The 144,179-nt window shown below is 40.0% G+C and overlaps 1 protein-coding gene and 1 pseudogene across 2 annotated transcripts; one reads left to right on the top strand and one right to left on the bottom strand.

The window, feature by feature from the left end:
* The first annotated feature begins 2,431 nt into the window (after positions 1 to 2,431).
* LOC133099421 (calcitonin gene-related peptide 1-like) lies at positions 2,432 to 5,584 on the top strand. 2 transcript variants are annotated; one of them, XM_061203073.1, is made up of 4 exons: positions 2,432 to 2,517; positions 3,280 to 3,412; positions 4,695 to 4,710; positions 5,424 to 5,584. In XM_061203073.1, exons 1-4 carry the CDS (start codon positions 2,432 to 2,434, stop codon positions 5,582 to 5,584), a joined length of 396 nt encoding a protein of 131 aa, XP_061059056.1. The 2 variants fall into 2 exon arrangements, with proteins under 2 accessions (XP_061059056.1, XP_061059057.1); XM_061203074.1 differs by lacking the exon at positions 4,695 to 4,710 and having other exon boundaries at positions 3,280 to 3,417; positions 5,425 to 5,584.
* A 43,582-nt stretch (positions 5,585 to 49,166) lies between these two features.
* Positions 49,167 to 135,515, bottom strand: LOC133099894 (calcitonin receptor-stimulating peptide 1-like; annotated as a pseudogene).
* Positions 135,516 to 144,179: the final 8,664 nt, after the last annotated feature.

Below are 144,179 nucleotides of genomic sequence, written 5' to 3'. Positions count from 1 at the left end.
AATGTGAGAAATAAACTTCTGTTGATTATTAGCTAACCAGTCTGTGGTATTTTGTTACAGAAGCCCAAATGGACTAAGACACTGTCCATACTGGTATCCTTCTGAGAGTGAAAGGGGGTGGTATTAATAGCTCCACTGGGACACTAAGCATGAGCCAAGGTCACCCAACTGGTTTTGCTCTTATCTTCTAGTAGTTCTATGATGCTGTAAACTGAATGCTTGTGTTCCCCCAACATTCATATGTTGAAACCCATTCCCCAGTGTGTTAGTATTTGGAGGTAGAGCCTTTGGAAGGTGATTAGCTCGTGAGGGTGGAGCTCTCATGAATGGGATTAGTGCCCTTATAAAAGAGACCTTAGAGAGCTCTTTTGCCCCTCTGCCATGCGAGAAGACAGACATCTATGTATGAACCAGCAAGTGGGCTCTCACCAGACACCAAATCTGCCAGTACCTTGATCTTGGATTTCCCAGCCTCCAAAATGGTAAGAAATAAATTTTTGTTGTTTAAAAGCCACCCAGTCCATGGTAGTCTGTTACAGCAGCCTGAACAGACAAAGACATAAGTGTATCTTTGTCTTTAATTTTTTTACCACTAGATGTCAACTTTTCCTGGAATTCTAGACCACGGTTTCAATAAGATTCAGACATCCTCAGCAACACATTCCTACACATATAGCCAGATTTGTGAACATTCATCATGCTCATTGAGCTCATATTATTTATGCTCATTGATTAACATAATCCATGTTTTACAATTGTTTTGGCAAGAATTACAAAGGTTATATATCAAAGGTCTATATAATAGTCCCAAATAAGGATTTCTTCACTGCCCCTCAAGCTGCCTGACGTTCCAAGATAAGGCCTTTGGTCAGGATGTTGTCAAAATGACAAGTAACAGCCTAGGGTCAGGCCATTAGAAAGTTCCTATGAGAACACCATTCAGATTGGACCTTACGTGAAGAAGGAGGCAGCAGAAGGAGGGAGAAGATCCAAAAAGGATGATCCTGAGGTCATCCTTGCCTGAAATCCACATCAGTAAACTCTAATCTAACCATAATATCGATCAGGAGAGGATCCTTGGTCAGATCATTTTTTTAATTTCAAAAAAGATTGATTTCCATTCTGTAAATACCTCCAGTTCACTTAAATTAAGGAGCATTCCTTCTTTGGCATTCTTCCCCTGGCTACATTAGCAAAGGGGAACTTGATCCATGACTCAAGCAGTCTAACAGCACTGATGAGATGCCTCCTCCCCCATCCTCACCTCCCCTTGGGGGACAGTAAGGAGGTGGTCTCAAGAATCACTAAAAGTCTCTCAGAACATAAAGCTTTCCTTGTAATCATTTATTATGTTCTCTCAGTGCTCAGAAAAGAGAAACAGCTCCCTACATTTGCTTTTAGAGTGATAGAAAACAATCGATAATGTTTGTCTATGGATTTGATCACAACGAGGATGTTCTGTGAAAGATGAAGTGAAAGATTTCACTGTTTCATGGCAAGGATCCCATCTTCAGTATGCAGGGTGGAATGGGTGTCTGGAGGAATGTGAATACATGGTCTCATTCCGGGGACTCTCTGCTCCACTCTCCCCGCGCTGGGGCGGGCTCCAGTCTCGCTGTCTCCTGCGGCACACTTGCTTAGGTCAATTTCGGGATGCTGGAGCTCCCCAGGCACCACCCACAGAGCAGGACGCAGGAATGGCTTTGTGCGGACAGTGCGCTCACGGATCACATCCCTCACCTAATGGTCCGTGGGAAATGGGTTCGGAACCTGGGCCAGCGCAAGCGGATGGCAAATAGGTGCAGTGACTGAGGGGCAGGTAACCGTTAAACGCAAGCCCCAGTGGCAGGTTCCGGGAGCTTTTTTCCCCCATTTAAGTCCTGGGTTCCAAATTAAGACTCTGCCAGCTTTCTTCTCACAGGGTACTCTTTGCCAAAGTGTGAAGCAGCTGAGCAGTAGAATTTGGTTCTTCAGTTTCTCAGGGATTCCAACCGCAGAGATATGTCCTCCCTACCCACCTCCTCCAACCAGGTATGAGCAAAAGCCCCACACCAGGAGGACAGCTCTGGGTTGCACAATGGGAAACGCTGTGGTGACAGGTACTCGGAGTCTGTCCTCCAGGAGTCCTGGCCAACAGGTTGTATGTGAGAACGTGTGGAGTGACGGGGAGGGGGCTACAGACTGAGACCTCCTCACCCAGTTGTCCCACTAGGTTTCTTTGCTAAGCCAAGCATGCTACAGGCTTACTGGATCTTCCAGCAGTCCACTTTGGTGAGAAGGAAACGATGGTGAAGCGGAGTGACATGTCCAGCCTGAAGTCAGGACGCCAGGGAGTTAGAGTCAGAGACAGGAGCAGAGCCTGGGTCTGTGGGCTCACAGAACTTGAACTGCTGCAGGTGGTGATGTCATTTTTCCCTTGCAGAGAGGTGCCATGGGCTTCTGGAAGTTCCCCCCGTTGCTGGTCCTCAGCATTCCGGTCCTGAACCAGGCAGGCATGCTCCAGGCAGCGCCATTCAGGTGAGACAGCCCTGCCAGGAGCACTCTCACCTCCCATGGCCCCTGGAATCATACAGTTCTGTGTTCTCAGTTGTGCTTGTGCTGAATCTTTAGCAACTGGCTCCTGGTGGGTGGAGGTGGGGGGATGGGTGGTGGTAATGTACAAATGTACACTTATATATAAGTTTATCATAAAAAGATGTGTAGCACACAGTTTACAAATAGACATAAGATATACAGTACTAGTTATTATAAATTTCATATAACTCATTGAACCTCACAACATACTTTTGTTGCTTTTTATCAAACACTTTTATCTTTAGCAAAGCTATTATACTAACTTAACCATAATTTGAGAAATGGATTTCATCCTAGTCTGCTAACTACTTGGCCAGTAAATTTGTTATTAAATCTGATATGTGATCTATTCATCTAATTTCTTATCCTCATTCAAATTATATTTATTAAACTGAAACCATTTTCAGATTCAAATTATCATTATCATTTAATTTTTAATAATGGCTGCATTTAACACTAAGCTCAAAAAATTCTGAAAATCTAACCATCAGTTGCCAGCAAACCATTTCTTTGAGGTCACACCAGAGCCTAACTCCAGGTGAAGCAGCATTTTTGGATAGACAATGGCCTCATTTCTTCTGTTGGCAGTTGGGGCAGCCACATCTTCAGGGGAAGATGCAGAAACCAGGAAACCTGGCTGCTTATCCTGGGGGTGGGGGTAGGCAGGGACTCAGAGCCAGGATTGGGTTTGCTTCCCTTCCCTAGGTGGGCCTTGGAGAATGGCTTTGATCCTGCTACACTCACCAGTAAGGAAATGCGCCTCCTACTGGCTGCAATGATGAACGATTATGTGCAGATGAAGGCCCGTGAGCTGAAGCAAGAGATAGGAGGGCTTCAGGTAAGGCTCTGCCCTCTGCTCAGCACTTACCCTCTCCCCTGGCTCACCAGGAAGATGTATCCTGACAGGTAGGAGAGAACATAGCTGGACAGGCAGCCAGCAAGCAGTCACTGTTCACCTTGGCCTGGGGCCCAGCTCTTCTACAGGCTCCACTGAAGACAGAGGTCATGTGAAGGAACTATGGTTGCACCACATGTACAAAGATCCCTTTCTAAAAGCAGTGGGGGAAGCTATGGACTCCCTCATTCCGGAAATTGTCTGGCAGTACTGAGGATACCTCCCAGCACTGGAGGAGTTTAGCCTCGTAAAGTAAAGCCAGGAAATGAATCCCATGTATCTCAGGGGATTTTAGAAATCTAGCCCCTCCTTGTTAACCTGCACATGATATTCTTTCACACCTGCAAGGCATCTTCATTGCACATTTGCAAGGTGAAGCCAGAGCCCTTACAAAGGATGTTGTCAGGTAGCACAGTGTCTGAGGTAGGTCCAGGGCCTTTAGATGTGTAGAATCTGTGGAGATGTGCATGTTCTCACTGGACCAGACACCCTTCCCCAGCCCCACCCCGCTGTGCACCCTGAGCTTGGAGCTCACACCAGCTCCTGACCTGGCCGTACCTGTTCAGAGGCATGTACTGCACCTGTATCTGCCCTAAGAACCTCTCTGCAGAGCAAGAAGGACTGAGCAGCATGTGGAATGCCAGAAAAGGTCACCCCTTCCCCCTGCAGCCCTTCCCCACACTGCCCTGGCTCAGTGAACCTCTGTGTTCTCCTAATGGAGGATGCGTGAGCCGCCCCCATTCCTGCCCCTCTGCTTTTGCTCCAGGTGCCCTCTCCCTATTCTAACCTTCTGCATGACTGCCTGCAGGGGCAGCCCTGGTGCATGGTATTGTCTAGCCTGACTTTTCCCTGTAGCCTGGACAGCTCCAGAATTAAGCAGTGCAATAATCTGAGTACCTGTGTCCTGGGCACATACACATAGGACCTCAACAAGTTCTACACATTCCCCTTAACTAAAACTGGGGTCAGAATGCCTGGCAAGAAATGGGTCATGGCCAGAGTATTGGAGAAAGACCATGACTCCTCATGTTGGCATGCCTCAAGGTGCCTACTCAACCCCTTCCTCTCCTTTCTAATTCCTTTGTTCCTATAACTTGATGCACGTGGTCTTCTCTGGTTGCTCTTTGGGCTAGTATCAGTGGCATTCTTTGTGGTAGTGGATGTCTGGAACATCAGATGGGAGGAGGGAGAGCAGGCCAGAGAGAATCATTCAGGAAGAGATCAGGAGAGAGAGGGCAGCCCTGTGAGTACCTGTGGATTTCATAGCAGAGCTTCTCCGTCCTGCTTCTGAACATGCCTTTCATTGGGGGAATAATAGTATATTTCTAAAAACACCTGAGCTGTGGTGGTTATTGCTCTGGCCACATCCCACACTTCATGGATGCAGTGACCTGTCTGGCAAGTAGCTTTAGCCCCAGGTAGCTGGAGTCAGGGCATAGTGGGTGGTTCCTGTGAACAACCTCAAGTAGCAAAAACAGGAGCACTAAGCACCTCTGAGACTTGATGCTGCAAACTCGCTTCCTCTTCCAGGAGGACAGGGGAATTTTCCTTTTCCTAAGGAGTACTCAGTACCTTGTGAATGGGATGCATCTTCTAGACAATCTTTAAGAATGAGGTTGGGTGTGGCACCATAATCTCTCTAGTCACCTAAGCCATGGTTAAGCTTTCGTTTGCTTGTACAGAAAAGATTGGCTGCTATAGTTCTGTGTTCCATGGCTTGTTGCCCAGAGCACGTTTGGGTTTTCTGACACCCTTGGAAACATCTATGGGGAGTGACTGTGGCATTTTCCCTAATGCCCTATGATTGTCTGTGGTGATTTTGTGTTTAGGAATAATATTTAAAGTTCATTGGTGCCTCTCAGAGCAGTAATTTTACCATGTTGGTCCCATGGGGTAGCACCTGCCCTCAGCCTCTCACTGACAGGCCTTTTCTTTTTCTCTATCCTGCAAATCAGCATCACTGCCCAGAAGAGATCCTGTAACACTGCCACCTGTGTGACCCATAAGATGGCAGGCTGGCTGAGCAGGTCTGAGAGTGTGGTTAAGAACAACTTCATGCCCACCAACGTGGGCTCCAAAGCCTTTGGCCGGCGCCGCAGCGACCTTCAGGCCTGAGCAGTGAAATGACTCCAGGAAGAAGATAACCGCCCTAGTACCTCAGACGGCAGGGCAGATGGCTGGGTATTGCAGGAGTGCAGGCCACAGTCTGACCCTCCCTAGTCCAGTATTGTAAAAAAAATCCACAGTGAAGGTGCCAACCACAGTGTCTGGAGGAAGAACAGAGTCCCAGTAGCTAGAACACCTAGAATTTGGGTTCATTTCTGTTTTTTTTCAGTGTCTCCAAGTGACTCTGAGATCATCTGCCAGGAAATACAGATCCTATTCATTTAAAACACTGTTCCCTACAGTTATAATTGTGATTATTCTAGTTTTTTAGTTTGAAAGGCAAAGACCCTACCCTTTGGGAGTATTCTCTACAATATCATGTACATCTGGATTCAGAGCATAGACTTGGGTTCAAATACTGTGTTTGTCCTCTACTAACTATGTGACCATGGACCAGACCCTCTCTGAGCCTGTTTCCCCATATAACTTGAAAGCAACAATAAGTACCTACCTGTATCATTAATATAAAAAGTAATTGAGATAATACATGACAAGAGTCTCACTGTTAATAAGTAATAATATTCTAGTTCTTACTTTTATTTTTCTCCTAGGTCACCAAGGAGCTGAACTCCATTTCTTTTAATTTGCAATGAAAGCAACTTATTGAAAAGAAATAGCATGGAAGACACACATATATGCCTGCCTCTTAATATTGAAAACACTCCTTTCTGCTTGAAATAAACTAAAGATAAATGCAGAATAAAATCATTGTAATTACCCAATGTGCATCTTTTTTATAGTTGATTCTGTATTCTATAAATATGACGCGTGTCTCACTGGCTTATCTGGTAGCAAATCTGGGCCCTGTTGGCTGCTCTGCTAAACCTCAGGGGCACATGAAATTGCTGCCTTGTGGGTGCCCGGGGATGCCTAGTAATGCTGAGCCTCAATGGAACTCTCTCTTTAAAGAAATGTTCTCATTTGTGCACTTCGTCAAGATAAAAAATATATTTTCGATACAGTTAAAAGGAGTCCCTGCTGCTATTTATGCTGTTTTTCCCATGAGAACCTCAGGGACCTGTGACATTTTGTTGACCAGGCTGGCTCAAATGAGGCAATGATACCATGTTTGGGGTGGGTCCTCAGTATCCTGTATCCTCAGTGTCTAGTGAAACACCTTTACTGGAATTAGAACCCTGTGCATCTCAAAGAGACATTCACATTTATTTTCAGAGAGTGCCCTGGTCCCCAGCCCCAGAAGTTATCTGTTCTCTTCTCCTTGACTCAGGTTTGCCCTTACCCATCCCTGCCTTTCCTCCCAACACACCCCTTCATACACCCTATAGCCTGCAAAGCCCTTTAGAACAACGGCTCACAGTTTGAAAGGGGATCACACACTGGCAGACCTAGAAAGATCATCAGATGCCATCTAATCCAACCTTTTACTCTCTGATGTGCAGAGAAGAAAAGTGCGTTGCTCAGGTCCTGCAATAAGTTTAACAGAGACATTCCTATATTTAACAAATAATCATTGAGTGTCTGCTATATGCTTGACCCCATTTGAGCTCCAGGACCAGAGCAATGAACAGAACAGACAAAACCCCCTGCATTCATGGAGCTTATATTCTAACTGGGGGAGACTGAGGTGATACATGCTGTAGAATCGGAGATGTTCGGTATTGAAAGGAATCTGGGATGTCATATGGTCTAAAGGCTTATTAAATATAGAAATTTCCCAGCATCAACATCCCTGGCATTTGCTGGAAATGCCGGTGACAAACTGCTGACTGTAACTTCCAAGGTGACTCGGCAGCAAGTTTCACTGGTGGGCAGTCAGTTAAGAGGGGTTTTTTAATTAGAAAAGTCATCTCCTACTACCTACTGATTCTAGTTATTTCCTCAGAAACACATAGAATTATGACCCTTGCTCCCATTCATTCTTTACTCATCACAGTAGTACATAAAGCAGATCAGACCATGTCTCCCTTAAGTACAGAATACTCCATTGAGTCCCCATCTCACAGAGTAATCACTTGGGGCATTGCAGTGGCTTCTTAATAAACTCCACTTGGTCAGAGGATATGTATTAAAATTTATTTCCAAATTCAATTTGCTTGTGATTTATTTAGGATTTTGTACTACCTTTGTTAAGTCTAGAATTGGGGCTATGCCAATGGTATCAAATGAGTTGGCAAACTTGAAATTTTTCTGTTTTAAATCAGTGCAAATAGCGTGAAAACTGTCTCTGCCTTAAGCTGGATGTAATTCACCTGTAAAAGTTTCTCACAGAGTTCTTTTTATAACATAGTTCCTTGCAAGGTTTTCAATTTTTTCAAGATTATTCAACTCTACTATTTTATTTTATTCTGTATATTCTTGATTTATATATATTTCTGTGAAATTTTAATTTTAAAATTTTTACATGCATTAGCAAATCGTACTTTTTCATTATAATTTAAAATTTTCATATTTGAGGTTATATCTTCTTTTTCATTCTGGATGTAGTGTACCTGTATTTTCCTTATGGTAGTCTAACAGGTACCACATGACCTGACCCTATATATTTCTCAGATCTCCTGCCAACTGACCCACTGCTTGCTCCACTCCCATCTTCCTCTGGGTCTTTGCAGTTACTATTTTCTCTGCCTAGCATGCTATTCCCTCAATGTTTGCGTGACTGACTCGCTCCCTTTCTTTCAGAACTCTGCTGAAGCATCACCTTCTCAGAAAAGGCTTTCCTGTATGCTTATATATGAAATGGCTCTGATCACTGTCTACCCACCTTATTCAGCTTTATTTTATCCATATAGAACTTACCATTATTTTATCCACATAGAACCTATCACCATCTAAAATGTTACATATTTAGTGGGTTTTTTTGGTCTATGTACTTCCACTAGCATGTAACTCTATGAAGGAAGTTATATGGATATTTACCTATATCCCTGGAGCACAGAAAAATTTCTAGAACATGGTAGCCCTTCAATAAATATCTGTTGAGTTAATAAATAAATTATAAAACTATGAACTTCTGACTTATTTTCCTCTGAGTTCATCTTTAAGATGAACTCAGAGGAAAATAAGCATCATGTTTTGAGAAGTAAAGTTGTCATTTTTAACGTCATCTTTAATTTTTCTTTTGCTATCTACTCTTAACTCAAAAGTTCTTTAGTAGAGAAATTTCAAATTTAAAATAGCTTTTAAAATTACATTTCAGTTATTTAGTTCCAGGTTTTTTGCATTGAGGTTTGATAAAGTGATCTCTATAATTTTTCGCTTGGGAAATTTAGTTAAATTTTCTTTGAGGCATATTATATGGTCCTTTCTCACAAATGTTATAAAAATAACAGAAAATAAAGTACTTTCCCTGAGCTAAAAACTTTTATATCAGTGTCTATCTATGTATATATCTATGCATATATAATTAAAAGATTACATTATTCTTATATATTATTTTTGCCTGGGTAGTTGATCTTGCAAAGACTAGGAGAGGGCAGTAAAGTTTCCAAGTGTTATTTTTGTCTCTGTGAATTAGCACCTTGTATTTCTAAAAACATTTAATTTTACATATTATAAAGGGTTTTTTTTACTTTTAAAATCTACTTTCATAAGGTATAAATTATATAATATAAAATTATATAGATGAATTATATTTCCATGAGTTTTACCAAAAGTATACCATAAAATCTATGTAACCATCACCACAATAGAAGGTATGGAATATTTCCATCATCTCAGAAGGTTCCTCATGCCACTTTGAAGTCAATATCCTCCAAACCCCTGCCTCTCATAATCACTGATGTAATTTCTATCACTGTGAATTCATTTTTCGATAGATATATGCTATGTACTCTTTTTTACCTAGCTCCTTTCACTCAGCATCTTGTTTGGGAGATTTATTTATATTGTTGCATATATCATTATATAGTTATTTGGGAAACTAATTGGATATTAATTGAGTATTAATTCTCAAGGATTGTAGAGGAGGGGTTAAGTAGCATTCCATTGCATACTAAAATCTGTTGGACAGACAGATGCATTACTTTCAGTTTTGGTTATTATGCATGACACTCTTATGAACATTCATGTATAAATATTTCTGGGAACAGTTGAAGCCATTTCTCTTGGATAAATAGCTAAAAGTTGTATGGTAAACGTCTGTTATGACTAAACTGACTCTGCCAGTTTACAAATGGCTCTGCCATTTTACACTCCCAGCATAAATGTCAGATCATTTAACTTGCTGCACACAACCTTGACAATGATGGGTATTTTCAGCCTTTATAATTTTGGCCATTCTTATGATACTGTAGCAGATTCTAATAGTGAGTTTTAATTTTTATCCCCCTAATAACTACTGATAATTGAATATCCTCTCATATGCTTATTGGCCATTTGTTTATATTCTTTCATGAAGTTCCTATTCCACTATTTTTCCCATTTTTAATTGGACACCTTATCTTCTTACTATGTAGTTGTAAAAGATCTTAATATATTCTAGATACAAGTCCTGCTTCCTTTGGGGGCACTATTTCACTTACCTGCTCACGTTTCTCTCCCTCCTGAATCACTTCTTCTGTGGGAAACCAGATGCCATGAAATGAGGCTGTTCAAGCAGGCTGTGGAGGAGTCTGTGTGTCAAGGAATGCAGGTCTCTGACCAATAGCCAGTGAAGAATGGAGGCCTGTCAACAACCAAATGAGTAAGTTTAGAAGTGGATTCTCCAGCTCCCTTTGAGCCTGGATATGACTGTAGGCATAGCTGAGAGCTGGACAGCAACCTCAAGAGAGACCCCGAGCCAGAACCACCCAGCTGAGCATCTCCCAGAGAGCCTACTCTCAGAAACTGTATGCGATATTAAGTTTTTGTTCTTCAGAGCTGCTAAGTTTTGAGATAATTTGCTACACAGCAATAGATAACTAATATCCATCCAAACCATGATAACTTTAGTGCTTTCCCTGGAAAACACATTCAAGGGAAGCTGGCTAGATGAGCAGACCTGAGTTCAAGTTGGAAGTCACAGTTCCCAGAAAGGATGCATTGTCAGATTTCTTTCCCCTGGTTCCCAAGCCCAGATCATATTAGGTGCAATGGCATAAGTGGCTTCCACTCCAAACAAAATTAAGCCCTGTTCCTCCTCATTTTTGAGTGCTTTTTACCAGAGCCTCTTTCTCTCTCTCAGTTCTCAATGCTCTCCATCCTGTAGCTACTCTTTCACATCATCCTTTCTGCCTCTAAGATTCTCATGGTGGGAAGAAACCATTAAGATCGTGTAGCACAACCCTCATGCTTGAATTACTCTATAACACCCCGAAGTGGTCTACTAGCTTACTTTTGAAATTTTGATGTCACCATCTCCTGATATAGCTCATTCTATCTTTGGATCATTCTGACTCTTAGAAAATTCCTCCAATAGTGAGCAGAATTCACTTTCTTTCCTCTCCTGCTTCACTGGGTTCTCAACAAATTCATTCTTGGGCAAAATATCCAGGGAGAATTAGCTAAGAGTGAGACCACACTTCTGAAGGTATTAATCATTGGGGATTTAAAGTAAATCATATTTTCTTTACTATGAAGTCCCTAGTTGGATTTAGCCATCTCATTAGCTAGATTCATTCTAGACAATTACCTATTCATTCTCAAGAATGTATCTGGGGTAGGGGAGAAGGCTCTGCAATTATTTGGGTCCTCAGATGTTTCTACTCTTGGTGAAACTTTTCTGGATATTCCTGTAGCAGCTGCTGCACATAAATGATTGGTAGAGCTAACAAACATCTTGCCCTTGTCTCTTGTAGGGCCCCGACCCAAGAACTATAAATCTGGGCCTCGTCTCTCCTACTCAGGCTTGCCGGGACCATGATGAGATTAATTGTTTCCATAAAGAGGGGTACTCTAGAGGCTTCCTGGAGAGCTTGGCTAAATTGTGGATCTAGGAAGGTTGTAGGAGTGGTTTCTTGCCTTTGTAAAGAGAGTCAACAATCTGCCAGGTCCTGTATAAAACCCTTAAGATAGTCCACAAAGCTACAGATGATGTGAAACCTGACTATTGTTCCAGCCTCATTTCTTACCATGCTCTCCCTCCCACTCTGAGTTCCAATTACACTGGTATTCTTTCAATTTGTCAGAACCTGCATGTTCTTCCTACACGGGGCCTTTCCACATTCTGTTTCTTTGTTCTAGAGTCCTTATATCTTCTCTATTCCCAGGTAACTATCTTTCAGATTTCAGGTAAGCATTGCTTCCTCATGGAAGCCTTCCCAGATGACCACTCCCAGAGTCTAGGTTACATTCCTTTCTTATCTGATTTCAAAGATTGGATATACCTTTCTTTCAGCTCACTATTTCAGGTTTAGTTTATACATTCAGATTTATTATTTTATTAATATCTATTTCCTCTTAGACTGAGAGTCCCATTCACACAGGAACCACATCCGTTTTGCTCTTTGTTGTAGCACTTAACGTGGTGTCAGTTATAGTAAGTCTTTGCAGCATTTAGGAAAGAAGCAATTAGAACCCATTGTGTTAAATGCTATCTTTGGAGTAGGCACAGGGGGACTATAGTCTAACCTGATCTAGATTTTTAAAAACTTCCCTGGGGATGTGATATCATATCACATCTCTAAAAATGAACAGGATTCTGTCAAGTGAACAAAGCAACTAGAGAAGTAAGAGGTAAGAAGAGCCTGAATAAGTTGGTCAATCATTGGATCCAAGTCAAGTCAATTATTTCCCCTCTGCCAATAAGAACTATCAGTCTTCTATCCAGGTACAGAAAGTTATTGAAAGTCTCATGAAGGATGGCAGATTTAAAACTGGAAGAAAAATGAGCTTGTAAGGTGGCAGTTGTATGGCACATACCATCACAGAGCCTCACCAAGGAAGACCAGCTTTGCTAGAGAGCTGTACCCTTGATCACTGATGACTGGGTTTCTGGAGATGGCAGAACATCCAGGAGCCACAGCTGAGGATTCCAGAGCTGAGAATAGGTGATGCCAGATCAGGCAGGATCACTAAGGCTATTCTTCCTTTAGTCTTGTGAAGATTGGGCCTAGGGCATGACCTGGGAAAGCAAAGGCAATTCCACAAAACCCTAGCAAAACCAGAAAGCAGTATCACATACACCTGACTTGGGAAGCTCCCAAGGAATGCTGGGCCTGTCTATAGGTCATGTGGAATCAACTGAAGTGGTTGCATTTCTATACACTAACAGCAAACTTCTCTATCCACTTCTCTATCCTTGGCTCCTGCCAAAATAGCTGAGGGACAATGCTCTTAAGTCTCCTAGAGGCTTTCTGACTTGATTGTGTCAACTGAAAAAAAAAAGCACAACCTAAAAGTTGAGAATTAAGTTTTATTTGGCAGACTTGCTAAGGACTTACATCTAGAAGGCAGCCTTTCAGATAACTCTGAGGGACTGCTCCAAAGAGGTAAGGGAGGAGCTGACATATAATAGTTTTTTCTTAGCAGAACACCCTCTGATATATATCGCAGCAAGATCTTTTTGGATGCACCTCCTAGAATAATGAAAATTAAAAAAAATAAATAAACAAATGGGACCTAATTAAACTTAAAAACTTCTGCACAGCAAAGGAAACCATAAACAAAACGAAAAGACAACCCACAGAAAGGGAAAAAATATTTGCAAACAAAGCGACCGACAAAGGATTAATCTCCAAAATAAACAAACAGCTCATGCAGCTCAATATCAAAAAAACAAACAACCTAATCCAAAAATGGGCAGAAGACCTAAATAGACATTTCTCCAAAGAAGACATACAGATGGCCAAGAAGCACATGGAAAGATGCTCAACATCACTAATTATTAGAGAAATGCAAATCAAAACTACAATGAGGTATCACCTCACACCAGTCAGAATGGCCATCATCAAAAAATCTACAAACAATAAATGCTGGAGAGGGTGTGGAGAAAAGGGAGCCCTCCTACACTGTTGGTGGGAATGTAAATTGGTACAGCCACTATGGAGAACAGTATGGAGGTTCCTTAAAAAACTAAAAATAGAGCTACCATATAACCCAGCAATCCCACTCCTGGGCATATATCTAGAGAAAACCATAATTCAAAAAGATACATGTACCCCAGTGTTCACTGCAGCACTATTTACAATAGCCAGGAGATGGAAGCAACCTAAGTGTTCATCGATGGAGGAATGGATAAAGAAAATGTAGTACATATATACAGTGGAATATTAGTCAGCCATTAAAAAGAACAAAATAATGCCATTTGCAGCAACATGCATGGACCTAGAGATTGCATACTGAGTGAAGTAAGCCAGACAGAGAAAGACAATATCATACAATAGCACTTATATGTGGAATCTAAAAAATGGTACAAATGAACCTATTTGCAAAACAGAAATAGAGTCACAGATGTAGAAAACAAACTTATGGTTACCAAAGGGGAAAGGGGGGAAGGGATAAATTGGGAGATTGGGGTTGACATATACACACTACTATATATAAAATATATAACTAATAAGAACCTACTGTATAGCACAGGGAAATCTACTCAATACTCTGTAATGACCTATACGGAAACAGAATCGAAAAAAGAGTGGGTATATGTATTATGTATAACTGATTCACTTTGCCGTACAGCAGAAACTAACACAACATTGTAAATCAACTATACTCCAATAAAAATTAATTTAAAAAAATAGGAGTTTGGGGGGCTTCCCTGGTGGCGCAGTGGTTAAGAATCCGCCTGCCAATGCAGGGGACGGGGGTTCGAGCCCTGGTCCGGGAAGATCCCACATGCCATGGAGCAACTAAGCCCGCGTGCCACAACTACTGAAGCCCGCACGCCTAGAGCCGGTGCTCCGCAACAAGAGAAGCCACCGCAATGAGAAGCCCGCTCACCACAACAAAGAGTAGCCCCTGCTCGCCACAACTAGAGAAAGCCCATGAGCAGCAATGAAGACCCAACACAGCTAAAAATAAAATAAATAAAATAAATAAACTTTTTTAAAATTAGGAGTTTTTGCAACAAAACCAGGTAGTCAGAACATCAAAAGATTACTGTTAATTAAAGACAAACAGTCATCTCAAGTTAATGAATTTAGCTCTTTTCTATGTATGGGAAGATGCAAGAGTCCGGGCTCATTGAAATCATTCATTTGATATGCCTTAGTTACCTATGCCTAGGTAACCTTAGTTACCTAGGGCCAGCATCCTGCTTTTCTTCATCCTGAGTCTCCTCAGGGTGCACAGGGGCAACTGCAGTGGCTGATGGCTTGTTGGCCCCAACATCCTTTGCTTACTGATATGATGGGTGACATTCTTCATCCACAATTGAAAAGATCTGTGAGGTGCACTCTGAATCTCTTGAAAGAATCCTGAGTGTGGCTGAATACTCTGACTTTTGATCTTTATGACATTTTAGCAAAAGGTATAGTAATAGCTTCAGCCTTTTCTCCAGAGCATGATTTCCCAACAGTGAATCCCTTAACATCTTCTGCCACCTGGAGAGGCTGATTTTTCAAAATCATTAGGTCCTGTTTTGTTCTTCCCTCAAGTTATCGCTCTCCTCTCCCATGTTTTATAAATGACAGGAAGAAGTCAGGTGGCACCTTCTACACTTTCCCTGGAAATCTCCTTAGCTGTAAAATCTAAAGTTCATCACTTACAATTTCTTCTTTGCACATAACTGCTGGAGATAATTTTGCTAAGTTTCTGTCATTATGTAACAAGGATTTTCCTTCCCCAGGTTCCAATAACATGTTCCTCACTTCCTTTTGAATCCCCACCATCAGCATCCTGAAAGTCCAGATTTCTACTAAAGTCTGTTCAAGGAAATTTGCACTTTCTCATACATGCTTTTCAAAACTCTTCCAGCTACTGCCTATTCTCTGATTTCATTACTGCTCTCACATTCTTATATATTTCTGGATCCCAGTTCCAGGTAGTAAAATGTGAGCTAGTTATCTATTGCTGCATAACAAATTAATACAAACTTATTAGTTCAAAGTATCTGCAATTCCCACAACCATTGTCTTAGTTCCAGCTCTTATTTATTTAATGCCTGAATTATTGCAGTAACCTCCTCCTGGCTTCTTGCTGTGGTCTGGCTTTCTCCCATTCAACCTACCCTTTTCACTTCAATGAGACAGATATGATCTTGTTGCTCCTCCACTCAAAGAACTTCTGGAATCCCTGTTTTCTACTGTCTTTTTCATACCATAAAAGATTTCTCAAAATATGGTCCCAGCCTATATTTTCAACTTCGTCTTCATCCATTTTTCCAATACAATTACTACTTACCATTCTCCAAATATACTCTTCATGTCCCTATGTCTTTTTTTTTTTTTTAGATAGTAGTCATCTTTTTTCTTTTTTTTAAATTTATTTATTTATTTATTTATTTATTTATTTATTTATGGCTGTGTTGGGTCTTCGTTTCTATGCAAGGGCTTCCTCCAGCTGTGGCAAGCGGGGGCCACTCTTCATCGCGGTGCGCGGGCCTCTCACCATCGCGGCCTCTCTTGTTGCGGAGCACAGGCTCCAGACGCACAGGCTCAGTAGTTGTGGCTCACGGGCCCAGCCACTCCGCGGCATGTGGGATCCTCCCAGACCAGGGCTCGAACCCGTGTCCCCTGCATTGGCAGGCGGATTCTCAACCACTGCGCCACCAGGGAAGCCCCCCTATGTCTTTATTTGTATTATCTCCTCTGCCTGACTGCCCATCCACCTGTCCTCTCTCCCAATCTGCTAAGTAAAGTTTTCTCTGTCCTTCCTTGCCCAATGCATATGATACCCCTTCTGTGATGCTTTCAGTGACACCATTATCCCTTCACTCAGCTAGGCAGAATTATCCTTTTCTTTGTACTCTACAACCTCACACCTCAAAGCGTGATCCATGCACCAGCAGCACTGGCATCTCCAGGTGACTCATGTGCACATTATATTAAAATACAGATTCTAATCCAGTAGGTCTGGGCTGGGGCAAGAGATTCTGTAATTCTTACAAACTCCCCAGTGACGCTAATGCTGTTCAACTGAAGGCCACACTTCAAACAGCAAGGTTTACAACACTTTGATTATAGCTCTGAATACATGATAGTATAGTTGGTTAACATCTCTGTCTCCTCTCTTAAACTCTAAGTATCTTAAAAGCAGGGACTATTAATCTATTTTTCCTTTGCAGTCTCCAGAGTGCCTCATATAGCACTCAGTACTTGGAGGATGCTAATAACTTAATACCTGTGTTTTACATAAAAGAATGATGAACAAATCCCTTATACAAGCTGTTATAGTTAAGTGTACCTGTTTGAGACTGCATAGTGAGGAGAACTTAAGGAATTGTGCACTGAACTTGGAAGAAGAGGAGGTCAGAGATTGAAAAGGGTCAGGGACAGGAAAAGGGGTCTAAGTCCAACACCTACATTAAGTGTCAGTTAAGAGCCAAGATCAAGAAGCATTTTAGAGGGTGAAACCAGGAGGCAGGTATGTCTCTAGAGAGGGAACAAGAGATTCCATAATCCCCAAAGTCACCTTTGGAGCCAGAATGAGAAGCTTCTTTTGGGAGAGATGCTGCATGCTTGCCAGAGCAAATTCCTGAGGATCACTTTAGTTGGGATCTGGGCATCACATTCCCCACCCCCCAACCCGAGTCAGCTGGCACTTTGATCTTGAACTTCCCAGCAACTAGAACTGTGAGAAAATAAATTCCTGTCCTTTAAGCCACCCAGCATGTGGTATCCCAAGCTAATAAAAATTTTAACATCATTTTTTAATTTATTTAACAATATTGGACAAATTTGTTTTGAAACCAAAAATTCCTGTATCTGCATTATTTGTAGGTCTGATTTTTCAGTTTCTTATTTCTGATGACTCTTATTTATGATGACTTCTTCCATGGGTATTTTTGTGATTTTTCAATTTTTAGTTTGTGTTCATTGGCACTTAATCAATGGAAATTTTTATTGGTCTGGGTATAGATCTCCAAGAGATAATTAACATTTGTTTCTATTTGCTGTCTGGGACTGCGACCAGTTCATGATAAGTTTAAACTGAGTGTCCTATTTCATTAAGGAAAATTTTCTCTGTTTATTCAGCTTGGCCACTCTTTTTGAATTTGCTGAGGTCCCTCATATATTGGATGGGTTTTTTTGTTGTTGATATATATACATGAAATGACTAACATTAATCAGTGTTAGAAACTAATGTGTCATCCCCCAGTAAGTATGTAGATGATTATTTGATTTACCTGGAGGGGGAAGGCATCTCTGAGTACAAAGGTAACTGTATACTATCGAGTGTGAAGAGTGGGCAGGAATGGACCCACAAGTAGATTTTCCAACAAGGTGCTCCAATATCCCTCGTAACATTAAAATTGAAGGAAAATATTGTCCTTGAAATTTTGAAAGTTTGAAGTTTCAGATCATTTATCTTTCACCTTTTTCTTGGAGCCACAGAAATCTTCCTAATCTAGGTCCTTTAGGGGAATAGCTTGTCAAGTGTATCCTCTGCGTGTGATTTATAAAACATGATATACATCCAAATTCTCTCTACATTAAAGTTACTCAATTTACTCTAATGGCCCTTATATTAAAGTTACATCTATTCACAGCAGACAACACCTGTAAGTTTAGCTTGTAAGTCATTAGCTTGATGTACAGTGCTTGTTAATTTTCATCACTAAAGACTTGGACTTGGGGAGGAAGCCCTCTGAATTTTGCAACTCTATCCTAAAATGACTGTTCCTCATATTAGAAAATTATAAGGATACATAAAATATTTCTGTTATAATAAAAATTGCAAAGGAGTGAGCTGATCATGAGTGATGATCCAAAATGGCTCCATACTGGTCAGCCTCCACCCTGTGATCTCTTTTCCCTATTTCTATCACTATTTATTGTGTCAAGGATACCTGCATGAAAAACAAAATTTCTGCTTTAAACTCACTCATAAGTAATATGATACTCAGGGCTACCAAGCTATAGCCACTTTAGAACACCAGATTAGAAGAAGGTGGGTTTGGCTAAAACATGGTCTCCAGTTTCTTCCCAAAGGCACTCCCTTTCCCTAAACTGAAGAATAAACTAGCAGGTATCCTACAGTGTTGGCTTATGACCCACTTCTGGCACTATGTTGACTCATGGCAGCTTGTGTTCTAGCTTCACTGAGCACCCCTAGTTGCAAGAGCACCCTACCAGAGTGCAGGTCCTTCTGTACCCTGTTTCCTGCCTCTGTCTCCACTCCCCTTGAACTCTCTTTGCAGCATGGTCATGGTACCCTGGTACTGGAATGGAATATCAAACTGTGTATCTTTATAAAGATGTTACGTCTCTTTGAGACAACTTACCAACACAATGCAACTTCAATGGGTTTTTTTTTTATTATAGTAAACAGAAGGGTTCTAAGATTCACTTTGAAAATAAGTGGTCAAGAGATTTGAAAAGAACTCTGTGGTATAGATCACCTCTAACAATATTAGAATGTTATTTCATATTTTAAAAAATGACAAATGATCTACTGTATAGCACAGGGAACTACATTCAATATCCTGTGATAAATCATAATGGAAAAGAAATATGAAAAAGAATGTGTATACATATATATATATATATATATATATATATATATATATATATATAACTGAATCACTTTGCTGTACAGTAGACATTAACACAACATTGTAAATCAACTATACCTCAATAAAATAAATTTTTAAAAATAAAAAAACAATTATTGTTGAAATACTGTGATTCTGATATAGATAGAAATGTGTATCTGAGAAACTGAATGAAAAGGCAAGAAGTAGACCCAATTATTTAGACAGATGGGTAGAGAGATAGATAGATAGATGATAGATCTAGATAGATGATAGATGGATGGATAGATAGGTAGATAGACAGATGGATAGATAGATATGATAGATGATAGATCTAGATAGATGATGGATAGATAGATAGATAGGTTAGATAGCTAGATATGATAGATAGATAGATGATTGATAGAGTTAATCAGTGCTAAGGGGTGGCTTTGGGACAGGGTTGACTCATTTATTAGATACAATAGGCACAGTTTAGGGGCCCACAAAAATGTTTTAATTTTAACATTTAAAATAAGAAAAAAGGAAAATTAATAATAATAATCGTATCTATTATTGAATCCAGCCTGTTATATTCATCTTTACAACAAAACAGTTATAAAATATGGTTTTTAATATTTTTCCTATGGAGCCTATGAAGGCAAAAATGCCTAGATCCCACCAAAATCAAAAAGCAGTCCTGACCTGGAGAGCTTTAGCCTTTCTCGTCCATAATCGCCATCATGGTCACCACCATCATAAAGCTACCTCACAACATGCAGCAACAGTGAAAACAATGTGCTTGTTGTACAAATGCAGCTTCAAGACAAGGAACCCACCCTCCCTTTTAACAAGATTGCTCCCTATTGCTCTCTCTTATAGACTCCAAGCTGCCACTGGATTACCAGTTTGGGGAAACATCAAGTTATATCCAAATCTTATATTTAAATATTACAAATTTATTAAATATCTTAATTTTCATAAATTGCACAAAACAGAATTGAGAGTTTTTATGTGTTCATTTAGATGATACCAACTGATCTTTGAAAGAATTCATAAAGGAAAAGATCAATATATAACTTCAGTATAAGAACCAACAAATCACAGTGAAAATGAAAACAGCAGGAAAAGTATTTGTCTCAAATGTTAGAGCAATGGATTATTATGTATAATATATAAAAAGTTTACCCTAATATATAAAAATATTATAAATGCCCCCTTTATGGCAAATGAAATAAACAACAAAATGTAGATAGTAAGCATACAGGGGAAAATGTTCAGGCTACAGCAAACTTCAAATTGAACAACAAAGTATGTTTTTATATCAATTAACTTGGCAAAGAAAATGTAATAATATTAGTACCATTGCTTACAGTGAAATTGATGAATACCTTTGACAGTGGATACAAAGCAGGAACATGGCAGTATGTATTGAGAATCATTAAAGTGTTCATACTCTTTGACCCAGTAATTTGATTCACTGTAATTTAAACTGAGGAGATAATTCAAAAGGAGGGCAAATCCCTATGTATGAGGCTCTTCATCGTAGCCTTCTCCAAAATAGCAGAAGATGAAAACACCTAAATGTCCAACAATAGGAACACTGAAAACAGTGAAGTAAATTTCAGTACATTAACTAGATGGAATATTCTGCAGCTCTCATAATAATTATGGAGAATATGAGATATGGCAAGGAGTTGTTCCAAACACTGTTTCATAAAACAAAATATCCAATTACGTAGATGTTTTGATTATAGCTTTGTAAAATGTACCAGAATGTAGACCACAACCATAAGGGAGGACAGAAAAATAGATTGTGTTTGCTCCTGCTCCTTCTCTTCAAAACATAAAGTTGGTAAAGTTTCTTTTTAAAAAAGAACTTTACCAACTGTATGTCAAGGTCATCAACACACCCCTTTACCTGCACAGCCCCCTCTCTTTTTAATAGCTCCTTCTTACTCATTTATTGAGTGGATTCATGCTGCTTCAGGGTACACATGTCATTTAGAAAGAAAGGCAACAGGTAAATTTATTCATTAATTATAGAGCCTTTATTTTGTGTTCAGCACTGGGATACAACTGTGATTAAGACCTCTCCCCTCTGTTCACTGAACTCACAGTTTACATATAGATGGATAAGGAGATAATTGTAATATAGTAGAGAAGTTCACAAAGTGATAGGGAAAAAAGGAAGCAAGGCGGGAACCAGAATCCTTAGGAGTCACATATCTTATCTCTTTAAAGGGATTTTATCTTTAAAAGGGGCTCAGGGAATTTGCTTCTTTTGTTATTCCACTTCCTTCCATGTCATGTATTTCTCTCTTTCTGGCTCCTCCCTCAGAGACATAAAAATGCTCAAGTCTCTCTTCCATGGCAAAAATTAAGTTTTGACTCCACACTCCCCTCTTATCATCTGTTCTATAACTCTCCTTCCTTTTTACTCATAATTCCATAATTCTTGTTTCTAATTCCATTCCAGTCACTGCTTAGCCCACTATTCAAGTTGGTTGTGACAATTAAAACCACAAGAAAAGAAAGATTACACAGGAAGATGTAGGGCTTGTTCAAGCCAGAGAGCAAGCAGTGTGTCTAGAGCATGGTGAACAACAGTGGGGAATGGCAGGAGTTGAACTTGGAAACATAGGTAGGGGCCCCACCATGTGGGGTCTGTAGATCTCAGTAGAGTTTACAGTTTATCTATGTGCAATGGAAAGCCATGGGGTGTGGGCCAGGGGAGTGGGGCTTCAGCAAGAAAGGAACATAATGTAATTGATGTTTTTAAAAGATCACTCCGGTTGCAGTGTGGAGAATGGGTTGATGGGTCCAAGAATGGAAGCAGGCTATTGCTATAAACCATATGAGAGATGTTGATTGTTTGATTTAAGGTAATAGTAGAGATGGCAAGAAATAAATGGATATGGGATATATTTTAGAAGTAGAGCTAGCAATTTGCTGATGACTTGCAAAGCTTGGGACTAAGAAAATAATAAAAAAAAGATGGAATCAGACTCCTAGATGTTTGGCTTGAGCATCTGAATGAATGCTTGTGCCATTTACTGAAATGTGCAATACTGGGTTAGAAATAGGTATGATATGAGGTCTTCTTAGACTCTCCTAAAAATTGAAACTCACAGGACTACCATCAGTCACACTTGCCACAGGTCTTCTTAGAAGGATACAGGAGAGAAATCCCAGTTGTTCAGCAGGGCACATCACAACGTTCCTCTTTTGTTAGGTTCCTTAAAGCAGTCCAACAGCAGCCCATTCAATTGTCCAGAAACTGCCTTCTTGCCAGGTGACAGCCCAGATGCAAGGATTCCAGATCTGTATCAGTCAGGTGCCGGGGCTTACTTAGCTTAATAGCTTCTTTGCCTAAAGGAGCTAGTATCTATGTAATTACTCTAAGGACATAGCTTCCAGTTTCCCAGGAAGGCTCATGGCAATTACAAGAATCACCACATGTGGGGGAAGCCCTAGAGCATGCTTTCCCACCAGGTATTTACAGTTCATTTATGCTTCCTCCCACTCCATGTTTAGATTATCAAACAGGGGTCATTTTTACTATAAGAGATGTTGCTTAGTAACATAGTTGACATTCTTACCCTCTTCAGGTCATTAGGAGAACAGAGCTACACTTTGAAGGTCAGGTTCTTATGCAGAATGGAAAAGAGTTATGCTATTTACCCACAGAACTAGAAATCAAAATTTCTGTTTTTGTCATGTGAAGTATTAAGTGGAGGTGTGAAATGAGCAATTTAATATATGTCTGGAGCTCAACTGGGTAACTACATTTACGAATAATCAGCATATTTAAAGCCCTGACAGCAGAGAGGCTCACCTAGAGAAACAGGGCAGCAAGGAACAGGCGGGGCCTGGGGTAGAGCCCTGGGACTCTTTACAGTTTAGAGGTCTAGAAAAGAAAGAGGAGCCAGGAGAGGAAATTAAGAAAAAGTGGCCAGTGAGATGGGAGGAAAATGCGATGAAAATGGAGTCATTAAAAGACAAGATAAGAAGTTCAAATAAAAGGAGAATGGTCAGCTAGGTCAGAAAAAAAATGCTGGAGATACCAAGTAAGAAGAGACCAGAAATGTAACCTCCAGATTTGGCAACAAGGAGACCATTAGTGACATTTTCAGGGGTTCTTTGCCTGACCTGATTGGCGTGGATTGAGAATGGAAAGAGAGGAAGTGGAAAAAGTGACTGTGGACAAGTTTTCTATGAAGCAGCAGAAGTAAGTGAGACGTCAAGGAGGGCTTACAAATGGTGGGTACCAGACATGTCTGTGTGCTGACTGGAATGATCCCATGTAATGGGGAAAATAATGCAAGAATGAAAAACGAGAGGGTGAGAGAGGATGGACCCAGAGCCTCGAGCAGTTGGCTTTGGAAAGAAGTTGGAGCACATCCTTGTAACAAATGTGAAAGCAGCTAGTGTATTTCAGAGCACCCACCCAGTTCCTGAGTCAGGATCCTGGTGACATTTATACATTTTAATTATTTAACCCCACAGCCAATCAGTCCTATGGAATTCTAAAACAAGCCAGAAGTTCCATGAGGTTAGGAGCTATGTTTTATTTCACTTTGTACTTTCAGCACTAGGATAGCGCCTGGCATAGATGAGATCTCTAACCAGAAATGCAAAGGAACAAGGCTCTAATAGTAGGTAGCATCAGGGCAAGATGAGAGATACTGGGGAACAGTTCACCATGCTTTCCCTCGGTGACCTGAGGAAAACATGTCCTCAGGTTACTCCTGCTCCCAGGAGAATTCCACCCCACCCCACCCCTTTTTCCTTATTGAGATCATGTTCAGGGCCTTGCCTCAAAGCCAACTGCTCCTCTCCAACTCCAAAGAGCAGTGCCTTGGACCAGCTGCCGACCCTCTAGGGACTTTTCCCCAATAGGCCTTCTCCATCCTTGATTAATAAATCGTAGGAACTTTGTTCCTCATTCACTCTGGTCTCCCTGAAAGCTCTTGGCTATAGAGATGGACTGTGGCCAGTAACCCCTTCAGCGACTTCTAGAAAAGAATGATTCAAGGCATCACAGGCCTCGAGCTGGGTCAGTCTGGACATTTCCCCTGTGAGTGACTGAGGGAGGGTCACATCAATGCAGTCTCATTTCTGTGTTGGTACAGCCCCCAAGCCAGCAAGACATAAATTGGTTTATAGCTTTAATATTGAAGGAATAGATTTAATAAATTCCCATGGAGGGAAAAAGGGTTGTAATTTCTAAATATCTCTATGGAAGCAAGTTTTTATTTGAAACTAGTTCAGCTCAAATAAACGTCAGGATAAGAAGGAGGAAGACTTGCTCTAGAAAAGATAGCCCAAAGTTCAGTGACCCAAGGGACTGAAGCTCTTTGGGGTTCCTGCAGGCCAAGTTTTTTTGTGAGGATTAATGAGAGAAGCTCTGTGAAGGGGGTCTACAAATTATAAAGAGCTGCACAAATCAAAATGAACACTTTGGCTAATAACTAAGTACAGATAGTTAATGGACAGAGAGAGGGCAAGAGACTGAGATCCAGGAAAGATGAGCTATGTTTGTGTGGCAGTAAGAAAAGAAACAAAGGGAAGCCAGGCTCAAGAACGTGAAGTATACATTTTAATTATAAAAGGAAGGAACAGGAATACCTGGGGACACAGGGGGGCCAGAAGCAGGGCACAGACTGGGCAGGGAGCAGAGAGAGGTGCTCTCAGAGTATTAGGGCCACAAGAACTCTTGAGCTGGTCTACTTCCAATGTCCCCTTTAATAGGTGAGAAGACAGAGGTCCAGAGAGCAAGAGTGACCTGCACGGGGTCACATAGTCTATTAGTGGCAAAAAACAAGCCACAGAAGGACATTTTCCTGAGATCAGCCTGTACTTGGGTAGGTGGATAGACACCCAAAGCTTGTCTCGGCTGTATTCAGCTGTATTCTTCTGCTGGGACAAGTGCTGCCCTGCAGGGTGGAACAGAATCTGTAGCCTGGGCTGGTGTGCAAGGGATGTACCATCAGCCTCCATGAGATGTGACTTCTGACCTTCATAGCTGGGGCCACTGGGTTCCTGTGCAAGCATAACCTCATGGCTGCCTTGGGAACCAGTCCTGGCCTAATTGCTAGTCTTGGCCTACAAGCAGCTTGCTTTTGCAATGTCTTTTTTCCTTCTCTTATTTTCCCTTCCATTTCTCATTAGTCCTATCTGGCCTGAGGAGTCCATGCCCATGATTGCTCCTGAACCTGTCTGCTGCCAACTGTATATTGACCAGGTCTCTGTGGCTGTTGACTGGATATTCTCCAGTGGGCTGCCTGGCTCCTACCTCTAACAATCTCCAGCTTGCTTTTTCTCCTCACGTCTGAGTCTCCTCCTCACAGGGACAAAGAGATCAGAAGACGCAGTTGGGCTCAAGGCAACACCACATGTTCCTGTCCTGGTAAGTGAGCTCACACATGGACCCATTAGTATCTTCTCTGAGACTGTCTTCAAGGTGCTCTGGGCATGGAAGCTAAGGAGGCAAAGCAACGTAGGACTTCACAGAGTGACTTCCAAGTGATGTTGCAAAGATTCCTGTCTTTTAATTCATCACAGAGCATATCATTTACAGATAAGCCCTTCTCAGGGCAGGGCTCCAGACTGTAACAAACTCATTTCTAAAGTCTGTTCCAATATAGATGGAAGGAAGGAAGGAAGGAAGAGAGGGAGAGAGGGAGGGAGGGAGGGGGAAGGAAGAAACTAATACAGGTTCTACAAGGGAATGCCTTAGTCACTTGGGTTGAGTTGGATTTCCCTTTGGAATTATTAAGGCTGAAAGTGTGACAGTGGAACATGTTTGTACAAGAGTGCCTGATGGTTGGCATTGTAGCTTTTCAGGGGTCTGGTCATTATTTTAGGAGTTTGAGGAAGGTTCTTTCTGGAAAAGAGAACAAGAGAGCTGGGAAGTTCTGTCTAATATGACTAAGGCTATAAGAAGCCAAGACTCCATGCACTCATTCATCCAACAACATTACTGACAATGAAATAGAGATGTACCAGCTCTGGTCTTGGTGGCCACTACGGACAGAGGCAAGAGTAGCAGAAGATTCATTGGTCATTAACTCCCTAGAGGAAAATGAGACTAGATTTAACCCCATCTAGGGAGAGATGGAGCCTGACCAGGGATCTCACAACATTCTGACCAGATTTTATTATAGCCTCTTGGAGAGAAGGGTAGAGTGTAGAAGGCATTGAAAATCTATTTTTCATGTAATTCTATCCCACCACCATCATTTAGACAATATCCTCTAAAGTCCCACACCTAAAGACATATCTCTGCTGTTTCTTCTCTCCCCCCTACATGGTTTGCCCAGCATCTTCATGAACTCCAGCCCTCATGGCAATAATAGGAAAAAAGTAGATTAGGTGATGATATCTATTTTACAGGTGAGGAAACTGAGACTTGACCAAGACCACGTGACTAGTAAATGAAAGAAGAGTAGTAAATGGGAGATTAATTGGCCTGGGAACTCAAGAGATCAAAGTTATGCCCCTCTATTTGTCACTAAATCAGATAGGCGACCTTTCCTTCTTTACCTGTTGCTTCACCTGACAAGTTCTGCTCTGTAGGGATCCTTCTAGTTCCCCACTATGAAATGATAAAACCATTACCTCCAGTGTAAGGGAGAACCTGAGATCAAGATGCCTGATACCACCTGGCACTAGTGCCTGACTGGGAAGCAGGACTCTGAGAATACAAGAAAAGTCATCCACCAGGGGACATTTTCCTTGTCCCTAACTTTTCCATCAAGAGGGATGCTACACAGGGTTATCTTGTTTATTTATACATTATTAATTCCCTCATTCAAAAAGTATTTATTTTCAACACAAACAATTTGAATCCCATGTTTCTTCTACAAGTTGTGTACAGCCCAGCAGCAGAGATAAATATGTGCACATGGCAGGACACTCACTGGAGCTGCAGCTCATATGCCACAGGGATGGCAGTGACAAGATCCCCTTGTCAATATGCTCACGTTCATGTTCATTTGGCCATTGGAGACCAAATCAGTTGCAAGAAGGCAATTTCTGGGAGGGAAGAGAATTGGGCAGTAGCCATTTCCCTGACTGATGTCCAAACACATTGGATGGACTAGGGCTGTCCTGGTTGAGGCCAGAAAGCAGAAAAAAAAAGTTATGGCAATGAGAAAGGTGTGTGAGCACCCAGGAGTAGACTGGGCCCTAAGCACTTGACCAGCAGGAAGAAAAGGTTGCTTCTGGGAATCATGCGCTGCTGGAAAGAGGAAAATCCCAAACTAGCAGCATATGTGCACACTGTGGGAAATGAAGAAAGGTGTGTGAGTATAACTCAGAGCTGTTACAGGAGCAGCTTAAGACTGAGTCTCAGAGCAGAAATCTCCCTTGCACTTAGGAACAAGACATCAGTGGCTCCCCAGTGCCTGGAACAGTGAGTTACAACCAAGGCAGCCCCACTCCCCAAGAGGAAGGAGCATGCAGCCCCCCTAAAAAAACATTATTCATGCCCAATCTTCAGGTTGAGAAAAACAGCCATGGTGACTCACTTTTAAATCATGTTTCCTAATGAAAATGCATCAGAATCGTTATGTTGTCACAGAAACAGGGTGAGAACCATAAGCCTAGAAGATAAATTCCACTTAGCAAGGCATACAGAACCCCTCACAATTGATTTCAATCTACCTTTTAGCCTCTTCTCCAGCCTCTGGCCAGTTTTCCCCCTAATGTCCATTCTGTTCAGGAGCTCTGTGGTTTGGTGAAATTGGTTCCCCCTCCCCCAGCTCTAAGGGTGGGTGTGATGTTTTTAAACCATCACAAATTCTTACAGATCTTCCCACCAAGAGGTGGGGACTTGCTTTGACCAATATAATGTGACAGAAATTATGTCGCACAGGTCTCAAGTTTGGATGTCAAGGGTCCTTGAGCCTCTGTTCTCACCCTCATGAGGTGCTATGTGCATGAGAACATGCCCCAGCTGGCTGGGTGGAGAGGACACACAGAAGAGAACCAAGGCAGCCCGGACAATCAGCAGACATAGAACCAACACCATCCAGGACCAGCTGGCCCCAAGCTGACTTGCCAAGTGACATTAAATGCATGAGTGAGCCCAGCCAACACGACATGGAAGAGAATGAGCCATCCCAGCTGAGCCCTGCCCAAATTCCTGACCCACAGACTCATGAACTAATAAATTGTTGTGGTTTTGAGACACTAAATTTTGGAGTATTTTTTTATGTAGCAAAGGCTAATAGAAACAGTGAGCTGAGCCAATTAGAGTGAATCCTTCCCTCCTGTCACAGTTGATCCAGAATATAGGCCAAGTGATCAGTGCAGGCTCAGGGGTGGTTCAATCAGTGAGAACCTCAAGGCCTTGGCTGGGGATAGCTGGTCAACGTTGTTCCTCCCTACTCTGCGTAGTGTGCTGTCAGGTGAAGCTGGAACTATGCAGCCATTTTGCCACCATTACAGGAGCAGCCCGAGGATGAAACCCTTACATGACAACTCTCCAGAAAACTGCAGAGAAATGGAGTCAGAGCCTTGGTCAATGTCTCTGTCAAACTGCACTGGAACCTCACATCTTCTCTAGGCTTTTATAATTATAGGAGCCATAAATCCCTTGGTTAATTAAGACATTTGACCTCTGCTTTGGTTATTTGCAACTGAAAGTGTCCAACTGATATACTCTCAAAGCTCTGTACCTGTGGTTTTCAAGTTCATTTCATCAATGAAACCCTGCTTTTCAAACAAAACCTTAAGGAGAAGCATAAAACAAAAGAGAATGTGTTTAAAGTAGGAATGGGCAGCCCAGAATCCTGAGATCAACTTCTTTGCTCCTATATTTGATCCCTAGGTCTGCCGTATGCAAGTACCACCAACTGGGTGACTTACAACAACAGAAATTTATTATCTCCCAGTTCTGGAGGCTCGAACTCAGACATCAATGTGTCAACAGCACCCTGCTCCCTCTGAAACCTGTACGGGAATCCTTCCTTGCCTCTTTCCAGCTTCTGCTGGTTTGCTGGCATCTTTGGTGTTCCTTGGCTTATAGATGCATCACTCCAGTCCTCCATTTCACATGGCTTTACAGTTCTCTCTGTGTCTCTTTCCACTGTGTGCCCTCTGTGCCTCTCTGTGTCCAAATTTCTGCTTTTTATAAGGACACCAGTCATATTGGACTAGTGTCCACCCTAATGACCTCAGCATAGTAAAGACCCTATTTCCAAAAATGTCACATTCTGATATAGTGGAGGTTAAGACTCCAATATTTTTTTTTGGAGTGACACAATTCAACCTATAACTCTCCATCCCACAATAGTACCTGAGACAACCTTGCAGGCATTAGAGCTCTGAGGGAGATGGAAAGTGTTTTATTTCTTTGTCCTGTTTCATATTCTGAAATTCTTCCCCAAAGGTCCTTCTTCCTCCTCTCAGATTTTAAGACTCAGATTGGATGGGACCTACTCTTTCTGCTCCTCCCTCCAAAAGAAACAATTCCTCTCTCTTCTGTGTCTCAGACTCGTTGATATGTCAAATAAAGCATGGGCATCACCTCATTATGGTTAAATCTATATATACTTGCTATTTTCACACTGGATTATGTGTGACCTTGATGGCAAGATTGTCACTTGCACCTGGCTTAGTGGCTAGCAAATAGAAGATATTCAGTAAGTTCTGGATGAAATAAAAGGATGTGGCCTGATATTTTTTATTAATTGTTAGAGGGTGTTATTTATTAAATAATATAAATTTAAAGGATAATGACTTGCCAAAGACTCAAGATTTGACTCCAGACTATGACATCAAAATGGTCTTGGGAATGAGTGGGAGGAGAAGCAATTTGAACATTGACTGGACATCATCCTTGGCCCAGGTTTTCTCCCCACTCAACTTTTCCTTGATGCTACGAATCCCATCATAAGAATGCCTAGACATCAAGTGTATCACCTAATGACTTTTGTTTATTAGTCTTTTGTAGTTTTGTAATTTTTATTCATTGATGCTTCTCAAATATCCATGTAAAGGTTGGTATGAAAATGGCAGAATAACAAAATCCCAACTAGTAAACATTTAGTTTGTGAAGCTGCCACTGTGCTTATTATTATTATTGTTATTGTTATTATTATTATCTCTGCTGCGAGGAACATTTCAGCCTTTGGAACCCCATTGCAGCAAGGAGTGAAGAGTATTACAGACTCAAGAGAAACCACCTAGACTCAAAGAATGTCATATTTTATTTTTATTTTATATAAAACTGATATTCAGAGATCAGAAATTAATTTCCCAAAGTCTCACAGCATATTCACTGACAGATTTGCAACTAGCATCTGCCTCAGTGGTAGAGGGACTACACATTCCAGCCTGTCCAGGATGGTCCCAGCTCACACCTGTTGCCCCATTTAATTATTAATAACTCCCTCTCATTCTCTGAAAAAAGTCCTGATTTGATTGATAAATTACATGCTTATCCTACTCACTGGCTAATGTCCACAAAAGTTAGTTTGGACTTTTTCAGTGAAGATAATTTCAGTTGTAAGTAAGAGAAAAACCAACTGAAATTGTATTAAATCATTGGAGGGACTTATTATCTCATGAGAAAAGTGTAAACACCAAAGGCTTAGTTTATTTTGACCTGTCTGAAGCACAAGGCACTTTCTCCAAAGGCTGACTCCACTTCACTGGGACAAAGTAAATAGCGACAACCTGCTTCTTCATCCATACCCTTGTGCTACATGAGTCCTCATTCCATTCCCAGAAAAAACTCTGAAACCACCCACCACCCAAAAAAAACAAAGAGGCATATTTCTCAGAGGCTCCCAGTGTATGAATCCTCATGCTCCTTGACCTAACTCTGCCTGCATGCCCATCCTGTCACCAAAATCTGAGGCCAGAGAATAGTGTCACACTGGTCTGAATCAGATGTCCTTCCCCAGGGACCAGGGGTGGAGTCAGCTTCAGCCAAATCGCTTGGGCTGGGCAGGGCTGGCACAAATACCCAACAAAAATCAGGGTGAGTACCAAGAGAAAGGGAAATGGATGTTGGGGAGTCACCCTCTTGTCCATTCACTATAGAGCTTGTTGTCTTCAAAAGGCAAGTGGGGTTTTGGCCTTTAAACAAGTGCTGCAAAAGACAACCCCAGAGAGCAGTGATCCAGTTTTTGCCAGAAGTCCTCATCAGGTAGGATGGTTAAAGAGCACAGGGGGGCTGTGGGGCATTTCCTCTGTACTCACCCAATGGGTCTGGTAAGAGATTGGGTCAGGGCATCAGATACATATGGGTTTGAATTCCAGCTCTGCTACTTACGTTGTAACCAAGTGAGTAGCTTAATCGCTCTATAGGTGTTTGATTCCCACGTGTAACCTGGGGGCAATAATGCCTACTTCATAGTGTTTTGAGAAAATTTAAAAACATCAAAATTATCTAGCACAGTGCTAACTACACAGGTAATGAATTTTCTTTCTTTGTGCTTTAATTACTTGTTAAGAGAGAAAAGAATCAGAAAAAGGAGCTACAATAGCCTGAGTTGATCTTTTTCCCAAAGAGAAGATCCTATTATCTGAGTTTCTGAGACACAGCTTGCACCTACATCTCCCTGGTCCCTGCTGCAAACATACTGACAAATTCAGAGTTTGGTTATCCTATTGCTGGACTTGGTTGCCTGCCATCTCTGTGTGGTTTTTTTCACCAGTGTGTTAATTACTGATGTCACAGTCTTATTTCAGATCAGTTCCTTTTAGAGTCCATACTTTGCTCTCTACAGATGCCTAATCTCAAACGTTATATGTGAGATTACTCATTTTGTCCTAAAATTCTGGAAGTTTCTCACTCTAGTCCCCTATGTACATAAGCACCTTCCTTGCCTATCCTTCCTCTTAGTGGAAAGGGTTAAATGAGCTTAGGATGTGAAATCCTTCCACAAAATCAAAATCACTATGCAGATTAAGGGTAGCATTATATGTACTGCTAGAGGGCCAAGATTTTATGGACCCCAAATCAGGCAATTTTCCCTGCCCTCCTCACTACACTCCCTGTAATGGACACTGCAGCCTTGTGTGGAATCTTTTTCTTTTTCAACTTTTTATTTTGAAATAATTTAGATTTTTCAGATGAGATGCAAAGATAGTACGGAGTCCCCATATACCCTTCACCCAGCTTCTCATGGTGTTAACATCTTACATAACCATGGCCCATGTATCAGCATCAAGAAACTAGCACTGGAACAGTGAAATTAACTAAACTATAGAATTTATTCAGACTTCACCAGTTTTTCCACTAATATCCTTCTTCTGTTCCTGGATACCACGTTGCATTTAGTTGTCATGTCTCATTCTCCTTTGATTCTTTAACAGTTTCGCAGTCTTCCCTAGCTTTTTCACGACCTTGACACTTTTAAATGCACTGGTCAGATATTTCCTTCACTGTCCCCCAATTTAGGTTATCTGGTATTTTCTCATGATTAGATGGAGTTTATGGATCTTGTAAAACAATATCCCTGAAGAGAGGTGCGTTTCTCATTGCATCATGTCAGGGAGTCCATGATGTCAGCCTGTATTACTGGTGATATTAATCTTGATCACTTGGTTAAGGGAGTGTCTGCCAGGTTTCTCCTGTTACTACAGTTACTATTTTTTCCTTTCCATATTCTGTCTATTAGATGAGAGTCACTAAGTTCAGTCCACACTTTTGGCCACTTAAGCACTTCATTATTTTCTGGCAGTACGTGATATTCCAAACTCATCTTGTATTTTCCCTGCCCCCGCCCTAGAATCAGCTATTTCTCCAAGAATTCCTGCTTCATTTTACTGGAGAATGTTATGTAGAAACCAAGATCTGGGTGCTAAGTATGCTTCATGTTATGATCAGCTTAAATGTTAAAGAACACAACTATTATCATAGCTTTGTGATTTATTTCCTCATCTCTTTATTCCTGTATCTTTCCATTGAACAAGATCCTACCTTGAATCTTTCCAACACATCTTCACCTATTCACTCACTCATTCATTATTCAATATTGAGCTCCTACTATGTGTTAGGTACTCTTGTATTTGACAATGGGAATGCAGTTGTCCTCTTGATAATGTACACATTCTCTGAAGTAATACTTGAAGAGATGAAAAAGATAGATAGGAATTAGTCAGGAAAAGGGAAAAGGGTGGAGGGTGAGGTTAAAAAAAAAAAAAAGAAAAGAAATGCATGTGCTCTCCAGAGCATGCACCCAGAAGGACACTTGAAGGATTGGGATAGTTATTTTTTAATTCTATTATTGAGTAGACAATATTTTATATTTGAGAGTAGCCCCAATCTCTCACCAGTTGTACTCAATTTTTAAAAAATATTTATTTATTTATTTGGCTGTGCCGGGTCTTAGTTGCAGCACACGGGATCTTTGTTGCGGCATGCGGACCTAGTTCCCTGACCAAGGATCGAACCTGGGCCCCCTGCATTGGGACCGTGGAGTCTTAACCACTAGACCACCAGGGAAGTCCCTGTACTCAATCTGAGAGTGGGTAGGGAATATATAAAATCTCCAACTACACAATAATTCTATATAAAATAAACTAATGACCAAAAGAATAAAACACCAAAACCAATGAGAAACGCTAACCAACTATGTGTCCTAGAGTAATTCTGTGTTAATTCAAATCAATTAATATAGAGAGAGTAACCACTACGTGGTGTTTACAACACACCACAGCTGCGTGCACACCAGCTGTGTGCTAAGAATAGAGAAGCAAACAAGGAAGTCACAGTCCTGCTTTTAAGCAGCTTCAGTCTGGTGTGATAAGCACCATAGAAGGGAAGTGTATGGAGCTATAGGGCATATAGGGAGGGATTTAACCACCTTGGTGGTCACAAAAGCATCCTAGAGAGTGTGGCACTAACACGGAGGCTTGAAGGAAGAGCAGGAACTAGTGAAGAGAAGAAACCAAGATCTGGGTGCTAGATGTACTACATCTTGTGATCAGCTTAAACCTCAAAGAACTCATCTATTATCATAGTTTTGTGATTAATTCCATAATCCCTTTATCTACTCTTAATCTTTCCACTGAACAGGATTCTACTGTTCTCTTCCATATCCCTTCATTCATTAATTCATTCACTCATTCGATATTTATTGAGGAGAGAGGAAGGAAAAGCATTCTGCATTTGAGAACAGCCTGTGGGAAGGCCAGGATGAAAAAGGGCACAGTGTGTGCTTAAGGAACAGAAGGAAATGCATTTTACCAAGAGAGAAAAGAGCAGGAGAAAGAAAGGCAAGAAATTAGGCTGGAGACTTGGGAAAACACCAGGTCCCATAGCTCCTTCCAAGTCAGTCGAGGGTTTGGGGCATTTTTCCAAGTACAGTGGAGAGCCATGGAAGGCTGCTAAGCCAATGAGTGACCAGACTGGGTCACCTGGCTGCAGTGGGGAGTATAGGTAGGAAGGGAGTGAAGCATTAACCTCTGTAAGGCTTAGTAAGGTTAGTTTTCTTCCTGTCCCACAAAACTGGGGTGAGGAATAAACAAGGGTACACATACAAATTCCCTGGAATGATGTTTGCCACATGATAGGCAATCAGAAATTTTTAATACCTTCTTTAGTCCAACAATATTAATTGTTTTTCATCTATTCTCATTTTTCTCTTTATTCCCATATTTTGGTGGGGGGGGGAATTAACCATTTAAACTCTTTGCAGCAATTAAACTTGATTACTGAGCTAAACACAGTGAACAAACATGAATAGGACATGAGTTCTTCCTTAAGGCATAATCACAACGAGCCATAATATACTGTGATATGACCTACACTGATGACATGAGCCAAAGCTCATAGGGAAGAATGACATCCTTCACCACTCTGTCCTTAATGTTAGGCAATATGTGTGGCACAGAGGACTTCAACACAGATTTCTCGACCAAATGAATGCATTCTCTGGGAGCTTAGAGGATGAAGCAGGAGGCCTGGGTGCACTGTAAATTCAGTCTCTTAGGACTTAATACAAGCTCATTGAGGACTATGGCTTTCTTTCTATATATTTTATTGATTAATGTTTAGAATTACTGTTAATATGCTTTATTTTTTATGAAAGTTTTTCTTAGTGATTAGTCACATTTTCAAATCAAAACTTTCCTATCAAGAAACACTGTGTAATAACATGAAAACATCAAATCTACACTGAGAGGCTGGTTTGATAACATTAAATTCCTAGTTATCTTTGTTATTTTCATCTGAGTCACAGAAAATAAGAGGCAAATTTCATTCTCTATTGTTGACTTTTCTTACCACCTACCTGCATGCTGGCCACCTAACCTAACCCCTAGCTGATGTGTGTTTAGATAATCAAATTATTTTTATTCTTAGTCTGAGCAATACACCAGTGAACTTGTATGAGAACTGTGTAATGTCAGTAAAGTAAATGACTATGGGGTTATAACTAACACGGCTCCCTCTAATTAATATATGTAGTTCTCCCAGTTTCTATGCTAATGTATTTTATTTTTGAAGCAAGCTGAAAAATGAGGTGAGTAATCATAATGGTTTTGGGAACACTTAACATTATTGTGGGAAAATTAAAGGCTAAAGCTGTTTCATTCCTGTGTTTACAGTTCTTTAGAGTCTTCTGGTGGAATTGACCTTGGTCAAATTGCTTACTTTTTCTTAAAGAGTTTTAACTATTTCAGATGAAAGCCATGACTGGCTATTCTCAATGCGTTAAAGTCTGAGTCAGTGGCTCCATGAGTGACAGCTGTCGTGCACTGGGATGATCACTGAGGGAGGACAAATGTGCTTTGAACACCTACACATGCCCCTCAGGGAAGAAATCATTTTAAAGAAAACTTGAAAACTAATTCTGATACTGTTAGCAAAATTCTATTGTTTTTATGCATTTGAAAGTACTTTTATTATAAAACCCAAACTCAAACTAAGAGATTTAAAAGTACAGAGAATGTGGAAGAGGAAACAAAAGTTCCTATTTCCCAATTCAGTTTCACAATCCCATAACCCAGTTGTCATTGTTAACAGTTTCTTGTTAATTTCTCCTTCCAGACATGTTTCTCCTCATACAACTACGTATGTGAAGCATCTAGTATATATTTTAACACAAATAGGATCATCCTATACACAATTTTGTAATTTTCATTTTTCACTTAAAATTAGGTCAATACATTTAGATCTTTATCTTCCTTTTAGTGCCTGTATAGCAGGGGTCCCCAACCCCCGGGCAGTGGACCGGTACCAGTCCGCAGCCTGTTAGGAACCAGGCCGTACAGCAGGAGGTGAGAAATAGTTCAAAATATTATGTTTATTTTTGGAACAAGGACACCTAAGTTTTATTGTTTTCCCTTTACCTGTGATTCTGAAAAACTGTTTTACCGGAACTATCAGTTTGTTTCCCTTCTGGATATGTAATATTCATACTAGTCCCAACTATGACTAAAAACTCTGATAGTTGCATGATCACCAATTTTTTTTAATTGATGAGAAACTATTTTGTTTTTCCATTTCCCTCTATTTAGCATAATGATAATGATAATAATCATTATTATTAAGATATTGTATCTTTACTTGACTGATAAGGAAATCTATATGTGAAAAGGTGAAGCACCTTTTCTAAAATCATATTAGTGGTGCAGCTGGGAATGAACCTAGGTCACTGTAATAAGCCTAGGTTCTTACGGTTAATTAATTTATTCTAAAGCATTGGGTCAAAAGTTTTGTTACATCGGGCTTATCGGTAGGAAAATCTTTGGTCATGGTTGTCTGTTGTTCCGTCTGAGAGACTGAACTAATAGAACAAAACAGGATATGAAGAGACAATGTGAGGAGAACTAAAATATTGTGTTGCTTCTCCCTTCTTTTCCAGCTCAATTTCATGGTTCTATAATGTAATATGATTAAATGCCATATTAAGATAAGAAGTTAGTAGATAGAAGGAACCACAGAAATCTTGCTAGTGGGTAAAAGAGACCACAGAAAGGTTCTTGCAGGAAGCTGAACTTGACCTGTGAGATGAAGGAAAGATCTTTTGTGAAGACTCCGATAGTTTAGAATTAGTTCACAAAACTGGTTGTGCATCAGAATCACCTGGGGAGCTTAGTAGCTACTCAATACTCAGACCCGACCCAAGGAGACTCAGATTCAGTTGGCAGAAAGTGGGGCCTGGGAATACGATGTATCACATCAGATGTAGCTGATGTAATAAGCCTTCAGACCTCTTTTGGAAAACAGGCTTAGGGCCCTATTCATGTTTTGGTTTTTTTTATTTTAACCTTTAATCTTTGGCATTTTTAAAAAAGTTTTGATGTCGTTCTCTCTTGTCATCAGGGTTTTTTTCTGGCTTTTCTTTTTTTTTAAATACATACAAGGTAATGTCTGTTCTTTAAAAGAAGCCAAGATTCTGATTCATTCTTTAGCAATTATCATATTAGGTTATTGTGGTATCTTTTATGCCAAATAAGATGAAACTCTATTTTTGATGTTTTTGTTGGAAATGAAAATGGATAAGCCTCCTAGAGTATACAATTTAGGGTTACTTGATATATTAATATTTACATTTTCTTTAAATATTAAAGTTCTTTGCCACTGAACTACACCAGTAGTATTTGGTTGAATCCTCCTTTTTAGTACAGAAATGACTGCCTCATGGAATCAATGTTGGTACAGCTTTGAAAACTGGATGGATACTCCAGTGACTTACCAAAAGAATGATTTCTCCAAGGAGTGAACTGTTACTATTTGGCATTTATCAGAACTTCCTACAAGCATCTAGAAGGCTTTTAGATCCTTTTTTCTCCATTTCTCCAATCCTACAGTGAACTAAGCAGGGTTCCCCACAGCTGTATTAAGGATTTGCATATTGGGCCTCTTATATGCTTCAGTCTCAATAGGAAATTCATTTGTTCATTTAACAGCCTTTTTGAACATATACTATATCCTAAGCACCAGAAATACAAAGGTTAACATGACAGACACCATACCTGCTTTAACGGTGTTTATGGTCTGATGTAAAAGAAAACAGATAATTATATAATCTGGTATAGTAAATTTTTTTTTTTTTTTTTAGGAAGCAAATACTCACCTCCTTTCTTTTTTTTTTAATATTTATTTATTTATTTATTTGGTTGTGTCAGGTCTTAGTTGCAGCAGGCGGGCTCCTTAGTTGCGGCTTGCCGGCTTCTTAGTTGCGGCATGTGGGCGCCTTAGTTGCAGCACGTGGGTGCCTTAGTTGTGGCAGGCAGGCTCCTTAGTTGTGGCTCACTGGCTCCTTAGTTGTGGCATGTGAACTCTTAGTTGCAGCATGCATGTGGGATCTAGTTCCTGGACCAGGGATTGAACCTGGGCCCCCTGCATTGGGAGCGTGGAGTCTTAACCACTGCACCACCAGGGAAGTCCCTGGTAGAGTAATTTTATCAGGCAGAGTTCTACCAGAGAAAGAGCACAAATATCATATATATATATGTATATATATAGAGAGAGAGAGAGAAAGGGAGAGAGAGAGATTTATTGCAAGGAATTGACTTACACGGTTGCAGGACCTGGCTAGGAAAGTCCGAAATCCACTGCACAGGCCAGAAGGAAGGGAAGTCTGGAAATTCTCAGCAGGAGGTGATGCTGCAGCTCACAGGTAGAATTTCTTATTTCTCAGGGAAACTTCAGTACTGCCCTCAAAGCTTTTAAACTATTTGAATCAAACCCATTCAGATTATGGAGAATAATTTCCTTTACATAAAGTCAACTGATTATAGATGTTGTTCACATCTATAAAACACCTTCATAGCAACACCTAGATTAGTGTCTGATTGATTAATGGGATACTATAGCCTAGCCAAGGTGATACATAAAACTGATCATCACAGTAATGTTTAGAAAACGTTATCGTGGAGAAAGAATAAAATGCCAAGGACCCACAAAGTAGGGCATCTATCTTAGTCTAAGGGGAGTCAGGTATTTCCCGAAAGAGATGACAATTAACATGAGAATGAGCAAGATAAAGAGGTGGATAGAGAATATATTCTGAAATGTGGAAACAGTGTAAGCAAAGGCCAGAAAGAGAGCACTAAAATCTCTTCTAATCGGATTTTTTTTCTGGCTTCCTTTTTCAGAACAATTACAAGGTGATGGCTGTTCAACAGAAACCAATATTTTACTCTTTTTTTGGTAACCATTAATTTATTGTAATGTCTTTAGTGCTGAATCAGATAAAACTCTATTTTCATATTTTAATTAGCATTTCCAATTATCAGTGAGATGAAGCACCTTTTCATATATTTATTTGACATTCAGGTTTCCTCCTCTATAGATTGCCTGTTTTTAACCTCTGCACATTAGGGGTAGTTTTCTTTTCCTTACTGATTACATATGATTTGGATATTACCAGAAATCCTTTGTCTTTATATGCATTGCAGATATATCTCCCAGAGAACATCAGTCCAACCTAGGAGGTACTTTGTAGGCTACAGTTGCAGGTGACTGCAAGGGGACCTCGTTAAATCAGAGAGTGCTGGGGTGACCTGGATGCCAGGCTCAAGTCTCACTTCTAGGACAGAGCCCCCATACTGAGCAGGAACAATAGGGGCACAGGAGAGGAAAAGGGAACAGAGACAGCCCCTCTCACAAAGCACTGTACTTTTTAACAATTCAAATAAATGACAGAAGAGGGAGCTCTAAAATCCTTAAGCTAGGAAATCTACACTGACCATCCTCCCTTCTAGCACAGGCAAACTCACCTCGTTGAAATATAATATAAGCAATAGAAAAGAAAAGTAGTCAAACCCACTCAAAATTATTATCAGAAAAAAAGGAAAATTAGGATCAGAATAACATTCTTTCAAGCAGTGAAAACAAGCCAGAACAACATGCCCACAAAATAAAGAAAAACTGTATGCTATTTTAAACAAACAAGCTAAAAGAAATTAAGAAAATAATAGAAGTTTAAAAGAACAACTTAAATTAGAATCAAAATAACCCAGAAATAATATTATCAGAGAAAAGAAAAGATTTGAAAATGGAACTTACAAAAACAAGGAATGTGTTAGAAATTTAAAAATATATATCTTTAGAAATGAAGACTAAACTAGAAGTAATACATTGGTGAATAAATGGAAAGGAGGGATATTTTTAATTACAAAGGATTAAAGGGAATGCTCTGGTGCTCCAATGGTTAGAACTCCGTGCTTTCACTGCCAAGGGGCTGGGTTCAATTCCCTGGTAGGGAACTAAGCCGCATGGCACAGCCAAAGAAAAAACAAAACGGATTTAACAGAAAGTGACACAGAACATTAGCAAACTGTTAGTGTGTATGTGTGTGTGTGTAAATCTCCAAAGAAGAAAACCAAAGCAACTGAACACACCAGAATACTAAAAAACAATCATTGAAGAAAACCATTCCAAAATAAAAGATAACTCAAAATTACATATTGAAAAGATACACTGTATACTCTGGAAAATCAAACCAGAATGATTGCCATCAAGGCATACTGTAGTAAACTCATCAGAATTCAAAGAAAAAGAGAAATGTATTAAAAAATAGATATTCAATAACAAAAAGTTTTAAAGCCTCTTTCAGCTAGAAAGTTTTAAATTATGCTATCAAACAACCCTTGGATTAAAGCACAAATACAGATACAATTAGAGAATTTTTTTTTAAAAGAACATTAGTGAAAACAACATTTCAGAATCCATGGGATACAGCTATTGAAGTTAACAGAGTCAAATTATAGCATGAAGTATCTATATCAATTCAAATAAAAGTGTAAATTTAACACAACATATTAGAAGTTATGACCAATTCAACTATACAAAATGAAGCAATTAGAGGATTAAGAATTGTAAAGAAAGAGGTAAACCTATCTCTATTTGCAGATAATAAAATTAAGTGTCTGGAAATCCAAAAGAACAAAAGGACTATGCTTTAATAAAATAACAAATTAATTGTAAAGTCAGTGTACAAAATCAATAATCCCTATAGTAGTTTAAACAAAAGGTAGTTAAGAGATATAATGGATGAGAAAAATCCATCTAAAATAGGAAGAAAATCAAAAGAAATACAGAGAAAAGAAAGAGAAAAGAGAAACAAAGAGAGAAAGAAGAAAAAGAAAGAGAAAATACTTAGAACAAGAAATAGCCACAGCCTAATAAGTCACAACATAGGTTTGAACAAATGGAAATTTTCCTTCTTTCTTGAGTTGAAAGACTTAACATTAAATCTATGTTAGTTTTCCCTAAATTAATTTATAAATTTCCAATTAAAATATCAGCATATATTTTTTACAAGCTAGACAAGTTCATTATAAAGCTAATTTAGTAGAACCAAGAAATAACAAAAACCAGAAAAACCCTAAAAAAGAACAAAGTGGGGGCTGGCCCTATCAAATATAAAAACATATTTAAAAGCCTCTAAAATAGTAAGTATAGTATTGGTGCACAGATAGACAGTCTAATGATATAAAATAGAAAATACAAAAATAGACCCAATAGCATATGGTAATTTGTGTGACAAAAGCAGTAATTCAAATAAGTAGAGAAAAGATAGGTTTTTTAAATGTGGTATTGAGATAAGTGGCTAGCTTAATAGAAAAAGATAAAGTTGGATACATTTCTCACACCATAAACTCCAAATGAATCAAATGTCTAAATAGAAGTGACAACACCATAGAACTACTAGAGGAAAGCTGAGGAGAATTCCTCTACAACTCCAAGTAGAAAAAACTTTCCTTACTATGACTAAAAATTCAGAAACAATGAGAAAAGACTGAGCTATCTAATCTCATATAAATAAAATGTTTGCATGAAGAAAAAAAAAACATGAAAGCAAGGTTTAAAAAAAACAGAAAACTAGGGAAAAGTTTATAACTTACATCACAGATAAAGGGTTGATATCCTTAATAAAGAGTGTCTAAAAATAAAGAATTTTGATCCACTTCCTAGAGTAATGAAAATAAAAACAAAAGTAAACAAATGGGACCTAATTAAACTTAAAAGCTTTTGCACAGCAAAGGAAACCATACACAAAACAAAAAGACAACCCTCAGAATGGGAGAAAATATTTGCAAACAAAGCAACACGACAAGGGATTAATCTCCAAAATATACACACAGTTCATGCAGCTCAATATCAAAAAAACAAATAACCCAATCAAAAAATGGCCAGAAGATCTAAATAGACATTTCTCCAAAGAAGACATACAGATGGCCAAAAAGCACATGGAAAGATGCTCAACATCACAAATTATTAGAGAAATGCAAATCAAAACTACAATGAGGTATCACCTCACACCAGTCAGAATGGCCGTCATCAAAAAAATCTACAAAAAATAAATGCTGGAGAGGGTGTGGAGAAAAGGGAACCTTCCTACACTGTTGGTGGGAATGTAAATTGGTACAGCCACTATGGAGAACAGTATGGAGGTTCCTTAAGAAACTAAAAATAGAACTACTATATGACCCAGCAATCCCACTCCTGGGCATATAGCTGGAAAAAAACATAATTTGAAAAGACACATGCACCCCAATGTTCACTGCAGCACTATTTACAATAGCCAAGACATGGAAGCAACCTAAACATCCATCAATGGAGGAATGGATAAAGAAGATGTGGTACATATACAATGGAATATTACTCAGCCATAAAAAACAAAATAATGCCATTTGCAGCAACATGGATGGACCTAGAGATTGTCATACTGAGTGAAGTAAGTCAGACACAGAAAGACAAATATCATATGATATCACTTATATGTGGAATATAAAAAAAGGGTACAAATGAACTTATTTACAAAACAGAAGTAGAGTCACGGATGTAGAAAACAAACTTATAGTTACCAGGAGAGGGAGGGGGATTTGGGAGACTGGGATTGACACATACACACTACTATATATAAAATAGATAACTAATAAGAACCTACTGTATAGCACAGGGAACTCTACTCAATACTCTGTAATGGCCTATATGGAAAAAGAATCTAAAAAAAAAAGAATGGTTATATGCATATGTATAACTGATTCACTTTGCTGTACACCTGAAACTAACACAACATTGTAAATCAACTATACTCCAATAAAAATTTTTTTCAAAAATAAATAAAAATAAAGAAGAAAACCAACAATGTTGGAGAAGAATGGGTTGAAACAGACAATTCTCAGAGAAAGAAATGCAAAAGGACCTTAACAGATGAAAGGTTCCTAGCGTGACTCATAACAAGGGAAAAAGGTACAAATTAAAATCTATTGAGAGAACATTATTCACCTATCAGATGAGCAAAATTTCCAAGTGTGACAGCATGCTCTGTTGTCTAGGCTGAGCAGAACTGGCACTCTCATTCATTGCTAGGAAAGATTCCTAGCCTTCAAAGAATGAACTGTAATACACACAACAAACCTGATGAGTCTAAAAAAAATTATGCTGAGTAAAAGAAACAAGACACAAAAGAGTACATCTTGTATGATTCCATTTATGTAAAATACTAAAACTGGCAAAACAAAACTATACAGAAAGAAAGTAGATCAATGATTGACAGTTCTGGGGATTAACTGCAAGAGAATACATTTAAGGCTAAGAAAGTAATCTATATCTTGATTGTAGTGGTGGTTATATTTGTCAAAACTTGTCAAATTATAAAATGAATGCATTTACTTTTATATAAATTATATATCAATAAAGTTGATTTTTTAGAAAAAAACTATTAGAAGAGTTAAATAGAATAAAGAAAGGAAGGAAAGGGGAAGGGAAGGGAGGGAAGGGAGGGAGGGAGGAAGAAACAAACAAACTTGGTTCATACCAAACAAAACAAGAAAAAAAGGAAAAGAATCAAAGATCAGATGAGACAAAAGCAAAATAAAGAGAAGACAGAAGACAAATTACATCAGAAATTATACTGTGTAAATGGACTAAATATTCCAATTAAAGACAAAGATTGTAGGACTGTCTAAAAAAACAAGACCTAACTATATGCTATTTATAAATGTGAAAGTAAAAGAATGGGAAAAGATATGCCACGAAAACACTAACCACAATGCATTTATGTGGCAATATTAATATAAGCAAACTTTAAGGTAAGAAGTACTACTAGTGATAAAGGACATTTCAAGATCTTAAAATAGGTAAATTCAACACTAAGAAAAAAAAACCTAAATTTTAAATCTACTAATAGCATAATTCAAAAAGGTACATGCACCCCTATGTTCATAGCAGCACTAATCACAATAGCCAAGACATGGAAACAACCTAAACGTCCATTAACAGATGAATGGATAAAGAAGATGTGGTACATATACACATGGAATACTACTCAGCCATAAAAAAAGAATGAAATAATGCCATTTACAGCAACATGGATGGACATAGAGATTATCATACTAAGTCAGAAAGAGAAAGACAGATACCATATGATAACACTTACATGTGAAATCTAAAATATGGCACAAATGAACCTACCTACGAAACAGAAACAGACCCACAGACATACAGAACAGACATGTGGTTGCCAAGGGGGAGGGGGTTGGGGGAAGGATGGAGTGGGAGGTTGTGGTTAGCAGATGCAAACTATTACATATAGAATGGATAAACAACAGGTCCTACTGTATAGTACAGGGAACTATATTCAATATCCCATGATAAACCATAATGGAAAAGAATATAAAAAAGAATGTATATATATATGTATAACTGAGTCACTTTTCTATACAGCAGAAATTAACACAACATTGTAAATCAACTATACTTTGATTTTTAAGAAAGTAAAAAATAAATAAATTAAAAGCCTTCCAAACATTAAAAAAGAAAAATAATTAGAAAATACCTAAATATTTGGAAATTAAGCAATGCATTTGTAAATACCCCATGCATCAAAAAAGAAATCATAATGAAAAATTGAAAATATTTTGAATGGAAAATTAAAATATGGCATAGCAAAATTTGTGGACTAGAGCTGAAAACGATTATGGAAAAAAATTAAAACACTCTGTCTCTGTCTCTGTTTCTGTCTCTCTCTGTCTCTGTCTCTCTGTCTCTCTCTCTCTGTCTCTCTGTCTCTCTGTCTCTCTCTCTCTGTCTCTCTGTCTCTCTCTCTCTCTCTCTCTCTCTCTCTCTATATATATATATATATATATATATTTTTTTTTTTTTTTGGCCATGCCATGCAGCATGTGGGATCTTAGTTCCTTGACCAGGGATCAAACCTGCACCCCTTGCAGTGGAAGTGTGGAGTCTTAACCACTGGACCACCAGGGAAGTCGTAGATATATATATTTTAAAAAATGAAAGATTGAGAATGTTTCCTTAGCTTCCATCTCAAGAAGCTAGGAAAAAAAGAACATAAATTAAACGCAAAGAAAGAAGAAAGAACAAAATAATAAAGATAAGAATCGAAAGTAATGAAATAGAAAGCAGATAGAAAATAGAGAAAATCAAAAAGCCAAAAGTTGATTCTTTGAGATTAATATAATTACAAGCCCCTAGCAACACTGAGCAAGATATCTAATATCAGGAATACAAAGGGGAACATCACTAGAGATCCTACATATATTAAAAGATAATAAGAGGATATTATGAATAATTTTATGCCAGTAATTTTGATAATTTAGATAAAATAAATTCCTTGAAAAAGACAAGTTACCAAAATTTACATGAGAAAATGAAAAATCTGAATCGTGCTATACCTGATAAAAAACTTGAATATATAATTTAAACCCCTCCTACTCCAAGAAGGAAGAAATATCACCAATCAAAGAAAAATTATATCAGAGGAAAAAAATGAACATTTCCCAACTCATTTAATGAACCTGGTATAATTCCACCAAAACACGTAAGGACATTACAAGAAAAGCAAAATACAGGCAAATATATCTCATGAATGTAGACGCAGTAATCCTAAACAAACAAACAAAAAATCAAAATAAAAACAATCAATATGGAAAAAATAATAATAATCATGACCAGATGGTATTTATTCCAGGAACACAAGGTTGGTTTTACATTCAAAATTCAATGTAGGGACTTCTCTGGTGGCGCGGTGGTTAAGAATCCGCCTGCCAATGCAGGGGACACAGGTTCGATCCCTGGTCCGGGAAGATCCCACATGCCGCGGAGCAACTAAGCCGGTGCGCCATTACTGAGCCTGCGCTTTAGAGCCCGCGGGACACAGCTACTGAGCCCGCGCACCATAACTACTGAAGCTCGCATGCCGAGAGCCCATGCTCAGCAACAGGAGAAGCCACCGCAATGAGAAGCCCAAGCACCGCAATAAAGAGTAGCCCCCGCTCGTTGCAACTAGAGAAAGCCCGCACGCAGCAAGGAAGATCCAGAGCAGCCAGAAATAAATAAATAAATAAATAAATTAATTAAAATTCAATGTAATTCCCTACATTAGCAAAATAAATGAAAAACACCATATGATGAGTATATACCATTATTCAATAATAGAAACCAAGGCTTCTTCCAGAAAGGACTGAATCTAGGGCTGGGACAGGGAAAATAAGTAACATAAACCTGGAGTATATTGTAATGCCAGACAGTAAGGAAATACTCGAAAAATAGAGGCTTGTCAAAAGGACACAGAAGTCCAACTGAAAGAGCTCACAATGGCCACAGCTGGAACAATTTGAGCAACAATATAAGTGATATAATATTGTATTATAACCTAAACTATAAAGTAAATGAGTTCATACTGACATAAATAATAAATGATTTAATAAATAAAGAGAGAGAAGAGACAAATATTTCTTACAGAAGAATTCCAAACAATATATCTAAATACTACTGTTGGGAAAGGAAGTCTCATGCATGCAATCCATCCACCCCCACTGGGCCACTAATAGTGGGCCTTGGGCCTGGAACACCTCCTTAGCAAGAGATAAAGAGCCCTCACAGCCATGCCAGGCTTATTGCCTGTGTGAGAATATTTCTCCCGATCTCAGACTCAATGAGTGTTTCTTTGTTCTGCTTAAGCGTGTATATCAATAGCCAACACCTCCAGTTTTCAGTATTTCAGACTCCATAGGGGAGGTGGGGAGGAATCCTTCTTCTGTGGCAGGAGAGGGGTACATGTAGGCCAGTTGCCCTGAGTCAGATGGGGGCACCAACCAGCCATGAGGGACCAACGCACAGTATTGGAGCTGATCTTGTTTGGTCTCTTCTCTCTGTGAGTAAAGCGTTCCGTCTAGTGCTTGACTGCGTTGTGTTTTCCTTGGTGACTCTGATACGCAGCTGCAGTGGGAAGAAGTGTCTGGACTTTTATTCCTGGTGGCTGGCATTGTGATGATCTTTGCTATTCTTTGTAGTTGGAGTCCTGCCCTGGGATTGGTCACCGGTACACAGTGTTCTGCTCAACAACTACGCCCTCTAGGAGATGGAGCTTAATATCCCTCCTTTTGTGTGAGCTGGACTTCCGAAGAACATAATATGGAAAGCAAAAAACAGTAACTTTACAGAGGAGAGACCTGGCAGACACTACTGGGACGAAGTAATCAAGGTTAACGTACTAGTGATAGCTCATGTTGATAGTACATAGCCTGATTTGATGAGAACAGCACTTCACTTCTGTGATATTCTTCCCCAAATCCTAAAGCTCCAATATAAACATGAGGAAAGCATTAGACAAATCCAAATTGAGAGGCATTCTACAAAATATTGACTAGAACTCTTCAAAATTCTCAAGGTCACTTAAAAAAGACAAAACGAAAACAAATGCCTAAAAAAAAAAAAAGAAAGAAAAAACTGTCCACAGGACTGTAAACCAACTATACTCCAATAAAAAGTAATTAAAAAAAGTAACACATGGACTTAAAAGCCAATCAAAACTGAAGCAAATGATTGGCAATTTAATAAAAAGAAAGAAAGAAAAGGAAGGAAGGCAGGCAGGCAGGCAGGCAGGAAGGAAGAAAGAAAGAAAGAAAGAAAGAAAGAAAGAAAGAAAGAAAGAAAGAAAGAAAGAAAGAAAAAGAAGGAAAGAAAGAAAGGAGAGAGGAAAGAAAGAAAGGAGGGAGGGAGGGAGGAAAGAAAGAGGGAGGGAGAGAGGAAGAAAGAAACTCACAGATCAGAGGAGACTAAGGAAACATGATGACAAAATGTAATGTAGTATCCTGGATTGCATCTTGGGACAGAAAAAGGACATTAGTGAAAAAACTGGTGAAATTTGAAAAATGTCTAGAGTTTAGTTAATAGTAACATACCAACCTTAATATCTTAGTTTTGACTAATGTAACCTTGTTATGTAAGATGCAAAACTAGGCAAAAGGGGGTGAAAAGTACACAGGAACTCTCTGTACTATCTTTGTAACTTTGCTGTGAATCTAAAATTATTCCAAAATAAAAAGTTTATTTTAAAAATGGGTGGATGGGGCTTCCCTGGTGGCGCAGTGGTTGAGAATCCGCCTGCTAATGCAGGGGACACGGGTTCGAGCCCTGGTCTGGGAAGATCCCACATGCCGCGGAGCAACTAGGCCCGTGAGCCACGACTACTGTGCCTGCGCGTCTGGAGCCTGTGCTCCGCAACAAGAGAGGCCGCGATAGTGAGAGGCCCGCGCACCGCGATGAAGAGTGGCCCCCGCTCGCCGCAACTAGAGAAAGCCCTCGCACAGAAACGAAGACCCAACAGAGCCAAAAATAAATAAATTAATTAATTAAAAAAAAAAAATGGGTGGATGCATGGAAAGAACTGAATGAGCTTATTTTGCATACTGCTTTAGAGCAAAAAGATACTTTTCAATATCAAAAAGAGTGTAATGTGCATATTTTCCACGAAAGTTTTCTAATTTACAATACTTTCCTTATAAATCAAAAGAAGTGGCAAGTTCAGTTTCACCATGACCTAGAAGAAAAGGATGAACGTGTAATCAAGGATCATGTCGCACAGCTTGAATGACTAAAATTAGTTTTTAAATGATCTATGTTTTAAATTAGTTTCATTGAAATGTCTTAGATGGATGAACCCAGAATCATAGAGGGAGGTCAGACTTGCCCATCTCCTCTCCCTACACCACACATCTAGTGGGCTCAGAATATGGGCCTCTACCCTGATTTAACTTGTCTCTTCTCCATGACCATTAGACAAGTCACTTCTTCCTGAGGTGTCTAACCATTCAAGTCTGAAGTCCCCTGCAGTGCCAGCTGAAGACCTTGGAGCCCATATTGGTGGGCACAAAGTTGCTCTTCACCCTCCCCACCCCAACTGCACAGCGACTGGCCAACAGGTGGCCAGGGTCATGCAAGTGGCAGTGTTGCAGGCTCTCTTCTGGGCAGTGACATTGATTTACAGGATGAAAGAGAAAGGACTGTGAGTTTCTGATGTTAAGAGAGTCCAGGGGAGAAGACCCTATCCTAAGGGACTTTCATAAAAAAGAATTAATGTTCTGGGTTGCATCACTTAACCAATTAAGTTTCTCTCCTAAACATAATCATCAAGACAGAAGATCATAAGAGCCATTAGAGGAAATTATCATACCAATCTTTGCTAGGAGCCCTCCCCAAAGAATGACACAGAAAACCCAGAATCCAGTGAGATTCCTGGTTCCTGACTGTGGGGCACACGCTCCACACACTCTTCCCTGCTCTTCCATCCCTTACAGTCAGTCCCTTCGGTGCCAGCAAGGGGCAACTGACAAAGGCCAGAAGAACCTCAGTGAATGTCGGGGTTTCTCCCAGTCCCACCCTGAGGCACACAAGGAGTCTCTAGAGGTCACACCCCAAGGACAAGCATCAAATACACCTCCACAGGAAAATGAAAAATCCCCGTCTTACTTGGAAAAGGCCCAGAAAACAGGCTTTGCAACATCCTCTTTTGAAATGTTTACCGGCACCTCAGCACAGCTGTTCTTGGTGCTGTTCTTGGTCATAGGAACCATCTGCCAAATCCTGGGTCATGTCATCCTGGGTTACCCCTACTTCTCAGCATTCCCTCAAGGCCTGGGACCTGGGCTGGCGCAATGACCACCACAGCTCAGGCCTTTTAGACCTGTCCCCCCTCAGCAAATGGACCCCCTTCTCCAGGCCTCTTTCCTCTGCACTTTGAAGTTCAAAGCTGCCTGTGAACATGGATGGTATGGAAGCTCAAAAGCAAAAGTGCAGGAAGAGGTACCCAGGTCTGGGGATTTCAGGGTTTGCTCAGGTTTGGAGAGCCTGAGCCCCATCCCATGGGTCTAGTCCACCCAGAGGGCTTTCTGCTGGATACGGCTGAAGCAGGAGGGCTCATCATCTGCATCCTCAAGTACTGAGAAATCTGGGACTATCTTTCCTAGTGCTAAGTTGTTCGTTTACTTCAATACACTGTAGCCTACAACCACTGATGTATGTGCGCCCCCTCACCCCACCACCACACACACACACAGAGTTCTTCCCATACATCCATCAGGGTAGAGGCCGCCCCTCCACAGGCCATTTGCACAGCTACCATGCGCCAGACCTCTGCGTGGGTAGGCCAGTCCACGCTAGTTCACCTACCGCCCCCTACCTGGACTAAAGAGCCTGACGCACTTCAGCCCATCTTCCAGCACCCTCCAGCAGAAGGCATGATGCACTGCAGGCCTGAAGATTACCAAGCATCTGTATTCAGCTGAGGACAACCACTCTCACTGATTGCTCCCAGCCTCACCTGGGCCATAGTATTCTAAACTCACGCCCCAGAAGGGGCTGGCTACCTCCCAGCCACCTCCCCATAACTCATTCATTATGATTCCCAGAATCATTCTGGCAGAGGACCCGAGCACAGATGCCAACATATGCAGTCCTTACACACAGACCATCAAACTGTACACTTGCCTTCACCTATTCTCAGCTGTGAACAAAGAACGTTGCCTGCCATGTCAGTAAACAAAGGATGTTGCGGCCATCAAGCCATCAGCCGCTGCAGCCACCCCCAGTGGTGCACCCTGCGGAGGATTCAGGATGGAGAAAAACAGGATACTGGCTCTAGATAGTTAAGATGCATATCAAAGGAATGATTTCATTAAGCGCAGACTCTTGCATCTTCCCTTACAGAGAAAAGCATTAAATTCATTAACTTGAGATGTCTGTTTTTTCTCTAATTAGCAGTAATCTTTTGATGTTTGGCTACCTGGGTGGGGGGGCGGAGGGTTTGTGTTTGTTTGTTTGTTTTGCAAAACTCCTGTATATCTTGGCTCCTCCCTTACCTCTTCAGAATAGTTCCTCGGAGCTATCTGAGAGCCTATCTCCCAGGCTTAGGTCCTCAGTAAGTCCACCAAACAAAACTTAATTCTCAACTTTTAGGTTGTGCGTTCTTTTTCAGTAGACACTGCAAATAAAACTTCTTTCTCGAGTGGACACTTTGCATGACTTGACCTGGCACTGAGCAAATGTACGATGATATAGCACACCCTGCAGTCTCCTGGTGTGGGTTTCCTCACACTGGCTCTTGGCCTGGAAGCAAAAGTAAGACTCCATGGTGGGGTCAAGACTGAGGACTCAGTGGGCTCTGGGCAAGCACGGGGATCTGACACCCCAGCTCCTGGGGATAGTGCACCTAGGCATTGGGTTCTCACTGGGGTCTGCCAGTGTGCTGGCCATTGTTCCTTTGACGACTGCAGAGTGGTGCTGTTTTCATGCCTTTTTTGCCCCTCCCAGGATATGACCCAGAAAGGCAGATCCTTTCCAGAGGCTGGTGCTCAGCGAATGTTCCCAGAAAAAGCTCTATGAAAACTGATTTAATTCTTAGAAGACTCCTCAGTCTGAAATCTGCCTGCGCTGATGGTCCAGTGCTTCCTCAGATCCCCAAAATAAAAGCCACCCTGTCAGACCAGTGGGCTGCCAGACACCTAGGAGTAGTGAGTGCTAGAGCAACCTGTGTGGATACATTAGGTTTGGGTCTAGCAAGTTAAAACCATTTTGCTAGAGGACTTTCGTTAGATGGAGGAGTAGGAAGTGCTGGGAATTCATCTCCCCAGCTAGAGAGAGACAGTTGCCCTGGCAGAATCTGACTGAGATAACCATTCTGGAATTTCGTTGACTCCATTAACGTTATATAATGATCTTATTTTTGTTACCGCTTTTAACTTAAAGTCTATTTTGTCTGACATAAATGTAGCTACCCTTGCTCTCTTGGTTTCCGTTTTCATGGAATATCTTTTTCTATCCCTTCACGTTGAGCCTCTGTGTGTCCTTGTAGCTGGACTGAGGAGTCTCGTAGGCAACGTATAGTTCGCTCTTATTTTCTTATCCCTTAAGCCACTCTATGTCTTTTAATGGGAGAATTTAATCCAGTGCACTTAAAGTAAATATTGATAGGTAAGGATTTACAAATGCCATCTTACTGTTTTCTGGCTGTTTGTCGTTCCCTTGTTCCTTTCTTTCTCTCTTGCTGTCTTTGTGAATTGATGATTTTCTGTAGTGGTATGTTTCCCTTCTCTTCATCCTTTGTGTATCTACTGTAGGTTTTTCCTTTGTGGTTACCATGAGGCTTACACAAAATATCTTATAGATATTACAGTCTATGTTAAGCTGATAACTTCAAATTCGTATGTGATGTGATTTGTAATAAAAACTGTCTTCGTCCCCTTTTCTGTCAGAGCTCCTAAAACCCTGGGACTTGCCTGTGATGAAAGGTGTCTCTTGTTATGTTAATGAGCTGACTTTTGAAATGCACCTAAGGATGGAGGCTTGTTGCCTGGAGAAACAAACAGGTGATTAGAGGGTTGGTACTTTCCAGTCCCATCCCCCTGACCTCAAGGGAGAGGGAGGAGCTGGAGGTTGACTCAACCACCAATTGCCAATGATTTAATCAACTATGCCTATACAATAAAGCTGCCATAAAATCCGAAAGGGTAGCTTCAGAGAGGTTCTGGGTTGGTGAACACATGGAGATTTGGGGACAGTGGTGCTCAGAGGGGGGCATGGAAGCTCCATGCCCTTTCCCCATATCCTTTTGTCCTTTACATGTGTGTCTCTCTCTCTCTTTTTTTTTTGTCTGCGCTGCACGGCTTGCAGGATCTTAGTTCCCTGACCAGGGATTGAACCCGGGCCCTCAGCAGTGAAAGCGTGGAGTCCTAACCACTGGATGGCTAGGAATTCCCTCCTGTGCATCTCTTTTATCTGGATGTTCCTGAGTTATATCCTTTTACAATAAATCAGTAATCTGCTAAGAAAAATGTTTCTCTGAGTTCTGTGAGCTGCTCTAGCAAATTAATCAAAGCCAAGGAGGAGGCTGTTGGAACCTCCAATCTATAGCCAGTCAGTCAGAAGCACAGGTGACAACCTGGTCTTGCAACTGACGTCTGAAGGCATGGGGGGAGTCTTGTAGGACTGAGCCCTTAATCTGTGAGATCTGATGCTATCACCTGGGAGATATGAAACAGCAGAACCCTGTGGGGCCCCCCCTGGTACAAATCCTCTTTCTGTGTCCCCCCATTTCTTGTTTGTGAGAGATAGACTTCATTCAGCCTCCTTGACCTTCCCTGAGTTCCAAAAGGCAGATTCAAACAGTTGCTAATAAGGGAAAGGAGGGGGATGCAGAAACAAAGGAGAAGCAGTCAAGAAACAATAATGCAGCCTTGGGGCAGGGTTCTGGCTACTCCTCAAGGAATGTACATAACATCTTTTGAGTTCTTCTGCAGGAACTAAGGCCCCAACCCAGGTGGAGGATGGTAACTTCAGGCTAAGCACAAGATTCCTGGAGCACCGCCCTGTTACCTCACCACCAACCAATCAGAAGAAAGCCACACACCTTGCAGCCGTCACCCCAAGTTTTGCCAAATTTAATAAAAACTTCTCCCTCAAAACCACCAGAGAGTTTGGGGTTTTTGAGCATGAGCCACTCATTCTCCTTGCTTGGCCCTGCAAAAAATCCTTTCTCTGCCCCAACCTCCAATGTTTCAGTTTGTTTGGCCTCACTGTGTGTCTGACACACGAACTTGAGTTTGGTAACAGTGTCAGAATTGAGTTGAATTCTGAACCCAGCTGGTGTTGGAGAATTGCTTGGTGGAGTGAACCCCCAATTGGAATTGTGATCTGAATTGTAGCACACAAAGACTCTACCCTTTGTCAAATGACAAAACTAAAACAATTTAACAACGAGTTTAATGCCTTTTATTCAAGGGAAAGCAATTCATGGATTGAAAGTGTACAATCTTCACAAGCAGTGGAACACTCTTCCTAAGGGATTTTGGGTAAGAATGAGTTTTATAGAGTATTAAAAGAGGCAACTCAGAAATGCACAGTTGGCTAGGAGGTCCTATTTTCTAGGGTAAGGTAAGCTAGCTAAAGCTGAGTTGGAGGATTGTGATTGGGGTTAGGTATCCTTGACAGGTGTTTCCTGTTAAGTGCAGGCTGACTTAGGTTTAGATTTGTGATATGGCTGGGCCACTGGGCAGCCTCCAGTTTGTGGGTGCTGATATATATATTAACTTTATTACTTTTTACTCCCCTGTCCTCGTATTTTTTGTTCTTGATGTCACAGCTTACCTCTTTTTATATTGTGTATTCATTAATAAATTATTGTAGTTATTGTTATTTTTAATACTTTTGTCCTTTAATTTTTATACGAGAGTTAAGTGGTTAATACATCACCATATTATGGTATTAGAGTATTCTGAATTTAACTAAATACCTTTATCAGTGTGATATATATTTTCATATGCATTCATGTTACTAATTAGCTCTATCAGCTGCTCTCCCAGCCACCCCCCACCCCCCAGTTGCATGGCATGCCTCAGTATTCTGGATGGGGTGAGAAAGAAGTGGGTCTCTTTGGCAGCATCCCACAAAGCTGCGGAAGCCAAGCACACAATCAAACACTCTCACTTTCTGCTGAGGGAGAAATCATAGGCCAAGAAGTTCTCTTTGTGCTGAACTGTGCTGCCTCCGGAGAAGAGTGATGTGAGTAAAGTGAAACTGTTCCACTATCTTCTTCAGTGCATCCAATCTCAGATTTTTTTTCCCCTCTCCATTGGTGTGCACAAACCTATCCACCGGCCTCTTGGATGTCCACAAAAGCCTTCTCACCCATGGGTGATTGTCTAAATCAGTGTTCTTTGGAGGAAAGATGGTAGAAAACTCTTATTCTGCCATGATGATGACATCATTCTCCGTAACAGACTTTAAAAGATAGACATCACACAAAGTATCTTCTCTGACCACATTGAGATGAAGTTAGAAATCAATAACAGAAGAAAAGCTGGAAAATTCACAAAATTTGTGAAAATTAAACGACACATTCGGAAACAACTATTGGATGAAAGAAGAAATCACAAGGGAAATTAGAAAAGATTTAGAGACAAATGAAAATAGAACATACGAAAACTTATGGGATGCAGCAAAAACAGTGCTAAGGGGAAAATGTACAGCTGTAAATGCTTATATTAAGAAACAAAGATGTTGGGACTTCCCTGGTGGTCCAGCAGTTAAGACTCTGTGCTCCCACTGCAGGAGGCCTGGGTTCGATCCCTGGTCAGGGAACTAGATCTCACATGTCACAACTAAGAGTTCACATGCCACAACTAAAGATCCCACGTGCTGCAAGTAAAAAGATCCCACATGCCGCAATGAAGATCAAAGATCCTGTGTGCCACAACTAAGACCTGGCACAGCCAAATAAATAAATAAATATTAAAAAAAAAGAAGGCTCAAGTTACTAAAATGAAATGAAAATAGGGATATTACTACTGATTCTACAGAAATAAAATGGATTATAAGAGTACTATGAAAAATTGTAAGCCTACAAATTGGAGAACCAAGATGAAATGGAAAAATTCCTAGAAACATAAAAGCTACCAAAACTAAATCATAAAGAAATAGAAAATGTGAATAGACATGTAACCAAGGAGACTGATCAATAAGCAAATGTCTCTCAACCAAGAAAAGCCCTGATCCTGATGACTTCATGGTGAATTCTACCAAATATTTACAGAACTAATACCATTTCTTCTCAAACTTTTCCACAGGGACTTCCCTCATGGTCCAGTGGTTAAGAATCGCCTTTCACTGCAGGGGATGCAGGTTCGATGCCTGGTCGGGGAACTAAGATCTTACATGCCACGGGGCAGCTAAGCCCGCATGCCACAACTACTGAGCCCGCGCACTCTGGAGCCTGCACGCCACAACTAGAGAAGCCTGCGTGCCACACTGAAAGATCCCTCATGCCACAATGAAGATCCCACATGCCGCAACGAAGACCCAATGCAGCCAAATAAATAAATAAATATCAAAAAAAAAAAACCTTTTCCACCAAATTGAACACTTCCTACTCATTTACTTTATGAGTCCAGCATTACCCTGATAGCAAAGTCAGGAAAAGACACTAAAACAACAACGACAACAACAAAGACCTACCAACCAATATTCTTTATGAACATTCATGCAAAAATCCTTAACAAAATTTCAGCAAACTGAATTCAGCATATTAAAGGGATTGCACACCATAACAAAAGGGACTTATTACTAGAAAGCAATAATAGTTCAACATACAAAAATTGGTCAGTGTAATACACCACATTAACAGAAAAAAAGGTGAAAAACCCTCATGATCATCTCAATTAATGTAGAAAAAGCATTAGACAAAATTCAATGTACTTTCATGATGAAAACACTCAACAAACTAGGAATAGAAGGAAACTACCTCAGCATAATAAAAGCCATATATGACAAACCCACAGCAAACATCAAACTTGTATGATCAGGGCACTCACGATGGCTGTTCTCTTGCTCTTTGTACATCTCCTGCTTGACCAGTCCTTGCCTCACCTAGTCACCTGACTGACTTTCCCTCTTAATTATAGAGCCTAATCAGTAAAAGCCTACATACTTGCCCCCAGCCCAGCTAAGTAATTGTTCTAATCTTTAGATCAGAACTATCTCCACTATGATAGTTTATCAAAGGGGTGTGCCCCTCTGCTGGTTTCCCTGGTAACCTTGACGTGTATTCCCCCTATAACTGGAAACCTCCCTCTTTCCTAGGTAGCAAAGACTACTACCATGTCCTGCCTGCCATCTGGGCACACACAGTGGGGTGTCACTCTAGGACCTTGCTTCAGACATGTAAGATTCCCCCTATCCATTAAACCATTGATGTCTCTGTCGCTGACTCCGGGCTCTTTCTTCTGTCTTGAGGCTGGGCAAGTACAGGGCTTGCAGGCCTGTCAGGTGCAGCCCAATAATACTCAATGATGAAAGACTGAAAGCTTTTCTTCTAAGTCAAGAACAAGGCAAGGATGCCTGCTTTCACCACATTTATTCAACACTGTACTAGAAACTCTAATCAGAGCAATTAGGCAAGAAGAAGAAAAGACATTCAAATTGGAAAGGAGGGAGTAAAATTATGTCTGTTCACAGATGATATTGAAACTGTGCAACTCAGATTGGGACTTGAACCCACAGTCTTTCAACTGAGATCACACACCTAGTCTCAGGACTTAATGAAGCTCAGGTTCTTGATGTCTCATTGCAGAAAGAATGCCCTGAGAGACAAAGTGATAGGTAAGAAGTTGATTTATTTAGAGAGCAACACACTCCACAGAGTGTGGGCCATCTCAGAAAGTGAGAGTGGCCCTGAAATATGGTGTGGTTAGTTTTCTTGGACTGGGTAATTTCATAGGCTAATGAGTGGGAGGATCATTCCCATTATTTTGGGGAAGGGGCAGAGATTTCCAGGAATTGGGCCACTGCCCACTTTTTGGCTTTTTATGGTTAGCCTCAGAACTGTCATGGTGCTGGTGGGTGTGTCATTTATCATGCTAATGTATTACAATGAGCATATAATGAGGCTCAAGGTCTACTGGACGTCAAATCTTCTGCCATCTTGGACCCAGTTGGTTCTAACTAGTCTTTGTCATGTCCTATGGCTATGTCATTCTTTTCAAGGTTGTGCCCTGCCCCCTCCTCTCCTGTTTCAATATGATCGTATATGTAGAACACCCTTAAGATGAAAAAAAAAAACCGTTAGAACTAATAAGTGAGTTCAGCAAAGTAGCAGTATATAAAGTCTGTACACAAAAACTAGTTGCATTTCTACACACTAACAATCTGAAAAGGTAATTACAATAAACAATTCTATCTATAAAAGAATCAATAAGAATAAAATATTTATGAATTAACTAAGGAGGTGAAAGACTTGTACAAAGGAAATACAAAACATTGCTGAAAGAAACTGAAAATGATATAAAGAAATGGAAACACATCCCGTGTTCATCTATTAGAAGACTTAATATTGTTACGATGTCAATAGCACCCAACTGTTACCAAGGCTGTTGCCCCAGAATCATATCCCTGCCCCTCCCTCGAATGGAAACCAATTGCTCTTATCTAAGTTTCAGGAGGAAGCTGCAAAGAGAAAAACAAGAACTGGTTGGAACAAACTAGGCCCAAGATGGTGGAAGATTTTGACGTCCAGTAGACTTTGAGCCTCATTATACGCTTATTGTAATATATTAGCATGCTGAATGACACACCCGCCAGTGCCATGACAGTTGACAACTGCCATGACAACAACCTGAAAAGCCAGTACAAGGACAAAAAGTAGTGTTACATTCTGGGTTCAAACCACACCCCTGTTCTCGGATAAGTCATGAATATTCCTCCCATTCTTTCCAAATCCCTCCCTTTTACTTTGACCCTCCTATATATATGGTGTCTCCACCTGAATTGGGTTGAGAAATTGATTTGCAAACTAAGTTCCTACTTCTCCATTCTTTGGCCATTGAATAAAGCTTGTGCCGTTCTAGTCTCAACACTGGTTTTGTTATTAACTGTGGGAATCTGAGCAGAAAAAGAACCTCCCTGCCTGAGACAAGGGGTCTCAGCCCAGGCTAGGACCGTGGGGCAAGTCCAGGCAACCTATTCAGTAACACAACCAATCTACAGATTCAGTGCAATCCCTATCAAAATCCCAATATGTTCTTTGCAGAAATGAAAAACCCATCCTAAACTTCATATGGTATCTTGAGGGACCCTGAATAGCCAAAACAATCTTGAAAAAGAAGAACAAAACTGGAGGACTACATTTCCTGATTTTAAAACTCACCACAAAGCTACAGTAATCAAAAAAAAAAAAAAAAGTGGTACCGTTATAAAGATAGACATATGGATGAACTGAATAGAATAGAAAGCTCAGAAATAATCCCTCACACCTATGATCAGATGATTTTTGACAAGGGTGCAAAGACCATTCAATGGGGAAAGGACTGTCTTTTTATCAATGGTACTGGGGAAACTGAATATCCACATGCAAAAGAATGAAGTTGGACTCTTACCTGACACCATATACAAAAATTAACTCAAAAAAATCAAAGACCTAAATGTAAGACCTAAAAATATAAAACTCTTAGAAGAAGACATAGGGCAAAGTCTTCATGGCATTGGATTTGGCAATGATTTCTTGGATATGACACCAAAAGCCCAAACAACAAAAGAAAAAATAGACAGATTGGACTGGATGAAAGTTTTTTAATTTTGTACATCAAAAGACAATATTAACAGAGTAAAAAGGCAACCCACCAAATGGGAAAGAGTATCTGCAAATCGTATATCTGATAAGTGATTGACATCCAGAATATGCAGAGATCACTGAAAACTGAACAACACAAAAATAAACGGATTTAAAATGGGCAAGGGCCTTGAATAGACATTTCTTCAAAGAAGATACACAAATGGTCAACAAGCACTGAAAAGATGTTCAACATCACTAATTGTTAGGGAAAGGCAAATCAAAAGTACAGTAAGATATCACCTAACATCCATTAGGATGGCAACTATAAAAAAAAAACACAGAAAATAACAGTGTTGTTGAGGATATGGAGAAATTGGAAATCTTATGCACTATTGGTAGGAAAGTAACATGGCGAAGCCACTGTGGAAAACAATAAGGTGGTTCCTCAAAAATTAAAATAGAATTGCTATATGATCCAGCAATTCTACTACTGTGTATATACCCAAAAGAATTGAAAAAAAGATCTGGTAGATTTTTGTACACCCATGTTCATTATTCACATTAGCTAAAACATGCAAGCAAGCCAAGTGTCCAATGATGAATGATTAAGCAAAATGTGATATATACATACAATGGAATATTAATCAGCCTTAAAAAGGAAGGAAATTCTGATATATGCTACAGCATGGATGAAGATGAACCTTGAGGACATTATGTCAAGTGAAATAAGTCAGTCCCCCAAAATCAAATACTATTTGATTCCATTTATATGAGATTCTTAGAGTAGTCAAAAATATAGAGCCAGAAAGAAGAATAGTGGTTGCCAGAGTCTGGGAAGAGTAGGGAATGGGGAGTTCGTGTTTAATGGGTAGAGAGTTTCAATTTTACAAGATGAAAAGACTAATGGAGGTGGATGGTGGTGATGTTTGCACAAAATTATGAATATATTTAATACCACTGAACTATACACTTAAAAATGGTTAAGATGGTAAATATTGTTACGTGTATTTTACCACATTAAAGAAAGTCTGAAACAACAAAAAAAGAGAAATGCTTTGTTCTCACTACCTCGTACAATCCCCAACCAAGAGTAAATCCTGAGCACATCTGCATTTTCTATTTTACCTCTGTTTAGTTGAGAAAGCAAACTACTGGAACATTGACTTGCCTAGTTTTATTTGGTGAATAATATCAACTTCCAGATAGAGATGTCCCGGGAAGCCAGGAATAGGGTGCAAAACTTAAAGGGGTGCCAAGAATCTCAGTAACCAAGGTAAATATTTTAATGTAATATTTATAAAGATAAAAATTAATGTGAAAAAGTCCATGATAAAACATCTAAATTTTTTTTCAGGTACTACAATTTTATTACTTAAACTTATAATAGTAAATACCAGAAGAACTAATTAACAGAATCTGCTAAAAGTGGAGAAGTATTTTAATAACCATTGCAGGTAATTATGAATATTCTCCTTTGATACTACACCAAAACTCAACAAGTGGTGGGTGCTTAAAGGTCAGTTGCAATGTTGAATCTAAATATCAATGAACTTTCTGTACTCTGTTATATTAAGATGTGTAGGCCTATTGTACACTTTGAATGAATGTTTTATCCATGCATTATTATTATAATGAAAATAGTTTTGACCTGCAGACCCCTTGCAGGGGACTCAGGAACCCAAGAGGTTTATGGACCACACTGTGAGAACCTTTGTACAGCGTATACAACCCCTAACACACGCTCATCTTTTTTTTTTTTTAATCCAGCACGTTCTTATTAGTCATCAATTTTATACACATCAGTGTATACATGTCAATCCCAATTGCCCAATTCATCACACCCCCACACCCACCTCCCACAGCTTCCCCCCCTTGGTGTCCATACGTTTGTTCTCTACATCTGTGTCTCAATTTCTGCCCTGCAAACCGGTTCATCTGTACCATTTTTCTAGGTTCCACATACATGTGTTAATACACGATATTTGTTTTCCTCTTTTTGACTTACTTCACTCTGTGTGACTGTTTCTAGACCCATCCACGTCTCAACAAATGACCCAATTTCATTCATTTTTATGGCTGAGTAATATTCCATTGTATATATGTACCACTACTTCTTTATCCATTTATCTGTCAATGGGCATTTAGGTTGTTTCCATGACCTGGCTATTGTAAACAGTGCTGCAATGAACATTGGGGTGCATGTGTCCTTTTGAATTATGGTTTTCCCTGGGTATATGCCCAATAGTGGGATTGCTGGGTCATATGGTAATTCTATTTTTATTTTTTTAAGGAACCTCCATACTGTTCTCCATAGTGGTGGTATCAGTTTACATTCCCACCAACAGTGCAAGAGGGTTCCCTTTTCTCCACACCCTCTCCAGCATCTGTTGTTTGTAGATGTTCTAATGAAGCCCATTCTAACTGGTGTGAGGTGATACCTCATTGTAGTTTTGATTTGCATTTCTCTAATAATTAGTGAGGTTGAGCAGCTTTTCATGTGCTTCTTGGCCATCTGTATGTCTTCTTTGGAGAAATGTCAATTTAGGTCTTCTGCCCATTTTTGGATTCGGTTGTGTGTTTCTTTAATATTGAGCTGCATGAGCTGTTTATATATTTTGGAGATTAATCCTTTGTCCGTTGATTCGTTTGCAAATATTTTCTCCCATTCTGAGGGTTGTCTTTTCGTCTTGTTTGTAGTTTCCTTTGCTGTGCAAAAGTTTTAAGTTTCATTAGGTCCCATTTGTTTATTTTTGGTTTTATTTCCATTACTCTAGGAGGTGTATCAAAAAAGATCTTGCTGTGATTTATGTCAAAGAGTGTTCTTCCTATGTTTTCCTCTAAGAGTTTTATAGTGTCCGGTCTTACATTTAGGTCTCTAATCCATTTTGAGTTTATTTTTGTGTATGGTGTTAGGGAGTGTTCTAATTTCATTCTTTTACATGTAGCTGTCCAGTTTTCCAAGCAACACTTATTGAAGAGACTGTCTTTTCTCCATTGTATATCCTTGCCTCCTTTGTCATAAATTAGTTGACCACAGGTGTGTGGGTTTATCCCTGGGCTTTCTATCCTGTTCCATTCATCTATATTTCTGTCTTTGTGCCAGTACCATATTGTCTTGATTACTGTAGCTTTGTAGTATAGTCTGAAGTCAGGGAGTCTGATTCCTCCAGCTCCGCTTTTTTCCCTCAAGACTGCTTTGGCTATTCAGGGTCTTTTGTGTCTCCATACAAATTTTAAGATTTTTTGTTCTAGTTCTGTAAAAAATGCCATTGGTAATTTGATAGGGATTGCATTGAATCTGTAGATTGCTTTGGGTAGTATAGTCATTTTTACAATATTGATTCTTCCAATCCAAGAACATGGTATATCTCTCCATCTGTTGGTATCATCTTTAATTTCTTTCATCAGTGTCTTATATTTTTCTGCATACAGGTCTTTTGTCTCCCTAGGTAGGTTTATTCCTAGGTATTTTATTCTTTTTGTTGCAATGGTCAATGGGAGTGTTTCCTTAATTTCTCTTTCAGATCTTTCGGTGTTAGTGTATAGGAATGCAAGAGATTTCTGTGCATTAATTTTGTATCCTGCAACTTAACCAAATTCATTGATTAGCTCTAGTAGTTTTCTGGTGGCATCTTTAGGATTCTCTATGTATAGTATCATGTCATCTGCAAACAGTGACAGTTTTACTTCTTCTTTTCCAATTTGTATTCCTTTTCTTTCTTTTTCTTCTCTGATTGCCGTGGCTAGGACTTCCAAAACTATGTTGAATAAATAGTGGTGAGAGTGGGCAACCTTGTCTTCTTCCTGATCTTAGAGGAAATGCTTTCAGTTTTTCACCATTGAGAATGATGTTTGCTGTGGGTTTGTCGTATACGGCCTTTATTATGTTGAGGTAGTTTCCCTCTATGCCTACTTTCTGGAGAGTTTTTATCATAAATCGGTGTTGAATTTTGTCAAAAGCTTTTTCTGCATCTATTGAGAGGATCATGTGGTTTTTATTCTTCAATTTGTTAATATGGTGTATCACATTGACTGATTTGCATATATTGAATAATCCTTGCATCCCTGGGACAAATCCAACTTGATCATGGTGTATGATCCTTTTAATGTGTTGTTGGATTCTGTTTGCTAGTATTTTGTTGAGGATTTTTGCATCTCTATTCATCAGTGATATTGGTCTGTAATTTTCTTTTTTTGTATATCTTTGTCTGGCGTTGGTATCAGGGTGATGGCGGCCTCGTAGAATGAGTTTGGGAGTGTTCCTTCCTCTGCAATTTTTTGGAAGCGTTTGAGAAGGATGGGTGTTAGCTCTTCTCTAAATGTTTGATAGAATTCACCTGTGAAGCCATCTGGTCCTGGACTTTTGTTTGTTGGAAGATTTTTAATCACAGTTTCAATTTCATTCCTTGTGATTGGTCTGTTCATATTTTCTGTTTCTTCCTGGTTCAGTCTTGGGAGCTTATACCTTTCTAAGAATTTGTCCATTTCTTCTAGGTTGTACATTTTATTGGCATAGAGTTGCTTGTAGTAGTCTCTTAGGATGCTTTATATTTCTGTGGTGTCTGTTGTAACTTCTCCTTTTTCATTTCTCATTTTATTGATTTGAGTCCTCTCCTTCTTTTTCTTGATGAGTCTGGCTAATGGTTTATCAACTTTGTTTATCTTCTCAAAGAACCAGCTTTTAGTTATATTGATCTTTGCTATTGTTTTCTTTGTTTCTATTTCATTTATTTCTGCTCTGATCTTTATGATTTCTTTCCTTCTGCTAACTTTGGGTTTTGTTTGTTCTTCTTTCTCTAGTTCCTTTAGGTGTAAGGTTAGATTGTTTGAGATTTTTCTTGTTTCTTGAGGTAGGCTTGTATAGCTATAAACTTTCCTCTTAGAAGTGCTTTTGCTGCATCCCATAGGTTTTGGATCGTCGTGTTTTCATTGTCATTTGTCTCTAGGTATTTTTTGATTTCCTCTTTGATTTCTTCAGTGATCTCTTGGTTATTTAGTAACAGTTTTTAGCCGCCATGTGTTTGTGTTTTTTACGTTTTTTTCCCTGTAATTCATTTCTAATCTCATAGCATTTTGGTCAGAAAAGATGCTTAATATGATTTCCATTTTCTTAAATTTACTGAGGCTTGATTTGTGACCCAAGATGTGATATATCCTGGAGAATGTTTTGTGTGCACTTGAGAAGAAAGTGTAATCTGCTATTTTTGGATGGAATGTCCTATAAGTATCAATTAAATCTATGTGGTCAATTGTGTCATTTAAAGCTTCTGTTTCCTTATTTATTTTCATTTTGGATGATATATCCATTGGTGTAAGTGAGGTGTTAAAGTCCCCCACTATTATTGTGTTACTGTCGATTTCCTCTTTTATAGCTGTTAGCAGTTGCCTTATGTATTGAGGTGCTCCTATGTTGGGTGCATATATATTTATAATTGTTATATCTTCTTCTTGGATTGATCTCTTGATCATTATGTAGTGTCCTTCCTTGCCTCTTGTAACATTCTTTATTTTAAAGTCTATTTTATCTGATATGAGTATTGCTACTCCAGCTTTATTGTGATTTCCATTTGCATGGATTATCTTTTTCCATCCCCACTTTCAGTCTGTATGTGTCCCTAGGTCTGAAATGGGTCTCTTGTAGACAGCATATAGATGGGTCTTGTTTTTGTATCCATTCAGCAAGCCTGTGTCTTTTGGTTGGAGCATTTAATCCATTCACGTTTAAGGTAATTATCGATATGTATGTTCCTATGACCATTTTCTGAATTGTTTTGGGTTTGTTTTTGTAAACAAAGAAACCCTTTTCTTCTCTTGTGTTTCCCACTTAGAGAAGTTCCTTTAGCATTTGTTGTAGAGCTGGTTTGGTGGTGCTGAATTCTCTTAGCTTTTGCTTGTCTGTAAAGCTTTTGATTTCTCCATCAAATCTGAATGAGATCCTTGCCAGGTAGAGTAATCTTGGTTGTAGGTTCTTCCCTTTCATCACTTTAAGTACATCATGTCACTCCCTTCTAGCTTGTAGAGTTTCTGCTGAGAAATCAGCTGTTAACCTTATGGGAGTTCCCTTGTATGTTATTTGTCGTTTTTCCCTTGCTGCTTTCAATAATTTTTCTTTGTCTTTAATTTTTGCCAATTTGATTACTATGGGTCTCGGCGTGCTTCTCCTTGGGTTTTTCCTGTATGGGACTCGCTGTGCTTCCTGGACTTGGGTGGCTATTTCCTTTCCCATGTTAGGGAAGTTTTCGACTATAATCTCTTCAAATATTTTCTCGGGTCCTCTCTCTCTCTCTTCTCCTTCTGGGACCCCTATAATGCGAATATTGTTGCGTTTAATGTTGTCCCAGAGGTCTCTTAGGCTGTCTTCCTTTCTTTTCATTCTTTTTTCTTTATTCTGTTCTGCAGCAGTTAATTCCACCATTCTGTCTTCCAGGTCACTTATCCGTTCTTCTGCCTCAGTTATTCTGGTATTGATTCCTTCGTGTGTAGTTTTCATTTCAGTTATTGTATTGTTCATCTCTGTTTGTTTGTTCTTTAATTCTTCTAGGTCTTTGTTAAACATTTCTTGCATCTTCTCGATCTTTGCCTCCATTGTTTTTCCGAGGTCCTGGATCATCTTCACTATCATTATTCTGAATTCTTTTTCTGGAAGGTTGCCTATCTCTACTTCATTTAGTTGTTTTTCTGGGGTTTTATCTTGTTCCTTCATCTGGTACATAGCCCTCTGCCTTTTCATCTTGTCTATCTTTCTGTGAATGTGGTTTTTGTTCCACAGACTGCAGGATTGTAGTTCTTCTTGCTTCTGCTCTCTGCCCTCTGGTGGATGAGGCTATCTAAGAGGCTTGTGCAGGTTTCCTGATGGGAGGGACTGGTCGTGGGTAGAGCTGGGTGTTCCTCTGGTGGGCAGAGCTCAGCAAAACTTTAATCCCCCTGACTGTTGATGGGTGGGGCTGGGTTCCCTCCCTGTTGGTAGTTTGGTCTGAGGCAACCCAACACTGGAGCCTACCTGGGCTCTTTGGTGGGGCTAATGGTAGACTCTGGGAGGGCTCACACCAAGGAGTACTTCCCAGAACTTCTGCTGCCAGTGTTCTTGTCCCCACAGTGAGCCACAGCCACCCCCCACCTCTACAGGAGACCCTCCAACACTAGCAGGTAGGTCTGGTTCAGTCTCCCCTGGGTTCACTGCTCCTTCCCCTGGGTCCCAATGCGCACACTACTTTGTGTGTGCCCTCCAAGAGTGGAGTCTCTGTTTCCCCCAGTCCTGTCGAAGTCCTGCAATCAAATTCCACTAGCCTTCAAAGTCTGATTCTCTAGGAATTCCTCCTCCCGTTGCCAGACCCCCAGGTTGGGAAGCCTGATGTGGGGCTCAGAACCCTCACTCCAGTGGGTGGACTTTTGTGGTATAAGTGTTCTCCAGTCTGTGAGTCACCCACCCCGCAGTTATGGGATTTGATTTTGCTGTGATTGCGCCCCTCCTACCATCTCACTGTGGTTTCTCCTTTGTCTTTGGATGTGGGATATCTTTTTTGGTGAGTTCCAGTGTCTTCCTGTCGATGATTGTCCAGCAGCTAGTTGTCTAAAACATCTAAATTTTGAATAAAGATGAGATCTGACAGGACAAGGAATAGGGTGAGGTGAGCAAGACAGGCTCATGTAAATGCCACGTACCATCCTGCCTTCATTTAAAATGCTGATATTTTGTTCATCACAGATTTTTACATTAATTTTTGTTTTTAGAAATATTTTATTAACCAATATATATCTTGCTTTCTCATTTTTTGTCACTGCCTTAAACTTGGCACTAGAGGAGAATGCCTTACTTGCTCAACCTAATCCAGTCCTGCTTACCAGCTTTTACAAGTACAACGTCTTCTTCCAAGTTGAAACAGCTCATGTGATCTATTTCTTCTAGGAGGTGTTTGTCAGTTTTGATTCAGTACACCTGGTTTGCCTCGTGACTCCAGCTCTCCAGTGGGTTCAAAAAATTATGATTTTGAAGATTATCCAGCCTTTTCTCATTGTTAGGGTTGGAGTGACACTCTTGCTGCTTTCTAAATCCTAAGCAGGAGTGGAACTTTTTTTTGTTACCATTTTAACCATTTTTAATTGTACAATTCAGTGGCACGTAGTTTATTCACAATGTTAAGTAACCATCACCACTATCCATTTTCAAAATTTGTTCATCATCCCAAATAGAAACTCTGTATCCATTAAATAATAACTCCCCATTCCTTCCTGTCTGCAGCCCCTGGTAACCTCTATTATATTTTCTGTCTCTATGAGTTTGCCTATTCTAGATACATACATTTTATCAGTAGAATCATACAGTATTTGTCATTTTGTGTATGACATTTCACTTAGCATAGTGTCCTCAAAATTTATCAATATTGTACCTTGTGGCAGAATTTCTTTTAAAGACTGAATCCTATTCCACTGTGTGTACATACACATTTCATTTATCTGTTCATCTGTTGATGGACACTTGGGTTGTTTCCACGTTTTGGCTATTGTGGATAATGCCGCTATGAACACTGGTGTACAAAATATCTGCTTGAATTCCTGCTTTCAATTATTTGGGGTATATAACTAGAAGTATCATTTTTAAAATTTAAAATTGTTTTGATTTTAAATGTCATGTAAACATATTACTAAAATTCAGAAAGGAGAAAAAAATTACTTTTAAACAATTACTGTATTTTTTCCCGGATTTTATTCCCATTTATTTTTGTTTTCTTTAACAATAATGTACTGTGTTAGGTTCCCTGGGAAGCTGAGACAGAGATCTGCATGCAGAAAGTGTACTAGGGTGTACTCCTAGATCAACACCTGTCAGGGAGTGTAAAAAGGGTATTTGGCAGAGAGGAAAGTTGAACTGCACGAGGAAGCCTGGTCCCCAGGGAGCTCCAAAGCTGGGCCAGGACTTCAGACTTGTACCTCCTTCAGACAAGAAACCTGAGCCTTTACACCTCCATGGACTAGTGCAGCTTTGATGACATATGACCTATGCAATCACACAGGGCCCCCCACACTCAGAAGAGGTCCATGTCTTGGTTTAATTATCAGCTGTAACAGACACTTGTCACTTTCTTAATTTTTTAATTTTTTAAAATTTTTTATTTTTTGTTACTTTCTTAATTTTTGAACGAGGGGCCCCACATTTTCATTTTCACTGGGCCCTGCAAATTACATAGCTAGGGGCTTCCCTGGTGGCGCAGTGGTTGAGAATCTGCCTGCTAATGCAGGGGACACGGGTTCGAGCCTTGGTCTGGGAAGATCCCACATGCCGCGGAACAACTGGGCCCGTGAGCCACAACTACTGAGCCTGCGCGTCTGGAGCCTGTGCCCCGCAACAAGAGAGGCCGCGATAGTGAGAGGCCCGCGCACCGCGATGAAGAGCGGCCCCCGCACCGCGATGAAGAGTGGCCCCCACTTGCCGCAACTAGAGAAAGCCCTCACACGAAAACTAAGAGACCCAACACAGCCAAAAATAAATAAATAAATAAATAAATAAATAAATAAAGTAGCTATTAAAAAAAAAAAGAAAAAGAATATGTGTCAGTATTAATTAAAAAAAAAAAAATTACATAGCTAGTCCTGTCCTCCACCATACATTCGATGAGAGTTATTCCCAGGGAGGGAGCCAGACCTTGAACAAGGTCTTTTGACCTTGAACAACCTCTTTTGTCTGAAAGCCATTCTCAGAAAGTGACTCATCTGGGAGCTATCAGCCACCCATACTCCAGAGAGCTGGAGCAGTGTAAGCTTCAGTCTGAAGGCATTTAGATGGTAAATGACAGCAACCACTACAAGGAGCTTCAGACACGTAATACCTTTACATAGTTGGAATTATGCTGCATATATATAGATTTGTTGTCTACTTTACACCTGATGTCATATCATAGACATTTTCAGTGAAACTGTATTGTCTTCATAGCTATCCTTTTTTAACTATATGCACTATTTCAAGGGCAGATGTATTTTGCATAATGATTTCATTTCCCTCATTAGTCATTATTTCTATATCTATTTTACTATTTCATCATCTGTAATTTTCTCACCAGCTTCTCAAATTTTCTGCGGAAACAATGAAATACAAACTTCTCTACTGATTTACTGTTAAACAGTTAGGTTTCTGACTTATTGCTATTTAAATAATGTTATAATGAACATCTTCCTTTATACAGGATTTTCTAAGATTGATGTCAATTCCCTTGGTGTAGATTTCTACATGTAGAATTATTAGTTGAGGTAGGCCAATTTTATGGCTTTTGATACAAACTGTCAAGTTGTTTTCCCAAAAAATTATATCAATTACACACCCAGAGACAAGAGAATACCAGTTTCACAGCATCATGGCCATTACTGTGTATTATTTTTTAAAATATTTTGTGGTTCATATTTTTTAAATGTTTTAAATTATTTTTTCTCATTTAATTAGCAAAATAGTACAGAGTTGTTTTAAGTCAACAATTTATGAAAAACAAATTAAAACACACAAAAATTGAAAGAACTGTACAGTGAATACCCATATACCCAATACCTGGACTTAAACATTTTGCAATATTTGCTTTAACACATATGTTGATATCTAGCCATCCCTCTATCCATCAATGCATATTTTTTTAATTTACCTCAAAGTAAGTTGTATTCAACATTATTCTTCATCCCTCACTTTAGCATGTGTACCACTAAACAGAGTTCAATATTTTTTTACTGGTCTTTTAAAATGTAAAATTTAAATACAATAAAATGCATAAATCTTAAGTGTACCATTTGCTGAGTTTTGGCAAACACATACACCTATGAAACACAAACATCTATCATGATGCCATAAAGTTGCTTCATGCCTCTTTCCATTAAACCCTTCCCCCAATACATGCCCCCCTCCCAGAGGCAACCATTATTTTTAGTTTTTTAAATCATAGTTTACACGAGCCAATTCCAGAACTTCATATCAATGGAATTATACAGTATGTAAGTCTTTGGGATGAGGATTCTTTCACTCAGCATAATGTCTTTGAGATTCATCCCTGTTGTTTCATGTACTAGCAGGTTTTCTTCTCCCTTTTTATTGCTGAGTAGTATTCCATAGCATGAATATACTACAGGTATTTATTGATTCTCCTGTTAATGGACACCTGGGCTTTGTCCATTTTTTGTCATTTATGAATAAAGCTGTTAAGAATTTCAGAGATTTTTATCTCACATTTATTATTTTGAGTGAAGTTGTGCATTTTCATTGTATTTATTTACCAGTTGTAATCTCTCTTTAATGAATTATATATTTACTCATGACATTTGCTTAACAATTTCTTGGAGTTTCAAGCATTTTCTATACAAATTTAAGAGCTTTTTTAATAGTAAAGGTATTCCTTCCATAACTACCTTACTTGTAGTTTGTATTTAACAATTTTTATTACTTTGTGGGGGGCAGTAATGGCCAAATCTCAAAATTTACTTATAAAATAGAAGTTCTATTTTATAATATATTCTGAAATTATCTAAGAGGATTAACTACATATATTTAAAGAATTTTTTTGTTCTCTGTGGAAATTTAATAGCACTATACAGAAATACACATACACACATTTACAAAACTTTACAGAGACAAAATGAGTGGTTTAAATTTTACTTTAAATTCACGTGTAAGTTCTACACTATCACTAGATTCATAGCTGAGAGCTTATTATGAAGTTCTGAAATTGAGTAATAAGAAGCCTCTGATTCTGGCATATATCTGGAGAAAACCATAATTCGAAAAGATACATGTACCCCAATGTTCATTGCAGCACTATTTACAATAGCCAGGACATGGAAGCAACCTAAATGTCCATCGACAGAGGAATGGATAAAGAAGATGTGGTACATATATACAACAGAATATTACTCAGCCATAAAAAAAGAATGAAATAATGCCATTTGCAGTGACATGGATGGACCTAGAGATTGTCATACTGAGCGAAGTAAGTCAGACAAAGACAAATATCATATGATATCGCTTATATGTGGAATCTAAAAAAAATGGTACAAATGAACCTATTTGCAAAACAGAAATAGAGTCACAGATGTAGAAAACAAACTTATGGTTACCAAGGGGGAAAGGGAGGGAGAGGGATAAATTGGGAGATTGGGATTGACATATACACACTATTATATATAAAATAGATAACTAACAAGAACCTACTGTATAGCACAGGGAACTCTACTCAATACGCTGTAATGACCTATATGGGAATAGAATATAAAAAAGAGTGCATATATGTATATGTATAACTGATTCACTTTGCTGTGGAGCAGAAACTAACACAATATTGTAAATCAACTATACTCCAATAAAGATTAATTTTAAAAAAAGAAGCCTCTAATTCTGATCACCAATTACAATGGGGGATGGGGGGTTACACCACCAAGCAATTCTTCAACACCAGCTGGGTGTCCTACAATTCAACTAAATTCTGATATTGTCTACCTGGAGATAGCAACAGAGCCTACAGTTTAAGTGTTCAGTCTCACAGGACAGCACCCCTCCACACACAGTTCAGACGCCAACCACAGGTCCAGGTTGTCACCTGTGCTTCTTATAGATCAGAGGTTCCCATGACCTCCTGGAGTTTGATTACTTGCTAGAGAGGCTCACAGGAACTCAGGGAAACATTTTACTTACTAGAGTTACCAGTTTATTATAAAAGTACAAACTCAGAAACAGCCAGAAGAAAGAGATGCATGGGGCAAGGTATGTGGGAAGGGGCATGGAGCTTCCATGCTCTCTCCAGTCATGCCACTCTCCCTGCATCCCCACATGTTCACCAACACGGAAGCTCTCTGAACCCCATCTTTTTGGGGGGTTTTATGAAGCGCTTGTTACAGAGACATGATTGATTAAATCACTGGCCACTGGTGATTAAATTCAAATTTAGCCCCTCTCCCCTGCCAGGAGGTCAGGAAGTGAGACTCAAAGTTCCAACCTCTAATCACTTGGCTGGCTCTACTGGCAACCAGCTTGCATCTTTGGGAGCAGTCCAAAGTCACCACATTAACATAACAAAAGACACCTTTGTCACTCTCCTGGCTTAGGAAATTTCTAGGGTTTTACTAGTTCTGTGCTAGAAATAGGACAAAGGCCAACTATATATTTCTCATTATAAATCACAGCATCATGCTGCTAAAATGCCTTTTTTTCAAAGTTTTCATTTCCCCTGGGAAAATATTTACTGAAAAACTGTATTTAGGAAATTAGGTTAAAATACTGCTTTTGGATCAATCCGTGTGCAAGCAAGACACTGTTTTTTTAAGTCTGGCTCTTCCTCTATCATGGCAGGATTTGAAGATCTCTAATTAACTAAACTGTTCCAAATTGTACAGAGATTATAGTTTTTGAAGTAGAGAGCTGAAAGCTTTCTATCAAAGGACCTATTGTGAGAGAAAGTAGAAAGAAAATGAAGTGGTTGCTAGCCTGGTGTATATTAGGGTATTATCAGAGAGAACGATGGCACTTGTCTTTGGAGAAGCTGACAAATCCAGGTAGCAGGGTACCCAAATGGGAATTTTACTTAATGATCTGGCAGTAATGTAACATGATGGTTAATCTCATGTGTCAACTTGACTGGGCCAAGGGATGCCCATTTCTGGGTGTGTCCTTAAAGACATTAAAGAATGGATTTTGTTACATCCACTTTCCTTTCCCTTTCTACTTGGAACAGAATGTCCCATATAAGACCAGAAACTTGAGAAATATTTCAGTAAAACTTGCCATGCACATCAGAGGGATAATAAGTCCTTGGGTATAAACTGGTTCTATGACCCAGACAGCAATTTCTGATCCCAACACTTATCACATTTCCTGTTATACAGGCTTATAGAACTGTTTCTTTACATCAGAAAACTTAACCGTTTGTAATGCTATATGTGATTATTTGATTGATATAGTCATCCCCCCAGTAGACTATAAGTCCCAGGAAAGTGGGGACCATGACTGGTTTTGCTCACCATTACATCTCCAGCATGTAGTCTAGTAGGTGTTCAATAATTCTGTGATGAATCAGTGAAGAAACAAGTGGCAAGTCCAGAGCCCAGACTTCTGGTTCCACTGGTGCTGCCTTGTGTGACCTTGGACAGAGAATTACATTTCCACTGAGCCTCAGATACCACGTTTGGAAGAGGGTCTTCAACAAGATGGTCACTAAGTGTTCATCCACTTTAGACTTCTAATCTCTTTAAATACAAGAAAAGAAACAAAAGATGTCAAGATTAGAAGATGGACCAGTAGGGTGCTGGAAGAGAGGCAGTGGCAGAGGGTGGTTGGCTGAGCATCCCCAGGAAATGGCAGGAATGACTCCTGGGAGAAGTATGATCTGTCTGCAACCTTTGGAAAATTGTGAAGGGAAAGAAGTTTCTCATTGAAAACCTCTTTTTTTCTTTCTGTATCCCTTTCTTAAGTCCCCACACCTACCACCTTCAACATGACCATGCCAACAATTCCAGCAAATCAGTGTCATCACGCCTCCCATTCTGTCCTGCCTCTAAGAAAACGCTGGAATAAACACATTCACGTGTAAATGCAGTTTTAGGAACCTTCTAACACTTTACTCTCCTGCCATCAGGGTTTGCATTTTCCAACTTAGCCTGTTTGGGGGAATAAATTAAATGATAAAGATTGAACTTCAGGCAAGGTGGGGACTTTTTTGTAGTGGTCAAAGGGAGACTTTCATAAGGCTCCTCAAATCCCATGCAGAGGTGCCAAGCTCCACCAGCTTCACCTCAGTACCTGGCTCCTAGGAGCATCAGGAAAATCCAAGTGCACAAACCCAGTTCCTACATACCACTTTGCCATTAAAATCATCATTTAGGTTCCCTACATCCCAGGGCTGGGACTCTGGTGAGGCATGTGAGGCACTAACCTTGGGAGCAAAATAAGGGGGCACTGAAATACTTAGTAATCAAGATAATATTCTAATGTAACACTTTAAAATCAAAATTAATGCGAAAAAATCCATGATGAACAAGATATCAAATTTTTAATGAGCCAACATCAGTACTGTTGTTTTTTTTCTTTTGCCTCAGGCTCCAATATGGCTCAGCTAGGTACTTCCTTGACTCTCAGTCCCTTCCATTCTGATGAAGTGCAACTGTGAGTGCACATAATGAAATGTGCCAAGGAGGCACCTTGTGCTGATTGCATCACTGTGCGCTGGGGTGGGGGGTTGGGAGAGTACCCAGGGCTCAGGCCAGGGGAGCATCCATCCAGAAACGGCAGGGAGCCCTCAGAATGCGTCCTGGAGGGAGGTTCCCAAAGCCCAAGAAAGGGGCTCTCACTGGAGCACAGCAACCCTGTTGAAACCATTACGTGTCTGCACACAGAAATGTCAGAGCCATGTACAGGGTTTTCACATTCCGCCCGGCATACTAAAGACGGGATCTCTACCATGAAACAGTGAAATCCTCCATTTCCTGTTCTACAAAAACTTCCCTGTCCTGAAAAAATCCACAAACATAATATTGGTTGTTTTCTATCACTCTAGGAGCAAATGCAGGGATGGGGGACAAAGAAAGCTATTTCTCTTTGCTGAGCGCTGAGAGAACACGATAAATGATGAAAATGATGACAGGGAAGGATCTGTGTTCTGAGAGACTTTTAGTGAGTCATGAAGACCTCCCACACACACTGTCCCCAAGGGGCAGTGGAGGTGGGGATGAGGCATCTCATTAGTGCCGTTAGTGAGTCAGGCGGCTGTCAAGGCTTCAGCTCTCCTCTGCTAACGTAGGCAGGGGGAGAATGCCAAAGGAGAAATGCTCCTTACTCTAAGTGAATGGGAAGATATTTTTGGAACGGAAATGAATCGTTTTTGAAAATAAATAATGGAAGGGGGCCACTCGAACCAAGTACCATACTGCGAAACAGTTGTGGCCAGCCAGACAACGCAAGTGGGATGATGTTGAGGAAGGCAGGCAGGGGTGACCTCAGACATCCAGTAGGTAATATCACTCCACTCCTAGTGCCTCGGCATCACTGTGCTCCAGCTGCAATGCCAATATCCTACCTGGGCCATCTCCACTGACCTTTGGTTAGACATTGAGGGCTAAGTTTATCAATGACCTCTCATACTATTTTTTCCATTTTCCTAGAAGACCAGAGAGTGAAAAGATAGGTAACGTCAGTTAATCACATAAATACTGCACGATCACCACAATTGTTAAGGCATCACAAACAAAAATGCCTCATACCATAAGAAGGAAAAATCTGACTAATAAAAGAGGCAAAGTAATATGATTACTTTCTTTTTACATTGATGGGTCAATTCTCTAATGGAGATTCTAAAGATTATCCCTCTGAGCTAAAGACCACAGTGCTGATAATCGCCCCACTTTTCTACTCTGAAATAAGCAGACCTCGTTCCTAAAAAGATACCCACAGAAAGGGCTGGCTGCCAGGGACGCAGGATGCCCCTGGCCCAGTGAGGGAGGCCGTGCTGTCATGTCTTCCAGGCCCAGGTCTCAACACCCTGGAAAAGGCCTCCAGGCTCGGTACCCAGCCAGGCTGGGGTTTGCCTAGAGCCGCGCCCATATCCAGAGGGCGGCACACCCTCTGGACAGCGGACTGTGAGGTGGAAAAAACCAGGAGTAACTGGGCCCAAGGGCCCTACGCTCAGCCAGCCAATGGCCATGGAAGTGGGACGGGACCTCGGGGTCTCCGGGGCAATGGGATACGGCAAGACTTCGCAGCTCCAGCCCGCGGCCATGGTTGGAACCTCGCAGAGCTGAGGCCTTCACGGCAGCCCTCAGCAACACTCTCTTCCTGCTACTCTTTGTGCTGGGGGTTCGCCAGTATGGCATTCGGGTCTGCCATTTACCGGCGACATCTACTCGCTGGCCGTCTTGGCCGAGCTCCCCTATGTCTACATGAAAAAGTAGAGCCAGCTGTACTATGAGGTACAGCCTGACCTACCTCGGGCAGGGAGGGCTCGGGCCTTCCTCCTGGGTGGGCTGACGCCTGTGGGTGTGAGCTGTCGGGACCCCTCTCCGTGTGCCCACAGCTTGGAGGGAGACCCGCTTCCCAGGCCGGGGGTCGAGGTACTCGCGCGGCGCCGCCGCGGGGTTGGGGGAGAGCCCCGCTCAGCCGCGAGCCCTTACCACCTGACACCAGCTGGATCCCGGAAGGAATCTCGCGTCCCCGAGGACCACGAGGAGCCGCTCCCGCGCCTGCGCAGTGGGCCCTGGGGCTCGCGCAGGCCGCCCCGTCGGGAGTGGTAGGCGCTACCTTCAGCGCGCCCAGCCTTTGGCGCCTACGGAGGCGCGCGCTGTGCGTAGGTTAGCTTCCACCCCTCGCTTCTCTAGAAAGCCAGGCGTCCGATTTATAGGACCGAGTTAATGGTTAATAGGAGGTCGTTGTGTGTTTGCGTTTGAGAATGGCTGGTCTAGGCGTCTGCCGAGAGGCTGAGAGAGCACAGGTGAAGGCCTCTGGGAAATGACCGTGAAAGAGAGAATGAACTAATGAGTGAAAATCAGTGCGGAGTCGCAGTGCCGTGCTGTCTGCCCGGAGCCAGGAACGTCCCCGCAGCAAACACGGAAACTGCGCCGGCCGTGGGCCAGCCTCCCTTGCAGTGCGGGCGCCCAGGGGCAGGTCCTCTGGTCCTCCCCCTTTTACAGAGGAGGAAACTGCGGCACAGACCTGCTGAGTGACTTTCAGGCAGCCACGCCGCTGCGAACTAGCAGGGGAAAGGCCAAAACGCTAGCTTGTGTTTGGAAGGGTGTCCTGACCTCGAGGAGGCAGAAGTTTCCAGAACACTGGCACTAACCCGGCTCACTCGTTTCCTTTTTTTTTTTTTTTTTTGGTCTGTGTTGGGTCTTCGTTTCTGTGCGAGGGCTTTCTCTAGTCGCGGTGAGCTGGGGCCACTCTTCATCGCACTGCGCGGGCCTCTCACTGTCGCGACCTCTTGTTGCGGAGCACAAGCTCCAGACGCGCAGGCTCAGTAGTTGTGTCTCACGGGCCCAGTTGCTCCGTGGCATGTGGGATCTTCCCAGACCAGGGCTCGAACCCGTATCTCCTGCATTAGCAGGCAGATTCTCAGCCGCTGCGCCACCAGGGAAACCCTCACTCGTTTGCTTCTGAATCCATTCTTTTATAGGAAACGACCAGCCAGGCTCTGCCAGGTGCTGGGGATAAAGTGGTGAAGAAGGCAGTCACAGCCCAATTTTAGGTAGTTACAGTCTAGCCAGAGAAAAAAATTAATCTAACGATCGACCACAAATTATGTTTTGAAGGAAAAGTACCGCAGGGCTGTTTGGCAATTGCGGTGTTTCAGGTTTGGGCTTACATCCGTATTTAAATCAGCTTTTACAAGAATTATTCTAGGTTTCTGCAGTTCCCTGATGGTATATGTCGCTAAAGGGAGGCTGGGCTTAGATAAAGCAAATTGTGTAATTCTTAGATATTATTTTCCACCCTCCAGTTCTTCAGGAATTGAGTGTATTTCCATGATTTCCATGGAATATATTTGATCTCTGGTGTACAAAGCGTCATTAATATTTAGAGAAATCATAAGATGTGAAAGCACAAGACGAGAAATTGAGTCCTCTTTCGTCAGGTAAAACTTGACCTTTACTTGTCTGAATCTTAAGTTTTCGTGATATGCGTAATGGTAATAATAATAACTGAACACAGTTAAGTGCTACTCAAATGTTCTTTGAGTAAATGTTAGTTATTAATTACAGAACAACTTATTAGGCCTACAAAGTAGAAAGTGTTTTTAGACCAGTTATGTGAAAAGGTGTCATGCAGAATAGGAAATTGTTTTTCATACATAGATATTTGAACTGAAAGGAACTCTGTATTTACTATGAACATTCTTTTGGGAGAGGGGTAATTTAGTCTCATAATACATTGCAAATTATAAATGTGCTGGAAGACTGTCATCTTGGCATAGGTAGACCTGGTACAATGGATAAAAATTTGGCATGAGTAACCAGTTTTATTGCTGGTACAACTATGTGAGGTAACCATAGCGCTTTGCAAAGAGGGCTCTTTACTATAAATCGAATAGGGTTGCTATTAGGGGCAAGAGAGACAAAGGAAAAAGAGAAAGGAGCAAAAATGAGAAAGGATGTATGCATTGAAGACATTGTTGCCTAACTCTGCCTTAGGTTGTTTTCAAGTTAAGTCTAACGTGTTAATCCTTTAAGCTACTTGCTCTTTATCTTAGTTGTGAAACACCCCTACAGGTCTTCCGTTGTCTTAGGTATTTTCCAATTTTGACCAAGTCTCAAAGTTGGTATGAGTTGTCAAAATACTATACCTTTTTAGGAAGTGGGAGGAGACTATTATCTCCTGTACTTCTGGAAGGTTGTAGAAAGTTGTTTGAATGGCTTATTTATAAATAGAATCTTATTTTTCCACTATCTTATGTTATGATTTGGAGATGTGTGCTCACAAAAAAAAAAAAAAAAAAAAAGAAAACCGGAACTTTAAAAATGCTTTTGAGAAATGACAGTCATTTCAGGTGACACTTACATTTATGAAGTCTGTGAATCCAGTTTTCCTTTATACTTCTTGAAAGGATGGCAACCAGTCCTCAAGTCTTATACATTCATTTTAAAGGCAATCTTGAATAGAAATGTACCACATTGAGGATTACCACTTCCTTGGAGATTCACTCTGAATGTGCAGTGGCTTTAATCTTTTAATTCTGGATCTTCCTACTCTGCCATCTTCCCAGAATCCTCTCCCCCACCCCCCTTTGATCTTAACCTAAAAACTAACCTCTTACCATAGCTTACAAGGCCCTCTAAATCTTACCCAGTGGTTCCCACCCTTGTTTATAAAAACTGAGTAAGTTTTTTTTTTTCTGAGATACTGATGATCGCACACCATTCCTAAAAGTTTAATATTATCCTCATATCTTCCTACTTTATCTTTTACTCTGTCTCCGATCTTATTCCCTGTTTCTTAAACATGCTTTACAGCTGTTGTGGTAAATATTTAACAACTGGTAGTTCTCTGGGGGGGAAGAAAGTCCTGATTTGTAGCATTTACAAAATTCCACTGTGTAAATCTTCCCAACATGTCTACTTTCTATCTACCAATGAGATATCACTGAACACAAAGTATTTGGGAAGAGATGCAAACAGTGGCTTGCATGAGCTGTTATGAGCAGGCTCCATCATGCCACTGATACTATGACTGTGCCCCTGGTCTCTATGCCTGAAAACTCTTTAATGTCCCCCCAGTGCCTTTCAATCTTCAGATCTCAAGTTAAAATTTATTTCTTAAAATAGCTCTTTCCATAGTTCCTGGCAAGGCTACATCTTTGTTACATATACCTGTGCTGCACTGTACACTCTGATTATTACTCATATCTTATGCTAATGTTTGGTTTCGAACTTCCCTATTCATCCTCCAATGAGAGTAGGGACTGTGTGTCTTTTATTCATCACTGTATCGCTGCCACTGTATTAGTTGTGGCCTGCCATGACACAATACCATAGACTGGGTAACAAACAACAGACATCTATTTTCTTATAGTTCTGCAGACTTGAAATTGGAGATCAGGGTGGTAGCATGATCAGGTTCTTGGGAGGTCTCTCATCCTGGCTTGCAGACAGCCACCTTCTCATTGTGTGCTCACATGGCACAGAGAGGGGTAAGGGTAATGCAGACAACTCTGGTGTCTCTATAAAAGGGTACTAATCCCAGTATGAGGGCCTACACTCATGACCTCATCTAAACCTAATTATTTCCCAAAGAACCCATCTACAGACACCATCACTTAGGGATTAGGGCTTCAACATTTAAGTCTGAATGAGGCTGAATTATTTGATTACCCTTGGAAATCAACTGAGCTCAGCACCAGCTCACAAGATTACATACCTGCCTTACAGAAAGGCCCAGCATTCCTTGACAGCTCCCCAGGTCTAGTGTATGTGACAGTACCTTCTGATTTCTCTAGGGTTCTGTGGAGTTGCCTTTGCATTCCTGGGTCTTGTCCTGGGCCCAACTTTCAAGAGACCAAAGGACAAATAGCTTAGTGATCCTGTCCTACCTTGGCATCACCTTTTCTCCTTTTCAAATCCTCAGGTCTGGCTGTTGGGTGTTCTGGCATTTCCAGAATTCCAGTCACGAGTGCTTGAGTAGGCAGCTCTTCAACAAAGGTGATCTTCATTAGCTATGCTTGGGAAGGGATCTGGCTATGTCATAAGAGCTGTGTGGCATTCACCTGCCACCTTACAAGCTCATTTCCCATTCAGTTTTGAAGCTCCTACTATTCTTTACGGGACCTTCAGTAACTTCCTATATCCAGATAGAAGGACTGATAATTCTCATTTTCAGAGAAGAAATAATTGACTAGACCTGGATCCAGTGACTTGTGAGCTTATTCAGGCTCTTGTTATTTCTTACTTTTGTGATTGCTATGTTCTTCTGACAGAATGCTGTTCATTTTTAGAGATGTGATGTGATATCACATTCCAGGAAAGCTTTCTCTATCTGGATTAGATTAGAACATAGCCCCTGTGCTACTCAGAGGGTACCATTTATTAAAATGGATTCCTTTTTTTTGCAATCATATTATCACCTTTTTAAAAATTGAAGTATAGTTGACATACAATATCATATTAGTTTTAGGTATACAACATAGCAATTTGACATTTATATAGGAGGGATTACTATTTGAGTACCATGATAAGTCTAGTAACCATCTGTCACCATACAAAGTTATTACAATATTATTGACTATATTCCCTATGTTGTACATTATATCCCTGTGACTTATTTATTTTATAACTGGAAGTTGTACCTCTTAGTCCCCTTCACCTATTTGCCCAACCCTCCCCATCCCTTCCCCTCTGACAACCACCCATTTGTTTTCTGTATCTATGAGTGTTTCTGTTTTGTTTTGTTTGTTCATTTGTTTTTTAGATTCTATGTGTAAGTGAAATCATACAGTATTTGGCTTTCTCCATCTGACTTATTTCACTTAGCATAATGCCCTCTAGGTACACCCATGTTTTCACAAATGGCATGATTCCATTCTTTTTACGGCTGAGTTATATTCTATTGTCTATATATACCACATCTTTATTCATTCATCTATCGATGGCCACTTGGTTCTTTCCGTATCTTGGCTGCGGTAAATAATGAACATAGGGGTGCATATATCTTTTCAAATTAGTGTTTTTGTTTACTTCAGATAAATATCCATAAGTGGAACTGCTGGATTGTATGGTGGTTCTATTTTTAATTTTTTGAGGAACCACCATACTGTTTTCCTTAGTGAATGCATCAGTTTACATAGCTTCCACAGTACACAAGGGTTCTCTTTTCTCCACATCCTTGTTATTTGTTGTCTTTTTAATGATAGCCATTCTGACAATTGTGAGGTGATAAATCATTGTGGTTTTGATTTGCATTTCCCTGTTTATTAGTGATGTTGAACATCTTTTCATGTGTCTATTGTCCGTCTGTATGTCTTCCATGGAAAAATGTTTGTTCAGGTCCTCTGCCCATTTATTAATCAGATTTTTTTTTAATACTGAGCTGAGTTTTTTAGATATTAACCCATCATCAGATATATATCATTTGCAACTATCTTCTCCCATTCAGTAGTTTGCCTTTTTGTTTTGTTGATGGTTTCCTTTGCTGTGCAAAGGTTTTTAGTTTAATGTAGTACCATGTGTTTATTTTTGCTTCTGTTTCCCTTGCCTGAGGAAACAAATCCAAAAAAACATCACTAAGAGTGATGTCATGGAGCTTACTGCCTATAATTTCTTTTAGGAGTCTTATGGTTTCAGATCTTACATTTAAGTCTTTAATACATTTTATTTTGTATATGGTGTAAGAAAATAGTCCAGTTTCATTCTTTTGCATGTGGCTGTCCAGTTGTTCCAACACCATTTATTGAAGAGATTGTCTTTTCCCCCACTGTATATTGGCTCCTTTGTTGTAAATTAATTGATCACACAAGCATGGGATTATTTCTGGGCTTTCTATTCTGTTCCATTGATTTATGTGTATGTTTTTGTGCCAGTACCATACAGTTTTGATTACTATAGCTTTGTAGTATAGTTTGAAATCAGGGCACGTGATACCTCCATCTTTGTTTTTCTTTCTTAAGATTGCTTTGGCCAAAATGGGTTCTCATTGCCATTTTTCTTCATATCATAAACACTTATTGAGCACCTACTATACTTTATTCTATGTTAAATGTTACAGGGGAGAGCAAAATGGATGCAGTTCCTGTGTGAATGGAACTTTTAGCTAAGGCATTAGATAGTAATCAGATATTCACACTAATAAATTCATAAACTAAAACTGAAATGGTGAACTAAGGAAAAGTATGTACACTCTTTGAAATCAAATAAGAAAGAAACACAGCCTAGACTCGGTGGTTGTCTGGAAAGGCTTCTCTAAGGAAGCAACACTTAACTGAGATCTAAGAATTGAGTAAGAATTAACTGCGAACAGAGAAGATACAGTAACTTTGGAACAAGGAAATAACATGTGGAAAGGCCCTGTGGTAGAAAGAACATGCAGATTCTGACAAACTGAAAGAATGCCAGTGTAACTGGAGTTCAGAATGGGAGCGAGAGCATGGTGAGAAATGAGACTGGAACAATAGTCAGGTGCCACTTCATACATAGTTTTGTGGACTATATTAAAGGTTTTGTATAGGACTTGGCCACTGTTGGCTACATTTAAGTAGGCAAGAAACTACTTTTACAATTTTCCTAGATCTACGCATGAGCCAAGCTCTCCAGGAAGTTCCTAGAGTTTCCCTCTTTATGGAAACAATTAATCTCATCATTGTCCTGGCAAGCCTGAGTAGGAAAGATGAGGCCCAGATTTATAGTACTTGGCTCAGGGCCCTACAAGAGACAAAGGCAAGACATTTGTTAGCTCTGTCAACCACTTATGTGCAGCAACTGTTACAGGAATTTTCAGACGCTTTTCCAAAACTGGATCCAATCCCCAAACTGGGTTAAGTTATCATAGTTTGGATGAATATTAGTTATCTATTGCTGTGTAGCAAATTATCTCAAAACTTAGCTCTGAAGAACAATATAGCACACAGTTTCTGAGAGTAGGCTATCTGGGAGATGCTCAGCTGGGTGGTTCTGGCTCGGGGTCTCTCTTGAGGTTGCTGTCCAGCTCTCAGCTATGCCTACAGTCATATCCAGGCTCAAAGGGAGCTAGAGAATCCAATTCTAAACTCACTCATTTGGTTGTTGACAGGCCTCCATTCTTCACTGGCCGTTGGTCAGAGACCTACATTGCTTGACACACAGACTCCTCCATAGCCTGCTTGAACAGCCTCATTTCATGGCATCTGGTTTCCCACAGAAGAAGTGATTCAGGAGGGAGAGAAATGTGAGCAGGTAAGTGAAATAGTGCCCCCAAAGGAAGCAGGACTTGTATCTAGAATATATTAAGATCTTTACAGCTAAATAGTAAGAAGATAAGGTATCCAATTAAAAACGGAAAAAATAGTGGAACAGGAACTTTACAAAAGAATATAAACAAATGGCCAAGATACTCAATTATCACTATTAATTAGGGAGATAAAAATCAAAATCTATAATGAGGCACTGTTACAGTATCATAAGAATGGCTAAAATTATAAAGGCTGAAAATAGCAATCTGTCAAGGTTGTGTCGAGCAAGTTAAATGAACTGAAGTTTATGCTGGGAGTGTAAAATGACAAAGCCATTTGTAAACTGGCATAGTCAGGTTAGTTGTACAGACATTTACCATACAAGTTCTAGCTATTTATCCAAGAGAAATGATTTCAGCTCTTCATAGAAACACTTGTACGTGAGTGTTCATAAGTGTGTCATGCATAATAACTAAAGCTAGAAACAATACATGTGTCTGTCCAACATTTGGTATACATTGGAATGCTACCTAATTCTTTCTCCCCAGTCCTTTGGAATTAATACCTGATTAATCCCCCAAATAGTTATATACTGATATATGCAACAATAAAAAACAATCTCCCAAACATGATGCTGAGGGACAGAAGCTAGATAAAAGAGAGTACATATTATATATCTATTGAAAAATGAATCCACAGTGATAGAAATCACATCAGTGATTGTGTGATTTGGTTGATATTGATTTCAAAGTGGCATAAAGAACATACTGGGATGATGGAAATATCCTATACATTTTTGTGGTATTGTTACGTGGTTTATATGGCATATTCTTGGTAAAATTCATTGAAATAACATAGTTTAAAGTATATAATTTTATATTTATACCTTATTAAAGTTGTTTATAAAGGTAAGAAAGAGTTAAAACTGTGTAAACTGAAAAGCTTTAGAATGCAAGGGGTAGTTCACAGAAAAAACAATAGTATTTGGAAACTTTATTGCCCTCTCTTAGTCTTTGCAAGATCAACCACAAGACAAAGATAATATATATGAATAATATCATGAATCATGTTAATTTCATATCCATAGATTTATAGCTAAATAGAGATATAAATATTTTTACCTCAGGGAAATACTTCTTCTATTATTTAACAAATATTTTTTGGAAAGAATCACATAATAAGTCTCATAGAAAAATCTCAGTAATTTTCCCAAGTAAAATAATTATGGAGATCACTTTATGTAACCTCAGGGCAAAAAACCTGGAACAGGATAACTGACATATAATTTTTAAAGCTATTTTAAAGATAGAAATGCTCTTCCTAACTTTTGAGACAAAGTGGAAATCAAGACAAAAATTATAGACTATTTAAAAAATGAGATCTTTACATCACATGTCACATGGTTAAGATGAACTTAGAGATCAAAATCAGAGCCTTATATAGTTTCATAATTTATTTATTAATAACAAATATTTATTGAAGGGCTACTGTGTTCTAGAAATTTCTCTATGCTTCAGGGACATAGATAAAAAAACATGTAACTTCATTCATAGTGTTACATGCTGGTGGAAGTGCATAGACCAAAAAACCACTATAAATATATAATATTTAAGATAGTGATAAGTTCTTTGGAAAAAATAAAGCTGAGTAAGGTGGATAGAGAGTGATCAGAGAAGGGATGCCTTTTTGCATATTGTGGTAAGGAAAGCCATCTCTGAGAAGGTGATGTTTCAGCAGAGTTCTGAAGGAAAGGAAGGAATCAATCATGCAGACATTGAGGGAATAGCATGCTAGGCAGAGAAAATAGTAAGTGCAAAGACCCTGAGGAAGCTGGGAGTGGAGCAAGCAATGGATTCGTTGACAGGAAGGGAGATTAGAGAAATTATATGGGGTCAGATCATTGTAGTACCTTCTAGGCTACCATTAGGACTTTGGCTTACTCTGAGGAGGTGGGGAGCCTGTGGAAGGATTTGAACAGAGGATAGACACGGTATGAGTTATATTTTTAAAAGATCATTCTAGAATTATCTACATAGCAAAAAGAGTAGAAACAGGGAGATCGATTGGGAGGTTGTTGTAATAGTTCAGGTAAAACATGATGGAGACTTGGTCACTACCTGCTCGGCATTTTAGTAAGTGCATTGCAGATATTCTATGATCATAAACATGATCAGGATCTAATCAGTTAGGTAGAGGTAAATAGTTAACTAATCTTAGTTAACTATTAGTTAACTAACTAATAGTTAACTAATTAGTTAACAACTAACCAAGAAAAAGAAGCGGTAAGCAATTTAATTCAATAATTCAACACAGAAATCTAGAAAGAGACCAGCTAAACAAAGTTTTTAACAATCACGTAGGTTAAGGGAATTAAGTGGGCCAGGAAGATATTAATGAATTAGAAACCAGAAGGACAGTGGAAATGAAAAATAAATATTAAAGCCAGTGCTTTGAAAAGTTCAATAAAATAGAAATTGTTGTTAATTTGAATGAGGAAAAGGAAAAGGGAAAATACAGATATACTACATCCAGAATGAAAAAAAAAGATATAACCTCAAATATGAAGATTTTAAAATATAATGAAAAAGTACAATTTGCTAATGCATGCAAAAAATTTAAAATTAAACTGTTTTCAAAAATATATGTAAATCAAAAATAGGTAGAATAAAATAAAACAATAGTAATATTGAATAACCAGGACAGAAATTGAAAACCTTGCTAAGAACTATGTTATAAAAAGAACTCAGTGAGAAAGTTTCACAGGTGAATTACATCAAGCTTAAGGCACAGAAAGTTTTCATGATCTAAAACATAGAAAAAGTTCAAAAGTTTGCCAACTCATTTAATAACACTGGCATAGCCCCAATTCTAAACAGAACAAAGGGAGTACAAAATCCTAAATAAATCACAAGCAAATTGAATTTAGAACTGTATTTTAGTACATATCCTCTGACAAAGCAGTTTATGAAGTAGCAGTATAGTGATTTAAGAGTGCAGACTCTGGAGTCAGATAGCCTAGGAAATGGTTTGCATCTTGAGATGGATCTGATAGCTGTATGGCTTTAATCAACTTATTTAATCTCTCCATACCTCGGTTCCCTTATGTATAAAATAGGCCTAGTTGTTGTAAAGATTAAAAGAGTTAATATCTGCAATGCACTTACTAAACTTGTAGTAACCACTCAAAAAATATTATCTGTTAACAATAGTTTTTATTTTTAGAAGTGTGTTAGTCATATTAATAAGTCAAAGAAAACATAATTTTTTTAGATAACAAAAGATATTTGATAAAACTTAATATCAATTTATGATTTAAAAAAATCTTTGAATATCCAGTAAGAAGAGAGTTTATTCATATATATATATATATATTCAGTATATTCTTGAGTATGGAAGAAGTACTACTTCATATAATAAGAACACAAATAAGAAATAAGATTTGCTATTATTTATGGATGATAAAACTGTCTACCTGGAAAGCCCAAGCAAATCAAAATCCAATAGGATGGGGCTTCCCTGGTGACGCAGTGGTTGAGAATCTGCCTGCCAATGCAGGAGACACGGGTTCGGGCCCTGGTCTGGGAAGATCCCATATGCCGCGGAGCACCTGGGCCGGTGAGCCACGATTACTGAGCCTGCGCGTCTGGAGCCTGTGCTCTGCAACAAGAGAGGCCGCGATAGTGAGAGGCCCGCGCACCGCGATGAAGAGTGGCCCCCGCTTGCCACAACTAGAGAAAGCCCTCGCACAGAAACGAAGACCCAACACAGGCAAAAAATAAACTAATTAATTAATTAATTAAAAAAAAAAAATCCAATAGGATTTTTTTAAAACTGGTAATTATCCTAACTTCCCTTTGCAAAAATAAATGTGTGAGCATTGCCAAGAGCATGTTGAAAAAGAGAAATATAAGGGCACCTTTGACCTACTAGTTGTTAAACTGTCTTACCGGTGTATAAACATATCAATAGAGGAGAAAAAAAGGCCAGAAGATGATCAGCAAAGATAAGAATCGTGTTTCAGATCAATGTGGGACAACTTGGTTTTTTTAGTAAATGATATTGGAACAAGTAGACATAACCTGATCAGTAATAAAATATATCACCCCTTTGTGGGTGTAACCACTGTATTGTTTCTGAAATACATCATATTGTCAGGGGATGTTTGCAGAGTCAGTGTGGGACCTAACATTGGGGAAGTGATACCAGAAGCCATGGCTTATTGGGAAGGGTGCATTAATTCTCTAAAAACAGTTCTTGATTTATATGTATTTCTCCTATAGTTCTATCAGTTGTTTTACCAGAGAGTTGAGCACAAACACAAAAGAGACTTGACTCCATTCATTCAATAAATATTTATTGAGTACTGCCTTGTGCCAGGCATGCTGTTCTGTGTGTAGGGGATTCAGCAGATTAACAAAATAGCTATATTCCTATCCATGTGGAACTTACACTGTTCACAGCATAGGGTATGAACAATAAACCAAAAAAGTAAACAAATATATACGATATAGTATATAATGAGGGATAAAGAGGAAAAAAAAATAAAGCAAAGAAGAAGAGGGTTGGGGTGTGTTGGCAGCCTGAGGTACAATTTCAGAAAGGATTTCCCGGGTAAGCCACATTTGAATAAAGATCTGGAGGTGGTGGCGCCGCTGAGGAAGAGCATTCTGCAGAGAGGTACCAGCAGGTGCAAACACTTGAGGATGTTGGTGTTGGTGGATACAGAATGAGGGGTAGAAAGAAGGCCAATGGGAGGGAGAAGTAGAATGTGAGACCAGATGGTAGTGGGACTGGTGATGAGAGAAAGGGAAGGGAAATTCGGACCCTGTAAGCCGTTGCAATGATCCAGGTGTTTGTTTACTCCTTGAGATGGCTTGTCAATGGAATATTTTGTGCCTCCCAGAGACATGGTCAGATCTACGTTTACGGCTGAGTGTAATCCTCACATTCACTTCCAGTCATTCTCTCACACACAAAAATTGAGTAATGCCTCCAAACGTGTGCCCACTCCCAAACCACAGGCACTCACAAAAGGACACGGGCACAGGGGCATTGACATGTCATTCACCCTCAATCGTGCCAGAAGCGCGCACGCATGCGTGTGTGCACCCGCGGGCACATCAAGATGAAAATAAACTGCATTCATGAAACCTGCACTGACTCAAGAATAAGCCTGCACGGTAACAGCCAATTATCAGCGCCTCCACCGTCCTACACCCTGTCCAACAGGTTTCTGGATCTCTCTGTCAGAGCTACTGCTCGAAGCCCTCCTGGAAGATCCGAGGTCCTGGCTTACTGTACACAGCGGGTAGAGTGCAAAAAAAGAAGCTTCTCACTGTCCCCAGAATCACCGCGTCTGAACGCACAGCGCATGATCCACAGCAGCCTGAGAACTTCCAGCGCGGCAAGCACTGCATCGGCATCAGTGGCCGGTGGAAGAAAACAGAGCAGGTAGGTGTTTCTCCCAGGTGGAACCGAAATTAGCCTCGGGTGTGCCATGAGTGACCCAGGCCTCAGGGTCCGGAAGCCTCAATATTTCCTTCGACACGCTTGTCTTGTGCCACATTTCTTACCTTTGTAGGAGTGTGGTCTCCGGGCTCAGGACACCTAATTTCCAAGATGTCCTTGTTCAGTTTTTCTCCTTCTTAATCCCAGGTGCGGCAGTGCTGCAAGGGAATAAAATCTCAGAGCTGGGGAACTGGGTGCCTGAAATTCCCTCTCCTCAGGGCAGACTGACAGGCCAGCGGGAGACCCCAGGAATGAAAGAACTGGTTGGTAGCGCTCAGGTGCACTTGGGCACAGAGCCGGGAAAGGCAAGATGTGCAAGGGAAGGGCTCAGGATGGTGGATTGCAGGCCCAGTGCATCCTGGAGTCTAGAAGGAGAAATCCGAGGGCTGAGAACCAGACCGGGGTTTGGGGGCTCAGCAGTTAGGGTCCTGAGCTCTGGCCTAGGCTTTCCCTGAAGAGTTGCAAGACCAAGTTGGCGAACGCGGCAAAGCAGATACTGTGTGGCATGTAAATTGGGCTCTGCCACTTTAGACTTGCAAGTGAGTCTTTAAAACTCAGGTGACAAATAACTTTTGCCTAAATGACTTCCAAGACCTGAGGTTTCTGACATATCAATCTTTTGAAATCATTTGTAAGTATGTATGTCCGTGGATTGCCTTTTCCTATTGAGAGAACCACAGCTTTCACCAGTGCAGTGGTGACTGCAGAATGTTTAAGAAAGGACAACTTTAGAAGCCAAATTTGTAACCATGTCACTTTGTGGGCTCAGAACTCTACCTCTGAGTGCCATGTGGGCCTTCAGCCTTCAAAGCCTACATTGGTTCCTCACTTTGAAATCTTTGCAGGCTACAAACAAAGGGCTGGTGGTGTGAGACAGGAATCATCAGGGTCTGTACCCAGAGGGTTCTAACTTAGCCTCCAGCACTTTCAAACTTTACTTTAAAAGTCAGTCCCTCCAGATAGGGAGGGACCGAGATTAACTTATCCCTCAATTACTCTGAATTTCTAAGAAGTCCCTGGGACTGGGACAAATTTAGAAAACAAAAAACAAAAAAAAAAACCTTTTCTTTGGCACTTAGCACCATGTGTTGCACGTCAGGTGGCACTCACCCAGTGTTTGTTGAATGAGTGGAAATTAATTTCCTCTGGCAGATTTACCAGCCAACCTCACTGCTATTTTACGGCTCTAATCCCAACCTGTGGAGAATTCGGACCTAGTTAGGCAGAGCAACATTTGCTTGGATTCTGAAATTGTGAGTGCAAATAAACACTTTCTAAAGTCTAGGGCCTCCTAGTGTGAGATGCAAAACCATTCTCCTCTGAGCCCATCCCTGATTTACCAAGTGAACTAAAAAGTTTAGACCTTAGCATGTGTAGTTTGTTTATATTGCATCCAGCCCTCATTGAAACTTCTTAGAACTGAAGCACTAAACAGAGCATGATCTAGTGAAAGTCACCAAGGAAAGTACTGATTTTAAAATAGTTACTTGATTATTTGGCACTTGGTTGGACAATCTTATTTCATAACAATTAAACCGGGGAATCAGCATGAGGTAAAAATAATCTAGTTTGGAAAAAAAAATTTTTTACAACATTCTGATAAACTCTAACTGCTGTGATATTTCCATTCTTTTAAATTAGATTCCTGTGCTTTTTTATTTAAAATTTTTTAGAAAGATGATTTCTCAGGCTATGCCAGAGACCCATGTCTGGTTGAAAATTCTTTTTTCAAGTTTTTTCCAGTTTTATTGAGATATAATGAATATACGAGATTGTATAAGCGTAAGGTATACAGCATAATGATTTGACACACGTGCATCTTGAAATGTTTATCACAATAAATTTAGTGAACATCTGTCATCTCATACAGATGGCTGAGAAATCTTCTGTGAACTTACATGTAGTTAAAAAGGTTATACCTAAATGTTTACTCCTTTAATTATATACATTTTGTGTATGAAGTAGACTCAACAACAACCATAAAACCACAATAGTGACAACCTCAGGAGCAGTAGCAACACAAATTCATTCTCCTCAGCCTGGGGGAAGTTCAGACATGTCCAATTCACTGGAGAATTTCAAATGAAAATTCATTGGACTGGGTTCTGCATGTAAGGAACTTGGAAGTCACTACTTTGTCCTAACAACAAGTAAAAAGCTGAAGAGACTGGAAAAACAACTCTTCTGGAATCCTTAAGAAACGTGAATACAAAGCAAGCCTTTGCCCCCAAGACTGAGGAGACAGGCAGTGGGTGATGGCTTACTGGTGCAGAGATCACAAGGGGAAACCTCAGTGGGAACAAGTGCTGGAGCCAGTGCTATGGTAGGAAAACCTGAACTGTAACTGAAGAACTGCTGGAGACACAGCGTGGACAACTCTGAGAGTTAAAAACTCCGGGGGCACCCAGTCATAAGGGGTCGCCTACAATTGTGTGAATTTTAAGTCCTGGTGCTCAACAGGTTCTCACAGTACATAGGGGAGAAATATACCCTGGTGGGATTTGCCTCTACCAGCTGCACTTGGTTCTCACAATAGATAACAGAGAAAAATCCCCTTGTGCATCCAGAGAGGGAGGGGAAAAGAACCATTTGGAAATACACCAAATCACTATGTTCCTAAGAAGGCCTGCCCTCAGGAGACACCACTTAACCAGAGCCTAACCTGAAGGCATATTATCATGGCCAACCAACCAGGGGAAGGGAAATCCCCAACTACAGTCAGCTCTAGCCTTCCAACTGCCATTAAGGAGCCTAGGACCAAGGACCAGTGGATTTTTAGCTTAGACAAAGAATCAGAAGGGCATTCATGGCAGCAGGACCGAAGAGGATACCACATCCATGGGGGCTTCCTGGCTTCTCGTTCTTGAATATGAGAGGGCCTAGCTGACTTTCCTACAGAGCTGAGTTGACTTGCCCTTGGGGTGCTCTTCCCAACCACACAGGAAACTTCCTTGCAGCAGGTACAGGAGAGTTTCCTTCCAAAGTCCAGAGGCCATTTCTACGGTGACTTCAGCTGCCAGGAAAAATGCTGAGTGTGGTAAACCAGGGCCAGGCTGGTCACTCTGAGAGGTGGACAGGCTCAGCAGTTAACACCAAGGAACTACTCTGGGTTGGTTCCTCTGAGATGATTAAAATTCTCCCTTGGTTCAGAGCCATCCAGAATGGCTCTCCTCTCCCTGAGTAAGAACAGTGTTCCATGGAGAAGAGGGAGAGAAACAGGAATCTTCTCACTGTATGAGGAAGTTCCTTACACAGACAGCTCCTTTATGGGCTCTGTTGGCAAACCATACCGTGCACATGAGGGGACTTCCTCTGTAGCTGAAGTCTCCTGGGATTGGGAAGAGTGTGACTTTGGGGTCTTTTACAACTGGATTTGAGTCCTGCCTTTGCCACTCACTTATGTCCTTAAGCAGATAATAATCTCTCTGAGCCACAGTTCCTCAACATGTATAACATATATTATGTTAAACACCAGACACATTGCTTGGCACGAAGGAGGTACTTAAGAGTGGTGGCTATTATTTTATAACGAAAGCTTATCTAACTATATCAGCGCAATATGATAAGTGAAATCAATGCACACTCCTCTGCCTTCTTAAGAGGAAGGCAATCTGTAAGTGTTTAATTCTCAGAATAAAACCGATTACCAGAGCCACAACAGAATGAATTTGCCTTTCCCAAACCTCTCAGATACATACCTGTCCATGGTGCAGGCTCATTGCTCAGCAGGATTAATGATAATTTATATTAAATACCTGGCACATTGCCTGGCATGGAAAAGGCACTCAAGAGTGGTGGATATTATCATATAACAAAAGTTTACCCCTACCCCTGAAGTGCCAAATCATATCAATTTGTATGGAAAACTAGTAAAATGCAGTGCATACTACTCTACTTTCTTAGATTAAACTGAATACAATTTAAATCCTTTCTTGAAGGTCACTGACACTATCATAAAATTATTACTTAATACGCTGGCGTGAGACAGTGCTGCTCCCAGGGTTATGAGATGTGTAGGGCCAATAGCCCCAAACTAGACAATATCATGCTGTCAGTTCTTTTTGATGTCTAATATCTATATAATTTTTGGTTATTCTCTTTCATTTCTTCCCAACAAGTTGTCAACTATCCCTTCTTGCTGATGTCATTGTGACTGTATTTAGCAACAGTCTACCCACTTGCATTTCCATTTGGTGTGCAGTAAAGCTAACAAGAAAGCAAAACCAACAAAAACCAAACTTAGTATACTGGTATAGGAACAAAGAACCTATAGATACTAAGTCAGACCCTGTAAAACTGGTCAAGCAATATAAAAAAGGTCTCTGTGGTCATCTGCTCGGTTAATCTGTACTCAAGAGAGCAGAAATAAAGCTTGTCAGAATTATATGTAAACACAGAGCAAACAAATCCTGAGTAAGCATTTAGGAGTGCTTTTCATCCTGTATAGGTCTTTTCACTTTGTATAACTGTAACTCTATACCCATTACACTATAACTCTCCATTCCTGGCAACCACCATTCTACTTTCTGTCCCTATGACTTTGAGTACTTTAAGTACCTCATATAAGTAGAATCATTTGCCTTGTTTTATTGACTTCTTTTGCCTAACATGAGGTCCTCAAGGTTCATCCCTCTTATAGCATATGTCAGAATTTCTTTCCTTTTTAAGGCTGAATAATATTCCACTATATGTATATACATTTTGCTTATCCATTCATCAATTGATGGATACTTGTGTAGCTTCCATGTTTTAGCTATTGTGAATAATACTGCTATATACATGAGTGTACAAATATCTCTTTGAGACCTTGTTTTCAGTCCTTTCAGTATATACCCAGAAGTAGAAATGCTGGATCATATAGTAATTCTATTTTTAATTTTTCTGAGGAGCTGTCCTACTGTTTTCCACAGTAGCTATACCTTTTTACATAAAGGCTATACATGTACAGCAGCTGTACATTCATTTACATTTACATTGTGCACTAAAAGTGTACAAGAACTCCAATTTCTCCATTCTTACCAACATTTGTTATATTCTGGGTTTTTGAATAGTAGCCATCCTAATAGGTGTTAGGTGGTATCTCCTTGAACTTTTGATTAGCATTTCCCTAATGATTATAGTGATGTTGTACATCTTTTCATGTGCTTATTTGCCATTTCTGTATTTTCTTTTCAGAAATGTCTATTCAAGTCCTTTGGCCATTTATTGATGCTTGGTTTTTTGTGGTTTAGTTTTAGAAATTCTCCATATACTCTGGATATTATTTCCCTTAGCATATATATGATTTACTCTATTGATAGATTCTATTGATGAAAAATTTTTCTAAATTTTCATGAAGTCAGAGTTGTCCATTTTTTCTTATATTATCTGTGCCTTTTTGTGTCATATCCAAGAAATAATGGCCAAATCCATTGTCGCAAAGCTTTCCTCTTATGTTTGCTTCTAAGAGGTACATTGCTTTAGGTCTTAACATTTAGGCCTTTGATCCATTTTGAGTTAATTTTTGTACAAGGTGTTAATTAAAGGTCTAACTTCATTCTTTTGCATGTGGATATCCAGTTTTCCCAGCACCAGTTGTTGGAAAGACTGTCCTTTCCCCATTAAATGGTCTTCACCTTCTTGTCAACAATCATTTGATTATACATATACAAGGGTTTATTTCTGGGCTCTACTATTCTAAAACATTGCTCTTTATGAATGGCCTTATGCCAGTACCACACTGTTTTGATTGTTGTAGCTTTGTAGGAGGGTTTTTTAAGTGATATGTTAAAGTTTATTTTTATCGAGGTTTAATTGACATGTAACATTAGTTTCTGGTATATAAGATAATGATTTTGATATTTGTATATATTGCAAAATGATAGCTACAAGTCTAGTTAAAATTCACCACAGTATATAGTTACAAATTTTTTTTTCTTGTGATGAGAACTATTAAGATCTGCTCTCTTAGGTCTTTCAAATATATAATATTTATTATATTATTAACTATAGTCACCATGGTGTATATTACATCCCCATGACTTTTTAATTTCATATATGAAAGTTTGTACCATTGAACCCCTTTACCCACTTTGCCCATTCTCCAACCCCCACCTCTGGCAACCACCCATATGTTCTCTGTATCGGTGAGCTATCTGAATTCTTTCACTTAATACAATGCCCTCAAGGGGTTCATCCATGTGGTCACAAATGGCAAGATTTCATTTCTTTCTATGGCTGAGTAATATTTCATTTTATATATATATATATATATATATATATATATATATATATATATATATATATAAATGTGTGTGTATGTATACATAAAACACATTACACATTTTCCTTATCCATTCATCTATCAGTAGAAACAGGTTTCTTCCATATCTTGTCTATTGTAAATAATGCTGCAATGAACAAAGGGTTGCACATATTTTTTCAAGTTAGTGTTTTTGTTTTCTTTGGATAAATACCCAGAAGTGGAATTGCTGGATCAAATGGTAGTTCTATTTTCAATTTTTTGAGGAGCCTCCATACTGTTTTCCATAGTGGTTGCACCAATTTAAATTCCCACCAATAGTGCTGAAGGGTTCCCTTTTCTAACAGATGTGAGTGATATCTCATTGTGGTTCTCATTTGTATTTCCCTGGTTAGAGATATTGAGCACCTTTTCATGTATTTATTGGCCATCTATATGTCTCTTTGGAAAAATGTCTATTCAGTTCTTATACCCATTTTTTAATCGAATTGTTCTTTTTATTTATTTATTTTTTTGCTATTAGGTTATATGAGTCTTTATGTATTTTGGATATAACCCCTTATAAAATATATGATTTGAAAATATATTCTTCCATTCAGTAGGTTGCCTTTTCATTTTGTTTTTGGTTTCCTTTGCTGTGCAGAAGCTTTTCAGTTTAATGTAGTCATATTTGTTTATTTTTGCTTTTGTTTCCCTTACCTGATGAGACATATCTAGAAAGATATTGCTAAGACTGATGTCAAAGAGTTTACTGCGTATGTTTTCCTCTAGGAGATTTATGGTTTCAGGTAGGCATTCTCATCTTATTCCAGATATTAGAGGAAAAGCTTTCAGTTTTTTGTCATTGACTATGGTGTTGCTGTTGGTTTTTATATATATCATTCATTATATTTAAATAGTTTCCTTCTACCCCTAGTTTGTTGAGAGTTTTTATCAAGAAAGTGTGTTGAATTTGGCCATATACATTTTCTGTATCAGTGGAGGGAGTTATGTGTGTTTTTTTCCCTTCATTCTGTTATTGTGGTTTAGCCAGTTGATCAGTTTTCATATTTTGAATCATCCTTGCATTACAGAAATTAATCCCATTTGGTCATGGTGTATAATCTTTTTAATATGCTGCTGAATTCAACTTACTAGTATTTTGTTGAGGGTTTCTACATCCATGTTCATAAGGGATATTGGTCTGTAGGGATTTTTTTCCTTGCAGAATCTTTCTCTGGCTTTGGTAACAGGGTAATCTTGGCCTCATAGAATAGGTTAGGATATGGTCCTTTCTCTTCATTTTTTTGGAAAATTTTGAGAAATATTGGTACTAGTTTTCTTTAAATGTTTGGTAGTATTCACCAGTGAAGCCATCAGATCCAGGGGTTTTCTTTGTTGGAAAATGTTTGATTGCTGTTTCAATTTCCTTACTAATTATAGGTATATTTGGATTTTCTATTCCTTCATGATTTAGACTTGATAGGTTTTGTGTTTCTAGGAATTTGTCCATTTCTTCTAGGTTATCCAATTTGTCAGTGTACAATTTTTCATAACTCTCTTATTATCCTTTTTATTTCTAAAGAATTGGTAGTAATGTCCCTGCTATCGTTTCTTCTTTTTTTTTTTTTTTTTAGAATCAATGATTTTACTGAGGGAGATAAGTTACTCAAATGTTAACGGGCCGTAGGCAAAGGGAAAAAACACATTAAAAGTCTCAGGTGTGCTGGTAGAGGAGAGAGAGTACTAACAGCTCTGCCCAACCAACATTCCGGATCCAGGGCTTCTGTACTTCTCTAAGGCTCTATTTCTCGTGTGTCATTTTCCATTCAAAGGATTCTGGAGACCAAATATAACGGGATTCCTTCAGCTACCAACCAAGAGTCTTTGGGTCTTCTCTCAGCCAAGGCATCCAGTGAAAATATGATCTATTTTTCAGAGTCCTCTGGAGGATTAAAAAGTCTCTTTCACGTTGTGTTGCCATGCTCCTTGCTCTTGTTCCTCTTTTCCATGTACTCATTCTTCAAGCATTTTCTCATCTCCTGATCAAGATCATTGCAATGACCAAAAAGTTTCAGAATGCTGTGCCTACTGGCAGCCACACCCAGAGAGCAGAAGCAGTATTCCCCAGTGAAGACTCTGCACCCAAAAGCCAGCAGCCTGGACGCCAGAGCTGGGACAGCTCTGGGTGGCCCTGCTATCATTTCTGATTCAATAATTTGAGTCTTCTCTTTTTTTCTTAGTCCATTTAGCTAAAAGATTGTCACTTTTGTTGATGATTTTGAAGAACTAGTTTTGGATTCATTGATATTCTCTACTGTTTTTCTAACCTCCATTTTATTTATCTCTGTTCTAATCTTTATTCTTTCCTTCCTTCTGATAGCTTTGGGTTTAGTGTGTTCTTTTTCTATTTCTTAAGTTATTAAATTAGGTTGTTGATTTGAGATCTTTCTTGATTTTTAATGTAAGCATTTAAGGCTATAAATTTCCCCCTTAGCACTGCTTTCACAGCATCCCATAAGTTTTGGTATTTTGAATTTTCATTTTCATTCATCTGTAAGCATTTTCTAATTTCTTTTATAATATTTCTTAGATCCATTGCTTGTTGCAAAGTGTGGTTTCATTTATACAAGTTTGTGATTTTTTTTTTTCTGTTACTGATTTCTAACTTTATCCTATTGTGATTGGGGAAGATACCTTTTATAATATCTATCTTTTTAAGTGATTGAGACTTAATTGGTGGCCTAACTTATGGTCTACCCTGGAAAAAGTTCATGTGCACTTGAGAAGAATGTGTGTGCTATTGTTCTGGGTAGAGTGTTCTATAGATATCTATTAGATCTAGTTGGTTTATTGTGTTAAGTACTCTATTTCCTTATTTATCTTCTGTCTGGTTGTTCTATCAATTATTGGATGGGAATTTGAAGTCTTCAACTACTACTAGGACTGTCTATTTCTACCATCAGTTCTGTCAGCTTTACTTCATATATTACACTGATCTGTTATTACATGTGAAAATGTTTATAATTATTATATCTTCTTGCTGTATTGAGCCTTTTATTAATATAGGATGTCTTTCTTTTTCTCTTGTAACTTTTTTTGATTTAAAGTCTATTTTGTCTGCTATTAGTATAGCCACGCTTGCTCTCTTTTGGTTACTATTTGCATGGAATATCTTTTTTTATCCTTTTACTTTTAACGTATTTGTGTCTTTGGATCTAAAGGGCGTCTTTTGTAGATAGCCTGTAAGTTAACCATGTGTTTTTATCCATTCCGCTAATCTTTGTCTTCTGATTGGAGTATTTAATCCATTTATATTTAAAGTAATTACTGATAAGGAGAGACTTATTTCTGTCATTTTGCTATTTGCTTTCTAGATGCCTATAGCTTCTCTGTCCCTCATATCCTGCATTACCTTCTTCTTTTGTGTTTACTTGATTTTTTGAAATATATGCTTAAATACCTTTCTCATTTCCTTTTTTAAAAATTTTTATTTATTTATTTATTTATTTTTATTTGTTTATTTTTGGCTGCATTGGGTCTTCTTTGCTGTGCGCGGGCTTTCTCTAGTTGTGGCGAGTGGGGGCTACTCTTTGTTGTGGTGAGCGGGCTTCTCATTGCAGTAGCTTCTCTTGTTGTGGAGCATGGGCTCTAGGTACATGGGCTTCAGTAGTTGTGGCACACGGGCTTCAGTAGTTGTGGCTTGTGGGCTCTAGAGCACAGGCTCAGTAGTTGTGGTACACGGGCTTAGTTGCTCTGTGGCATGTGGGATCTTCCCAGATCAGGGCTCAAACCCGTGTCCCCTGCATTGGCAGGAGGATTCTTAACCACTGCACCACGAGGGAAGCCCCCCTCATTTCCTTTTTGTAATTCTATAACTATTTTCTTTGTGGTTGCCATGGGGATACATTTAATATCCTATACTTATATACTCTAATTTGAATCTACACCAGCTAAACTTCAATAACATATAAAAACTCAGCTCCTTTACTTCTCTATCCCTACCCCTTTCAGTTGTTGATGTCACAAAATTGCATTCTTTACATTTTGTGCCCCGAAACATGACGTAATAATAATTTTAAATGCATTAGTATTAAATTATGTAGAAAGCAAAATGTGGAGGTATAAACCAAAGTTACAATAATACTAGCCTTTATAGTTTTTTAATGTATTACTATCTCAAAATATATAGGAAGCTAAAAGTGCAGTCACAAACCATTGTTACAATAATACTCACTTTTATAATTGCTTTATTGAAATCTTATTTCTCCACACACTTTCTAGTTACTGTCTAGTGTCCTTTCATTTCACCTTGCTGGACACCCTTTAGCCTTTCTTGTAAGGCAGGACTGGTGGTAACAAACTCCCTCAGTTTTGTTTATCCCTCATTTTCAAACAAAAGTTTGCTAGATATAGGATTTCTGGTTGACAGTGTTTATCTTCTAGCACTTTTTATGTACTGGCCCACTGCCTTCTGGCCCACAGTTTCTAATGAGAAATCTTCTGACTGTGTTATTGAAAAGTCCCTGTATGCAATGATTTGCTTCTCTCTTGTTACTTTCTAGATTCTCTCCTGGCTTTTGGCATTTTAAAGTCTGATTATAATGTGTCTTGGTGTAGGTCTCTTTGAGTTCATCTTACTTGGAATTTGTTGAGTTTCTTGGCTGTTTATATTTATGTCTTCCATCAAATGTGATGGTTTTCAGCTTTATTTTTTCAAATATTCTTTCTGCTCTTTTCTCCCTTTCTTCTTCTGGGACATCCACAGTATGTATGTTGGTCCCTTTAGTGGTTTCCAGCATGTTTTTTAGACTCTGTTTAGTCTCCTTTACGCTTTTTTCTTTCTGCTCCTTAGTCTCAATAATTTCCATTTTCGGATCTTCAAGTTTGCTGACTCTTTTCTTCTGATTGCTCAAATTACCTTCAAATCTCTTGTAAATTTTTCATTTCAGTTACTGTACTTTTCAGTTCCAGAATTGCTTTTATAGATTCTTTTTAGATTTTCTAATATCTTTATTGCTTTTCCCATTGTGTTCACACATCATGTTTTGTTTTGTTTTGTCTTGTTTTGTTTTTTTTTGGCGGTGCCTCACGGCTTGTGGCATCTTAGTTTCCTGACCAGGGAATGAACCCAGCTCCTCGGCAGTGAAAGCGTGTAGTCCTAACCACTGGACCGCCAGTGAATTCCCCACACATCATTTTCTTAACTTTCTGCACATCACATCTTCCTTTAATTCCTTGAACATTTCTTTCTTTCTTTCTTTTTCTTTTGGGGGGAGGTGGGGTAGGAGCTGTGCCACACGGCACGGGGGATCTTAGTTCCCTGACCAGGGATCTAACCTATGCCCCCTGTATTGGAAGCATGAAGTCTTAACCACTGGACTGCCAGGGAAGACCCGAGCATTTCTAAGATAGTTGTTTTAAATCTTTTTTAGTATATCTGCCATCAGGTCTTTTCCAGGAACGTTTGTTGATTTACTTTTTCTTTTGAATGGGCTATATGTTCCTGTTTCTTTGTATGCTTTCTGATTTTTTGGAACACCAGACATTTGAATCTAATAATATTATAACTCTGGAAATCAAATTCTCCTCCTTCCTCAAGGTTTGCTGGGGTTTGTAATTGTTTTTGTTTCATTGTTGTTAGTGTAGGCTGAATCTGTGCTGAGGATCAACCTGAGGCATAAACTTAAGGTCTTCCTCAGGTCTGTCTTCTGAATTTTTCCCTGGGCATGCGTGGTCACTTATTTCCCCTGTATATGCAGTTTTTTTGAGTATCCTCGTCTTTAATCTGTTTTCCAATGGGAAAAATAGAAAAATGAAGGGGGCAGAAAAAGAGTGCTGGCCCTTTAAATCTTTTGGCAGTCATTCTGGCAGAGAAAAAGAGTTTGCAACAATGACGGGAGATGCAACAACAATGACCCTCAGACCCACCTACTTGCCTGAACCTCTGTGATAAAACCAGCAATCAGCAATCAGAGCACAGATCCCTGATACTTGCGGAACAGGGTCCTTTTGGTCCACTCTGGCTCCCACAAGCTGTTTGCAACCTACTCCAGGAACACATGCACAGCTAACTGCCATATACCTGGGGATGGGAGATTGGTAGCTGCGACGGTGCTAAGAGCTGGAATTGGCTAACATAAACCGCAGTTTTCAGTCCAAGTCTTCCCTTTAGAGTTGCAAGCCTTCAACAGACTCCAGAGTTCCAGAGTAATTACATTAGACAGGTTTACCAGCACAGTTGTTGGCTATGTGGGGACACAGATACCTGGTATTTCCTACTCTGCTATCTTCCCAGAACCCTTCTTCATGGTCTTTAGTAACGACAGCCAAACAAGTTAGAGCTGGGTGTGAATGAAGAGCCTACAGACATTGAGAACATAGTAATGGTTGGGATGGCAATAATGAATTGTTGTGGTACCTGTTTCAGTTATCCAGAGGCTATTTTCTTGGTCTCTTCTTCTCAGCCTTGTTTGGTTTAAGGGAGGTCATCAGGCAGGGGACACCTGATGAGTGGGTGTTTTGTAGTTTCTTTCAGGAGGCACAATCATGGTAAAGACAAAGTCTGTAGTGTGAGAAGGGCTCTGTGATCCAGACCGCAGTCGTATGAGGAGTATGTCCCTGGATAATAGGGCTCTGAGGACATGAGTAGAAATTGTGTTCCTATTACTAGACAAATATCCTTGTAGCTGGTGTGATAACAACTAACTTTCAGATGTCAGATCTTGTATTGATTTCTATAATGCAAAGTCACTTTTTGGCAACAAAGACCAAAAGGATCTTCTAGGTCCTTTGGAAACCCCTTAGCCCTGGGCCAGTTGTTCTCAGCACACCTTAAGCAGTAAGCAGTAGTCCCTCACATTTAAGCAATCAGTGCCTAACTTCTCTTCAGCACCAATAAGTGCCATCCACAGCAAACCTCCAGTTAAAATAAGAATGTGAAGAATGGGCTCATGGAAGATCCCAGGGGCTGAGCAGAGACCACAGGTTAGAGAATTGTTGTTTTCTTCTTTTCCTACTTTGTCTTGTAGTCAATCTGGGACAACTTTTCCCTTTCACCTTTGTCTCAGGTGTTCAAGAATTTTCATTGGCCAAAATACTACTAAGAAATCCTTTCTGCTCTCTCTCTAGGAAGATAGAGATGCCAGGTTCCTGCAGGTGATGAAGTAGGATAAGGGCGAGGTTGTCGAGAAAGTTTATTCCTACTTCTGCTTGATATAATTACAACCCAGATTATCTGTTTCTTTTATATCAGACTATAAGTACTATTAAAGCAGGAATGGTATCTGCCTATTTCACCCCTGTATCTAGTGCTTAGAGTGTAGTATATGCTCAAATAAAACTTTTGAATGAATGCATAAATTTCTACTAGGATTAAAGAATATAAGAAGGCCAGTGTGACAATTCTCAACACAATTTCGGGGAACCCTGCTTAGTGCACTATAGGAGTGGGGAAGACATGAGTTAAAAGCCTTCTAGATATTTCTAGGAGGTTCTGAAAAATGCCGAGTAGTAACAAATCAGTCTTAGGAGAAATCATCCTTTCAGTAAGTCACTGTAGTATCCTTCTAGTTTTCAAAGTTGTAGCAAACATTGAAAGAAAGCAAGCTGATCTAGGAGGCAGTCATTTCTGTACTAAAAAGAAAAGATCAACCAAATACTACTGGTCCTGTTCAGTGGCAATTCATGTTGACATTTAAAGGAAATACAAATATTAAAATATCAAGAACCTCATAAGCATATGCCCTAGGAGTATTATTCCATTTTTTAATTCTAATGAAAACATGGAAATGGAACTTCACCTGATTCAGCTCAAAGGATATTACAATAACCTAATATGATAATGGCAAAAGAATGTATCAGAATCTTGGCTTCTACTAAAGAACAGACATCACCTAGTAGGTATTCCTCACAAAAAAAGAAAGCCAGGGAAAAAAATCTGATGAGAAAAGTGACATCAAAATGTTTTTCAAATGCTAAAAGTTGAAGTTTAAAAAAATCTCCTAAATTTTGCCCTAATGCTACAATTTCCAAGAGGTCTAAAGAATTATTATATCAGCATCATCTGGGTATTGATAAAGACACATATTCCTATTCAGAGGTCCCACTCTATGCCAAATGAATCTGAATCTCCAGGAGTCAGGTCTGAGCATTGAATAGTTTCTACACTCCCCAGGTGATTCTGATGCAAGCCAGTTTGGAGAACTAACTCTAAAATGTTAGAGTCTTCACAATATATCTTTCTTTTCCTTCATCTCAGTAGTTGAAGTCAGCTTCCTGCGGCTTCCTGTGATTTCTTTTACCTACTAGCAAAATTTCTGTGTTTCCTTTTATCTACTAATTGCTTACCTTAAAATGACATTTAATCAGAGTGTGTTATCTTATAGAACCATGAAATTGAGGTGGGAGAAGCATGGAGAAGAAACAACATAATATTTTGGTTCTCTCCACGTTGGTTCTTTAGATCTTGCTTTGTTATATTAGTTCAGGTATTCTCTCAGACAGAACAACAGACATAGAAATATTCAAATGCAAATCTGTATGTAACACACATCCCTGGCATGAAAGATCCTAGGATACAGTTTTTTGGAAGGGTATCACAGCTCCTTGGATTGAGCCTTGACTGAGGATTTTCCTACTGATAAGCTTGACATGAAGTTCTTGGCCCAAAGCTTTAGATAGATTTTAATTAAGAGTAAGAATCTAGGCTTATAACAGAGATCTAGGTTCAAATCCCAGCTGCAACACTAATGTAAGTTTAGAAAAAATTGCTACATTTTTGTTCAAATTTAATTGTGATTTAGAAAAAATTTGTTTCATCTTTCCACATCTAGATTTTATTAAGTGAAAATCTCTATCTCTATACACTATCTCCTATAGAATAATAATACTAACAGCTGGTAATCGTTAGTGCTGTGTTAAATGAAAGGTGAATAGGAAAACAACTTTTTCTTATCCATTAAAGAAATATTGGTGATCATGCAACTGCCATAGCTTCTAGCCATAATAGGGAGTAGATTGAGTATTACATCTCCAGGAAGAAGACAAACTGATGGTTCTAGTAAAATATTTTTTCAGAATCAGATCAAAGGAAAAACAACAAAATTTAGATATCCTTGTTTAAAAAGTCAGCAATACCATTTTATTATGAACTGTCTACCTTAGCTGAAGAAGGTATCTTTTGACTGTGGCAGATTGTATTTTCCAGTATTGGCTGAAATAATATTTCCCATCCCATATGTTTTTTAAAATCTTGCCATATTCCCATTAAGGGAATATGTGTTAGTTATGACCCCACAGTTATGTACTTTACTGACATTACAGAATTCTCATATCAGTTCCCTGGTGTATTGCTCAGACTAAGGGTAAAATTACTCTGATTATGTAAACACACGTCAGCTAGGGGTTAGGGTAGGTGGCCAGGGTGCAGGTAGGTGGTGGGGAAAGTCAGCAATAGAGAATGAAATTAGCCTCATATTTTCTGTGACTCAGATGGAAATACGATAGACAATTAGGAATTTAATATGATCAAACCATGCATCTTACTATAGATTTGATGTTTTCATGTTCTTGTACCATGTTTCATGATAGGAAAGTTTTAATTTGAAAACATGACTAAACAATCACTCTGAAAAAATTTTCATGACCAATAGAAACAAAAAAGAAATGATACTAATAGTAATCCCAAGTATTAATCAACAAAATATAAAGAAAGTGGGCCACGTACGTTCTCAGTGAGCTCATATGAAATCCTCAGAGATTAAACTTTCAGTGTATGCAATCTTCCTACTCTGTCCTCTGAACTCCCAGAGCATGCAATCATTTGGTCAGGAAGTCTGTGTTCATGTCCACAGTGTCACACATTTTGCCTGATGCTAAGGACAGAGCGGTGACAGATGCTGTCCTTGCCCTCTGAGTTCATGTCATCAGTATAGTTCATATCATGTCAGGTTGTGGCTCACTGTATATGTGTTAAGGAAGGGCCCAGGTCTTCTTCACATTCATGCACAGTAATCAATTTTAATTGTAGCAAAAAGTTTAAATGGTAATTTTTTCTTGAAAATATGGTCAGGGGAATAAAGGGAAATGAGATTAGATAAAAAAGAATCCAAATTGTTGCACTTAACAAGGTACCAACGTTTCCTGATTGACCACCATGTGCCAAACGTCATTCCAAGAACTTTGTATATGTTCCATTGTTCAATCCTCACCCCAATCCTGTAAGGCAGGAAGGAAACTAATCTCACTAAGGTTTACAGAAGTTGATTCCTTACACCCTTCTGACTCATCCTCCCCACTGCAGCCAGGTGACCTGGTCTGGTCACTCATTGGCTTAGCAGCCTTCCATGACTCTCCACTGGCCTTGGAATAATGTCTAAAACCCTCAGCTGACTACTATTGGATCTGGTGTTTCTCAAAGTCTCCAGCCTCATTTCTTGCCTCTCTTTCTCCTACTCTCTTCTCTCTTGGTATAATGCTTTTCCTTCAGTTCCTTAGCACTCACCATGTCCTTTTTCATATCCTGCCTTTCCACAGGCTCTTTTCAAGTTTGGAATGCTGTTCATTAACTGTTGAATGAATGAGTGAATGAATAAGGGGTATTGGAGGTATCAGGATAGGATCCTGTTCAGGAGAAAGATTAGGAGTAGTAAGGGGATTAGAGACTTAATCACGAAATTCTGATAATAGATGAGTTCTTGTCGATCGCAAGATGTAGCACATCTAGAACCCAGATCTTGGTTTCTTCTCTTTACTAGAGCCTGCTCTTCCTTCAAGCCTCAGCATTAGTGCCACTTTCTCTAGGAAGCTTTTCGATTCCCAAGGTAGTTAAAACCCCTGCTGTGTGCCAGAGAGCTACCTATATACACTTACCTTCTATAATGCTCATTATACTTTGATGACACACATTTTTATGTCTTTCTTGTTTGCTTCTCTACCCCCAGCACATAGCATTGTAAACACTACTGGTGGTTATTCGCTCTATGTATTGATTTATTTAAATTACACACAATGACACCAGAATATACAGTTGATTCTCATTGGTTTGGTGTTTTGTTTGGCCATTTGTGTCTTTCACATAGCATTGTGGAGTGGTTGGAGATTTTCTAAATCCTCTACCTTCTCTTCCAGGGTGATTACAACTGGTCAGGGATTGGAGCTACCCTCAAGTATAAAATGATATTATCTAATTAAATAAGAGAATTAAAATAACAATGATTCTGATTCTCTAAATGTCCCTCTGGGCACATGCTCTGTTGGAGCACATGTCTTTATTTTCCTTTCTTTTACCTTCTCATCTCTTCACTCTTTTATGGCTAATACCTATCCATCTTCTACATGTCAGCAGGGCTATCACTTCAGACAATGTGCACCTAGGCTATCTAAATGACAATCATATTCCCAGTGTCAAGTAAAAGGGTACTTGACAAATGGTAGGAGCTCAGTAAATGCTGCTGAATAAAAGAGTGAGTGAGTGAGTAAATGAAGGTGTGTTGGGGAGATTCAGGGTAGGATATTGTTCAGGGGAAAGATCAGGAGTAAAGAGATGAGGAAATCAATCACAAACTGATGTTGTGTTCTTTGACATTTAAACTTTTCAAAAGATGAAGCACACCTAGCACCCAGATCTTAGTCTCTCAATATCATTCTCTAGTAAAATGGAGCAGAAAGCCTTAAAGAAGTGGCTGATTCTAAGGCTGGGGCAGGTAAAATATGAACCTGGAGCATCATGTAGGGCTAGAAAATAAAGAAGTGTTCCAGTGGCCATAAGTGTGGGCTGAACTTAGTGATTCTCATCTAACAGACAGAATATGGAAAAGGAACCAGAGTAACTTTAGTAACAGGGGAAACCTGGCAGACGCTACCTTAACCAAGTGATCAAGGTTAACATCACCAGTAATACATGTTGACATCACGGACTCCCTGATGTGATACGATGAGAAACATACCTCTCTTCTGAGGTATTCTTCCAAAGAACCGTAACCTCAGTCTAATCACAAGAAAGCATCAGATAACCTAAGCAATAGCTGACTAGTGTATTCAAAATGTCAAGGTCGTGAAAAACAAGGAGTGACTGAGAAACTGTAAAAGAGTCAAAGGGGACTACGGAGATATGACAACTAAATGCAGCATGGTTTCCTGGAACAGAAGAAGGATAATAGTGGAAAAACTGGTAAAATTTGAATAAAATCTAAACTTTAGTTAATTTCATTCTACCACTGTTAATGTCTTCGTTTGATAAATGGGCTGTGGTTATATAAGATCTTAATACCATGTGAAGGTGGTTGAAAGGTATATGGGAATTCTGTACTATCTTTGCATCTCATCTGAAAAATCTAAATTATTTCAAAATCAAATTTGAAAAAAAAGAGGTTGTACACGGTTTGACTGCAGTGTCCATTTAAGGGGAGTGTAGTGAGGGGAGCAGGGAAGTTTGCCTGACTTGGGGTCCATGAATTCTTGGCTCTCTAGCAGTGCATACACCACTACCCTTAGTGCATAGTGTTTTCAGTTTTATGGAAAGATTTCACACTAAGCACATTTGACCCTCTCCACCAAGAGGAAGGATGGGGTAGGAAGGTGTTTAGGTTCATGGGGACTAGGGTGAGCTTTTCCCAGGACCTTGTGTTAAAATGTGTAATCTCACATATAATGTCTGAGATCAGGCATCTGTAGAGACCTAAGTGAGACTCTAAAAGGAACTGATCTGAAAGAAGACTGTGACATCATTAATTAACACACTAATGAAAGAATCACACAGAGGTGGTAGGCAACCAAGTCCAGAAAAAGGACAGCCAAACTGAATTAGTCACCATGTTTGCAGCAAGGACCAGGGGGATGTAGGTGCAAGCTGTGTCTCATAAACCAAGATAATAGGATCTTCTCTTCGGTAAAGATCAGTGACTCAGGCTGTTATAGCTCCTGTGCCCTGATTCTGTTCTCTCTAAACAAGTTACTAAAGCATGAAGAAAGAAAATTGATTACCTATGTACTCTGCTAGATAATTTAAATGCTTAATGTTTTTTAATTCTCTCAAAACACTATGAAGTAGACATTATTGTCCCTGTCTTACAAGTGGGAATGAGAGACCCATAGAGAGATTAAGCTACACACTTGGTTACAACGTAAGTAGCAGAGCTGGGATTCAAACCCAAATGTATCTGATGCCCTGACCCAATCTCTAACCAGACCCATTGGGTGAGTACAGAGGAAATGCCCTACAGCCCCCCTGTGCTCTTTAATCATCCTACCTGATGGGAATTCCTCCTCTCTGGGGTAGTGTTTTGGTGCACTCATTGTTTAAAGGCCAAAACCCCAGTTGCCTTTAGTAAATTTATTTATTTATTTATTTTTGGCTGCATTAGGTCTTCATTGCTGCGCGCGGGCTTTCTCTATTGCAGCGAGCGGGGGCTACTCTTCATTGCGGTGCGTGGGCTTCTCATTGCGGTGGCTTCTCTTGTTGCAGAGCATGGGCTCTAGGTGCGCGGGCTTCAGTAGTTGTGGCACGCAGCCTCAGTAGTTGTGGCTCACAGGCTCTAGAGTGCAGGCTCAGTAGTTGTGGCACACAGACTTAGTTGCTGTGCAGCATGTGGGATCTTCCCGGACCAGGGCTTGAACCCGTGTCCCCTGCATTGGCAGGCGTATTCTTAACCACTGCACCACCAGGGAAGGCCCCCCAGTTGCCTTTTTGTTTTGTTTTGTTTTGTTTGTTTGTTTTTTAATTTATTTATTTATTTATTTATTTTTGGCTGTGTTGGGTCTTCATTTCTGTGCGAGGGCTTTCTCCAGTTGTGGCAAGCGGGGGCCACTCTTCATCGCGGTGCATGGGCCTCTCACTATCGCGGCCTCTCTTGTTGCGGAGCACACGCTCCAGACGCGCAGGCTCAGTAGTTGTGGCTCACGGGCCCAATTGCTCCGCGGCATGTGGGATCTTCCCAGACCAGGGCTCGAACCCGTGTCCCCTGCATTAGCAGGCAGACTCTCAACCACTGCGCCACCAGGGAAGCCCCCCCCAGTTGCCTTTTGAAGACAACAATCTCTATAGTGAATGGACAAGAGGGTTACTCCCCAATATCCATTTCCCTTTCTCTTGGTACTAACCCTGATTATTGTTGGGTATTCTTGCCAACCCTGCCCAGCCCAAGCACTTTGGCTGAAGCTGACTCCACCCCTGGTCCTTGGCGAAGGACATCTGATTCAGACCAGTGAGACTACTTTCTGGTCACACATTTTAGTGACAGGGTGTGCATGCAAGCAAAATTAGGTGAAGAACCATAGGATTTCTTTGCTAGGAGCCTCTGAGAAATATGGCTCTTTGCTTTTTGTTGGTGGAGGGCAGGGTTCAGAGATTTTTTTTTTTCTGGGAATGGAATGAGGAGTCATGTAGCGCAGGGGTATGGATGAGGAAGCAGGTTGTTGCTATTTAGTCCCAGTGAAGTGAAGTCAGCTTTTGGAGAAAGTGCCATGTGCATCAGACAGCTCAAAATAAACCAAGCTTTTGGTGTTCCCACCTTCCTCATGAGCTAATAAATCCCTTTTATTATTTAATCCAATTTGAGTTGGATTTTCGCTTACTTGCAGCTGAAATCATCTTCACCGAAAACTTCCAAAGTAACTTTTTTGAAAGTCAGTCCATATAATTTATCGTTCATATCAGGACCACTTTGATAGAGTAAGGGAGAGCTATTAATCATCACATGCTGGCAACAGGTGAATCCATCCTTTGTCCAGGATGGCAATTGGGACCATCCTGGACAAACGGGGTGTGTGGTCCCTCTACCACTGAGGCATATGCTACTTGCAGTTCTGTCAGTGAATAAGCGGTGAACCTTTGGATGAGCACTCTGCTCTATGGATATCAGAGGTTTTTTTTCAATAAAATAAAATATAACATTCTGTGAATCTAGGTAGTTTCTCCATAATCTGTAATGTTCTGAGCTCCCTTGCTGCCTTGGAAGTCAGAAGGTAGGAAGAGGCAAGGAAGGATTCCCCTACAGGTTTCAGAGGGAGCAGGGTGCTGCTGACACACTGATGTCTGATTTCGACCCTCCAGATCTAAGAGACAATAAATTTCTGTTGTTGTAAGCCACCCCGTAGTTGGTGGTACTTGCATACAGCAGCCCTAGGGATCAAATACAGGAGTTAAGATGTTGGTCTCAGATTTCAGGGCTGCCCACTCCTACTTTAAACACATTTTTCTTTCATTTTATGCTTCTGCTTAAGGTTTTGTTTGAAAAGCAGGGTTTCACTGGAAAAATGAACATGAAACCACAGGTTTAGAGCTTTGAGAGTGTATAAGTTGGACACTTTCAGTTGCAGATAACCAAAGCCGAGGTCAAATGTCCTAAATAACCAAAGAATTTATGGGTCCTATAATTATAAAAGTCTAGAGAAGATGTAAGTTTCCGGTGCAGTTTGACAGAGACATTGACCAAGGCTCTGACTCCATTTCTCTGCAGTTTTCTGGAGAGTTGTCATGTAATGGTTTCGTCCTCGGGCTGATCCTGTAGTGGTGGCAAAATGGCTGCATAGTTCCAGCTTCACCTGACAGCACACTACGCAGAGTAGGGAGGAACAACGTTGACCGGGTATCCCCAGCCAAGGCCTTGAGGTTCTCACTGATTGGACCACACCTGAGCCTGCATTGATCATCTGACCTGTCTGGATCAGCTGTGACAGGAGGGAAGGGTTCACCCTGATTGGCTTAGCCCACTCTTTCCATTAGCTTTTGCTACATAAAAAAAATACTCCAAAACTTAGTGTCTCAAAACCACAACAATTTATTAGTTCGTGAGTCTGTGGGTCAGGAATTTGGGCAGGGCTCAGCTGGGATGGCTCACTCTCTTCCATGTGGTGTTGGCTGGGCTCACTCATACATTTAGGGTCATTTGGTAAGTCAGCTCGGGGCCAGCCAGTCCTGGATGTTGTTGGTCCTACGTCTGCCAGTCATCTGGGTTGCCTCGGTTCTCTTCTGTGTGTCCTCTCCGCCCATCCAGCTGGGGCATGTTCTCATGCACATAGTACCTCGTGAAGGTGAGAACAGAGGCTCAAGGACCCTTGACATCCAAACTTGAGACCTGTGTGACATAATTTCTGTCACATTATATTGGTCAAAGCAAGTCCCCACCTCTTGATGGGAAGATCTGTAAGAATTAGTGATGGTTTAAAATCATCACACCCATCCTTACAGCTGGGGGAAAGAGAATCATTGTCACCCAAACCACAAAGCTGAACAGAATGGACATTAGGGAGAAAACTGGCCAGAGGCTGGAGAAGAGGCTAAAAGGTAGATTGAAATTAATTGTGAGGGGCTCTGTATGCCTTGCTAAGTGGACTTTATCTTCTAACTTGCGGTTCTCACCCTTTTTCTGTGACAACATAATTAATGATTCTAATGCATTATCATTAGAAAACGTGATTTAAAAGTGAATCACGGGCTTCCCTGGTGGCACAGTGGTTAAGAATCTGCCTGCCAATGCAGGGGACACAGGTTCGAGCCCTGGTCCGCGAAGATCCTACATGCCACGGAGCAACTAAGCCCGTGCGCCACAACTACTGAGCCTGCGCTCTAGAGCCCATGAGCCACAACTACTGAGCCTACGTGCCACAACTACTGAAGCCCATGCGCCTAGAGCCCATGCTTTGCAATAAGAGAAGCCACTGCAATGAGAAGCCCATGCACTGCGAGGAAGAGTAGCCCCCGCTCGCCGCAACTAGAGAAAGCCCACACGCAGCAACGAAGACCCAATGCAGCCAAAAATAAATAAATAAAATAAATAAATTTTTAAAAATAATAATAATTTTTTAAAAAGTGAGTTACCATGGCTGTTTTTCTCAACCTGAAGACTGGACATGAATAATGTTTCCTAGGGGGGCTGCATGCTCCTTCCTCTTGGGGAGTGGGGCTGCTTTGGTTGTAACTCACTGTTCCAGGCGCTGGGGAGCCACTGATGTCTTGTTCCTAAGTGCAAGGGAGATTTCTGCTCTGAGACTCAGTCTTAAGCTGCTCCTGTAACAGCTCTGAGTTATACTCACACACCTTTCATTTCCCCCAGTGTGCACATATGCCACTAGTTTGGGATTTTCCTCTTTCCAGCAGCACACGATTCCCAGAAGCAACATTTCTTCCTGCTGGCCAAGTCCTTGGGGCCCAGTCTGCTTTTTCCTGCTTTCTGGCCTCGATTAGGACAGCCCCACTGCATACAATGTGTTTGGATATCAACCAGGAGAATGGCCACCATCCAATTCTCTTTCCTCCCAGAAATCTCCTTCTTGCAACTGATGTGGTCTCCAGTGACCAAGCAACATGAGCTTGACCATATTGACAAGGAGATCTTGTCAGTGCCATCTCTGTGGCATCTGAGCTACAGTTCCAGTGAGTGTCTTGCCATGTGCACATATTTATCTCTGCTGCTGGGCTGTACACAACTTGTAGAAGAAACATGGGATTCACCTCGTTTGTGTTGAAAATATTTACTGAATGAGTGAATTAATAATGGATGAATAAAAAGGATAACCCTGAGCAGCATCCCTCTTGATGGAAAAGTTTATGGACATGGAAAATGTTCCCTGATCAATGACTCCTCAGAGTCGTGGTTTCCAGGAAGGCACCAGTGCCAGGTGGTATCAGGCATCTTAATCTCGGCTCCCCCCATACACTAGTGGAGGACACCTGAGCCCAGAGCAAGGGTTTGGAACAGAAATTCCCTCTTAAACTGAGTAGGAATAAGGCTCCAAGGAATCTTTTCAGACACTAGAGAAGAGCAAGGGTGAGTTTGTGGAGGAAGAGTGGGAACAGGGGGAAGAGGAGAAGGATGTAGGAAGTGAACAGGGAAGAGCAACCCCCATCACCTCCCCTGGAGCCTGTCCTAATAGGAAATCCCACCCTGGAGCCTGCAGCCTGGGTTCTGTAGGGCTCTTGGCTGCACCTCCTTACCAGGGGTGTTTAGTTTACATGAAGGACTTGAAGCCTTCAGTGTCTCTCACTTAATACAGCAGCTGCTTCAACACCCACTGCATTTGGGCAGCTCATTTCTGGTCCTTCATCCCATTAGAGCAGCCCTTGCTCACCTCTATTTGTCTAAGGAGCCTGGGTGTCTGCTGGAAAGGGAGGTATTTAGAGAAAATTATTCAGTTAGAACCAGGAGGGGCAAGGGCAGTTTCTGCCATTGTGTGACAGGCTAATCCCAGGACAGCTCAAAATGGCTGGGATTGTTCAATCAAGCAGTTAAGGGATGTGGCCTGACTGGAGCTTCAGCAGCAGCCCTAGGACAAGGAGGAGGCACCTGAGGAGTAGGTGATGGAGGATATGGTGGGGGTGGAGCAGAGTAAGGCAGATCTGGTGGCCCTCATTCATGCCTGCCTTTCAGGGACTTCTAATACATTGGTTCTCAACTTTGGATGCTCATTGGAATCTCACGGGACTTCTGCAAAATACTGATACCCAAGTTCCACCTTCTTCTCCACATTTTGATTAAATTGGTCTGGTTTGTGGCCTGCGCATCAGGTTTAGGAAGCTCCGCAGGTGAGGAGGCTGTGAAAGGAAATGGAGAGATCTTATCATTTCATAGTGGACAGCTGGAAGGACACCTCCAGAGCAAGGTTCTCAGGTGAAGCAACAGGCCATAAGGGAAAGGTCACCTATCCAGATTACTGACAAAGAAAGGGTTTTTTTTTTTTTAATCTCTTTTATCTCTTGAGTTCCCAGGCTAGTTAATTTTTCCAGTTACTCTCTTTTTCCCCACTTACTAGTCATGTGGTCTTGATGAAGTATCAGTTTCCTTACCTATCAAATGGGTATTATCACCTAATCTACTCATTTCCTATTATTGCCATGAAGATCAGAGTTCATGAAGATGCTGTGCATACAGTATTAAGGCAAGAGAAGAAACAGCAGAGATGTTTCTCCACTCCATGGCTTCCCATGCCATTTCATTTGCACTTAAATGGCAAACTCTACTCAGATCTACAGACTCCATTCCCATGGCGGGGTTCCTGCCTACATCTCCAAGTTCAACTGCTGCCATTCCGCACTGTGTTCACCATGCTCTAGACACACTGGCTTGCTCTCTAGCCTGGGACACACTGAGTCCATCCTTCCCTGTGCAGTTTCTATCTCTTCCACCTGGATTGCATGAGTGCTACATTTTCCTGTGTAATCTGTCTTTTCGTGTGGTTTTGTCACAACTAATTTTAATGGCTGTGGGCAAAGCAGTGACTGGTCAGTATGGAATTAGAAACAAGAAGTATGGAGTTGTGAGTAAAGAGGAAGGAGAGTTATAGAACAGATGATAAGAGGGGAGTGTGGAGTCAAAACTTAACTTTTGCCATGGAAGAGAGACTTGAGCACATGTATGTCTCTCAGGTAGGAGACAAAAAAGGGACATACGTGATGTGGAGGAAAGTGGGATAACTACAGCAAATTCCCTAAGCCCCTTTTAAATGTAATATCCCTTTAAAGAGATAAGATATTTGACTCCTTAAGATTCGGGTTTCCACTTAGTTTCCTTTTTTTACCCCTACCACTTTGTGCCTTCTGTAGTGTAGTGCAAATATCTCCTTATCTATCTGTGCGTAAACTGTGAGCTCACTGGGCAGAGGGGAGCGGTCTTAATTATGATTGTATCCCAGTGCTGAACACAGAATACAGTCTCCATAATTAATGAATACATTTATCTGTTGCCTTTTTGTCTAAGTGACATGGGTACCCTGAAGCAGCATGAATCCTCAATAAATGAGTAAGAAGGAGCTATGAAAAAGAGGTGGCAATGAAGTTAGAGTGATGTGTAAATGCCAGAAAGAAACTTTACCAACTTCGTATTTTGAAGAGAAGAAGCAGGAGCAAACACAGTCTATTTTTTCTCCTCCCTTATAAGTCCTTGTCTGGTATATTTTACAGAGTTATAATCAAAACATCTACATAATTGGATATTTTGTTTCATGAAAGAGTGTTTTGAACATCTCCTTGCTGTATCTCATATTCTTCATAATTATTATTTTGAGAGATGCAGAATATTCTGTCCAGTTAAGGTACTGCAATTTCCTTCACTGTTTTTACTGTCTATTGTTGGACATTTAGGTGTTTTCAATTTCTACTGTTTTAGAGAATGCTAGAATGAAGAGCCTCATACATAGGAATTTGCCCTTTTTAAAAAAAATTATCTCCTCAGTTTAAATTACAGTGAATCAAATTACTGGGTCAAAGGTTATGAATATTTTTATGATTCTCAATACATACTGCCACATTCCTGCTTTATATCCACTGTCAAAGATACTCATCAATTTCACTGTAAACAATGGTACTGCCCCACGCCTTGAGCACCTCTGGCCCCTCCATGACCACGCCCTGCCGGATTTCAGATACTCAGACTCCACCTTTACTTTCACCTACATTGGCGGCCCCAAAAGATGGGCATGTCTAAAATATCTTGAGGAGGACCTTCAAGACGGCAGAGGAGTAAGACGTGGACATCACCTTCCTACCCACAAATACATCAAAAATACATCTACATGTGGAACAACTCCTACAGAACTCCTACTGAATGCTGGCAGAAGACCTCAGACTTCCCAAAAGCCGTATGGCTGACAGGGTCTTGGTGCTCTGGCCGGGTGTCAGGCCTGAGACTCTGAGGTGGGAGAGCTGAGTTCAGGACATTGGACCACCAGAGACCTCCTGGCCCCACATAATATCAATCGGCAAGAGCACTCCCAGAGATCTCCATCTCAACACTAAGACCCAGCTCCACTCAACAACCAGCAAGCTCCAGTGCTGGACACCCCATGCCAAATAACTAGGAAGGCAGGAACACAACCCCACCTATTAGCAAAGAGGCTGCCTAAAATCATAATAAGTTCACAGTCACCATAAAACACTCCACCAGACGTGGTCCTGCCCACCAGAAAGACAAGATCCAGCCTCATCCACCAGAACACAGGCACCAGTCCCCTCCACCAGGAAGCCTACACAACCCACTGAACCAACCTTACCCACTGGGGGCAGACACCAAAAACAAAGGGAACTATGAACCTGCAGCCTGTGAAAAGGAGACCCCAAACACAGTAAGTTAAGCAAAATGAGAAGAAAGAGAAATATGCAGCAGATGAAGGAGCAAAGTAAAAACCCACCAGACCAAATAAATGAAGAGGAAATAGGTAGTCTACTTGAAAAAGAATTCAGAGTAATGATAGTAAATATGATCCAAAATCTTGGAAATAGGATGGAGAAAATTCAAGAAACATTTAACAAGGACCTGGAAGAACTAAAGAGTAAACAAACAATAATGAACAACACAATAAATGAAATTAAAAATTCTCTAGAAGGAATCAATAGCAGAATAACTGAGGCAGAAGAAAGGATAAGTGACCTGGAAGATAAAATAGTGGAAATAACTACCGCAGAGTAAAGAAAAAAGAATGAAAAGACTTGAGGACAGTCTCAGAGACCTCTGGAACAATATTAAACACACCAACATTCGAATGATAGGGGTCCCAGAAGAAGAGAAAAAGAAAGGGACTGAGAAAATATTTGAAGAGATTACAGTTGAAAACTTCCCTAATATGGGAAAGGAAATAGTCAATCAAATTCAGGAAGCTCAGAGTGTCCCATACAGGATAAATCCAAGGAGAAACAAACCAAGACACATATTAATCAAACTATCAAAAATTAAATTCAAAGAAAAAATACTAAAAGCAGCAAGGGAAAAGCAACAAATAACATACAAGGGAATCCCCATAAGGTTAACAGCTGATCTTTCAGCAGAAACTCTGCAAGCCAGAAGGGAGTGGCAGGACATATTTAAAGTGATGAAAGGGAAAAACCTGCAACCAAGATTACTCTACCCAGCAAGGATCTCATTCAGATTCAGAGGAGAAATTAAAACCTTTACAGACAAGAGAATTAAGAGTTAAGAGAATTAAGAGTTAAGAGAATTCAGCACCACCAAACCAGCTTTACAACAAATGCTAAAGGAACTTCTCTAAGGACAGAACACAAGAGAAGGAAAAGACCTACAAAAGCAAACCCAAAACAATTAAGAAAATGGTAATAGGAACATACATATCGATAATGACCTTAAATATAAATGGATTAAATGCTCCAACCAAAAGACATAGACTGGCTGAATGGATACAAAAACAAGACCCGTATATATGCTGTCTATAAGAGACCCACTTCAGACCTAGGGACACATACACACTGAAAGTGAAGGGATGGAAAAAGATATTCCATGCAAATGGAAATCAAAAGAAAACTGAGTAGCAATTCTCATATCAGACAAAATAGACTTTAAAATAAAGACTATTATAAGAGACACAGAAGGACACTATATATTGATCAAGGGATCAATCCAAGAAGAAGATATAACAATTGTAAATACTTTTGCACCCAACATAGGAGCACCTCAATACATAAGGCAAATGCTAACAGCTATAAAAGGGGAAATCGACAGTAACACAATCATAGTAGGGGACTTTAACACCCCATTTTCACCAATGGACAGGTCATCCAAAATGAAAATAAATAAGGAAACACAAGCTTTAAATGACACCTTAAACAAGATGGACTTGATATCTATAGGACATTCCATCCAAAAACAACAGAATACACTTTCTTCTCAAGTGCTCATGGAACATTCTCCAGGATAGATCACATCACGTGTCAAAAATCAAGCCTCGGTAAATTTAAGAAAACTGAAATCATATCAAGTATCTTTTCCAGCAACAATGCTGTGAGACTAGACATCAATTACAGGAAAAATAACTGTAAAAATTACAAACACTTGGAGGCTAAACAATACACTAGTAAATAATCAAGAGATCACTGAGGAAATCAAAAAATACCTAGAAACAAATGACAATGAAAACACAACAACCCAAAACCTATGGGATGCAGCAAAAGCAGTTCTAAGAGGGAAGTTTGTAGCAATACAATCCTACCTCAAGAAACAACAAAAATCTCAAATAAACAACCTAACCTTACACCTAAAGCAATTAGAGTGAGAAGAACAACAACAACAAAAAAAAAAACCCAAAGTTAGCAGAAGGAAAGAAATCATAAACATCAGATCAGAAATAAATGAAAAAGAAATGACGGAAACAATAGCAAAGATCAGTAAAACTAAAAGCTGGTTCTTTGAGAAGATAAACAAAATTGATAAACCATTAGCCAGATTCATCAAGAAAAAAAGGGAAGACACTCAAATCAACAGAATTAGAAATGAAAAAGGAGAAGTAACAACTGACAGTGAAGAAATACAAAGGATCATGAGAGATTACTACAAGCATAAAGTGGACAACCTGGAAGAAATGGACAAATTCTTAGAAAAGCGGAACCTTCTGAGACTGAACCAGGAAGAAATAGAAAGTATCAACAGGCCAATCACAAGCACTGAAATTGAAACTGTGATTAAAAATCCTCCAACAAACAAAAACCCAGGACCAGATGGCTTCACAGGTGAATATTTTCAAACACTTAGAGAAGAACTAACACCTATCCTTCTCAAACTCTTCGAAAATATAGCAGAGGGACGAACACTCCCAAATTCATTCTACGAGGCCACCATCACCCTGATACCAAAACCAGACAAAGATGTCACAAAAAAAGAAAACTACAGACCAATATCACTGATGAACATAGATGCAAAAATCCTCAACAAAATACTAGCAAACAGAATCCAACAGCACATTAAAAAGATCATACACCATGATCAAGAGGAGTTTATCCCAGGAATGCAAGGATTCTTCAATATATGCAAATCAATCAATGTGATACACCATATTAACAAATTGAAGGATTAAAAACCATATGATCATCTCAATAGATGCAGAGAAACTTTTGACAAAATTCAACACCCATTTATGATAAAACCCTCCAGAAAGTAGGCATAGAACTTACCTCAACATAATAAAGGCCATATATGACAAACCCACAGCCAACATCATCCTCAATGGTGAAAAACTGAAACCAGTTCCTCTAAGATCAGGAACAACACAAGGTTGCCCACTCTCAACACGATTATTCAACATAATTTTGGAAGTTTTAGCAACAGCAATCAGAGAAGAAGAAGAAGAAATAAAATGAATCCAAATCGGAAAAGAAGTAAAACTCACTGTTTGCAGATGACATTAAACTATACATAGAAAATCCTAAGGATGCTACCAGAAAACTACTAGAGCTAATCAATGAATTTGGTAAAGTAGCAGGATACAAAATTAATGCACAGAACTCTCTTGCATTCCTATACACAAATGATGAAAAATCTGAAAGAGAAATTAAGGAAACACTCCCATTTACCACTGAAACAAAAAGAATAAAATACCTAGGAATAAACCTATCTAAGGAGACAAAAGACTTGTATGCAGAAAACTATAAGACACTGATAAAAGAAAGTAAAGGTGATACAAACAGATGGAGAGATATACCATGTTCTTGGATTGGAAGAATCAACATTGTGAAGATGACTGTACTACCCAAAGCAATCTACAGATTCAGTGCAATCCCTATCAAACTACCAATGGCATTTTCCACAGAACTAGAACAAAAAATTTCCCAATTTGTATGGAAACACAAAAGACCCCGAATAGCCAAAGCAATCTTGAGAAAGAAAAATGGAACTGGAGGAATCAGGCTCCTGGACTTCAGACTATACTACAAAGCTACAGTAATCAAGACAGTATGGTACTAGCACAAAAACAGAAATACAGATCAATGGAACAGGATAGAAAGCCCAGAGAAAAACCCGTGCAGAGTGGTCACCTTATCTTTGAAAAAGGAGGCAAGAATATATAATGGAGAAAAGACAGCCTCTTCAATAAGTGGTGCTGGGAAAACTGGACAGCTACATGTGAAAGAATGAAATTAGAACACTCCCTAACACCATACACAAAAATAAACTCAAAATGGATTAAAGACCTAAATGTAAGATCAACACTATAAAACTCTTAGAGGAAAACATAGGCAGAACACTCTATGACATAAATCACAGCAAGATCCTTTTTGACCCACCTCCTAGAGAAATGGAAATAAAAACAAAAATAAACAAATGGGACCTAATGAAACTTAAAAGCTTTTGCACAGCAAAGGAAACCATAAAGAAGACGAAAAGACAACCCTCAGAATGGGAGAAAATATTTGCAAACGAAGCAACTGACAAAGGATTAATCTCCAAAATATACAAGCAGCTCATGCAGCTTGATATCAAAAAAACAAACAACCCAATCCAAAAATGGGCAGAAGACCTAAATAGACATTTCTCCAAAGAAGATATACAGATTGCTAACAAACACATGAAAGGATGCTCAACATCACTAATCATTAGAGAAATGTAAATCAAAACTACAATGAGGTATCACCTCACACCAGTCAGAATGGCCATCATCAAAAAATCTAGAAACAAATGCTGGAGAGGGTGTGGAGCAAAGGGAACCCTATTGCACTGTTGGTGGGAATGTAAATTGATACAGGCACTATGGAGAACAGTATGGAGGTTCCTTAAAAAACAAAAAAATAGCACTACTATATGACTCAGCACTGCCACTACTGGGCATATACCCTGAGAAAACCATAATTCTAGAAGAGTCATGTACCACAGTGTTCATTGCAGCACTATTTACAATTGCCAGGATACAGAAGCAACCTAAGTATCCATCAACAGATGAATGGATAAAGAAGATGTGGCACATATATACAATGGAATATCACTCAGCCATAAAAAGAAACGAATTTGAGTTATTTGTAGTGAGGTGGATGGACCTAGAGTCTGTCAAACAAAGTGAAGTAAGTCAGAAAGAGAAAAACAAATACCGTATGCTAACACATATATATGGAATCAAAAAAAAACAAACGTTCTGAAGAACCTAGGGCAGGATAGGAATAAAGACACAGACGTAGAGAATGGACTTGAAGACACTGGGAGGGAGAATGGTAAACTGGGACGAAGTGAGAGTGGCATTGACATATATACACTACCAAATGTAAAATAGATAGCTAGTGGGAAGCAGCTGCGTCGCATGGGGACATCACCTCAGTGCTTTTTGACCACCTAGAGGAGTGGGATAGGGAGGGTGGGAGGGAGACTCAAGAGAGAGGGCATATGGGGTTATATGTATACATATAGTTGATTCACTTTGTTATACAGCAGAAACTAACACAACATTGTAAAGCAATTATACTCCAATAAAGATGTTAAAAAATAAGTAAATAAAAAATTTTAAAAACATAAAGAGCTGTCTTATACTTCAAATGTGAAAGCAACAATGCAAAAACACAAGGAACATGAAAAATCAAGAAAGTATGTCATCCTCAAAAGATATCAATAATTCTCCAACAACTGAGCTCAAAGGTGTGAAACAGCATGATCTAGCTGATAAAGAATTCAAAATAGCTATTTTGAAGAAACTCAGTGAGCTAAAAGAAAACTCAGTAAGACAATTCAATGAAATCTTAAAAAATATATATATGATCAAACAGAGGTTTTTTTCAAAGAGACAGAAACCCATAAAAAAGAAACAAATAGAAATTCTGGGGCTGAATAATTCAAGAAATGAGATGAAGAATGCAATTGAGAGCATCTGTAGTAAAGTAGAGCAGATGGAAGACAGAAAAAGTAGCTTAGAGTTTGAAATAACACAGAGGAAAACAGAGAAAAAAAGAATTTTAAGGGTGAAGAAAGATTGCACCATCAGTGGGAATCCATCCAAAGGACAAATGTCAAAATAACCAGGGTCCCAGAAGAAAAGAGAGATAAGGGGAAGAAGGTTTATTTAAAGGAATAATAGCTGAGAACTTCCCAAACCTGGAGAATGACTTGTACATCCAAGTTCACGAAGCTAATAGATCACCCTGTATTCTCAGTGCCAGAAGACCTTCTCCAAGACACATTATAATAAAACTGTGAAAAATCAAAGATAAAGAAAGAATTCTAAATGTAGCCAGGGGTAAAAAAAGAGTATAACCTACAAAGGAACCCCCAATAGGCTATCCGCAGATTTCTCGGCAGAAACTCTATAGGCCAGGAGAGAGTGGAATGATATATTCAAATAGCTTAAAGATAAAAATTGCCAACCAGAATACTCTATCCCCAAAGTTATCCTTCAGGTATAAAGAAGAAATACTTTCCCAGACAAACAAAAGTTGAGGAAGTTCATCATCACTAGAACTGCCTTGCAAGAAATGCTAAAAGGAGTTCTCAAAGCTGAAATGAAAAGACAAAAATCAGTGACATGAAAACATGAAAGTATACAGCACACTGGTATAGGTGAAAAAAATATGCAGTCAGACTTAGAAAACACTAATTCTATAATAGGATGGCGGGTTAACCACTTAATATAGCATAAAGGATAAAGAGTATTAAAATAACTGTAGTTACTATAATTTGTTAATGAATGTACAATGTAAAGGAGGTAAATTGTGAAATCAAAAATATAAAAAGGAGAAGTAAAAGGGTAGAGCCTTTGAAGGAGGTTGAAGATAAGTTGCTATCAGCATAAAATGGACTGTTTTATCTATGAGATGTTTCACGTAAGCCTCACGGTAATGACAAAGCAAAAATCTAGAGTGGATTCACAAAAGAAAAAAAGAGGGGAAACAGAGCATCCCACTATGGAAAATCAACAGTTTACAAAGGTAAGTAGAAACAGAGGGAAAAAAGAACAGTGCAAATATAAAACAACCAGAAAGCAATCAATAAGATGGCATTACTAAGTCCTTTCATAGCAATAATTGCCTAAATATAAAATGACTGAATTCACCAATCAAAAGGCAAAGAGTGGCTAAATGGATAAAAAAGAAGACCCAACAATATGCTGTCTACAAGAGACTCACTTAGGCATTAAGGACATACATAGGCTCAACGTGAAGAGATGGAAAAAGATATTTCATGCAAGTGGAAACCAAAAGAGTATCAGACAAAATAGACTTTAAGTGACTATGTAACAAGAGACAAAGAAGGTCATTATATAATGATAAAGGGGTCAATTCATCAAGAAGATATAACAATTGTAAATATATACTCACCCAATATCAGAGCACCTAAATATATTAAGCAAATACTAACAGATCTGAAGGCAGAAATAAATAATACAATAATAGTAGGGGACTTCAATAACTCACTTTCAGCAATAGATAGATTATCTAGACAAAATCAACAAGGTGACAATGGATTTGAACCATATGTTAGACCAAATGCACCTAACAGATATCTTTAGAACATTCCATCCAACAGTGGCAGAATACACATTCTTCTCAAATGCACACAGAACTTTCACCAGGATACATCATGTTATAGGACAGAACACAAGTCTCAGTAAATTTAAGAAGATGAAAATCATACTAAGTATCTTTTCTGACCACAATGGTAAGAAACTAGAAATCAATACAAGAGGTAGCTGGAGAATCTGCAAATGCGTGGATACTAAAGAACACTCTCCTGAACAACCAATGGGTCAAAGAAGACATCAAAAGGGAAATAAAAAATATCTCAAAACAAATGAAAATGGAAACACAATGTACCAAAACCTATGAGATGCAACAAAAGAAGTTCTGAAAAGGTTTATAGCAATAAATACATATATTAAAAAATGAGAAAGATCTCTAATAACAACCTAACTTTACATCTCAAGGAACTAGAAAAAGACCATATTCAGCCCAAAGTTAGCAGAAAGAAGAAAATAGCACAGATCAGAGTGGAAATAAATGAAATAGAGAGCAGAAAAACAATTTAAAAAGATGAAAGAAACTAAGAGCTAATTTTTCAGAAAGATAAACAAAATTGACATACTTTTAGTGAGTCTATGAAAAAAGAGAGAAGACTCAAATAAAATCAGAAATGAAAAAGGAGATGTTACAACTAATACAACAGAAATGTATAGGATCACAAGAGACTGCTATGAATAATTATATGGCAAAAAGCTATATAACCTAGAAGAAATGAATAAATTCCTAGAAACATATGGCCTACCAAGAATGAATCATGAAGAAATAGAAAATCTGAACAGATGAGTAAAAAGATTGAATCAGTAATCAGAAACCTCCCCAACACAGAAAACACCAGGACTAGATGCCATCACTGGCAAATTCTACCAAACATTTGAAGAAGAATTAATGCCAGTCCTTCTCAAACTTTTCCAATAAATTGAAGAGGAAGGAACACTCCCAAAATTATTCTACAAAACCAGCATTACCCTGATACCACAGCCAGATCAGGACACTGCAAGAAAGAAAACTATAGACCAATATTCCTGATGAATATAGATGCAAAAATTCTCAAAAAATATTGGGTTGGCCAAAAGTTTCCTTCGGTTTTTAAAGTAAAAATAAAAGACACATTTTTCATTTTCACCAAGAACTTTATTGAACAACATATTCACCGTGTTGTCCCCCTACATTCTGCCATTTTCCAGGCAGCTTCATAAGTCCATCTTCCCAAAACTTTTTATCTTTATGAGCAAAGAACTGTTCCAGGTGCCTCTTACAGTCTTCCAGGGAATTGAAATTTTTTCCATTAAGAGAATTTTGTAAAGACCAAAATAAATGGAAATCCAAAGGTACAATGTCTGGTGAATACGGCAGATGAATCAGAACTTCCCAGCCAAGCTGTAACAGTTTTTAACTGGTCATCAAAGAAACATGCAGTCTTGCGTTATCCTGATGGAAAATTGTGCATTTTCTGTTGACAAATTCTGGATGCTTTTCATTGAGTGCTGCTTTCAGTTGGTCTAATTGGAAGCAGTACTTGTTGGAATTAATCATTTGGTTTTCTGGAAAAAGCTCATAATAGAGGATTCCCTTCCAGTCCCACCCTGTACACAACATCACCTTCCTTGGATGAAGACTGGCCTTTGGTGTGGTTGGTGGTGGTTCATTTTGCTTGCCCCACAATCTCTTCCATTCCACATTATTGTACAGTATCCACTTTTCATCTCACGTCACAATTTGTTTTTAAAATGGAACATTTTTGTTACGTTTAAGTAGAGAATCGCATGCAGAAGTACTGTCAAGGTTTTTTTCGCTTAACTTACGTGGAACCCAAACACCAAAGCGATTAACATAACCAAGCTGGTGCAAATGATTTTCGATGCTTGCTTTGGATATTTTGAGTATGTTGGCTATCTCCCGCGTGGTATAATGTTGATTGTTCTCAATTAATATCTCGATTTGATTGCTATCAACTTCGACTGGTCTACCTGACTGTGGATCATCGTCCAGCGAGAAATCTCCATCACAAAACTTCACAAACCACTTTTGACACGTTCGATCAGTCACAGCACCTTCTCCATACACTGCACAAATCTTTTTTTGCGTTTCAGTTGCATTTTTACCTTTCTTGAAATAATAAAGCATAATATGCTGAAAATGTTGCTTTTTTCTTCCATCTTCAATATTAAAATGACTACACAAAAATTCACCAATTTTGATAAGTTTTTTTTTAAATGCACGCTGATATGACAGCTGTCACAATACAATCTAACAAAATTGTTTCAAATGGAGTTAAAGACAACTAAGTGCTACTGGAGCCATCTTATGGAAAAAAACAAATGAACTTTTTGGCCAACCCAATATTAGCAACCCAAATTGAAGACCACATTAAAAGGATTATACACCATGACCAAGTGGGATTTATCCCTGGGACGCAAGGATGTTTCAATGTACACAAATCAATAAATGTGATACAACACAGTAATAGAATGAAAGATAAAAATTACACAGTTATCTCAATAGATGCAGAAAAAGCATTTAACAAAATACAGCATCCTTTCACAATAAAAATCTACAACAGATTGGGTGTAGAAGGAATATGCCTCAACATAATAAAGGCCATAGATGACAGACCCACAGCTAACATTATACTCAGTGGTGAAAAATTGAAAGGTTTTCCTCTAAATCAAGAATAAGATAAGGGTGGCTACTCTCACCACTCAGATTCAATGTAGTACTAGAGTTCCTAGCCAGAGCAATTAGGCAATACAAAGAAGCAAAAAGCATCCAATTCAGAAAGAAGAATTGTCATTATCCACAAATGATATGAGCTCATATGTAGAAAATCCCAAAGACTCAACCAAAAAACCCTTGTCACTAATCAACGAATTCAGTAAAGTTGCAGGATATAAAATCAATATACAGAAATCAGTTGCATTTCTATACACCAACAGTGAAACATCTGAAATTTTACAAAACCTATCCCATTCACAATAACATTTAAAAAAAATAAAATACCTAGGAATAAAATTTAACTAAGGAGGGGAAAGATCTATATAACAAAAACTACAGGACTTTGTTGAATGAAACCAAAGATGACAAACAAATAGAAAGACATCCTGTGCTCATGGATCAAAAGAATTAATATTGTTAAAATGTCCATACTACCCAAAGCCATCTATATATTCAGTGCAATCCTTTTCAAAGTCCCAATGGCATTTTTCACAGAAATGTTTTTTAAAAACTTAAAATTTGTATGGAACCACAAAAGACTCCAAATAGCCAAAGCAATCATGAGAAAGAACAAAGCCAGAGGCATCATGCTTCCTGATATCAAACTACACTACAAAGCTCTAGTAATACTGGCATAAAAATGGAATACAGAGATCAGAATGCAACCCTCACATAAACAGAAAACTAATACTTGACAAGAGTGCTGAGAACACCCAATGTGGAAAGTCTCTTTAACGAATGGTGTTGGGAAAACTGGATAACCACATGCAGAAGAATGAAACTGGACCCCTATCTTATACCAATCACGAAAACTAACTTGAAATGGATAGAAGACTTAAACATAAGACCTGATACTGTAAAACAACTAGATGAAAACCTAAAGAAGAAGCTCCTCAACATTGGTCTTAGCAGTGATTTTTTGGATATGATGCCTAAAGCACAAACAACAAAAGCAAAAATTAACAAGTGGAACTACACCAATCTTAAAAGCTTCTGCACAGCAAAAGAAACAATCAGCAAAATCAAGAGACAACCTACAGAATAGGAGAGAATACTTGCAAACCATCAATTGGAAGAGTTAATATTAACAATGTATAAAGAACTCATAAAATTCAATAACAAAACTCAAACAATCCAACTTAAAAAATGGGCAGAGTAACTAAATAGACATTTTTCCCAAGAAGGCATACAGATGGCCATCAGGTACATGAAATGATGCTCAGCATCACTAATCATCAGGGAAATGCAAATCAAAATCATGAGATATCACCTCACACCATTCAGAAGACAAGAGATAACAAGTATTGGCAAGGATGTGGAGAAAAGGGAACCCTTGTGCACTAGTTGATGGGAATGCAAATTAGTGAAACCACTATGGGAAACAGTACAAAGATTCCTCAAAAGATTAAATATAAAACTATCATATGATCCCACTTCTGGATATTTATTCAAAGGAAAAGAACTCACTGTCTTGGAAAGGTATGTCATCCCTATGTTCACTGCAGCATTATTTGCAATAGCCAAGACATAGAAACAACCTGAGTGTCCATCGATAAATGAATGGATAAAGATAATATGAGATCGATAGATAGATCTCACATTACTAAAATGTAAATATTATTGTCTTGAAAAAGAAGGAAATCCTGCGATCTTTGATAATAAGGCTGGACCTTGAGGACATTATGCGAAGTGAGGTAAGTCAGTCAAAGAAGAACAAATACTGTTGATATAACTTATATGTGGGAATCTAAAAAAGCCATACTCTTAAAAACAGAGAGTAAAATAGTGATTACCAGGGGCTGGGTTATGGAGGAATAGATGTTGTTTAAGGGTACAAACTTGCAACTAGTAGATAAATAAAACCTTGAGAGCTAATGCACAGTGTAGTGATTATAGACAACAATACTGTATTATAGACATCAACTTAACTAAGAGAGTAGATCTTAATTATTCCCACCACAAAAAAGAAATGATAATTATGTGATGTGGTAGAGATGTTAGCTAACACTACAATGGCAATCATGTTGCAATATATAAACGTATCAAATCAACATGTGTACACCTTAAACTTACACATGTTGCATGTCAGTTATATCTAAATAATAAAACAAGAAAGTTCTCAAATCAACAAACTAATTCTACAACTCCAAGAACTAAAAATAAAAACAAACTAGGGAATTCCCTGGTTGCCTAGTGGTTAGGATTCCAGGCTTTCAGTGCTGTGGCCTGGGTTCAATGCTTGGTCAGAGAACTGAGATCCCGCAAGCCACACAGCGCAGAAATATGCCAAGAAATATTATTCAGCCTTAAAAAGGAAGGAAATTCTGACATACGCAACAATGGATGAACCTTGAGGACATTATGCTAAGTGAATAAGCCAGTCACAAGAAGATGAATACTGTATGCTTCCACATATATGAGGTAATTAGAATAGTCAAATTCATAGAGACAAAAAGCAGAATGATGTATTGTCAGGAGCTAGGCATAAGGGGAAGGGGAATTTAGTGTTTAATGGGTATAGAATTTGAGCTTTGCAAGATGAAAATAGTTATGGAGATGGATGGAGGTTAGGGTAGCACAAAATTATGAATGTATATAATACCACTGAATGGTACAACTAAAAATAGTTGATAGTAAATTTTATGTGTATTTGACCACAATTTTTTTTAAGTTTTTTAAATGGAAGGAATCACCAGTGTTAGGTATTAAAGATAAGTTAGCACTGACCTGAGACTTTCTTTGGTATAAAAAGAAGGATCAAAACCTTTAGAATGCAGAACAAATACAAAAAGGTAATTCTTGATTTGGGCTCTTTTCTAGATCTTCATCTTAAGAGACTGGTTTAAGGCTTCTTTTCCTGTTCCTTACCCCTTTTTGATTCCAACCCTTCTCTCTGCTCAATCTCAGTGTACAATTTCCAAACTTCTTCTCATTGTGCAGTCTCAAACAGGCACACTTACCTCTAACAGCTTGTATAAGGAATCTGTGCATCATTCTCTTTTTTTGTAAAATACAGGTATTAAGTTAATTAGCATCCTCTAAGTACTGAGTGCTATGTGAGGCACTCTGAAGGCTATAAAGAAAAAATAAACAACCCCTGCCCTTAAGGTTCTTAGAATATATGAGAGGAGACATAAATGTCCACCAACTATACTATCATATAATCTGAGCTATAATCATAATGTGGTTAAACCTTGCTGCTCTAAGTGTGGTCTTCAGTCTAGCAGCATTGGCATAATTAGAGTTTCCAGAATTGCAGAATCTCTGGCCCCAGCCTGCTCCAGGTTTGAGAATTCATGAGAATGATAACTTGGGCTCAAGTCCTTGGTTCCAGCTTCCTCTAACTTTGTGTTACTCCTGAGGCTGTGAATAAGAAATGCCCGAGGTATACAAGAGATAAGGATGTAAGTTGGGGGACTTAGCAGCCTATTACCTCTCTTGTTTTTGCACAAGGCTAGCTTGATAGAGTGAGATGTCCAATAAGAGAAAGGAGCACTGAACTGTGGGCTCACAACATTTTTACCCTCAGCCACAACAGCAGATAGAAATCATTTATCTACTGTGTATGTCTATAATTTTACTATTTGGCAAGTCACATCACTCATGCCTAATGTCCAAACTTTGGGGCTTGCAACTCATGCCCTGGGATAATAGCCCCTTGTGATGTTTAGTTTTATGTGTCATCTGGGAAAGGATATAATGCACAGTTATTCAATCAAACATTAATTTAGGTTTTAGCTGGGAAGGTGTATTTTGTAGTTCTATAATAGGATAACTTTAAGCAAAGATTATTCTCAATAATGTGGGTGAGCCTCACCCAGTCACTTGAAGGCCTTAAAAGTAAACACTGATATTTCCCTGAGGAATAAGAAAGTCTTCCTCCAGACTGCAGTGCTGATGAGAGTAACATCACCAGGATGGCGACATAGGTCACTCCTGACTTCGTTACCCCCACAAGAAGAACAACTAACAACTATTTGTGAACAAAGACACCACTGAGAGAATCCTAGAACATGGTGGTGAGGCTGACGCACCCACACTGTGCTGCGGAGACCAGGACACATGACATCAGAAGGGTAAGAGGAATGGCTACATGCCAACTGCATTACCCCTCCCCCAGGCTGGGGCAGCACCATGCTGAGAGGTCTCCCCTGAGCCTGCAGTTCCTCCAGTGGAAAAGAGAGCCCACGGTGGCCATCCAGATCTCCCGGCATTAGGGGTCCCTTCCTGGGAGCCCCCACTCTGGTCTTGCCCACAGGGATTATGGGGGAATCTGTGGGGCTTGACTACTGGGAATCTGATTGTGATGAAGAAGGAGGAAGTCCAGCTAGAGACTTAATAGTAAAGAAAATATGATTTCTTTAAAACCCCAACAATCAATACCTAGTCTTGGCTGCAGAAATGTGGTCTCACTCATAGCGAGTTCTCCCTGGAGGGTCAGCCCAAGTATGAATCTCTTGATCTCTTCTCTTCACCAGATGAATCAAGAGAGAAGAGAATGTGAATTCTACTCACACTTGGAAAAATTTTCTAAGAGTCAAAGTGATCCAAAGATAGACTGAGCTAAGTCAGGAGATAGTGACATCCAGTTTTCGAAAATAAGCTAGTAGACCACTCAGGGTGTTATAGAATAATTCAAGCATGAGGGTTGGTCTACATGATCTTAATGGTTTCTTCTCACCATAAGAATCTTAGAGGCAGAAAGAATGATGTGAAAGAGTAGCTATAGGATGGAGAGCATTGAGAACTCAGAGAGAGAAATAGGCTGCTGGTAAAAAGCATTCAATAATGAGGAAGAACAGAAGGACTTAATTTTGTTTGGAGTGGAAGCAGCTTATGCCATTGCACCTAATATGATCTGGGCTTGGGAACCAGGGGAAAGAAGTCTGACAATGCATCCTTTCTGGGAACTGTGACTTCCAACTTGACTCAGGTCTGCTCATCTTGAAAGTGCTTTCCAGATTTTGTGACTGAACCAAAGTTATCAGGGTTTGGATGGATGTTAGTTATCTATTGCTGTGGGGCAAATCACCTAAAAACTTAGCAGCTCAGGAGAACAAATATCTATTATCTCACACAGTTTCTGAGGGCAGGTTATCTGGGAGAGGCTCAGCTGGGTGGTTCTGGCTCAGGGTCTCTCTTGAGGTTGCTGTCCAGCTGTCAGCTAGGTCTGCAGTCATCTCCAGCCTCAAATGGGGCTGAAGAATCCACTTATTTTATTTTTTCAATTTTTATTTTATAGTGGAGTATAGTTTATTTACAGTGTTGTATTAGTTTCAGGGTTATAGCAAAGTGATTCAGTTATACCTATACATTTATCTATTCTTTTTCAGATTCTTTTCCCATATAGGCTATTATAGAATCTTGAGTAGAGTTCCCTGTGCTATACAGTAGGTCCTTGTTGGTTATCTATTTTATATATAGTAGTGTGTATATGTTAATCCCAAACTCCTAATTTATCCCTCTCCCTCACCATTTTCCTTTGGTAACCATAAGTTTATTTTCTATGTCTGTGGGTCTATTTCTGTTTGTAAGTAAGGTCCTTTGTAACTTTTTTTTTTAGATTCCACATATACGCGATGTCATATGGTATTTGTCTTTCTCTGTCTGACTTCACTTATTATGATAATCTCTAGGTCCATCCATGTTGCTGCAAATGGCATCATTTTATTATTTTTTATGGCTGAGTAATATTCCATTATATATGTACCACATCTTCTTTACCCATTCATCTGTTGATGGACATTTAGGTTGCTTCCATGTCTTGGCTATTGTAAATAGTGCTACAGTGGACATTGTAGCATGTATCTTTTCAAATTATGGTTTTAGAGAGTCCACTTCTAAATTCACTCATTTGATTATGGACAGGACTCCATTCCTCGCTGGCTATTGGCCAGAGACCTTCATTCCTAGACACATAGACCCCTCCATAGCCTGCTTGAATGGCCTCATGACATGGCATCTGGCAGCCCACAGAGGAAGTAATCCAAGAGAGGGAAACGTGAGCAGGTGAGTGAAACAGTACCCGTAAAGGAAGCAGGACTATTACCTAGAATATAAAAGATTTCCTACAACTGAGTAAAACGAACAAAAGCTGCCCAATAAAATATGGGCAAAGTATTTGAACGAAAATTACACAAAAGAAGATAAACAAATGACCAATAAACACATGAGAAGATATTTAATTTTCACTAGTCATTAAGGAAATAAAAAGTAAAACCTACAATGAGATACTATTCCAGAGTCATAAGAATGGCTAAAATTAAAAGACTAAAAATACCAAGCATTGTCAAGGATGTGCAGAGCAAGCTGAATGATCATACATTATGATCAAGTAACTTATACCTTATGTAAGTTGATTTTAAAAATAAGAAAAAAGTTCAAAATATGTAAACTAACATTTTTTAGAATTGCAAGGGATAGGTCACAGAGATAGAATAATACTTGGAAACTTTATTGCCCTCTACCCAGACAAAAAAAATATATATGAATAACATAATCACTTTAATTACATATAAACAAAGATATATGTGTAGATAGTTACAGCTACCAAATTTTATACCTGAGGGAAAATACTTCATTTTCTGATATCTTTTAATCATTTATGGGAAAGGATCATATAATAAACCTCATAGAAAATCTCAATTAATTTCCCAAGTCAAAAATTAATAGATATTACTTTCTCAAACCTCAGTGCAAAACCTGGAACTGAATAAGTGAAGTATAGTTTTAAAAGTTATTTTAAATTTTAAAATACTCTTCTATATAACTTTTGAGTCAAAGTGAAAATCAAAACAAAAACTATAGACTATTTTAAATATGAGATCTTTACATATCATAACATGTCAATGGTTAAAGATGAACTCAGAGAACTAAATTAGAGCATTACATAGTTTCATAATTTACTTATTAACTCAACAAATATTTATTGAGGGCCTATCGTGTTCTATGGAATTTTCTAAGTTCCAGGGATATAGCCAAGGATACATGTAACTTCCCTCATAGAGTTACATGCTGGTGGAAGGACACAGACAAAAAAAGAAAAAATATATAATATATAATATTTTAGATAGTGGTAAGTTCTGTGAATAAAAAGTTAAGCTGAATAATCAGGAGATAGAGAGTAATCTGAGAAGGAATGTAATTTTATATATGGTGGTCAGGAAAGTCTTCTCTGAGATGATTCATCAGGGTTCTAAAGGAAGGGAGGAAATCAGGCATGCAGACTTTTGGGGAACAGCATTTTAAGCAAAAAAATAAATAAAAATAAGTAAATGCAAAGACCCTGAGGAAGCTGGGAGTGAAACAAGCAATGGGTTATTTTGCAAGAGAGCAGAGACATGATATGCCTCAGATCATGTAGTACCTCAGACACAGAAGGAACCAGAGAGTTGACTACAACACAAAAGAGAAGAAGACTTAACTCCATTCATTCAAAAAATATTTATTGAGTACTGCCTTGTGCCAGGCATACTCTTCAGTGTGTAGGGGATTCAGCAATTAACAAAAGAGCCATATTTCTGCCCATATGCAACTTACACTGTTTACAGGATGGGATACACATAACAAATTAAATAAAATATATATTATGATAGTAGCTAATAAGTGGTAAAGAGGTGAAAAGAAAAAAACAAAGAGGGACTTCCCTGGTGGTCCAGTGGTTAACACTCCGTGTTTCCACTGCAGGGGGCGTGGGTGACTCAATCCCTGGTCAGGGAACTAAGATCCCGCGTGCCATGGGGTGTGGCCAAAAGAAAAAAAAAAAAAGGAAAGAAAAGGTTAGATTGGGTTGGCAGGGTGAGGTACAATTTTAGAAAGGATAGCCAGGGTAGGTGACATTTGAATAAAGATCTAGAGGGGGAATTCCCTGGTGGTCCAGCGGTTAGGGCTCCACGCCTCCATTGCAGGGGGCATGGGTTCAATCCCTGGTCTGGAAACTAAGATCCCACATGCCACGTGGTACATGCTGCTTGGCAGGGCCAAAAAAAAAAAAAAAAAGATCTGGAGAACACGGGGCCATAGGATAACAATTCTTCAGAGAGGTACCAATACCCCTGATCTGGATGAGGCAGGGCGCCTCACCTGGAGCCCTCTGTCTTCTGCTTCTTCGCCAGCTCAAGGGCCTTCCTGTCCTCACAGTCATACACCATTGCAGCCAGTAGGAGGCGGAACTCCTCCCCAGTAAATGTAGCAGGATCAAAACGACTATCAAAGGCTGACCTAGGGAGGGGAAGCAAGCCCAACACCAGTTCTGAGCCCCTACCTAACCCCTTCCCAGGATAAGCAGCCAGGTTTCCTGGTTTCTGCAACTTCCCCTGAGGTTGTGGCTGCCCCAGCTCTCAGTGGACAGGGCATAGGCCAGTGTCCATCCAAAAATGCTCCTTCACCAGGATTTAGGCTCTGGTGTGACCTAAAAGAAGTGGTTTGCTCCAAGTGGATCATATAGGCTTGTGAAAGCTGATGGTTAGATTTTCAGGAATTTTATGAGCTTAGTGTTAAATATAGCCATTATTAAAAATTAAGTGATAATGATAGTTTGAATCTGAAAATCATTTCACTTTAATGTAATTTGAATGAGGGTGAGAAATTAGATGTATAGGTAACATATCAGATTTAATAACAAATTTATTGGCAAAGTAGTTAGCAGATAGGATGCAATCTATTTCTCAAATTGTGGTTAAATTAGTAAATAGGTTTGCTGAAGATACAAATATTTGGTAAAAAGCAATGTTATATGAAATTTACAATAACGAGTACTGTATATCTTATGTGTGTTTGTACACTGTGTGCTACACATCTTTGTCTCATAAACAGTTTATGATAAACTTATATACATGTTTACATTCATACATTACCACTCCCCCCACCCACAACCCCACCAAGAGCCAGATGCAGCACAGCACAACTGAGAACATAGAATTTTATGATCCAGGGACAGAGGGAGGTGGGAGCGCTCCTGGCAGAGCTGTCTCACCTGAATGGCGCTGAGTGGAGCATGCCTGCCTGGTACAAGACCAGGATGCTGAGGACCAGGAAGGGGGGGAACTTCCAGAAGCCCATGACGACTCTCTGCAAGGGAAGAATAACAGCACCTGGAGCAATAACAAATTCCATGAGCCCACAGACCCAGGCTCTGCTCCTGCCTCTGCCCCTAACTCCCTGGCGTCCTGGCTTCAGGCTGGACGTCTCACTCCGCTTCACCATCGTTCCCTCCTCAGGCAAGTGGACTGCTGGAAGATCCAGTAAGGCTGCAGCATGCTTGGTTTAGCAAAGAAACCTAGTGGGACAACTGGGTGAGGAGGTCTTGGTCCATAGCCCCCGCCCCATCACTCCACTCACTCTCACATACAACCTGTTGGTCAGGACTCCTGGAGGACAGAGTCCGAGTACCTGTCACCACAGCTTTTCCCACTGTGCAACCCAGAGCTGTCCTCCTGGTGCTGGGCTTTTGCACATACATGGAGGGGGGAGGGGATTACCGAGGACAAATTTCTGCGGTTGGAATCCCTGAGAAACTGAAGAACCACATTCTACTGCTCAGCTGCTCCACACTTCGGTAAAGAGTACCCTGCAAGAATCAAGCTGGAAGAGTCTCAAATTGGGACCCAGGACTTAAACTGGGAAAAAAGTTCCCAGAACCCGCAACGGGGGCTTGCGTTTAATGGCTGCCTGCCCCTCAGTCACTGCACCTATTTGCCACCCGCTTGTGCTGGCCCAGGTTCCGAAGCATTTCCCGCGGTCCGCTGGGCACAAGACGTGATCCGTGAGAGCACCATCGGCACAAAACTATTCCTGTGTCCAGATCTGCTTGCAGTGCCAGGGGAGCTCCAGCATCCCAAACTGACCTAAGCACGTGTGCTGCGGGAAAGGAAACTGGAGCCCGCCTCAGCGCGGGGAGAGTGAAGCAGGGAGTGCGTGAACTGAGACCATCCAGTGTTACCTGTGGAAGGAGCCTGGGATGCATTGCAGAGTAATGCAGGTTGTGTGAAATGACCTAGACAGAAGTGAGCGTAGCATTTTGAGACTGGAAGAGATCAGCTAAGAAAAAGTAATGGAGAGAGAGAAGGAAGAGAGGGGAGAGAGAGAAAAACAGAATCCCAGCTAAGCAGGAATCTCCGGGCTTACCTGGCAGCAGGAACCAGGTGGCTTGGAGCAGAGGAGGGAGCAGTGGCAGTAGCTTTGGCTTCAGGCGATGGCACTGTGGCAGAAGTGGCAGTGACACTCGAGCTGGGCAGTGCGTCTGATGCCTCCTAACACCAGCGGCTGCTCTTATTCCTGCTGCTCTGGGTCTGGGGTGGTCCAGGAGCTCTGGGCAACCAATGAGGGGAAGGATCTGAGCCCCAGAAGGATTGTGTCATCACTTGCGTCCAGAACCTGGAGCATCCAGAAGGACCACCCCACTTGTATTTGCATTGAAGTCATTGATGGCGGGGGCGGCAGGGGACGTGGGGGGGTTGGTGAGGACCAACGAAAAACACGAAAAGTGAGTAGGAATTTGAGGACAGTTTGACGTCATGGTTAACTTCAGCTGTTCGGTTTCTCGGGTTTTTAACACGCACGTGTCCCACTCCATCCCCAGCTGTGCGATCTTGTCGGGCAGAGTCCAGCATTACAAGGAACCCTGTCTCCCCTAGGTCTGACCGCAGACCTCCGTGGAAGTGCAGCTTCGAGGGTTAATGCACAGTAGAGTTGATGATTCTGTGCCCAAGGAGGGGGTCTGATTCAGGCAGCTGGAATCACGCACAGGAGGACAGGGCGTGTGGGTATCAGACACAGGGGATCAAGAACTTTGTCACACTGGAACTCTGTTGCAGCTGTGCCTTTTCCAGGTGGAAACATCGTGGGCTAGTAACTTCTAGTGCCTCAGTATACTTATCTTTGAAATGGGGATCATATTCTCATCTTGAAGGAATGTTATCATTAGTAAGTATGTACCTGTTATCTGCCCAGGTGGGGATCTAGAAGTGCTTACCAGGGAAGTTCATAGGGGATTCCGTGGGATCGCAACCCATCTTCCCAATCAGCACCCTGTGCAGCTGCCTGGAGTCATGCTGGTTGGTCCATCATGTGGGTTAAGGAGGGGCTGGATGCACTGCTGGGCCTGAGCAGGGAAGTGCAAGGCTAAAAGCTTCCAAGCGGACCTCTAGCCCCACGCCTCCTCCCCCGCCATTCATCACCTAAAGTTGAGCCTCCTTCTCGAACCATTTGCCCAGCTGCCCCTTGCTTCCGGCTGCTGTTTGCCAAGATGTTCCAGTGACCTGTGATTCCAGCCCTGCACCCACGTCTACTGCAATTCAGTCCTCTTCTAGAAAGCCCGCCAAGCTTGATGGTGCTAAAGAGTCCAGCAGAGTGCAATTTCGCTCTCACTTCAGTCATACTCTTACGCACACACGAACTCAGTACGTTCTCCAGACATGTGCCCACTCCCAAAGCACAGGCACTCACAAAATGACACTGGCGCTCAGGGGCATCCAGGTGATGCTCACAGTACCGCCCTAAGTATGCTCAGAGCGGCATGGTTAGGACCTGCGTCCACGAAACCTGCACCGACCCTCAGTAAGTGTGCTCTGTAAAGCCCAATTACTCAGCACCTCGACCCGCCTACACCCTGCCCAGCACGTTTCTGGATCTCTCTGTCGGAGCTCCTGCTCTAAGCCTTCCAGGAAGGTCTGAGGTGCTGACTTGCTGTCCTCAGCAGATAGAATGCAGAAAACGAAGCTTCTCACTGTCCGCAGTATCGCTGGGTCTGAGCACATAGCGCAAGATCCAAGCAGCCTGTAGAGACCCTCCAGCGCGGCAAGCACTGCGGCGGCATCGCGGGGCGGTGGAATAAAACACGGATCCCAGGTAGCTGGTTTTCTCAGGCGGAACTGAAACTAGCCGAAACGAGCCACGAGTGACCCGAGCCACAGGTCCACGCCCCAGACCTCAGTGTCAAGAAGCTTCAGTGTTTTGTTCGACACGGCGGCTGCCTCGCGGCACATCTCTTCTCCTTGCAGGTTGGTGGTCTCCGGGCTCAGGACACCTAACTTCCAAGATGCCCTTATTCCAATTTTCTGCTTCTTAACCGCAGCGGTGGCACTGATGCAAGCGAATAAAACCTTGGGGCAGGGGAACTGGATATCTGAAACTGGCTCTCCTCAGGCAGGGCGGTGGGGGATCCGGGGAATGGAATAACCGGTTGGAAGCGCGCAAGTGCGCTTGGGCGCAGAGCCGGGAAAGGCAAGATGTGCAAGGGAAGGAGTTCAGGATGGCGGATCGCGGGTTCAGTGCACCTTGGAGTCTCAAGGCAGAAATCGGGGGCTGAGACCCAGACCGGGGTTAGGGAACTCAGCAGCAAGACGAAATTGGCGAACGCGGCAAAGCAGTTACTGTGCGGCATGTAAATTGGGCTCTGCCACTTAAGACTGTTGTAGGCGAGGCTTTAAAACTCAGGTGCAAAACACTTTTGCCGACATGACTTCCAAGGCCTGAGGTTTCTGACGTATCAATCTTCTGAAATCATTTGTAAGTACGTGTGCCGGGGAATTGCCTTTTCCTATTGAGAGAACCATTGCTTTCACCAGTGCAATGGTGATGACAAAATGGTTAAGAAAGGACTACTTTAGAAGCCGAATTTGTAACCATGTCACTTTGTGGGCTCAGAACTCTACCGCTGGCTGCCACGTGTGCCTTCAACCTTCAAAGCCTACATTCATTCCCCCTTCTGAAATCTTTGGTGGCTACAAAGGGCTAGCGGTGTGAGGCAGGATACAGGGTCTGTACCCAGAGGGTGCTAACGTAGCCTCCAGCAATTTCAGCTTTTCTTGAAAAAGTCTCCCCAGATAGCGAGGGACTGACATGAACTCATCCATCAAGTACTCTGAATTTCTAATGAGTCCTGGTGCTGAGCTGGGGGCAAGGTAAACAAAAAGAAATCTTTGGCACTTAGCAGCATGTGTTGCACACCAGGTGGCACTCACCCGATGTTTGTTAAATAATGGAAAATAATTTACTGTGGCAGATTTACCAGCCATTCCTACCGCTGTTACAAGAGTCTTATCTAATCCCAGCCAGCAGAGAATCCGGACCTAGCAAGGTAGCGCAGCTTTTCAATAGGATTTCAAAATTGTGAGCTCAAACATTTGAGACACTCCTCTCAATTTATTTGACATGCAGAGTTGGTTTCCCCATGGCAGTTTCCAGGAACAAGACAGAGAAAGGAAGGTTAACCCTAGGGTTCTTTCGAAAGTCTAAAGTCTCCTAGTATGAGACACAAAATCATTCTCCTCTGAGCCCATCCCTGAGTTACCAAGCTTCCCTGGTGGCGCAGTGGTTGAGAATCTGCCTGCCAATGCAGGGGACACGGGTTCGAGCCCTGGTCTGGGAAGATCCCACATGCCGCGGAGCAACTGGGCTCGTGAGCCACAACTACTGAGCCTGCGCTTCTGGAGCCTGTGCTCCGCAACAAGAGAGGCTGGGACGGTGAGAGGCCCGCGCACCGCGATGAATAGTGGCCCCCGCTCGCCGCAACTAGAGAAAGCCCTCGCACAGAAACGAAGACCCAACACAGCCAAAAATAAATTAATTAATTAATTAATTTTTTAAAAAATGTTTTGACCTTACCATGTGCACATTGCTTATATTGCATCCAGCCCTACCTGAGGCTTCTTTTAGCTGAAGCACTAAATAGAAATCAATCTTGAGAAAGTTGGCAAGGAAAATACTGATTTAAAAGTAGTTACCTAATTATTTGGCATTGCATTTTGCAGTCTTATTTCATAACTTTTAAACCTGGAAATCAGATTTAAAAGTTTAAAAGGTTTAAAGGGTGGAAATAATCTAGTTTGGAAAAAACATTTTTTACAACATTCTGATGAACTCTAATTGCAGTTGTTATCGCCATACTTTTAAATTAGATTCCTTGGGAGATTGGGATTGACATATATACACTAATAAGTATAAAATAGATAACTAATAAGAACCTGCTGTATAAAAAAATAAAATTAAAAAAAAGAAAAGAACAAATAAATAAATTAGATTCCTGTGCTATTTTTCAAAACTTTTTTCAATTGAATTATACTTGATTTACAATGTTGTGTTCGTTTCTGCAGGCAGCAGTGTGATTCAGTTATCTATATAAATACATATAAATATGTATGTATATGTATACATTCTTTTTTATTTTCTTTTCATTATAGTTTATCTCAGGATATTGAATATAGTTCTCTCTGCTATACAGTAGGACCTTGTTGTTTATCCATTCTATATATAATCCTTGCATCTGCTAACCCCAAATTCCTAGTCCAACCCTCCCCACCCCCTTGGCAACCACAAGTCTGTTCCCTGTGTCTGTGAGTCTGTTTCTGTTTCATAGATAGGTTCACTTGTGTCATATTTTAGATTCCGTGTATAAATGATATAATACGGTATTTGTCTTTCTCTTCTTGACTTCACTTAGTATGATAAACTCTAGGTCCATTCATGTTGCTATAAATGGCATTATTTCAGTTTTGTTTTTGGTTTTTTTTTTTGGCTGAGTATCCTGTGCTTTTTTATGAAAAATTTTTAGATAGATGATTTAGCAGAGTGTGCCAGAGACCCATATCTGGTTGAAATTCTGTTTTTTCCCCCAAACTTTTTCCAGTTTAATTGAAATATAATTAACACATACAGCACTGTATAAGTGTATGTGTCCAGCATAATGATTGGACTTACATATCATGAAATGATTATCACAATAAGTTTAGTGAACGTCTATCACCTCGTATAGATGGTTGAGAATTCTGTGAGTTTCCATGCATTTAGAAGACTTATACCTTTAATTCTATACAATTTGTGTATGAAATAGACTGAACAACAACTAAATCACAACAGTAACAACTTCAGCAGCAGTAGCAACAACACCTGCAATAATTCATTCTCCTCAGACTACGGGAAGTTCAGAGCCGTCCAATTAACAGGAGAATTTCAAATGAAAATTCATTGGACTGGGTTCTGCGTGTAAGGAACTTGGAAGTCACCACTTTGTCATAAAGAGTAAAAAGCTGAAGAGACTGGAAAAGAAACAACTTGTCTAGGATCCTTAAGAGAGGGAACAGAAAGCAAACCTTTGCCCCCAAGACTGGGGAGACAGGCAGTGGGTGATGGCTTACTGGAGCAGAGATCGCAAGGGGAAACCGCAGTGGGAACAAGTGCTGGAGCCAGTGCTGTGGTAGGAAAACCTGAACTGTAACTGAAGAACTGCTGGAGACACAGCATGGACAACTCTGAGAGTTAAAAACTCCGGGGGCACCCAGTCATAAGGGGTCGCCTACAATTGTGTGAATTTTAAGTCCTGGTGCTCAACAGGTTCTCACAGTACATAGGGGAGAAATATACCCTGGTGGGATTTGCCTCTACCAGCTGCACTTGGTTCTCACAATAGATAACAGAGAAAAATCCCCTTGTGCATCCAGAGAGGGAGGGGAAAAGAACCATTTGGAAATACACCAAATCACCATGTTCCTAAGAAGGCCTGCCCTCAGGAGACAGCAGTTAACCAGAGCCTAACCTGAAGGCATATTATCATGGCCAACCGACCAGGGGAAGGGAAATCCCCAACTACAGGCAGCTCTAGCCTTCCAACTGCCATTAAGAGCCTAGAACCAGGGACACAACTTCAGTAGATTTTAAGTTAGACAAGGAAGCAGAAAGACATTCATGGCAGAATGAAGGAAGGGATATCGTGTCTGTGGAGTTTTCCTGGCTTGTCATTCTTGGAAAATGAGAGGGCCTAACTTTCCTACAGAGCTGAGTTGACTTGCCCTTGGGGTGCTCCTCCCAACCACACAGGGACCTTCTTTGCGGCAGGTACCAGGAGTGTTTCCTTCCCAAATCCAGAGTCCATTTCTAGGGTGACTTCAGCTGCCAGGGAAAATGCTGAGTGTGGTAAACCAGGGCCAGGCTGGTCACTCTGAGGGGTGGACAGGCTCAGCAGGTAACACCAAGGAATTACTCTGGGTGGGTTCCTCTGAGATGACTAAAATTCTCCCTTGGTTCAGAGCCATCCAGAATGGCTCTCCTCTCCCTGAGTAAGAACAGTGTTCCATGGAGAAGAGGAATAGAAACAGGAACCTTCCCACTGTACGAGAAGTTCCTTACACAGACAGCTCCTTTATGGGCTCTGTTGGCGAAGCATACCGTGCACATGAGGGGACTTCCTCTATAACTGGAGTCTCCTGGGATTGGGAAGAGTAAGGCTTTGGGGTATTAAACAACTGAATTTGGGTCCTGCCTTTGTGACTCACTTATGTCCTTGAGCAGATAACAATCTCTCTGAGCCACAGTTTCTCAACATGTAAAATAGGGAGTAACAATATTTTATGTTAAAATATTTTATGTTAAACACCAGACACGTTGCTTGGCATGAAGGAGGTACTTAAGAGTGGTGTCTATTATTATATAACAAAAGCTTATCTGACTGTATCAGCTCAATTAGATAAATTAAGTAAAATCAATACACATTCCTCTGCCTTCTTAAGAGGAAGGCAATCTGTAAGTGTTTCATTCTCAAAATAAGTCCAAATTGCCAAAGCCACAGCACAGTGAATCTGCCTTCCCCAAACCTCTTACATACCTGCCTGGCCATGATGCAGGCTCATTGCCTAGCAGGGCTAATGACAATTTATAATGAATATTTGCCACACTGCCTGGCATGGAGCAGGCACTCAAGAGTGGTGGCTACTATCATCATTATAACAAAACTTTATCCCTGCTCCTGCAAGTGCAAAATCATATCAACTTGTATGGAAAACTAGTAAAATGCAGTGCATACTCCTCTACTTTCTTAGAACGAATAAACTGAATACAATTTAAATCCTTTTTGTGACCACCTAGAGGGGTGGGATAGGGAGGGTGGAGGGAGATGCAAGAGGGAGGATATATGGAGATGTATGTATATGTATAGCTGATTCACTTTGTTATATAGCAGAAACTAACACACCATTGTAAAGCAATTATACTCCAATAAAGATGTTAAATAAATAAATAAATCCTTTCTTGAGGATCTATTGACACTATCATAAAATTATTATTTAGTGTGCTAGCATGAAGACAGTGCCGCTGACAGGGCTATAAGATATGTAGGGCCAATAGCCCCAAACTAGACATAATCAAACTGTCAGTTCTTTTTGATGTCTAATATCTATATAATTTTATGGTTATTCTCTTTCATTACTTCCCATCAGGTTGTCAACTATCCCTTCTTGCTGGTGTCATTGTGACTGCATTTAGCAACAACCTACCCACTTGCATTTTCATTTGCTGTGCGGTAAAACTAACAACAAAGTAAAAGCAACGAAAGAAAAACTTAATATACTGGTATGGAAACAAAGAGCCTATAGGGATTAAGTGAGACCTGGTAAATACTGGTCAAGCAATATAAAAAGGGTCTCTGTGGTCATCTGCTCAGTTAATCTGTACTCAAGAGAACAGAAATAAAGCTTGTCAGAATCATGTGTAAACACAGAGCAAACAGATCCTGAGTAAGCATTTAGGAGTGCTTTTCATCCTGTATTAAGTCTTTTCACTTTGTATAACTGTAACTCTATACCCATTAAACTATAATTCCCCATTCCTAGCAACCTCCATTCTACTTTCTGTCTCAAAAGGCAGAAAAGGAGTGGAAGATAAAAATAGCAACCAAGAACAATGCAACAAATAAGAAACAGTCACAAATGTAGTAAATATTTATCCAGCTATATC

The sequence above is a fragment of the Eubalaena glacialis genome, chromosome 10 (genome assembly GCF_028564815.1).
Source record: "Eubalaena glacialis isolate mEubGla1 chromosome 10, mEubGla1.1.hap2.+ XY, whole genome shotgun sequence".
NCBI classification, from domain to species: domain Eukaryota; kingdom Metazoa; phylum Chordata; class Mammalia; order Artiodactyla; family Balaenidae; genus Eubalaena; species Eubalaena glacialis.
This window is presented reverse-complemented; position numbering and strand designations above follow the sequence as displayed.

Excerpts from the sequence above, each read along its gene's own strand:
- LOC133099421 (XM_061203073.1), top strand. The coding sequence starts at position 2,432 with ATGGGCTTCTGGAAGTTCCCCCCGTTGCTGGTCCTCAGCATTCCGGTC. Across the intron at positions 2,518-3,279 it reads CTCCAGGCAGCGCCATTCAG|GTGGGCCTTGGAGAATGGCT; the intron begins GTGAGACAGCCC and ends TCCCTTCCCTAG.